This window comes from Aphelocoma coerulescens, chromosome 8, assembly GCF_041296385.1.
Source record: "Aphelocoma coerulescens isolate FSJ_1873_10779 chromosome 8, UR_Acoe_1.0, whole genome shotgun sequence".
Lineage (NCBI taxonomy): Eukaryota > Metazoa > Chordata > Aves > Passeriformes > Corvidae > Aphelocoma > Aphelocoma coerulescens.
This window is the reverse complement of record NC_091022.1, coordinates 9,359,100-9,503,278: the sequence shown is the minus strand read 5'-3', so window position 1 is coordinate 9,503,278 and position 144,179 is coordinate 9,359,100. Positions and strand designations below refer to the sequence as shown.

Below are 144,179 nucleotides of genomic sequence, written 5' to 3'. Positions count from 1 at the left end.
ATGATCACTAAATAACATGCCCTGGAGAAAGGGTTCCCATTAAGGACCCCCTTAGGGGTTTGGTGTTCCAGGCCACCAGAAAAATCACTGGATAACCTGTGTTGCAAAAGCATTGAGTCACTTGCTTCCCACCACACCTCAAGAAAGTGCAAGTGTTCTCCTTACTCCTCTAATCTCTTCCAAGGATGTGAACCATGAGCACCCTATTATGAAAAAAACCTCAAGAAACAAACCATAACAATCAGGACACCCTCCAATGCCCACTTGGTGCCACCACAGAGGTGGCACAAGTTTTTGTCTTCTACAGTCAGCATGCACACGGCTTCCTACACAGGCACCAAGAGCTGGGGGGAAGTCACAAACACAAAATACAGAATCAATGATCTGTTTTGCTATTTATGGAAATATAAAAAGTGGGGAAGTTTTTTGTCCTACTTCACCCTACCAAGTGCAATCACTTCCAGTGTAATGTGCAGTAGTCTACACTTGTAAACCCAGCACTGAACTCTTCTGGATTAAAATAGTAAAAAGAGCCTTTACATTTTGCTATCATTTTATTCCCTTGTATCAATGCTCTGGCTTCACAGAGAAGGCCAAGGACAGCCCAGTGGAAATTTCCAGCACACAAGCTGTGAATTACAGTCCTGGAGGTTTGTCACAGGACCCAGTGAAGTCCACAAATAATGCAGAACTCTTTGAAATACATAATGCTGAAAAAGGAAGAGTTATCCATGACATCTCTGGTAATTAACTGTGAGAAAAATTGCAACAACTATCAGTGAACACAAAAAATATAAATTGTTCTACTGGAAGAGGTGGACAAGAAAGAACACCATTATATGGGGATAATGAAAACGAGACTAAGAAAACTTGTGTCTTCTATTAAAAATGCAGAAAAATGAAGGTGGCAAGTGAGATGAAGGAAAAGCAGAAAGAAAAATATAGTCAGGATGATGAGCAAAGAGCATGCTATTAATAATTAAGGTGGAAATCCCTGCATTAGTGGCCACTATGGAAGATTAACTACTGGTTTATTATTTATCTTAATTACCTGACCAGAAGGCAGACCACATTTTAAAAAACCATTATGTATAGTAACATTAGGTTTTAAGAAGAGTTGCTCTTTTATAACCTGTGTTAACTAGTTTACAACAGCCATAATGTGTTTTTAACTACGTTGGTTCTGTGGCTGCTGAAAAATGGTTCTCTCTTCATCAGCTGACTATTGATTTCCTATCAATCCAAAGGCTGCACTGTTTCACTATTTCTCTTACATGTTTTCTCTTACGTTTTAAGATAACCTGACACACACAGTATCCAAAAATGGCCTTTGTTTTTTCCTGTGCTCTATTCTGGGTTTGTTTTTTTTTTTCAAATGTTGAGATTAATATTTGAAAGGAAGCAGCCCAAATAATTCAGCCCTTGTTCCAAAAAATTTCTTGGGGTCACATCCTCCAACAGCCTCTTGTTTCTCAGGACTCTCATACCACAGTGATCTGTATGTCAAAGCATCACCAAATCAGCAAATGAATCAGACAGTGCCCAGGAAAAGAACCCTGTCTGAGATTGCAGGTTCTGAGCTGAAACACTTTAGATCACACCTGTCTGTATCTGTATCTGTTTTAGTGAATGCAGTGGTCATGCTTTTCATAGAAAAATGGGACTCATAAATATTAAAACATAAAAAACTAGTAAAATACAAACATTTCAGTCTCCAATTCAGCTCAGATGGCAGAGCAGGGATCAGTACAAATTGCTGTTGAGGGGGCAGGGGGTAACAGCTGAAAGAGCCCATTCCTCTACACTCCCTTTGCATTCACTGCTGTCCTGACCTCAGCATCTCATCAAGGCTGCAATGTCTTGATAAACTATCTACAGAAATGGGCTGAGGGGACAGAGCCATTCACACCATCACCATCTAAATAGGTAGACTGAAAGGATCTCCGGCTCGGAGAGTATTTTTATTTCAACAGCTTATTCCTCCTCAAATAATTTAGTTTAACATCCCCTGTTGTTCTAAACCTTCAGTGGTGTGGTTCTACATCTGTGGCCACCCTTGGACAGCATTGAAAAGCATGGTATAAATGAGAGGAAAAATCAATTTTCTTATTCAACATCTAAGAAGAATTAGAAAGAGCAATGTCAGCAAGCAGTCTCATATAAACAAGTGACATTCTAGATGAGACCATAAATGATTCTCAAGGTATTTTGGAACAAAAGGCAAAAATGCAGATGCGAGTATGTATTTGGAAATGATACGTTGAAAGGAAGGAATATAACAGAAAAACATAGTTTTGCATTAACACAGAATGAGACAAAACTTCAGAAAGGTAGAGTGTTGTGAATTTTGAGAGAAGGGGCAAGAGAATTTGATGTATTTTATGTACCACTCTTATAGTATTTCACAGGTATTCAGAATGTATTCATAGGCCAAAATCATTCAAGTAGCTCAGAAAACAGTATTTTCCTGCACTGAACCGGCCCTGCCACTGGGAGGATAATAAGGAAGAATACATCTGAAACACACACAATTGTTTCTTTTATTGGAACAGGACTGAGATAATTTAAAAATATAATAAAAATGAAGTCTATCAATCCACTTCTCTTACCAACCTTTTTCAGAGTAATAATTATTTATTTATATAAAATAGGGTCATGCTAAGAGGAGATACTGCATGAAAGAGATCAGCAGATTTTTTTTTTATATCTTACATTTGGCCCAATGATTTGCTGATCCAAACCCACCTTTCCCAGTCCTTCCATGCTTGAATTGCCTCCTTTTCCTTTCCAACATCTCTGGACTGATCTGGCTTCTCAGTGATCCCTTTCAGCTAATTTTTTTTCATGTCTTTTTCTTCTAGCTTAGGAAGACCAAGCAGGCTCTCCAAGGAATCAGCTAAGCACCAGAGCTCACATAACAGATTAGGTTCACAGAAGCAGGAGAGAAAAGAAGTCCAGCTCTATCCTCAGTCATGGACCATCAACCACCTCTTGAAAGTTCCCCTTAACTCCAGTGCCCTGAGGAAAAGGCACTGCAGAGATTGACATTGAAGTCTCTATTTTAAATGAGTTACAGCCAGATCCTACTACAGATCTCTTCCACAGGGAATTAGTCTGCCTTTGTGTTATCATTCCTTCCTTCCTGAATTTAAGAAATGTCTCCAGTAAAGTCTTTATTGAAATAGTGCATTTATGCAGAAAGATCTTACTATATCAGAAAGTTTCACCTCTCAAACCTAGTACATGTTCAAAAAAGTCATGGCCAATTGTCTATAGGATTTTTTATTTCATACTGTGGAATAATTTATGGGGAACACAGGACAGCAGTTAGCTGGAGAATGTAATGCATTACAACTGAAATAGTATTTCTATAGAAAGACAATAAATTTGACATTATGGTTAAATTTTGACAGCCTACTCGTACCTGGCAACTGCTCTTTACAGGGAGAGTGAATGTCTGACCACAGAGGGTGAAATTTCCCTATCTTCTACACATAAACATCCCATCACCATTACACTCTTTTGCTAACTTGGAAATAATTATGGCACGTAGGAATGTTGTTTCAGTGCACCATCCTTCTTCTGTTTGTAGTACTTCTCACCAGGCTGCCTCTGGTAGCAACAACTGCACCACACACTCCTCTAACTGCACTCCTCAAGCAAATTCTCATCTTGCAATTATAGATGAGCAAAGGAGCTCCAAATATCCCTATTGTAACAACCATGGGAAGATGCCCTTGTAAGTTGGGAGGCAGCCTAAATTCAGGGCAGTGTCATTGTCTGGACTGATCTGCTTGCAAAACAGGAATATGTGGATTTTAATGGAGCTAAAAAAGACAACAACAAAGTGCTTTGTTAAAGGATTCTAGAGAGTGACTATGGTCCCATCTAGGCATTAAAAATACATCTCTTTCTAAGTCTTGTGACAGTATTCACCATGCTAAAAAGGGAACCAGGGCTTAAGCTGGCTGAGGGTTTTTTCTTTCCTTGGGTTTAAAAAGAAAAAAAAGGAACATTTTTTCCTAGTGTTTAAAATTATTTGATTTATAAGCTTCCTATAAAGTTTCCAGAAGAAACTACTCCATTTCAGTGCTGAGACAATTATCAACATTAACATATAATGTATATAAATACACACTAAGTATTAGTTACCCACTAATGTCCTCAAAATACTGCTGTGAGAATCTGACTGTTATTGGATTTGAACTGTTGGATGCAGACCTTAAGCTCAACAAAAGGAAAATGATGCATTTAGATTCCCTAGTTTGTGTGGGTGACCCAAGCATCCATCCAGCAGGAAGGAATGATAGGACAGACTAATTCATCCACAGATTATTCTACCAACCTCATAATCAGACTTAATTATAAACATGAGTCTCCAGTTCAAGTCTGAATTCAAAAACTATTGATAAAGAAGAAAAAGTGGACACATGAATAAAAGGTTTTGAAACAGCAGCTTCTTCACAATGGAAAATAATCCTTAGGGAAACTTTGCATACTGTGTCAGAAATATATGAAAATGTATAGTTAAAAACTGGTGCCCAGGTTAATTGCCCAGTTCTGTGTGACAGAACTATAGAAAATAGTGACCACATCAAAAAATAATCTACACTCAAGCTTTGCAACTGGTTTGATGGATCACATAATTTTATTTTTTTTGGGGGGGTGGGGGGTGGGGACGAAGAGCTACAGCCATACTGTAAATATCTCATGTTGTCTAGAGGCCAAGAAAGTGAGATGAAGATGAATCAGTACTTTGCATACCAGTCCGTGCAATTTAATTGCTTTTACAGTAGCATAGATTTTGTTATTATTGTCATGACACAGCAGCCAGGTGTTGGCAACAGCCAGGAGCTTCATCCCTGCTCTGTGGTGCCACTGGCCTCCAGCCACAGCACCCCTTTGTGCACATTCCACCTCTTTATGCAGTTCCACAGATCACTTTTTAGGGTTTTACATCAATTCACAGCACTTTCAGTAACTATGACAGAGTCTGCTCCCTCTTCTTCAAGAAAGATCAGGCGTACCTGTGATATCCCCAGCCTACTCTGCTCTTAAATACCTTCAAAGACAGAACAAACTTACCTTTCAAAATAAAAAAAAATCCTGTTGTACTACACTTCCCTTTTATTCCCCTTTATGCAATTTGGCTCTATTCCTCCTTGTCACAGACTTTGATACTGGCATTTTACTTCAAATTTCTTTAAATTTATTGAGTAAGATTTCCCACTTTAAACACTTCTAGATTGTCCTCCTAGATTCACTGGCAAAATTCTCTTCAGTAATGCAGTATCTGGATCCATGATAATAAAAAACACATTTTAATCCAATATTTCTTTTCTTCTGTGACAAGTTTTCCAACAGAAAACACAGTAAGTTATTTGAACCATATGATATTCATCCAAGACATCTAAAGGAACTCAAAGATGAAATCTCTGAACAACTGACAATAACCTTTTCATTAAAACTGCCTCTGAGTCACAGCAATGTAATGCCAAATTTTGAGAACGGTCTCAGATGGTTACAGAGAATGGATGAGCTAGAAAGTCTGGCAGGCCTACTGGGAAAAGGGGTAGCAAATAAAAACCATAATATTTGGCCCATGGATATTTGGACACAGGTGATACACTGAAAGGAATAAGTTATTGGCAAAATCATGGCATTGGAGTTACTTGAAAGAGTCTATTGGTCTAAAAAGCAGGTCAAGATGTCAGAGACAGCCTGGATTTCTGGAAGATGTTAAAAGAAAGACAACTTCTGAGAGCTGCTCTTGCCAGGAAAGAGCATACTGTGGAAAAGTTATGTTATGGGCCCTATTCTAACAGGCAGCCCTACATCTGAATTGCTGAAGGCTTCCTAACAGATCCATTGGATTTCATAGAGCATTAAATTAAGTGGGCATCTCCATTTCAGAAGCCAATGAATTTTCGTTCTTTAAACAAACTTAGGACTACCAAAACCCTGAAGAAAATGGATTTTTTACAGATTCAGAGAAGACAGCAGCCCCTTTTTCTTAAGCATGCTTGTTCTTTCAAGCTTGAACCATGAGTGGGAGAATTACCATCAAGCACCCTGCTATGGATTAGTACACACAACCAATACCAGCCACACTAATTGCTAAGAAGCACAAATTCCCAGTTTAAGAGAAATGCTTCAAGGATTAAAGGGACTCTTGCCTTCTGAATTGCTGATACAAACTCCCTGCATTTTAATTTTCCTCTGAGCATAGTCTTGCATTTCACGTTGGGCATCAACAGTCTGAAAGTAACTCCTGTGTTTACTCAGTAGCCAAAATTTGAGTTTCCTTAAATAAAAGACAATAAGGAACTACTAATTTCATAACCTGCCTCAGGTTATGAAATTAGTAAACTAAACACTTTAAGCCACAATTATTTTATGGATCGTGAAAATGAAGACCTCTTGGGACTTTGAAACAATTTAATTGAAGTGCAGTACAGACCCTGGAGCACTCAGGATCCGTGTTAGCTATTCCAAAGGGCACATGCCTGTGTACAGGCAGACAGGAAACCTGCAGTTCACTTGCAAAGGGCAAATTAACACCTTAAAGCACAATACAATTTTTTTAACATAGCATCATTATAATTTTTTTCATCTTATTTTTATCCCATGTTTCTTCCAGCTGAAAGTCCTGTAGCTGCACATCACCTATTATTAGCTATTTATATTAATAAAATTCTATATAATCTGTAACAGCACACTATAAATTCATATAATAATAGGCAAACCTTATGAAAAGATTACTGGGGAGGGAGGTCATGTTTGGTGTTTTTTCAACTTGCCATTGGGCAAATTTACTTGTCTTTGTGAACAGCATTTTATATACATTCTTTTTGAAAAAGAAGATATTTTTAAACAGTCATTTACAGCAGCCAGAATTTTTTTCCCTAGTGTCAGCTCATTTGGATCCTTTTCCAAGTGATCAGCAAACTTGGGAGGTAACAGAACTGACTACACAGGAAAGAATGTCAGCTCTGATTCTTCCCTGATATTTTTAGGAAATAAAATAATTTATTTTTTTAAAAAGTTCATTTCCAAGCTTGGTTGTTATTTTCTTTTTTCCTTTCAGTTGTCAGAGAAATAGATTTTATATAAAACAGTACTGATAATTCTGAAAAGGTTATATGGAAATTGTACTAACATCAAAAGTCATATTTGGTGAACTTTATGACAGCTTTTGCTATGTTGTTGGCTGATTCAAATTTTCTTGCAGAATACAAATTGTATTCCTACATTTGTAGACTAAAACATTAATAAAATATGAATGTTTGACATTAATAAATATTAATTTCCAAGTCTTTCTTGAGTTCTAGAACTCGGGCGAGTTCTAAGTAAAATGTTAGTAGGCTGACTTCACAAAGCTCCCTTGACCTCTACTGATCATGATGAAATTTGCTTTTCATAACGTCCCTTCCTGGGCAGTCCACAGCACTTCCTGAATAAGGTTACATTTATCATGTGAACCATCTCTATGAGAGCTACATAAAATTGTTATATAAATTAACTTAGTAAGAAAAGAAAACATGAGTAGGGCTTAGTAATAAGTTTTTAAAACAATGGTGAATTCACTTAGTGATAATGAAATTATTTCAGTACAACTTCAATGTATTTTGTTTAAAACTAAGTGTGAGCAAGACAAGATAATGAGCATTTTTCCTCTTTTAAGTTATGATTATACTCTGAAAATGGAAACTAATAGGCTGAAAATTATTTATCACATAATAGAGGTACAGGCACTACGTGAGCAGCAAGAATCAAACAGAAAAAGCTACGGATGAGAAATGAATATTGACAGAATGTCTGACACATTGCAAGAAATGCAAAGAAAATATTAGGAAGACAGAATTACTATGTATCTGTGTCTAGTGATTTCCAAAATAATGTGAGCTGATACACACTTCTTTCTACATTACTGTTCCATGCAATACCCAGAAAAGGAGTATCTCAGGTTATAAAAATGTAACATTATGGAAATATTCAAGATCTGCTAACATGTTTTAAATATAAATGTGTTAGAGGAAAACAATTAATCTTTTAATTCTGTTCCCCATAAAAGTCACTCACTTTAAAAAATAAAGTTTTATCTAGAAAAAGGTTTTAACATAACATTTGATGCTATTAAAAATGCAACATTTTTAATTTTAGTTTCTTACTTTTGGTATTTGTGTTACCAAACAAATTACAAAATTTTCAGATTTTGTTCTGAATTAGAAAATGAATTAGGTTTAGAATGTTGCAATGTCCCGTAAATGTGTATGCCCTTTTTTCCTGAAAATATTCCTAAAATCAGATAAAATCTTGGATTCTACTGAATTTTTTCACTTAGTTCCCTAAGTCAGGATCTCAGCCGAGTGCCAGGAATCTCAAGGGAACTGCAGTCCAATAAGCAAATGTTGAGTAACCTGGTTCAGAATTTTTCAAGACAAAAATTAAGATACAAGCAAAAGTTTTTGGGTTTTTTTTAATGTTAAACTCAAGTGCAGTACTAAATCAATATGTCCAATACAGAAACCAGCTCCTAATCTTTCAAAGGAACAAAGACAGCTCTGGAAAAAAGATTGACCTTAAAAATTAATTTTACTAAAATAAGCTAGCATTTGTTAGAGGCTAATTTCTTTTTTCCTCAGCCCTGCATGAAGGTCAGTCTTAGACTGACAAATTTCAAGATCCTGGTCTTAGGAGGTCAGCTCAGGATAACATTAGTATGCTAACAAAATACATTTTACAATAGGAAGGGAACAAAGGTATCAAGGTGTCAGAAAAGGATCTTTAAGATCGTTAACTCTTTTTGACGAGAAACAGAAATTTCCACTGGAAAGTAAATATATATTTATGAAAGGTTTGAGCCATGAGATGAGTTTCTCTGATTATGACAAAATTTCCCAACCACATTATGATGAGGCTGTCATCCTGAATATGAGAAGGGAGGGGAAGAAATATGGATAGAGGTTTACTCTCTCTCCAAGCCAAGGGAATATTTGTAAGCACCTTTCACACCTCTTGGTGTTCCTAAAGCAGCAGTAACTCACTTTCTGCTTGACTATAAATAATGAAACAGAAGCCTCTTCCTTCTCTTTGCTATCAAACTTGTGTTTAACAAAGAACAAAGGATATGTTTATTCCCATTATGTCACCCTAAAAGGAATAAAATTGTGGTGTAGAATTACACAGACTCAGGAAAGTGTTATAAACTCAACAGATTTTTTGCATTTACTTGTACTCCAATAATTTCAAAGTTTAAATACATACAGTTTCTGAAAGAAAATCCAATATGGGCATCCAATCTAAATTTCTCTCAGAGCTCATATTTCCTCCCAGGGGAGAGTCTGAAATTTCCTACCAGAATAGGACATGGAGTTTAGAGTAAACAAAGAGTAAAAATTAGCAGGAAAACAAGGTATGAATGAAGAGAAAGTTCCATTTCACCTCTCTTTCTAATGTTTCTGCACAGAACTTATAACAACTCTCTCTACATTGTGATACATCCTTGTCTCATCTGCATTCAGACACAACGTCAATTAGAAATACATTTAATTACATAAACAGATATCATCTGGGGTTTTTTGCTCCTATATTTTGGACGTACTTCAGTAATAAGGGGACCTCTAAATTTGTCTTTTAGACACAAAAACCTCAGAATTTCCTGGAGAAAAAAGAAAACCATTTTTTCTTCAAATTTCTAGACATATATAGCAAATCATTTTATCCTAAAATGTCCAGCTCCTTTTACAGCGGGTTGTACCAATTCACATCTCATTGACTGAGGTAACACAGTAAAACTGATGTAACCCAGCATGAATGATCACAAAACACACCAGTCAGAAAGCCAAGCAAGGAACACTTACTGTCATGGGTGATAAATATATAAAATGTGTTATGGGACTCGCAGGGATGCAGCCAGTGGTGAGATGATACAGCAAAGAACCACCTTCATCACTTCCTTTTGGAGAAGTTTCACTGCTCATTTCACAGTGAAAGCAATTTTGCTCCAACATCCAGGATTTTCTGGTGACTTTAAACCTATACAATATTTTCTAATTCTTAACATCAATATTATTCATATATCTAAGTCACAGTTAAAAGTAAATTCAGCCATGTCCAACTTAATAGCATCACGCACACGTTCCCTCTAAAAGGACAATCTGTATGTCTGCTTTACAAAGAACTCAGACACACACCATTTTTCACTAATACTTACTTGTCTATCATGATCTCAGGTTGATTTACACTATTAGTATAAACAGATTGCTGGAAATTCTTGAATTTGAGACCCCTGTGCACAACATTGCATCATTATCTAAGAAATTTTTTAAGACCTGATTACACTGTCTGAAAAGCCCACTCTTAGGTGAACTCATGAAATTCCCCCAAAAGAAAAACAACACAGAAAGGAGTGCAGACCAACAAAAATGCTCCCACCAAAAAAGCTTTGACCATGATCCAGGTTCAGATGCTCATTTTTTTTTTTTAGTTACTCATGCATAAAGGCCTCACTTAACTAACTTGAAAACAGCAGGGGAAAGAAAACCCAAAACAAACACAAAAAACCAAAGCAAACTAACAAAACCTAAACAAACAAGCAAACAGAGTCACAACAACAAATCAACCCACACAAACAGAACCAGAAACAGCTTTTGGAGGGCAGTCCTAAAATTTGAAATCTCACTGTGTAGTTCTGTTACCACCAAAACCCTTAGATAATCAATTAAAGAGATAGACTAATGGAAATTAGCCTCCTCCATGTGCTTTAAATCCTAACCTGGATTAATATATGGAACAAGGCAGTATCACAAAATACAACACCTATAAACAAGCTGCAGCTGAGCCATGTAAATGCAGACTGCAGCAGCATTCCTCAGTAGCAACCAGCAATCTGTTTTAATGGGCCATAAAGCAATCTTAAATGAAATAAAATGAAAGAGAAGTTTTGTTTGGTTTTTTTTTTTTTTTTTGCAAAGCCTTAAGACAATGACAATATTTACATCCCACACACAGAAACACAGATGGGCAAAAATTAATCTGCCAAGATAACTTTCTCCAAAATTGTGGTGGACTTGCCTGAGTGAAGGCTTTATTATGATATGATTAATAATGCTATTGAGAAGTACAGGGTCAAACACTTGCACAGTGGTAAAGATGAGAGTAAAATTGCCTCTTCAGTGTAAGGAAGCAGATCACTCATTTTTTACACAAATATGAAATCTATACATCATTGCATGTTGCTTTCCAACATCTGTTCTTTTCACTGAAGCAGTGGACATACAAAGTACATAAAAAATTGTCTTGGATAAAAGATTCTATATGGTACAAATGTCATTGAGTTTACCTGAACTGCAACAGATTCTGTGTTAATTTCCACAGTAGGATGGAGGGAAATTGGTTATATCCTTTTGCTGTATTTAGTAAATAGTTTTTAATGCTTCAAAGGTCAGTTATTTCCAGCAACTAAAATTAATTGTCAAGTATAGTGATTTTTCCCTCCTTATCAACACATTCACATTTGTCATGCCATAATAAATATTTCAAACTTTCAGATGAAAGTACAAATTCCTTTTGTCATTTGTTCCTGTTATGTGACTGAGACTCAATCTTGCATCCATGTACAATTATGTTTATGAAAAGACTGTCCTAACAGGTTCCACTTAAAGAGGAGCTGACAAAAGCTTGCTGCAAGCCATTTATGTGGGCTGCATATGAACAGCTTCCTCTTCTCAGATATCACATTGCCTTCCCTTACTCTCCTCTATAACTGTCCAGCAACCTGTTTTATAAACTCTTTCTCAAATGAGGCTACACTTACGAAAACACAAGGCAAAGTCCTCACCACGTGGACTTCAGGCCATTCAGCTTGCCTCCCCCCACAAATCTATAATGAGCAGAGACAACCTTTTCAGCTGTATGACATTCAAGGTCTGAATTCCTGGGGGAAAAATAAAATGCAACAGCATTTTTATTCCCCATGTCAAGGGATGCAGCAATTAATTTTTTTCCCAGTATATTAATGTTTGTCACGGATGCTGTTATTGTTATGGTGATAAAGGATGGCTTTAATGTGAAAATGAAGACAGCATGACTAGAAACTTCAGAGGAAGATTTCTCTACCAGGGTCAGAGAGAGCAAGTAAAATACAGAATTAAGTAGAAAGTGTTGTTTTAGCCCAGAGATCTTCTTTTCTTTCCCTTTCACTCCTTCTTTCTCTTCTTTCTTCTTACAAAATAATAATGCCTTGAAATAAACTGCCAGAGTTCAAACAAAATTCTAGTGCCAACTTCAACTGTTCAGTGATTTAGGATGCCAAAGCAACCTTGAAAAACTTACTACTACTTTGTTTCCATTCCCCTACTAGAGTTTTTTACTCATGAAAGTGATTTGAGGCAGAAAAAATAGGAAAGGAGAGAAAGGAAGATTTAATGTCAAATTTTGATCAAGAGACTACCTCTGCAGTGCAGATGCAGCAACAAGATAAGAAACAGAGTAAGGAACAAAATCACTATGATCTTAATTCTAAATAATGTGTCCAATGTCTTCACTAAATTTGAATTTCAGAAGGAAAATATTTACACATCTAAAGCATGTACTTCAGTCCTTTGCTGGGTCAGGGAATCTATTTGTAAATTAGACCTTGTCTGTAAGAAGATCAATAGTTTCTAACATTTCTTTTTCAGTCTGAAAATAACAAGCTTTAGGGTGCTCAATCTTGAACTGTGGGCTGTGGGAACACAATGTCATGTGATCTTATATGCAACAAGTTGCTCACATTGGGAAGCACCATCAATAGAATATCACAGACCTATATTCACCTCTAGTCATATCCTCTCCCTAGTATTTAAAAAACTGTGTCTTGCATATTTTTTCTTGTTTAACAGAACTACACTTCTTAGCCCAGTCCACAAAGGCTTATGCTTCCAGGTAACTCAGAATCTGAGGTCAATAATCCAGTCAGACTCAAAGCTGAAACACATCTAACCACTACTTTGATAATAACCTCTACATATCAGTAACTATCAGTGTATGTAGATATATATATCAGTATATCAATGATTATCAATGATTATCAGTACATATATCTATATATGACAGTCAATTATCAGTATTAACAAAACAGATTGTTATCATAAATGCATCTAATTCTCTCTCATGCTCTTTTTCTTACTTTTCCTGTTATATTCACTCAGGAATAGCTGCATTTCCAAATTCAGGTTTTTGATTTATACTTGGCACCAAATGTTTACACTGAGATCAAAATTGGTTTCTTCTTAACCATGCAGATTACCATCCTCCTCCACATCTCTACTTTACAAAAAAAGAAAGCTCAGAAAAATGATCTTTCAGGCTTTTAGTTGTTAGTATCATTGTATAATCATTCTGCCTCACATTTTTGTACAAAGAGAGATCCCAATGGACAATCAAGCATCAAACGGTAATTCCTTGTGTTGATCGTGCTTAAAATACGACTTGCCTTAGGCTCTGTCAGCAAAATTTGCCTCTCTCGATGATTTGCTGACTTTTGGAGCTATGAGGATTCACACCCGTTTTCACTGGGGGAAGCCAGTCTCTTCTTTACCCTCAGAGACTCTGACTCTGGAGTCCCTGGGCAGAGATTCTGCACAAACATAGAGGTCCCTCATGATGAATTTAGGTGAGACTGAGCTGATACCAGTAAACAACAATTTCTAGTTTTTCTCATACCCTCTTTTAGATAATAGACACATGAAAATAAAACATATACGAAGCTACTCAAAAATGTGCCAGGCAACTTTGCAATGCTCTGAGTAGGTGCAGCTACAGAGAGTACTCCCAGCAAAGAGCCTCATAACCCAGAGACGAACAATGAGGCTGCAAACGGAATTCTTTCCCTCAGGACACAAACAGGACATATAAATACAGGTATAAATACATGTCTTGGTTTAAATAGCTGGCAACAAACACAGTTTTCATCGATTCTAAAATTTCCCTGAGCTATCTTTCCCCTCCGTATGTTTAAAACCCATTTTTAGAGCTCTAGCCCGATTTCAGGCACAGTGGTCATGTCATGAAGTCACAGTATTACAGATTACAGTGCAGCTCAGAAGTAGAGTTTATACCACACAGGCACCTCTGAAAATAAAGGCAGTTAATTATTAAAGCCCCACTTTTCATAACACTCAGACAATAACAGCCAGAGCAGTCCAACAACCTGCTCAAACAAGGTGCTGCCAGAGATGAGACCAGAATAATACAAGGAGCCTGTTCACAGATGTTTGTGCCAAAGCCATAAACAGTGGGAATAGGAGCTGATTCTGCCTCCTGCAAAAAGCACAGTGCTTGAACAACCTCAGCTGATGACTTAAAATGACCTGGCTGAAAGGCTCAACTCCGTGGTCACACTGACTTAATCCTTTTTTTTTTAAACAAAGACTTTTTTCAAATGAAGGCTTTTCGGAGGGGTGTTGCTCCTTCAAAACACAAAGAAAAATAATAAACTGAGGCTCTAAAGAAGAATTTAGGAAGAACTAGATTAAAAGGATTGCACTGTGTCAAATTTCCTCCATGATCATGGGTGTTCAGTTCCTAAGGGCTGGTATAAATTGAGTATTGTATCACTTCTCTGCCTCACAGTGGGAGCAGAATATTACAGCACCTATCCCAGAGCCTGAATCCTGACTGGAACCAGAGCAGAAGCAGATGCTTAAGGAACATCTTTCACTGCTGTATGTTGCCAGTTTTCATCAGTCTCCTGCATTTGTTTCATCTTCCTTAGATCTTATATGGTGAGAAATAATAAATAATTGTTCTCTATTCACTCTCTCCAGGGAGCTCATAACATTGCATTATTTGCCCTCTGGTAATTTTTTTTTTCCCCAAGCTAGAAATCCTACAAATGTTTAATCTCTTTTAGCAGTGGAGCAGTTCCACATGTTCTTCTGCTTTATTGTTCTTTCTGCACTTTATAGCTCTATGCTGCATGTCAATTTTTTCAACATTCTGAGCTGGTGAATTAAGCAGACATTCACAGATGTATACAATAACAGGACAACTATTTTCTGTTTTCTTCTTCATTACTTCCAAGTAATTTCTAACACCATATTAGCTTTGTTGACTGTATTAGCAAGTAACTTCAGAAAAAGATTGATTTTTTATTAAATATGTCCTCCAATTTTCTATCAAATGCCACTGCTGGCAGAATGTATTACTCTCCTTGTATTGCATCCTGAACATCCCAGTATGCTGAGAGATTTGAATGATTTACATTCAAAAAAGAAGCCTATTTGTCTCTGCAAATTAGTCACTCTGATATCCTCGGGATAATTATGGTATTAAAAGTCAGAAATTAAATTAAATAAGTGAAGGACTGGTTTGAGAGTTAGCAGCACTCTGCAAAGCCAAGTGCCAGTTCAGGTCAGGAAATTAAAAACACTGCGGTCAGCTAAAACAGAGAAAGTGGCATAAATAAATGAAGTGGGCTCATAAGTGACTCCTCTAAGGTGCAATCAGATGCTATTGACCGATTGCATCTAGTCAAAGTCTCATAATTCGAAAAGATATATGAAAATGGTATCTCTGGGAGCATAGATCCTTCTGACATGAGAGTTGTTATGATTCCTGTTTTGTTTTAATGGTCTCAAAAAGAAAAACCTTGTCTGATTCCTTTCCATCACAGCCTGAACTTTCCTGCTTGTACACTTTTTGTGCTTGCTACCCCTGCCATTTCTGAGATCTGGAGAGATCACAGCCTAAAGTAAGAAGGCAACAGCTAACTCTGGCACTACCAGCAAAGCTTTGCACAGCTCTGGGTTACTGTTGCTCTTGGTGTGTAACTACTTAGCCACCATGGGCTGGTGAACATATTGACATGGCAGAAAATATTCATTAAAAAACCAAAACACAGGACAAACATTGAAGAATTTTTACTCTTGGGCGTATCCCCAATTGGAAACCAAAGAATATCAACCCACTTCTTTACTCATTCAGAAGGCATTCTGCAGAAGACAGCGGGCTGTGGAGGCAGCGTGTTCTGGGTAAAGAACCACACTCTGACCCACCCTTCTTTCCAGCACCGTGTGCTACAATTGCTGTGAGGAATGGGAACCAGCTCCTGTCATGGACTTCACCTACAAATCAGTAAGAAACCAGCATGATTCCTGGGAATGCGGGCCTAAGTGGTATTTTCTGGAGGGAATACTCTGGGCAGGGAGCTGCTTCAATCTCCAGGCACTGCAGTTTCTAAATGGCTCTCTGGGGTAGCCTCTGACAGTGTGAGCAGAGATCCAGGGCAGAGGAGACACAGGGGGAGGGCTAAGCCACAAGCAGCTGAGATCCTGCTGGAGACAGGAAAAGGGGCAGAAGTTACAAGTAAATACATGGACCAAATAGATATTTATTGTGGAGTTATGATACTCTATCACAGAAACTTCTGAGGAAATCAAATAGCTGTAAACAATTTTTGTAAAAAACCTAGTAAATGAAAAATATTTCTACTTTTTAGAAAAAAATTCTTTATCTCTGTATTAGCTGCTCAAAAAGCAGCTTGAAAAACACAACAGCCTCTCTGAACTGAAACAGAAGCTCATAAATGGGGGGGAGTATCTTGAATTCATCAAGATCATAGAAACTACAATCAGAAGGGACCACAGCCAGTGGGACACTCAAGTCCAGACTATCCACTGAACTCCCTTTACAGCAAGATAGCAGCAGCATAAGCATGCAATTCAGCAGTCCAGATTTTACTACTGGGGATATGATTGCTGGAAAATACCTCTGCAACCCTTCTGAACAAGGATGGCAATGAATACTTGATGAAAACTTCTGCAGTACTTTTGAATGTCTATGTATGACTATACATGCAACATATAAATTAGTGCTTTTCTATTTCTTTTTTTGCCCTCCAGTTTACTCAAAGACATAAATTAAGACACTCTTTAGAAGAAAATTAAAATTTAAAGTATTATGGACACATATCTTCTTTTTATAATCAAAAAAAAAAGTATATATGAAAAATATTGATTGCCTGGAATTATCTCCATTCTGAAACTTAGTTACCACCTGCTACTCCATGCAGAGCTTTTTCTCTGAGACAACAGAAGAAAACACACATTTGGTTTGTAAAAGTTATTAAATGGAGGTAATTAAACAAGCTACATAGACATCTTGGAATATTAATGCCTTCCTGCATTAACACAGAAAAAAAAAAAGAGGATTTCAGTAGCCCTTGGAGCAGTCCTCTTTTTAAGAGGTTGGCAATGGTGTAAGACTTTTTTGCCATGCACAAGTTTCATGCACACACGAAGAATCAACTTAGTCTAAAACAAGTATGCTTTTAACCTAAATACAATTTGAAATACTTAACTATATAATGGTTGAGCATGGTCTTGAACAAGAAGAGCAACTCATGCTTACCAGGCTTTAGTTTTGAACAGTCATTTCCAGTATCAAGTACAATATGAGTTTTAGAACTTAATTCAGGACATTATAAGATCTTACTTGTCAATCACAAGCACACAGGTGCATTTAAAAGTGACAATCTACTGGGCAATGTTGAGTTTTTAACAATCATTTTTCATTCACATTGTAATGATTTTCTTTTTAGCTGGAGGATACTTCACAGCTGCCCAGTGCTGCTCTGGCACATTTAAGAGGCCTCATCATCAATTTCTTTGTATCAAATTGAGACAGAATATCATGAAAGATCGATTTCCTTTGCAAGCTACTACTGTACTTTTGAAATAAAAATATATAGCAATAAATATTAGTGTCTATGTCTGGATACAAAGGTAGCAAATCCCCCAGGAGGGCAAGGGAAAGCTTAAAGTGGCAATTACAGGGTGAGAGAGTTACAAAAGTCTGTTCATAATTGTGTCTAAATAGAGAAAAATGTGATTTTTACATAATTTAACCTTTTTTTTTTTACATTTAGGATTGAAAGCAAATCTTTCTAAGTCCTAGCAATATAATTATATTTTAGAGCACGGAGTTGTTAGTTCCCCCCTGAAGTCATCATGCAGCCTATTATCACACACTGCAGAGAGGCCATTTTTGCCATTATGGATACTTCATGTATGTCACAACGTTAATTTTAGTGGGATAAACTTTCTAACTTTAAATTTCAGGATTAAAGTAACAGTAAACCTTAATATGCTCTGTCTCTAGAAGTTAAAGAAGAAAGGAGATTATTAAATATAAACATTTAAAAAATTTCTGTTTTCCCTTTATATTTTACCTCAAAATAGGATTTTACAATGAGGACAAAAAAGAAAAGCTTAAGCAACATCAGCAGCTTTTCAGAGCACTAGAACACCCTTCTTTATTAAAGCATAAGTACCTGTCTAAAGACAATTTTTGAATGGTTTTACAAAGTCAGATGAAAACACTGATTCAAGTGAAATATACCTAATTTATTCTCATTTCTGACTTTACTAAGAGTGAATGAAAAAGAGCAGTAAAGCTTTGTAAGAGCTGATAAAAGCTTTTACAGATTGATAGTAGCAGAACACTGAGTTTTCCTAGTGAAAAGGTTTGTTTAATCTAGCAGACAATATTCAGCATCATTGCAACAATCAGCATACTCAGATATGGAGCATCAGCAAAATTAATGACAAGAAGGTCACACTTTACACCCCTGAGAAAACAACAGCTGCTGAAACACCTCAGCAAGGTGTGCACTGGCAACTCCATTATTCAGACTTTATAAATCAAGTGTGGGCTTCTTTCTGAAAAATCTGTTCCAGTTTATCCCCCAGACTGGTTGAAGGTGAAGTCCATGACTTATGTTGCCTCATGGATTAGCCTAGATAACAATGGCAGTCTTTATATGCCTTTAACACCAAAACCAAAATATCTTATTGTTACTAATGGTAACAATGTGGTCAAAATTCAAGGACAGGGAAGAAAATGTCCTAGTTTTCAGCTGTGTTGCAGCCACACTAATATTTATGAAGTCAGTAAAACATGGGTGGACACACTCTACTGATAGGTTTTTAAATATTTTTATATCAACACCATGTGTACAAATCAATGAGGAAAGAATACAGGTCCACAGGTAGCAGTTTTTCTGCACAGCTGATCTTTAAGGCACAAGATGCAGTAAGACTGGAGTGCTGATCTCCATTAGATTCTGATAGATTTTAAATGATACTTTTAGTTATTCAAAGCATGTTGTGATCCTGACATGTTTGAGAATACTTAGAAACATGGATGAGAATTAGAACTGACAAGCCATGCAAAGAATCTAAGTGGACTGTCATTTTTATTTATAGTGCCAAAAGGGCCCTCTTCTTATGTTACTGACATCATGATTAGGAAGTCTGCATGTCACCACATCTTTTGTGCATTAAACAAGTTGCATTCTATCACTGAATGAGCTAAAGTGATTGTTCCATACCTTTTGGGAAGGATGGAGTAATCCTAGCAAAGATAACAACCCACTCTTTTGAGAAGTACTAGTAACAGAAATTAACATAAAGGCATTATAAAACCCTCAAGTATCTCTGTTAATGACTTACAGAAATGTATTACTCTAGTAGTGAACTACTACTACTACAAAAAAGCACGTCTTATTAGATATATGTTAATAATGCCTTTATGGTCCATATTCACCCAAAACCCCAAACAAAACTAGCACATATTAACCTTGTTTCACATCATCTTCTAGTTCACAGACAAAAGGCTTTAGCCAGTAACACATCCATAGGTTTTAAGTCTCAAAATAAGTCAAGAGTAGGTCTTGGATCTGTTGCACACCCACACTACTCAAGAAGCCAAAGACACTCTCACTCCTCCAGTGAAGATGTTGGGGCACCTTCAGCAACCCCCCAGTTCTTCATGATATTTGAGAAACAAACACATCATGTAACATCTTGTGAATAGAAGGAAATAAGGAAAGGAAATGCAATTAATGCAGTAGTCTTAGATCTGAGGTTTACTGTACTTTGCATGTGCATTTTGAAAAAGTTTCAGACTTTTTAAGAAAAAAGCTTGGAAGAAGATCCTAACCATGCAGAAGATGAGTTTAAATTCTTATTGCTTCAGGCACATAGACTTGTAAGAGAAAAATGTTTGACATTGCCAAGCTTTCACTGCTCTGATTCACCTGCCTTCCAAATCTACATATCCTGTTTCTGCTGGGTTTGCGTGGCATCGTCTCCTAAACTCCTGCATTTTTCCAGCCCCAGTGTCTGTCTCCTGCTGAGGAGAGCTCCTCTCTCTGCCTGTGAATTTCTCACCATAACACACTCACCTGCCTCCCCAACTCACTTGTGGCAGCTGCTAATTCATTCACGAGCTCCTATCACCTGCAGCACACCCAGATGGTTCTGTCAGAGCATATCTGGGGACAGCACAGACTCGTGCCCGTGCCACAGTGCTGGGAGAGGAGGTCCAGAGGCAATCTGGCTCTAGCAGGAGCTCTTTCAAGCTCCTTCTGACTCGTGGTACAGACAGCAACAGCGAGAGATGAGTCTGCCTGTGGCTGTGCGCCCTGAGGAGCTGAGCTGCGGCTAGTTTGTCACAACTGTGCACCCAGCTGCAAGAATTTAAGTTCCTGGAGGGGAGGGAGGGGAGCTATTTCTGTAACATGCCATGGCAATCACTACTGATGCATACAGCACACTGTCCAAGGAGACAGGAAATTTACTCGGGGATGGTTACTCACATTAAATCCTACCCTCTCTGCACACCGTGTGACATTTTCCCTAGCGCAAAGTGAAGGTGAAGCTGGAGGGCGTGCGGATGCAGGGGAGGTGCCCTCCCTGGCTCGGTGCGCTCCCACCCAGGGCTGCTCCCAGCCCAGTCACAGGGGGCTCCTGCAGTCCCCTTTGTGGGTCGGGCCAGTGTCAGGGGCATGAACGCTGAGGGGGCACAGACCCACGCACAGGGTCAGTTGGGTGCCTACATCCACACAAAGACAGCCCATGCCCACAGAAGACAGTCACGAAGAGACATAAAGACCGGGGTAGCCGTGGTGACAACAGGCAGGGCTGACCAGCAGCCTGCTTGCACTTAACTGGCCCTTTTTATCTCCCGGCCTCTCTCTTCTTTCCATGCTCATTCTTCCCCCATTCATTTTCATCCGCCCTTCTTTTTCCCCTGGAGGAAAAATCCACTCCTACATACTTTCCCTGTTGGTTCCAATTTTGCTACACCTAGGCCCACATTTGTTGTTCCTGATCCCATTATCTAGGTCATCTAAGCTTTCTACCACATGTTGACAAGGTTACCCCAAGTTCTGTTGGCATTGTAAGATTTCACTCCCCCAAAGGCTCCCCCTAATTATCTGTGAATTTCACTGTCTCTCACCTAACTCCCCGATAATCACCTGTGAAATCCAGCTAAGCTCAGGGCACTGTCTGTACCCAAAGTTGGTATTTCTGATCCCATTACCGAGGTCATCTCAATATTATATAGCATTATCGTTACTGCTACCTAGGTGCTGTTGGCTTTGAGAGATTCCCTTTCCTCAAAGGTCCCCCTTGCAATTATTGGCATTTCTCATGTAATTCCCCCTTAGCCATCTGTGCAATCTGAACATACCCCACTGCAGCACGCACCTTCGCTCCACTCATTTCTGCTGTCACCTCTTCTCACACCTCTCCACGCCTTTAGTTTTCCCTTCTGCTAAATCTGTCTATCCTTCCAACTGCTTATCCCACTTATCCTTCCGTTCTCTCTTCAAGTCTGAATATGGATACTCAGAGGAAAATGAGATGATTCATGGAATGTAAGCAGATCTGACTTTCTCTTGGACAGGGTTGGAACTACCAGGCTTTTAACATATATTTATCCTCCAAAAAAGGATAAAGAAACCTTATAATTTGTATTGTTAGTTTTCCCCCTGCCAGTCCAAGAAAAACAGTGTCTTAATATAGTCTCCCTCCTTTTATTTCCCCATCAGATTTTTGCCTCTGTTAACAGGAAAAGAGTCATCCATAAGAACTCTCTCCAGCAGATGTCAGTTCCTACTTCTGATAATGAGAATTTTGCAATGAAAACAAGCAGAGAAAAGGGGATGATGAAGCAGGACTCTTCAGCATCAGGAAGATGAAAAGTTTCCCTTCCCATTTACTGGTGGTGCAACAGCTGAGCTCCCATTAGTTTAACTCATGCACTCAGGATTCATGTCTTTACTACCATTAATCACTTCATCTCTCACTGGGAAAGCAGAAAGGCACACAGGAGCTACTTTTTGTGATCATAACAAGATTCCCCTGTGGAATAAATTACATAGAAAAGGGTGAATAAAGCATAATTTTAAACTGAAATTGGCAAAGATTCATTAATATTGATACAAATAACTATGTTTTGATGTTTTGGGGTACTTGCATGTGGCTAATGCAGGTACACAGGGCAGAGCCAATTCCAAGGGGAATCAAATAACATTCCAAGGGGTGTCAAATAACCCCCCTGTGGCCTCTGTCACCTACTGGTCTCATCTCATCACATCACACACCAGATGGGTCAATCCTGTTTCCCAGGTCTCCAATTTCCTGTAACACCCATACACAACTGTGTTCCATTTACACTGCAGAACCACCTGTTAGAGACAGGACCCATTAGGACTTGCTCTCACAGGAAGCAGAAATAAACAGCAGAGCTCCAGCAGGAGAACCAGAGTTCTGCCATAAAATGAGCATTCTAGTAGGAATCTCTCAGCTCGGTGCTGCTGTGCCTGACCTTGTCCTAAGCGGTGGGCATCACTGTCTCCTCCCTTTCAAATGGTTTGCTGTGGTCCAAGGCAGCCTAGAATCCAGAAGGGACCACCCTGGTCACCAATAATTGCTGGCATCCATGCAGTGAGCAACTAAACAGACAAGGTACACAGAGCAAATTCCTTCAACTTGTTTGAAATATATAAGGCTCTGCAAGTAAAGAAACAATAACTCTATACCAGTGGACTAGGTATAGATTAAATCAGTGGAGCAAGAAAGAAACTTTGAATTCCTAAAAAGGGAATTGGAGGAAATGGGTAAATAAATCACACCCTACTGTGATTGTTATATTTAAGTTAACAGGAGTTGAAAGTCATTCAATTTTGTAGGCCAGAACTTTGCACAGAGATATAATTTTGATAGCATTCAATTTTGGGCACATTAAGACCCCCAAAAGCTGCTTTCCAAAGAACACCTGACTTCTGATAATCAAGGTTCCTACTTCCAAATTAGGCATCTAAAATCACATTTTCAAAACCACAGCATTCATTATTAAGGCACAGACTATTAGTGATCAATTCACTACGTCAACTCAAATTCTGAAGAATATTCATGTATTCAAATTATTTCTTCAAAGTCAAAACTGACACTTAAGCACTCAGTATTTACATATACCCTTAAGCAATTGCTCTCTAATTATTTTAAAAATAACCAAGTATAATCATAAAACTCACATTTCAGGGCTGGCCTAGAGTGAGGACTCAGTATTGTAAACGCTGTAAGAGATTAGTCCATTACAGGAAAGAGCATGAAGCCTGAGCAGCCAAAACAGATAAAATATGGAGGAAAGAATAGAAACACAGAAAGCAGACTGATCAAGGAGTTACTCTTGTTTCTTTGGAAGAAAGAAATAGGTTAGTAAGCTAGGAATAAGCCAAAGAGAAGTGGGGCAAAAAAGGGGACATTGATGCTAAAAGCAAGTGAGAGAGAAAGTAAGGGAGGCAAGGGGGAGAAAAACAGATATGGAAAGGAATTATAGACTGGGAAAGCAGGAAGAGAGAAGGGATTAGATAATATGATCAATTTCCAGAGCAGAGGGCATCCAGACAGAGCCCAGGAAGCACACTCCAAGTACAAAGGCTCCTGCTTTGCCTGCTTTCACATAATCCACTCCCCTCATATGATGCAAAAGTTTACTTGAGTGAGCAATAATTTAATCTTGCATGGAACACCTTTACCTTAGCTCAGAGTCTGTTTTTCAAGTCAATTTTTAACACTATAAACTCCAAAACTAAATTTATCTCAAGCCAACTCCTCCATAGTGCTCAGTTCAAGTCTTAAAGGGGTATTCAACATTAATATTTTTCATATCTTAAAGGCTAGCAGGCTCTTGCAATTTCTAATTTCATTATATAGAACTTGAAAAAGAAAAAAATGTATCACTTAAGCAATGTCATTTATGGTTGTGTAAAGTATGCCTAGGTCACTAATTTTTTATTTTCAAAGTCACCTCAAGATTGGCCTTTCTGTTCCTTTTCAAATTTCCCTCCTGCTTTCCACAAGCAAGTCTCTGTATGTTGGCTCACATGTTCTACACCTTGCTCCATGTTCACTGCACTACAACTGAATTTAGTACATATTTGTGTTTCACATCTGTGAATGCTTTCTGCACTCTTTACAACCCCTGTAACTGGTTTTATACAGCTGCATTCCTTTGCTGACCAGTATCCGACCACGTAAGTTTGGTTTTAGCTCTGGTGTCCTCGTGTAGCTGTACTTTTGAGGCTTCTGCCAATAAATAGCTCACTCTCCACAGAATAACTGGTTGTAATTATTTTGCATTAGCTAAAAAACGTTCATAATGTTTAGTGTTATGCTACATGACTTCACAAAGCTAAGCAAAAGTCAAAATGAGGTAGGTCATAGTCCTTTTGTCACTACATAATCATCTAGCAGGAACTGGATAACTGCAGTTACATCTAAGCAGGATAATAAAGCATCTCCAGGCTGGCCAAGGCAAGCCCAGACAAAGTCTGGAAGATGTCAGGACAACACTAATAGCTTAAAACAATGCTGTGACCACTTACATCCCACAGCAGCTCCACATTTCCTGGGCTACAGGCTACACCACAGGCAATACAGCCCTCATAGTGAAAAGACCTGCACGGCTCTGTCTCCCTGGGCAGCTGTGGAGGGCTGGGACTGCTGTTATCTCCTACCTCCTGTGGTTTTATCATTAATAACACAACTTTGCTCTCTTCAGGAAACTTCCTATCTGCAATTTCCTATTGCTTCACTGTTTAATATTATGAGTTTAGGTAAGATTTCAGCTGTTATTTCTGCTCCATGTACCAGGCTTATTCTAAAGAGCATCTGTATATCTGGCTTAATTGGATCTTTTTTCCATTAATATCCATCTTTCTTTTCTTTTTACTAATCCAACAGGAGACAAATTAAATTTGTAGAGCTTATGTTCCAAGCCCCCATGACAGGGGGTTGGAACTAGATGATCTTCAAGGTGTCTTCCACACCATTCCATGATTCTATGATTTCCAGAAATCCAGATAAATAAAATCTGAAGCAGTCTCTCAGCATTCAAGGACAAAAATGTTTTATACTTCCATTAATGGAAGATTAAACTCCAAAAGTAGAGTTGCTATAGAAATCCTGAGTAAAGGAGTAAATATTCAAGCACATGCTCTTTAACTTTCAGCAATCACAGTGTTTGTCACCTCCAAAGAGCTTCAGTCCTATCTGCAAGAGTGTCCTCACAGCCACAATGATTAAAAACGCTCACGAATGTGCCCTGGGAATTGGAGAATTATTAAAGCACAAAGAATCTCATATCAAAATCCTTAGAAATAACTTTCTAGGAATCACAAGTCTGTAGGACAATGAACATGGATGGGGAAAAAAAAGCAGGAAGGGATTCCATGAATTTGTTTTTCTCTAGAACTCAGGCCATAACCTTGACCATTGAGTAGCCTGTGTCACACCAGAGCATTTCCTGCTGAAATCCCCTCGAAGATTTTGAGTTTCTCAGGCTCCTTCCAGTGCCCTCAGAGCCCTTTTGTCATTTCCTTAATTAATGTTTTAACTCAGAGATTTCTCTGCAATTCTTTAACAGAACAGGTCAATCATTATAATTTTTTTTCCCAAAAATGCCTTATGGGGAATATATTAGAGTGTTTTCCTTTTAACAAAGGCTTATGAATAATTTTCTGTAGCCACTTTCTAGATCTTGTGGTGAAGAGTCTAGCAAGCAAGAGAAGTTTGGAAGAAATATCTTGCAATTGGATTATAACATAAACAGCAAGCTGTGCTGAAGCTTAGGCAATTTTATATTTTGGGAATTGATAAAGGGCAATTTCATTTTAGAAGATGGAGGCAGAAACAAGAGCTGTTCAACAACAAGATACAAGAGCTGTTCAAAGAGGGATTTTTATTTGCCATCAAGGATGATAAGGATTCATCATAAGAATTTTCCACTTTGTTGGAGTGGGTGGGGGAAAACCAGTGTTAAATGAGCCAAAGCTAAACATAGAAGGAGTGAGAAGAACTGAAGGGAAAAAATCCAAAACAACAAAAACCACACCACCAAAAAATCCCAGCCTAAAAAACAGTTTCTTTTTGTTTCCATTATACTATATTTCTTTCAAATCAAAATTCTTCTGTCTAAGCCTCAGAAAAGCTGGTTTCTCAAAGTTACTGAAATTCCCTGCCTGATTTCTGATGGAAGCTCAGACATAACCAAAGCATTCCTAGGGAATGTTACAATACCAAGGATGCAGTGTTTTCGAAAAGAAAGACAATCTTTCCAGAAACTGTGAGCACTTTAAATATCAATACCAGTGTTGATTCAACTACTTTAGATTAACATTTCAGTCAACACTTTTGAATATTGTATAAATTAATTTTCCTGTTATTCCCATAGCTTTGAGGATTTGAACTTAAAAATTAAATCCTGTTTATATTAAAATTGTTTCAGAATTCCATTTAAAAACCTCGAGGGAGAAGGCAAACAAAGAAACTTCCCTGCTAAGTTTATTGCCTATTTAAAATCTTGTGGGTTGTTGTTTTTTATTCCTTAGTGCTGGAAAATGGAAATGGCAACTCGTTTGAACGTCCAGCAGAGAAGCACTGGCTGTATGTACACTGGCATGTAGATGTAATAGTAAAGGTTTTATACAGAACCCCTAAAAATAACCAGAAATATCTCTCCAGCTCCTGTAAGCTTAGTGCCTATGCCTGATTTTATTAAGATAACAGTTTTGCCTTCCTTCCTCTCAGTTGTTTTTTTTTTTCCTATGTACTGCCTTTTTCTTTATGTTTCCTTAGGTTTTAGAGAATATTTGCCTGTTCACTCTTGTCTGAATACTGGGAGTTTTATTATGCCTTAAAGGAGTATAAATAAAGCTATTAAAAGCACATGTATTTTTCTCTTCCTAAATCTCAAGGTGAAATTTGTTTTCAAACTATGTTGTCCTTCATTTCTACTATTGTTTGAATATGCTAATTTTATGCAGACCAAAAGTTCAGCCCTTTCTAGCACTTTGAGTTCATAATACAAGAAAAAATATATTTATAGGTGACTGAAAAGTGGTGTGCTCAGTTTTCACTCCATAGGAAAAGCCACAGCTCCAATATACCTGGCAAAAGGCAAGTGAAGGGAAGGTAAAATTTTGGTTTATGATTGCAGAATAGAAACTGGATAAGAAAATAAGGCTCCTTTTTTTTTTTTCTCTATGGAGACTACCTGAGAACTTCAGCTTATGAAAACAAACCGTTCAAATAACATATTTTCCACTGTTCTGAAACAGTCATGCCTCACTGACAAGCAAGAAAAAATTGCTTAACTTCCACAGAAGTTTAGTGGCATTAAATACAGGTGTAGCCAATAAAGGTGTGACAAGACACCATATTATGCTGAATATAAATTAACCTCAGTTTGCAAAGATAGAGCAGCAAAAGGCACCTTTGGCTGGCAGAGCTATTGTTAACCCTGCAGGCTGTGATGTCCCAGCTGGACACACCCCACTGCAGAGTCTGCTGAGCCAGGCTGAGGAGGGAGAGACATTCAAACAGTGCTAGACCTTACCTCTCCTTCCTGACTTTTGCCTGTCATTGCAAAGGGATTAAAAGCACTTTCTCTAAACATCAAATGGATTTGTTTCAATCTTAATGCCACCTGACATGTGGATCAGTAGTGTGTTGGGTGTGCACAGCCGTGTGCTGCTGCTCGGCCACAACAGTCAGGATGAAAATGGTGTCCTGGGCTGCCCTTTGGAGCTGCTTTGTCAGACTCCTGATGCTGTCCCAGAAGCCCCACATCTCCAAACCAACGTACAGTCAGCACCTCTTAGCTCAGTTTCTGTGATTACAGACCTTGAAATCTTTAGAATTATCTCATTAGATTGGTCAACAAACATGGAAAGTAGCACTGCTTACTCATTATCAGTAATTTATACAAGTTCCAGGCCCCTTGTGAAATTATTTTTGTATTGTCTCTTGCTTCTCCTTTTTTTACTCCATAGATCTCTTCTCTGTCCTTTTTCCTTAATTCCTGATGTTTTGCTTGTGCTTCATCACTTTACACCAAAATTTAATGCCCTTACAAGTCACCTGTCAGGAATATTCCTGCATACTTTTTCGGACATAGAAAAGCAGAGATACAAGAGCTGTTCAAAGAGTGCTTTTAATTTGCTATCATATCTATGTGAAGTAGAAGTATTTGTTCTAATTGAAATAATCAAATTACAAATGCCCTATAGAATGGTTCACTCTTCTGTCTCCTAAACAGAATTTTTCCATGAGCCTGCCTGTGAGCTGAATCTTTCAGAAGTCAGCCATCACCTCAACATGAATTCGTTTATGTAAAAGAGTATCTATTAATGCAAGGCACACAATGTCTACATTGAGGAAAGACAGTGGTCAGATGAAGGTGAAGACTCGATATTTAAAGGCTGTTGAAGCTAGAAATTATGGAAACTGTCCTTACAGTACAGAAACAGCTCACAAGTACAGATAGATACTTCTGGGTATTTGCGAGTTCTGCAAGGGCTTCTAAAGCTAAGATGTAAATTGGCACACAGACTGAGCCTCAAAGTCCTGAGTTCGGTGGTTTTGTGTGTCTAGGTTTTTTGTTTGTTTTTTAATGTAGTCAGACTGCAGGGACAGCAAAGCTTTGCCAGCCTTTAATTCCACAGAGAAATGCACATGAGATAAACAGCTGTCATTTTAAAAGGTGTTGCTGTATGTCCCTTCTTTGCCCTTCCCCTGAGAATACAGTGACAGAGAAAAAGCACTACAGTCCTAGACTGACAACCCAGGGGATCAGCACTGAAGCTTTCCCAAGCAAGGAAAAAACCTGTGCAGACACAGCAGGGCACAGCCCCCTCTCCACGCCCCTTCTTCAATTTGAGACCAGCCTGAGATCTCAGTTGAGCTGTTTCCAGCTATCAGGATAGCAAAATATTTATAAAGTTAACTTTGGGCACTCATGTTAGGATAGCATACAGAGTCTGACACCTCTTGAGAAAACTGAGTCACATCAAATCACTAGTCTCTGGCAGAAATTATATTTGAAACATATGCTGCTACCATAAAGTGCTGGTTTTATTTCAGGAAGAGACGAATCTGAAGCGGTCTGCATTGCACAAAGAACTACCAATATTGCCATATGCACACCCTAAGAACTGGTCTGAAAGCTGCCTTTAACTTGTGAAGGAAAAACTGCTTTCCATCTCCTAAAGGAAGTACAACAGCACCAACTGCTGCTATCTCAACCGGTGACCGATGGATCTTACTGCTCTGGAAACAGCAACAGCTGCCCTGCACAAAAGCTCATTTACCTCATGGATCAGCTGCAGCCCAGCTTTGGCCTTAGCTGCCAAGGAAGCTCTTTCATCTCCATTCAGCTGGAACCTCCCCTGATCTGAGCAATAAGACAGAAACCACACTGAGGAGGGGGAGGCCCAGATAAGAAAACATCTTCCTGGTTACAAAACAATAACCAAAACCTCTCCCCCAGAAAAGTCAGCAGAGAAGTATTTCCTCCTTGCAATTAGGTAGTATGAAAGAACTCCTGTGTCATTCTCAAGCTTTGAAATGGCCTCTCCAGATGTTCTCTATCTCCATCACCCTGTCTGTCCTGCCCCCTTTGCCTTGCTCAGCAATCACATGCAAAGCAGAGGTGCACAGAAGAACCAAAATCCAGCTCCAACAAAAGGACTGTGGGAGCTGAGAGGTTTTAGCAGCTGCATTTAGCAAATGTTTTGAAGAACTTGACTTGAAGTCCCTTTCTAAACTCTCTATTCTAACAGAGTACTTGGGAAAGGAGGAAACTTTTTTAAAGAGAAAAAGGATTACACTTCTATGCTCTATTCTTATCCATAGAAATCTCCCTTCACACGTGGTGTTACAGCATCAGTAAAATACAGCAGATTGCATGGGCATGTCCTTTAATAATTTGAAGGTAAAAATAATGGAGCAATGACAAGGTAACATATACATCTGTAAAGAACTCTGGTGGTCAAATCTTATGGCTAATAATAGCCAACGTTGGTAAGAGTGTAAGTGTTATTCATAATTTCTGAAGTCTAGCAGACATGAGGACTTTATCATTTTACCTCTGTTCAGAGGGGATTGGCCATTTTCTAAGCATGATTGTCCTCTAATCTGTGCTACAATTTAATAATTACTTTGATTATTATTTGATTATTAGCTTGGCTGTTTACCTGCATTCTGATAACTACAGAAATCCAGAGCCCTGAAACTCTCTTGACTGTAGCTTTTGAACAATTAGAAATCTGTAATGAAAGGCTTGCACAGAGCTCGGGGAGAAAATTTTAAAATATTATATAGAAAGGCATCAGACTGTTAATAAATGCAAATATATTGATGACCTCTGTAAACACTGCTTGGAAAGACAACACACCTGCTTTTCACCTCTAACACTTCCACTTCAAGAACTAAGCCAATCATGGTAAGGTAGCTGCTCCAACCCAAAATCTAACGCCCAGAACCAAACCCAGTGTCCCAAGTTAAAGTGTTCTTCAGCAGATAATGTGCTCTGGAAAGCCAGATAATGGCCCTTCCATTTGCAATGTGCTACATTCCCACACAGGAATTTGTTTCATTTTAATCCACTGCATTTCCCTATAAAGACTGTCTTAATCAAGTGAGCAAACTCTGGACCTGGTTCAACATCTTTCAGGGGCAAGACATTTTCAGCTATTGCTATTTTTAACATGTGTGAACCTGCTCTACTAAATTTCCTTTTAGCATTGTCCAAATAAACCTGCCTGATTATGTAAATCGTTCATATGTTCTGCTTTTTCCTTTTTTCAACTACTTTGGATAGCAAATGACATTCTTATGACAGTTACAGCAGATTGTATTTTCTGGTACAGTAAAGCAAACTCTCAATTTTTTTCTGTACAGTAAAGCAAACCATTTTAAATATCATTGCATTTTAAGGCTAGAAGAGACTGAGATGCTCACCCAGCTTCCCACAGCATAAATCAGAGAATTTCATCCTGTGATTCCTATATCTAACTCATCTCTAAAACTCATTATTCCATTTACATCTTGAAGAATCTCAGTATTTAACAAGCAACGTTCTTTTGACTTCAAGAAATAATTTACATATCAACTTACACTGCAGATCATTGCAAGCAAGAATCAACACCCTCATAATTATCAGACAGGGCACATTACTGTAGTTTATTCAAACTAGAGTTCTACCAGCACTGAAACAGTCCTTGGTGCCTTAACAGTAACAAAAAGCCTCATGAAAGTGTTGAGTTGACCCTGAATACTTCCTTTCATGTTAGGAATGGGGATGCTTCCCATTGAGTTCCCTCCCTAGACAGCCCTGGTAGAGGGATCTTTGCTGTTAACCTTCTCAGGAACTGTGAAGCAGCATGCTGAAAAAACAGATGCTTCCTGAAATTGGTAAACTGATAGGTAACAGAGCTCGACTGCATTTTGTTTGGCATACAAGGGAGAAATTGGGGCATGCTAAACTTGATTAATCCAAAACATTCAGTACTCAGTTCCAGTAATGAGAAATGCTGAAAACCTGGTTCACTTGGTGAGGTAAATGCATCTCAGAGGTCTTTTTGCTGTTAGTGAAAGGAACCTTTACTGATGAGGAGCAATAACACTGAGAAGAAGATTGATTCTGTGAGACAAACCACTGTGAGACCAGAACAGTGAAACTTCAAAAACCTCTGAGATCTGGCAGGAAAAAATAAGATCTCTGAAGGTTCCTAAGATGCATAAAACTGTCTGGATAACAGAATTTTGCCTTGTATCTCACTGACCCTAACTATCAAAGCCACTTCTGGTCCTGTCTCAGTCAATATCTTCAGTTGGAGGGGAATAAGGAACATACCTTAAATTAAACTGTGAAGATAACAGGCAGTGGCTTCTGACTACCAGTCTTCATCTTTCATAAAAAAAAAATCAGATTACCCTGTTAACCTGCCAGAGACAAAGGGAAGTCTCTCAGAATAACTTCAAACAACAAAAAAAAACTTCTTAAAATGACTTAATTAAATCACCAGAGGTCAGAGGATCAAGGAAGAAAACTGAGAGGCAGATAGGCTATCTTGATAATAGCAGGGAAAAAACCATAGCTAACACTTGAAGAAAGGCAGTGACATTTTTCCACAAAAAAAACAAAACCAAAAGCAACCCAAAAACTCAAACAAAAAATCCACCAAACAAAACAAACCACTGTTATAGGTACAGGCTTGTGTTTAAGGTACATTACAAAAAGTAACTTTCTCCATCTGGATCTGGAAAAAATAGCAAGCCACTCTTGTTCTTTTCTACAGAAGCTGAGAAAGGTGTGAATAAAGCAACACTGCTAATTGGCAGGGGAAACAATCAGCAAATAAACTTGATTGTTAATATTTACATAGCAAAATCATCCTGGCCATTATTAGAAGATTACTCAGAACAACATTTAAATACCACCACCTTCTGCTGATTACAAACTGACTGATTAAACTGAGGAGACAACTGGAACTCACTGCTTTCCTCTGCCTCCCAGCGCCTCCTGCTCCACAGGCAGGCACCTCACCCTCGTGGCCGCGCAGGGAAAAAATTACCTGGTTCTTGTTCAAAGAGCCGGGGAGGCTGCAGGGCCAGCGGGGTGTGAGGGGAATGACCTGCAGCTCCTGGGGACCGGCGTCTGAGGCACCTGAGGTGGGGAGAGGGAGACCCTGAGGCACCTGAGGCAGGGGCGGGTCCTGAGGTGGAGCCAGGTTCTGAGGCACCTGAGGCACCTGAGGTGAGGAGAGGGAGGCCCTGAGGCACCCGAGTGTCCTGAGGCACCTGAGGGCCCTGAGGGTCCTGAGGTACCTGAGGGTCCTGAGGCACCTGAGGGCCCTGAGGTACCTGAGGTGGAGCCAGGTTCTGAGGCACCTGAGGGCCCTGAGGCACCTGAGGCAGGGCTGGTTCCTGAGGCACCTGAGGGCCCTGAGGCAGGGAGGTCCCGAGGCACTCGAGGAACTTTCCCTGGAAGGACCAGTCTGTTGGCCTGGAAGCCCTTGACACAAAGGAATACCAGGACGTGACTAACTTTGCACACTTCTGTTTAAAGACAGGTGTAAGATTAACCGGGTCCTGAACGGCACATTGTACATCTCTACCATATAAAGGAATCATCAATGGCCTTGAAACAATGTGAGATAGTAAAGAGACAACACAGGGGATTTGTGGGCTCAAGGAAAAGTCCAGGTCTTCGGAGATCCCTGGGTCCAACCTCCTGTTAAAAGCAGGGCGACAGACCAGGTGAACCAGAGCCCATTAAGCCAAGTCTGGAGTACTCCAGTGAGGAAAGAAGTTTCCACTCTTTTGTGGGCAACCAGTTCCTATGGTGAATTGCTCTAATGAAGATTTTTTTTGTTTTCTTCAGTCCAGACAGAGCTGGTCCTGAAGAAGCTTGTCCCTGTTTCCTCTTTTTCTGCTACTGTGCAGCCTTGTGAAGAAAGAACCCCTGTCTTCTCCTCAGCTACCTTTTGAGTACTGGAAAACACAGCAGATCTCCCCTGACCCTTCAAAAACCCCACGTTAATTTCTCTCCCAGTGATGAAATGAGCATCAACACAGGAGAAACACACTACATAAACAAACCAACCCAAACAAATGGCATTTCTCTTAGATAACAAAAAATACACCTCTACCCCTGAAAGTGAAAGCTGAGTAATCTGTTTACATTGAACCATCTAAACATACAAGCTCCATTTTAAAAATAGTTTTATACAACAGAGAAGTCCCCAAAAGGATTAGTTAGCAGGGCTCACATTAGTGACACAAAGTGACCCTCCAAAACTTGAGATGAAGCCTATTGGGTAAATATTTTTGCTAAGACTGCAAGATATTCATTTACTCTGAAGGCTTAGATCCTTCCACAGCAACTGAACTAGCAAGAGCCTAAGTTTCATGGATTTTTTTTTTTTTTTTTTTCAGAAATGTATGTTACTCGTTCTTAACCATTTTATGCAGAATGTAGAGTGAGCCTCAAAGGATGCACCTACGTTGGTGCTGCAGTTTGGGTGAAGAACATGTTCCTACAGAAAACCTGAATGTTCTCTGCTTAATTTGCTTGCACTTTCTGTTGTTACATGCTTTGTAGACATTCCACATCTAATTTAAGAGAAACTTACTCTAATACTGGAAATACTTGCTCTAGAATAATTAATTTTCTTTTTCCATGCTCTTTCACAAGCATAATAGTTAAAAGCATATCTGTGGAAATTTATAGGAAAATCATATTAGCTCTGCATGACACAGATAATTATATTAGACTTTGCACTTTACCCTGCAAGTTTGGTAAATCAGGTTTATCATTCTGTTGAAAGATGCACATATCACTACAAATAACTAGAATTAAAAGGGTGCACAGGAAGGTAGAAGTTAATAGAACAGAATGCCTTTGCAAAGGGCACAAGGCATGCCATTTACAAGTGTAAGTCAACAGCAATCATTCACACTCTCCAGCAGTCAGCAGGCAGAAATTCTGCCTTCCAGGCACATATGATACAATGCTTGGGCTTGCTACCTTCAGAGGGAAGTAAAGTTATCAAACACCAGTGTCATTGGGCAAAAGCACTGAATTTCTAGAAAATGTAGAGATGCCGAGTCATCCATCTCAAAAAGAGTGCTTTACAATGTCATTTACTCAGTCATGCCATGGCAATGCTGATGCAAAATGAGTCTGGTCCCATGCAGACAGCTGCTTTGACACTGCTGAGGATCTGCAGCTTTCTCCTAACATCAAAATACTTAATGAAATTTTTTACATTGTGATCAATTTCCAATAACAGAAAAACTGCTGTCTTTAGCAGTTATTAGCTCCATACTCAGCTAATGTAAAAGCTGTGTCAATTTACCTCATGACCTAAATTAGGTTTTGCAGGGTCAGCTAGCTTACCCAGGGAGAAGGATGCATGAGCTAGCTGAGTCAGACGACCACTTCATTGGGATTGTTTCAGTTGCACATTCTAATAAACGCAATGGCATGATGAAAAAAACTGTATCATTTTTTTAGCATGTAAATCTTAACCTAGAAGTTCACATATAGACTTTTTCTGACATACTACAGAGAATCTACTGATGACTTCATCTAACCTCCAGAGCATAAAACCACAGCAAAATAAAGTTAAGCTATGATAAATCATGACTGCCTGTGGGCACTGTAGAAATACGACTCCTTTGATGGTCCTGAACCTCCTCACCTTATCATCATTTTATGACACAGAAGAACCCCCGTTTCTCTGTCTGGATGCTAAAAGCATCAAGGTTATTGCTGGTTTTTAAGGAGTCTTTTAGTCTGCAGACAATGCCATCCACTGCATTGCTAAGTGTGGCATGGAACATTAAGAGCTGCATTAAAGAAAACCAGACATTCATCTCTGTATTTCAGATATAAACTGTATATCATCTTTTACTACTATAGAAAAACATTTGACATGGCTATGAGATGGCCCATGACTGTTTACAAGGTTGGCAATATAGCTCTGGCCAGCTGAGTTATTTTTACAGAAAGTGGGCAGGTACTGCAATACAGTACAAAGATGGGACAGACTGAGAGAACAATGGGAAGTAAATGCTGTGAAACAGCAGCAGACAGGAGGTAAGAAAACCTGGCTATGGGGTGAGACAGTGTGGGAATGATGACTTCCTAAACATTTGGGTTGCTGTACCCCCGAAATCAAGCAATGACCACAATCCCTTTATTTTCCTGTTTTTCAATTAAGCACCTCTTCCCAGACACACTTCTACTTGCACCGGACATAATTCCTGTTTCAAGAGATACTGGTTACTTAAGGAGCTAAAAATTAGAAAATATTTACACCTGCTCCCTCCCCAGCTGTGACTGGTAACACACCTGAAGGTATTAATCCCAGAAATATCAGTACAAATCACAATTTCAGGGTATAAGATGAGAAACATTAAAAAATATGTTGCACAAAGAATTATTGGGCCAGTGATGGTGCATTTATTACCATTTTGCAGACTTGACGTGTGACGGATGAGAATGTTTTGAAGACATCTGCGTGACATTTCACATCTCATATCAAATGGGCAAATCCCTGACATATTCCATGCATTTCAAAGACTTCTGGCAGATTTTATTCTCCTGAAGTTCTCAAAGGCTATTTATTGCTCTTGGAAATGGCCTTCAGTCTGTATCAGAGGAAAAACAAGCCCCTGAGAGGCAAATTACTAAATGCAGAGCTCTCCTTACCTATGATTTCTTATGTAGCTTAGTTAAGGTATTGACTGTTGTCTCACATTGTATGGCCAAGTGCCAACAGTGTTTTGAAAAGAATTAACATATGGAGAACACCACACTTTAATTTTGATACATTACAAAAGCCATGATATAAAAATGACAATGTACATCATGATGGATGCACATTTCTCAGTGGAACAGTAATGTACATGCACATAAACACAAAACTAACTGTTATTTTGTATTTACTTAATTCTGTACAAGATCATCCAGCTGCCTTGATATTTGGGTGAAAGAAAAGGCAAGATGAACAGACCAATAGGTGCTGACCAAAGCCAGAAAAATCCAGATTAGAAGTTAAAATAAAATTCAAGAGGGATTTTACACCAGTGATTGAATTTGTGGATCAGTCAATTTGATAAAGGTAAAACAAGATTATTTGGAACACAATTTAGGGCATTACTCCACACAGAATAAATTTGTTGTATACAGACTTCACAGTGCATTGTTCAAAATGTGTTTCAGTTCAGTAATCTCACTCTAGGCAGCTTTCTATGTTGTTTGGGTTTGCTGGTGTTTTTGTTAATTTGATTGCATTGTTGGGTGGTTTTTGCAGGGTGTGGGGTTGTTTTTTTCTTTTTGGGGTTGCTTTGGTTTTAATCTTTAATCTCATTGTTACCTTTTTACCAACTTTTCAGCAACCAGACTAATTGCTTCCACTGTGCATAAAACAAAGGCTCTTTCTTACAAGTTTTATTACAGAATAAAAAGATGTCCTGTCTCCAGTGGAACTTGCAATCCAAGTATGGACACTTCAGCTGAGGAGGGGTTCAGCCCAGATGTCCCACTACAGACACAGCTGGTGAGGTGCTGTTCAGCTACATCCTCTTTTTCTGTGACCATCTGAACTTTTTAAGGGCATGCTGCAAAATTTACTGATAACCCCTAGCCCTGGAAAACCATCAAATTCATGCTTTCTGCTCTCGGGATTAGGATTAGTTACTGTGGTCATCTCACAATTCTTACTCAGTCATGAATAGCTCTATTACAAGAGTTGAGCAGCATCTGGGAAACAAATATCAAATTTTTATTTTTTCACTGCTCATAACTTTTTTAAAATTTGATCTGTCTCACAAAATCAGTAACAAAGAAAACGTGTGGTGCTCCTCAAACCCTTTGCCAGCTGTGAACAAAGGCTTTCAGGTAATTAAGCGTTTAGATTTCACTCAGTCTCAGGTTAAGAATGACTCAGTAGAGCTAGCTCAGGATAATCATTCTGCCCCTAAAACTAATCTGCAGTAACAGGGAGAACTCTGCAGTTGATGATCCTTGGAGAAAAACTAGAGACATACCAGCAATTAATGAAATACTAACAACTAGTATATTTTTATGTTCAGAACTTCAAAGCTTCATTGCTACAGGTCAAAACTAAACTAGAAAGAAGCAGGATGAAATATTCAGTAGGTCATACATGCATTTTTACTGGTTTTGAGGTTTTTGTTGGTTTGGGGTTTTTTAGTTTGTAATCAGCTTTAAGGCACAACAGGGAGAAGCTCGTGCTTCTTGTGCTTCCACTGCCCTGTCTGTGCCCTGATGGGGCAGAGGAATAATTCCTAGAGGTGTGCTTCCATGAAAAGACTGTGGATTAGGGAACAGTCCCAGTTTGGCAGAAACAAGCAGGAAGAACAAGTCAGGGAAGCAGATGGGTGGCTGGATACATCTCCGGAAAGGATTTCAAGAGGGCAGGAAGAAGTGAAACATTACAAGCCATTTCTTTAAGGCATTTTTTACATCCTATTTCACCAATAAAAATACCTTCAGTGTTATGAAACTACAGCTTTGGTCTTAACTGATAGGAACATGAGAAACATGCCTTTTTTGTTTCTTCTTTCAGGGCTGAGTTGCCTGTTGCATTTAGAAAGACCTTTGAAAGTCCGCAAGATATTTTTTCTAAGAATTTTCAAAAGCTGGACTTGAGCTAATGCTAAACTATAACTCTCTCTAAAAAACATCATTAATATAGTCCAGATCTTAAATAATAGGTCATGTGACAGGATATTTTAAAAAATTTAAATTTAACAGTCTATTAAACACAATCTTATGACAGTTATGTCATAGTTTAAAGGTTTAGTCTCATGAAAAGTTTGTCTCCATTCAATAGTGGCTTTTCCCATAAGTTCTTTTGAGATTTCATTTGAATTTCAACCTTCAAAACCACTATCGAAATTTGGGCCCACTGACACAGGCCGTAACTTACAACCCACACACTCATATAATCTACAAACTTTCAAGCAACTACAGCTGAAGATTTACCTCTGACAGTTTCCAGTGATACATGCAGGAACCTTGTGAAGCAAGTAAACAGTTTTTCTGCATTTGAAATACATCAAAAGAATGCACAGATGGAAATAAATACCACACACCAAGTTCTTTTTCTTACAGATTTTATATACCACCTCATATCTTTCACTTTTACATGTGAACTAGTATCTGCAATAAAGTTTGAAATATTTGATTGTTCTTTGCATTTGTACTCTTATTAAAAAAATTATAAAATTCTTGTTTAAAGACAAATCAGCACAGCAAAAGTCTGGATGTGTGGTCTGCCAACAGGTGCTATCTACCAACAGGTTGTGCTGGATGAAATCTCATTATTCTCAAACCTGCCCTCTGTGATAGCATCACCACTGAGAATGATGTGAGAGAAGTCAATGACAGCTGAACAATCACAGAATGTGCTGAGTTGGAAGGAACCACAACGATCATCAGATGTTACCCACTGGATCACAGTCCCATTCAGACACCACCTTTACCTTTGCCAAGGGCCTGAGCTCCACTCCAATAGCTTCATCCTCAGGGATCTGATCTTGCCTCAGAACCCTTGAATCATGCAAACAGTCTCTGGGTAAACCCAAACCTAAGGAGGGAAACTACACAACTCTGATTGAAGTATGCAACTGTTCAGCAAAGGAAGCAGAACTGCCACCTCTCCAAAAAAATCTGTTCGGTTACAAATGAGCAACTCAGGATATGACATTTGGAGATTCCAGTTTGTGGCACATTTTTCCACAGATCAGCTGAACTGTAACCTACTTGGCCAGCAGTTTCTTCAGGCAGAGATTTTAATTTTTCATGAACACATTGCTCTAATAAAGTACTTGGCATTAGTTATGGCTTTTGAATTAAAATGCATTCATGACATTAAATTTTAAAATCACTAAGCCATTAATTTTGATCAGCGCTTTTTTTTCTGGTATAGCGATTGCAAGAATTAGCAACTAAGTGCATATTTCACCTGCAAAAGAATAAAGGCTGTACTAATAAAACTTACTTTTGCATGTCTCTGCAGAGAATGGTAATATTTTATACACCAACTGCACAGCAAATGAAAGCCAAAAACAAATTTGCTGTTCCAATAAAGGCTGGTATGTCAAATATAACATAATAGTTTAACTTATGACCAAAGGCAACTTAGCACACAATTTGCTATCTACATTTTCTTCTGAATTCAGAAATAAAAAGGTTTACAGCATTGCAGAACAGTTCCATAAATTGTCTAGCTCAAGCACTGCCTTTAGTACCTATTTGTGAAACCATCTTCCTACAAAAATTTCCAGGTAATAGCTCAATAGCTGAGCCTACTCAGCTGAGGATGCTGATCTGCAATTTCTTCAGGTATGCAAGTACCTGCAGTTGCCCTACTTTACCTTACAAAAATATTCCCCTTTTTGTCTGCTTTGTTCAGGCTAACATTCAAAAGCTGAAACAATACAAATCACAGGTTTAGTTTTTAATATAAAATCATTACTTCAGGTACATCTCCTGGCCCCACTAACCCTGTTACTAAAAGCAATAATCACCTGCTGACAGTATGGGAGCCCAATAACAGACTTCAAACCAGTCCTCAACTTATCTTGTTCCATCTCACTCATCTTGTACTTATGAAACAGTGCAGAGTTATGACACTGAAGGTGTTTAATAGGAACAGCCAATTTGATATCTGATTCTTATGCTCGTGTCATTCTACTGTTCAATAAACTGCAGCCAGGGAAGGAGCTCAGCTACAGTAGTACATTTTAATTGAGTACAATTTACACACTTTATACACCTCTAAGTAGTGCGTTGAATTTGCTCAGCAATAAGAAAGCAGCTCAGTAAAACAGATGTCTGCTCCTCCAGCTTCCCCACTTCTTAGTACCAGTTTTCTTTATTACTCTACATTAACTTGTAGATAAATTAAGCATAACATAAGTGTCTAAAATTCCAGCTGTGTTGCAAAATGCTGCTGTAAGGCTAAATTTTTAAGTCCAAGTAGTTTCATAATCTATGTGCAGTTATTTATGAAGGCAGCAGGAATGCTATTCTGACAACCTAATTAAACTTCCAATAATGTCAGCAGGAATCTGATTGCAAAATGGCTCATTTTATAAACATCACTACTTTTATGACTGACAAAAATATGCACGATCAGGTGCCAGCTCCTTCACAAATACATATTTTATAACTTGGGTTGCAAACTACTTGCCAATACAAAACTCTAAGATGCTAAAGGTCTGTTCTCAACCCATAAAAACCAACACAGGTCACACAAAGATTTCATGGATGTTGCTCTTCTGCCCATTCCACATCTGTGTAACTTCAGTAGTTTCAGAGGAGTTAACTCCCAATAAATACATAAATCTACATCTAAATCACACCATCTCCTGTACACAATACTGGATCTGGGATTACACCTGCACTGAAAACACAAGTGAAGTATAGGACACAGAAAAGATAACTGGCCCTTGCCTGTTGCAAACCCACTCCATGGCCTGCATATCACACTGCATGTGAAGCACACACTTCTCCAAAATTTGCTTTTCAAATTGACTGCCCAGAAGTCTCTTTACAACAGCATAGGCCATATTGTACTGATTAAGTCTGAAAAATAATACATTTCTGATTGGAAATGTTTTAAGTTAAAAAATGCATACATGATATCCCACTATTTAAAGCAGAAACGAACTGTAAATGGAACCACTTGCTCATGATAGCAGCTGCTGTGTTGGAAGAAGCCATTACAGCTTTGCTCTGTACAGCACAGGTTAAAACCAAGCACTCAATGTTTCAGACAACTCTAGTAAGACATGGACACATTTATAATAAGCTTAAGTACAGGGAAAACACGGTAACGTGGTACTGCCCAACTGCCCACACAAACAGGAGACATCCCAGTAGTCCTGTAGTGCCCGCTCTTCCCAGTCACCACGCTGAATCCACTCCAAAATCCAGGGTCAGCTGCTTCTAATCTTGGGATTCACAGGGATTGTTTAGGTGGTTTGAGTTTTTACATTTCCATTAAGACCATTTGAAAATACAGTCTCAGTATAGCAGGGATGGAAACATACAATCAAAAGTCAGACCTCACAGTCCTCATAAATTTAAGACATAGTTTTAAAAACCTCTCACAGAGATGTGACTTTGGGTTTTATTGAAAATGAAGCTAAGATCAAATAAAAACTGAAACAGAATAGGTAGAACATTTTATTTTTGTCAAACCTTAAATGTAAAGTATATTAAAAAAACATGGTTTGGAATTTCAAGAACAGGAATATAAACATGTATCCATGTATCTTCTATCCCAGAAAAAAAATCATGCAGGTGTTACAGAATTTGATCATTCTCTACATTCACTGGTATGCAACATCAACTTAATGTTATTCCATAGATACAGAGATGCTGTAAATTGGTACAAATACCAGGGTCCTCTGGCCTCACACTGGAGATGAAGCAAAACTGTTCTTTGGTAATTGGAGAAGGCTGATTTTCCATTCCAATGCAGGACTCTTAGGAGGCCACATTAGCCACTCAGCTCAGAAAATTATAACTCCTGTAGACAGTCTGGGCTACTTTTGTCACAAGAAAATAGTATTAGAGGTATAAATGCAAAGCAGTTAAAATTTTTCATTCCTTGTGGTGGCTCTTCCAGGACAAAAAAAAAAAAAATCCCAACTCTCTCCTCCTCTATTCATCATTTAATCTAAGTAACATTTAGACTCATATGCAAAGGTATTTGCTAGATGGGAATGTACACATGCATACTTTCAGTTTAAATAAAGAGACGTGTGTGGAGAATGGCAATTTAAAGTTAACATGACTTGAAGGTACGCCTATAATAAAGCTTCAAGATTTAGTAAACTGGGACATTACAAATCCAAAAAAAGTGTTTCTAGATTTTTCATCTTCCCTTTTTCAACAAAGACTGACAGAATATACATATACAGGTTGACATTTTGATTTATCCAAAACAACTTTCACTTTGCTCAGTTTGCAAGTCCTATTGACTAAAATGTAATATCATTCACAACAAAATATTTTCAGTAAGTGAAACGGTAAGCAAAGAAACCCCAAACTAAGCTCAGAAGCTAAGTGGTTTAGAAAGCCTGGAAACATCTACGTGTGCATCAGTGTGTCTATAACTTTTTTGTACACTATATCTATAGACACACCCACACATTATTTACACACAGCCGTGCGCACACGCGCACACACACGTGGGGAACCTGCCGTGGAGATCCAGCTATTGTCTACTCAGGAACAAAACACATCATTTAAAAATGTGGCTAATTTAACAAAACAGAGAAGAAACTGCTGCTATCAAAATATACAATTTGGATTGCAGACTAGAAGGCTAACAACATTAAAAAAATAGTTTTAAGCAAAACCCCTTTGCTTCTGAATAACAACAGGTATCAACCTGCCATAGCATGAATCATCCAAACAAGATTTTATAAAAAGTTTAAACTGTGACCCTTCCTCATTTGTAAAGTTCTTGACATATCATATAGTGCGAGCTCTGGTCTCCAAACTGGAGCCCCTTCTATTTTTTTCCATCCATACTTCAGGAAATAAATGGCAGCTGAAGGATTCAGAATCTCAAGTGAGATTTGTGCTTTACCATATACCTGAAAAAAAATTAACAGAAGACAGCATTACTACCCTTGTGGCATTTATAGGAATTTTACTCACAGGAATAAAATGCACAGGCACTGGTAAAACAGAATGCTTAGGGAACTAGAAAGTTGCTGAAGAGATGCCATGTGTCAGGCACCATATAGAGCTCTGTGTTATGCACAGGATTTGTCCCACTAAGTAACAGCCAGCTACAGCCTTGCCTCAAAGAAAACTCATGTTTGCCAAGGCATTGCATGACTTCTAACATTGAAAGACTGCTGTTAAAAATAACTAGTTCATTCTGGGAGTTCAGATATATTGTTCATCTGAGACTTTTAAATAGAAAGCAATGGAAAGTTTGACGATTGGAATTATTTTGACAATTCCCACTGGATTTTTCTTTTTCACTCAATCATTCAAGCAGTTTGCTATGCAATCAACATGAAAAGATTAAACATTCATGAAACGCATGGGCTTCTCCACTCCCTCAATATTTCTTCAACTGCTTCATGATAATAAAGTTTCTTCTCTACAACATGAAAAAGGTATTGCAGTGAGCTTCCCCTTCAGGACGGTTCTGACCAGAAGCAGAGTCAGAAGGTGGGGAATCATGGGACTAATCAATGATTAATGGTAACTACCCTTCCTTTAAATCCACACTTATTACACTTTGGAGATTATTACTTACAGTCTGTAAACATATACCACTACATTTTATTAACTGTATCATCAGGGAAAATCAAAACAAACAGTATTTCCAGGCTAAAACACTGTTCAGATGTCTAAGTTGTGAACAACTCCCTGATTGCCAGAACTTTTCATTCCCACCAAAACCACAAAAGCATGACCACCAAGGACTTTCAGCAGGACACATACCTGTCCAAGGTTTCCCAGAAGCGTAGAAACACCGGCCTGTCCAAGTGCCTTTTGTGGTAGCTGAGCTCTAACACTGTTACATCCCACTTCTGTACGTTGGGATCCAGGCGCACTTCATCGTATTTGAGATGAAAAGCTTTAACTACAGCAAACAGGAAAGCATTTGGTACAAAGACTTTAGTGCTTCTTTATTGGTCAAAGAAAATTCCCACCTCACCCTTCTTTTTTCAGAATGAAGCCTGAGAGCAAAATTAATGAACCCATAACCCAAGGAAGTCAACTACTCACTAAAGGGCACAGCTAAACATAGAGGTCAATGGCTCTCAGGCTATGCCAGGGTGAAGGGAAAGGGCAGCCCCTACTTTTAGATGCACAGATTCCAGGGGAACAGCACAAACACTGCCAATTCAAGCACATTTTCTTTGAGAAACAAAGAAGTTATTTCTGAAAACCTCTGAACCATCAGAGAATTTAAAAAAAAAATAAAAAAGGTATTTCTGAGACCATTGAGTAGGACACCTGGCTATCCCCTGAAAGAATCCATAGAAGATTGATGGTAGAATGCCAGTGTAACCCCCAAATCATACATAAAGCATTCTGAGAAATCTAGTAACTGCCAATTTCCCCTGATCTAGTACTCAGTTAAAAATGGTAAAATATTAACTCTTATTTTTCTCTTGGGAAGTATTGTCACATGTGAATTAGGTAAAGCCTAAGCATTTACACAGTGAGCATTAAAACCAAAGTATTTAAGCCTTGTACAATTCCTATCAGGTAACCCAGTCTGAAGATTTTAGTAGTATTGGCAAAGTAAAACAGAAGCCACCAGTCTTGTGGAAACTAGTTATTTTTAATGCCATGGTTGTATCTTCTTCTGATACCACGCTCTTAATTTTGTCTTCCACAAAATCAGTTCTCTTTTCCAGATCTATCTAGGAACTTCCTAGAAGGCTGGTATGTGAAATAAGCTTTTTTTTCAGCTGACAAACTAAAGAAATTATCATCTGGCTTGTATCTCTGCCAGATAAATTTCCAAGCTTTATGAATGGAAATTAAGAATACATATACATTATCTCCATGATACAATGTTGCATGTATTCATGTAACTTCAGAGAATACAAATAAAGATAAACCAGGGCCACACATTTACAGAAAGCGTCAACACCTGACAGAGTCTCTGCATTAAAGTTAAACGTTATGGAGCACAAGAGCATCCACTTCTGAACCTGAAACAAATCACTCCTAAAGCTCACTGATGTGCTCTGGGAGGAACACCTGAAAATGGTAGTCAAAATTAAGTATTTGTTCATGAAGGTGACAGCATTCAGAACCTCCTCTCAAACGTTCACTTGTAAATGTGAAATTAGGCTGGTTTGCTACGTGAGTATGAAACAGTCAGGCCATGCATAAGGAAAACTAAAGAGCAAAGTTTTAGAGAACTCAGCTAATGAAATGTTCTGTGACAAAGCAACTGAACAAATAAAACCACTTTGGCAGACTCTGGCCCAGTACACATTTTATTTATCTTTCTGGTAAGCTACCTGCTTGCTTTCCAACAGGATAGGGACAAGCCTTGAATACTTGGTAACCATGAGGGACCCAGAGACATGGAAGAAGAAATGCAAACTGCAGATGAAACAATGAATGGCTGCAAATCCCAGAAACCACATTTGTGAAGACTATTGAACACTATAAATATGGCAAAGCAACAACTTCAGATAGAAATAGATACATAAAACTGGACTGATGCTGTCTGTGCTCCCTTCATTTACCTGTTTTCATTTGAGGGGTGAGTAAAGTCATTAGGAAAAGTTCAAGAAATATATTTTTATCAGGAAAATATTTTTAAAATACCACGCTTTGAAGCAATGGAATGTATTTCTAAAATTAAAGATCCATTTCAATGTATGAATTAAGACCAGATATTCCTCTTTCACTTGAAAAACATAAGAATTGGCACATCTTCAGCCTGAACTGTGCAGGCTGTGCTTGTGATCTTTTGGTATGTGGAGACCCAGAATGTCAAAGCAAGTCAGAACAACTGCTACGACCCTCCATACATCTATATATAAAAATATTAAAATTAATAGGAAGCAGCACGTAACTGCTAGCTAGACCTTCAATATTTCACTGCATTTTTCTTGGCTTTGCTGTTCACAGTTGCCATTTTCTCAGTATCTTTATTTTGAATTGCTATTTCATTCTTTCATTAGTCTCTTTTGTTAAACTCTCTCCTGTGGCGTATTTTTACTTTTACAATTACTTTCAGGCTCTTTCTCTCTTTCCCTGCTCATTCTCAATCCCTCCTTTAAGTGACTCATTCTATTTTCTTGTTCACAGACCCATCCTTAGCTTTCTGTCCCACCCTTGAGTCTTCTTCTTGCTGCTCACCAAAGTAGCATTCTCTTTCCAGATTCTACCCCACATACCAAAGAGGGGCACAGACAAGACCTGATCAAACCTGCTTCCTCATCACACTGACTGCAAGATGACAGAACTGAACTACAGTGGGTTTGGGTTTGTTGCTATTTTTTTTTTCTTTTGTGTATATCTGTTGGTTTGGGGTTTTTTAAGCACTCTGAAACCACAGGACACTATCAAGAAGTCTGTTTTCTAAGGCAACTCCAAACTGAAGCAACAGAGAAGAGAAGCTGACAGATTCCTTAGATATTATGGCCCACCTCTCTGTCAGAGGGGTGAACTATGCCAGAGGAGTGCCTCAAAGCACCACAGTTGTGGGGACTCAAGAAACCTGTTCAGATCTATACAATGATAACATCTAGCTCACTTGAAACTCAAACTTTTTAAAACTCTGAAGTTTTTGTCAAACACCAGATCATATCTTCAATGCTTTCTTAGAGGCATACTACGTGATTAATTCTCTCTTCAAAATAGCACTGGAATGTGAAGACAGACTGTGAACCTGTTATCTGTGAATTGCTGGAATATGCATTGTCTGTTCACCCTTTTTTTAGAAGACTGGAAAGTAGATTTGTACACCAGCTATTTGTGACTCTTGTAGCTGACAGCTCTGAGAAGATTTCTATGAGCTTCCGCAGATCAGAGCAGAACAAGCGCAGAGGGCATGGGAATATTCACCTCCATGAGGAAACCAAAGCCCAAAGTCTGCTCAGCCACCTGCACCCAACAGCACTTTGGCAGCACTCTGTCATGAGCATAAACATCCTACAAGAACCCCCAAACACAACAACAAACCCCAAACCAAGGAACAAAATAAATCCCTTACTTTTTGCAAAGATATCGACGGGAGATCCGTCCGGCAGGAGCCAAGGCCAGCCCTTGAACTGCCAGGCGGGCCCCTGGACAAACACGGCCACCACACGGTCCCTGGAACACACAGAGGGGTGGACATGAGCATGGGCATGGCCTGGAACATTTCAGTCACCTCCTGTCCTAAACAGGCAGCATGCCTTAGCATAGCTGCTGCTTTTATAGAGCAGGATAGCACATTTAACAACCACACCTCCAGCACAGCTGCTTTTCCTCTTGTAAAGACAAAAACCCATTCAGGTGATTCCTCTGGGCTTTCAGCCCTGTCCCTTTGCAGAAGGCAGCTCAGTTTCTCACGTTACAATTTTTAGAAGCCAGTGTTTATTTGTTGTCGTCCTTACTTTGCTTTTGAAAAGTGCTCCAACATTTTCAGAGATAATCTTCTGCGAATGGCACTGTAAACTGAGATGTGCAGATTTAAAAGCCTTTATTCTCAGCACTGCTGACTTCCAGGCTGAAAATTCATGAGCAGCAACAGCTGCTAAATTTCTGCAAAGTGCATCGGCTATTTTAAAAGTACACAACCATTCCCTGTGGTCTAAGAAAATAAATTTGTGATTAAGATTAAGCTTTTGCATTAGTAAAATTTAAAAAAACCCACCTTTGAGAATTAACGACCTCCCACATATGGTCTACTTTTCTCTTGATCATTTACATCATCCAACTGCGGTTCCTACCTACCACAACAAAGAATTACCTCTCTAATCTAATCCCCAAATTTAATTTATCATTAAATCCACTAAATCCCAAATGGAAAAGAATAATCAAGGTGAAGTTTGTGGTCTAGAGGGATTTTTTTGCAGGTTTTATAATGGCTTCCTTGGATAAAACCAAGATAAAAAAACCCACACCACTTCATGTCTTTGGTCAGAAGTACTTCAGAAAGTAGTTTAGATGGTTCTTAAAGGTTTGATCATTAAACATTTTAAGTGCTATTTAATATTCAGAATTTTAAATACATGGGTTTCTGATTAGTTCAAGGTCTAAATACAGAGAATAATTGATTTAGGAACAGAACCTTTTCAAAGTATTCCTCTCCATTAAAATCTAATTTGGAAATTGCAAAACCTCCAAATATGTCATCATCCATGTCCCAGATCTTCTCACTTGTGAGGAAGAAGTAAAAATGCTGCATAATGCACTTCATCAAATAACAAGAAGATGTCAAACAACAATAAAAATGCTTTTTCAGAGTTTTCCTGTTCAAAGAGATCTATTTTTTAGTCTTGAAGAATGGACTACAGACCAAATAATCCGTTCCAGCTTTTTCATAAAAGCTATGATTCCCTTTCTGTAACTAGGGCTCTTCCTTTGAAAGTAAAACTCCAGTAGCTCCAATACTGGAATCACAGTTCAGTCTTACTGTCTGACGTATTTTCTTTCTTTAGCTATTAAAAAAGTTGGAATGTCAGATGCTGATGGCCTGCAAACATATATTCCCAACAGAGTCTCCCTCAGAACACAGACAGGAAAGGAGTGGTTTTCTTGCAGATCATGTTTCAGTGACTTGCACATTACGCTATCACAAACCAGAAAAATAATATGAACATTTCTATTGAAATTTCTGTAACATTTCTGGCAAAATTAGTAATAGTAGCTGTGCTGCTCACAGTGTTAAAATGTAAACTGCTGCAAGTTTTTAGATTAATTTAGTTTCATCTTATTTTCACCTGAAAAAAAGACTCCTATACAGTTAATAAAATCCATCCTTATATCTGTATCTTCACTTTTCAGTAGATTTCAGGGCATTTTATTGGTCCTCTTCAAATTCTGCATTGTCCTGGTAAGAAATTGTGTAAAGGAGAAATGTTCTTACCAGTCTTGTGGCATAAGTTTCAGAGGTTGATCTACGACTCGGTAAGGGACAGTGACGCTGACTGTGGTTCCCCCAGGCTGCATCTGGTCCTTCCTCCTCTGTATTAGAGTCTCATTCTCTCGTTGACAGCCCTGCTTCTTCTTCTCATCTGATGGTACAAACCTTAGGGAATAACAAACCCCTCAGTAGACAAGGGCAATTTACTTGATGGGATCAGCAGGAAAAGGAACAGCTTTATCAGAACTCGGTACTATTGACAGCAGTCACTGAAGCCACCTCGTTTTCACGGTGCCAGCTCTCCATAACTACCCATTCAGAACATCAAAAAAATGTAAGAATAATATTTCAGAAGCATTCATGATAAAATCATACTAAAGGGTCCTCTGTGCCTCAAAAATACAGCCTGACCCATTCTTAGACATTTGGGACACTCCTTTTTGACTTTATATAGTACAGTTGCTGATGAAGAGCCAGACTACAACCTGGAAAGTGACCACAACTCTTCTTTTTAGTGACCAAGTATAACCTGGGCATTAAAACAGTTGCTTCCTGGAGGAAATTTTAAGAGCTCTTGGAGCCATCAGAATTATTACCAATTAGAATTTTCTCAAGAAAGCTGGGATTTTTGGACAAAAATGGTTTTGAGTGAGGTTTTGGTTTTTTTGGAGGATGGTGAATTTACATTATCAGTGATTCATTTGGTTACTATGATGCATGACACTACAGTTTTTTTGGGTTCTTTTTCTAAATAGATTCTGTGATGGAGTACATGCTTGTAAAATCCGGATAATGTGGCCCTCATGTCATATGTAATCTCCATATGACAAAAATAGATGCTAAGATGTGACACAGCTTTCCTCCCTCCAATTAATTACAGATCCTTAATCTTTCAGCCCCCCCCCGCCCCCCAAAAAAACCAAATGCAATCACATTTCAAGGCCCTCTTCTTTGTGTTGATAATAAAATACCCAGAACAGGTCTCAAAATTGGCTTCACAAATGTGAGAGTAGTGTGAGCTTTTTTACTGATACATCTCAGTGGATTCTGAGACAGATAGAATAAAGGTAACAGAGCCATGTATTTCACAGATCTAGAAGTGTGTCATGGAAAGGGAAGTTGGTGGGACCAGCAGCACCTTCCAGGCCAGCACAACAGCAGAGTTCAGCCCTGTATTCTCAGAACCACCCAGCTGCAATACAACCCTATCTGCTGCTGACATTTCATTGCCAAAGCTTCTGATAAAAATAAAACTGTTTCCCGTAACTGAAGAAGTTAGCAGAAGGATTTGTGGTACATTTTAAAAGCACAGTACATAGTTGGTAACATTTCTCTTCATTACAGTGCACATGGTGCTTTTGAGCAGCTTACTAGATTTTTTGGGTAAGTTGTTTGCAGCATTCCTATTTGTTCTCTTCAATCTATTTCTATTTGAATACTAAAAACCAATTTGAATGTGCTTTAACAGGCAGGCTGCACTTCCTATTGCTGGATAAACAGGAAAAAAGAATGCAAGATTGAATATGAAGAAAAGTTCATTATTCAGTCAACTTGAAAATACTAGTTTTCCCTACATATCCAATGAGAAAATGACATTTTGGGGAAAAAAAATCCCCCACAGCAAACAAACAAACTTTAAGGCAGCGGGTGAAAATTGCCAATAAACCTCCAAGCAAAACTGTTTTACTTTCCCAATGTAAATTAACAGATGATGTCCCCTCATACTCCTCATGATTTAACAGTGTTTCAGAAACAGAAAGTCACAAGCAATTTGTGAAACGTATGTCCAAATGCATTCAAATGATACAACTGCACTGGGAAATTAAAAAAAGCCCAACACCTGCAAATGACTATGAATGGTGCACTAAAGCTGGCTAGCACTGCAAATACAGAAAAAGCATCACAGGTGTGAAATGAGGAGCTATAAACCAAATTATGCTTATCTGTCTAGTACATGTGAAACACCATCATTCTAAAGGAAATGCAGACCAAAAAGCTGTACAGGACACTGAGAGAAAAGTACACATCGGCCACCTAGAATATCTTTTTTAAAGTTAAGATAATAATTTCCCTAATAATTGAAGTAATTAGGAAATAGTTAGTGTTTGCATACATTTTATCCATCACGACAGACTGACACATACAATTGTGTGCTACAGAGGCATTCGACTGAGTTCTGCACTGGAAAAAGCCACCCAGTGTGACACCAGAATTGAAGTATTTCTCATCAATTTGCTAATTTAAAAACTCCAAAGTGATGAGCACACTCATGAGAACTCCTTAACGGCCTGTCCTGCCAATGTATCACAGGCTTTGCTTTGCCAATAATAACTGATAGGAAACTCTGTAACTTAAAATGAGGACTTGCTTGGTGGTCCTTCAGCTTTTAAGAAAACTACTACTGAGTCTCTCATCACTCATTAGAACTAAAGGAATCTGGGCTGAAAAGAATGAAAATAAATTTTAAAAAATAATAAAAAAGAATTAGAGAAACAAGCCCTCAAACACCTTTTATCCAGGAGGCAGGCTTTATAGGAAAAGCCAGGATCACCTGAAATGGTGGGCAGCTTGAGAAGAATTTTGTTATTCTCTGTCCCCTGCACTAAACAAGAACAAACTCTTACAGAATATGTAAATAAAAACGAAACAGCCCTACATACATTACAGTGATAATCAAGTATTCATCTGAACAGAGATCTAAAAGGTCACATTTTAAATTTAATTTGTAAATGTGAGGAAGCAAACACATTTTAAATGGAAACAGGAAAGCAAAGCTGCCCTCCCAAATGAGAGCAAAGGCAATATTGCTGTGCTACAGAGGAACAACTTCACCACTCTGAGGCCTCTCAAATTTGGCTGAAACAGGCACTCTCAGCTTTAAATGTTTCTGTGTTTAAGAATTCATTTCAACACTAGTTTTTGGCAGTTTCTCTCCATTTCAGCTAGAAACTGTGTTACAGCCACTGAGGCACCATTCACTTGTGCATCAGTTATGTCCCTTCTAGACAATGGCTTCAGTTTTATTCCCTGGAAAAAGTCTGAGTGTTTTTGAGTGCAATTCCCTAGGACACAACACAAAGATATCTTGTTAAGGAAAAACTATCAATGAGCAGATTCAAATGGAACAGCAGAGAAGACAACTGTCACAAAGCAAGCATTGAAGCAAGCACTTACATACAGATAAACACACAGAGTACAGGAATAAAGAACAGCTTACAGAAAGTTTATGGAATATAGGCCTGCATTTCCGGGAACCATTGGCTCAGTAAGCACAGTAAAAATTATGTGCTCAAGAACTGAGAATCAACAGAAATTACTGTATGATCATAGATACATATGGCCTATGTCATCACTACCTGGATATAAAACACAAGCATAAGAAATGTGGGTATTAAATACCAAAAATCCCATCTTCTCTTGGAGATTATTTATAATATTACTATATGATACTACAGCCCGTGGCTTAACTACACACTTGTACTTGACACCTCTTACACACCAGAAATGGGTTCTGAAACCTGAGTGTGCAGGAGCTTACAGTTTCTTGGTGCTTCTTCCAGATTACTCTCCCTATTAAAAAAATGAAAAAAAATCCATACCTATTTAGAATGCACTTTTCTACCCCTAGTAGGGGTAGAAAATTAATAGCCCTCACTGTTAATTGCCAAAATCATTATCCACATGAAAAATGGTGCACTCTCACTTTCCTAAGGCAGCAGGTCCCTTCCCTAAGGTGACAGGCAAGTGATTGAACACCATCAGATTGTGGGAGGCAACTGGTAAGACACCATCTACTGAACTTCCTGAGCTGCTCCTGCCTCAGCTCTAAACTCACATCCACTGCCAGCAGTGCCTTTAAAACACTTTCACTGGGGTCAGAGCAGCACTTTCTGGCCCCCAGCTCAGGCACACTGAAAAATGCATGAACAGAGAAGAAGGCAACTCACCAGCAGCTGAGATCACAGTAATACACATTTGATTGTGTTCAGAACTGGAGACTTATTTTTACAACCCTCTCAGTATTTCTGTTAAATTACAGTATCAAAAGCTTTAGACACCACCTATTTTTGCAAGAGAACAAAGCTTTTTTACACTACATCATGCCTGAATGTATCCCAGATACCTCACTATCAAAGCTGGATAAATCTCCAGTGAGTTGCCTGGCCACATATGGTGAAATGCATCACAAGCAAGAGCATCATCATAATAAAAATACATAATCACCATCTAATCATTCTCATCTGCCTGATGGAATTCCTGCTTCGCTTTTGCTCCACGTAAAGCAGAAGCCTTGCCTCTGAAAAGCCTGCTTCAGGTATTCTCAAATACTTAGTCACAATTTCACACAGCAATTGTGATATCCAGCCTTGCATTCAGATAGTGAGTAAGAATAAAATGTATCATATAAAATATTTTAAAGAAGCGTCACAACATACCAGAATGGATTGCAGTTCTGATTTTAAATTAAATTAAATTAAATTACATCCTTTTACTATTTTAGAAACTCCTCACTTTATGTTGTACTTGGCTCCTTAGAAAAATAACCTTTCAAAAAAGTTAGCAAGAATATTTGCATACTATCCAGCAGGTGAATTGCATATATTACCCTCACATACAAAAACGTCTCCCTTCAAAATCTAAGTTGCAACAAATAGAAAAGTTGGATATCTCAAAAATAAAATCTTAAACCAGTGCCATGCTTTGGGTTTGTCATATGTACTTCCTTCTTCACATGATAGCTTTCCTGCTTTCTATATTCTTTACTTTAAAAGAGAGCCTAACATTAGTGATAAATTAAAGATGCTAAGCATCATACAAATGTCAGCCAAATTTGGCATGGAAAACTAATATACTACAGAGCTATGAAAAGGCTTAGTAAAAATGCTGGTATAATTAATAGGTTTCTCTCAGGTCTTGACAATTCAATTTAAGTCCTACCATAGAACTGGATGAAGAATCTCCTGTTTATTTTACAGCCACCAACCTAAAATATCTGGCAATGATACCACAATTAATTTTTCTCATATCCAAAGTGACCATGCACTGCAGTCCAGTTCCTTACAAAAAAAAATCCAGGATTGTAGACAAAAGGTATCCTAAAAGACAGAGATTCTCAGCTATGATTGAAAGTTTTGATCTCTAATTATAATTTCAGCTGATTTCTTTCCTTATTTTGTTTTAAGAAGCATTTAAATGGACAGCATCACAAAAGTTGATTTATGAAACCCAAATTCTCATTCTTCATGATCACACACTTCACAGACTATGCTGCCTGGGGGATCAGCCACGGAAGAAAAACCCGTCCTATAAACAGCTTCCATATCCCAGCCATCCCAGGGGCATCATCCTCCCAGGCTTCTCCTACATTTCATCAGTCTGCCCTGCAATGGCTCTTACCCTTCCAGCTCCAAAAATCCCTCCTCCAATCTCCTCTGATGGCAAATACAAGCAGGCTGACTAGCTCTAGAAATACTAGAAATGTAAATCTACCTGCATCTTCCTCAGCAGGGGTAAGGGCAGTAATATTAATTTAGGTGTGTCTTTTCTATCTGGACAATATTTCTTTATCCCAAAACTTGTGGCAGTGACAGGAGTCTTCGAAATCTCTGCTCTTCTGTCAGACTTAGCAGAAGGGGGGAATGAGTTAAAGAAGGTGCTGACTTAGAGGCAGGAATTAGCTAAGTCTTCTTTCCTCGGAAAACCATCACATATCTATCAATCACACTCTACATCAAGGCTAGTTCTACACTCTGCATACCTGAACAGTAAAAGCAAACCCTGAAGCTATTCCTGAACAAAGTACTTCCATAAATCTGAATGCAAAAAAATACAGGCCAGGTGGCATATTTTCCAGAAGAATGCTAGACCTGTCATGGCTAAATTAATATTTTGCTCTTCTGAATTCTGCTATTGCACTTCTGATTCATTAACATACCTTGCTTCTCCCCTTTCTCTTTCATATAGGCTAACTATACAGTGTCCTCCTTTGAACCCTTCAACTTCCTTTCAGTTTTTCTGGATCATGTTCCTTGCACTCTAAATATGAGCATCCTCTCGGGACAGGCCTTGGGAAGTTGACTGCGGCTCTGCCCCAGTGGAGCTGAGAACAGCTGAAAACAGCTGAAAACTCTGACTCCTGGCACAGAGGCACTTAGACATGACAGACAGGTGCTTCATTCCTTTCTGGGTACACCTGAGCCAGGAAGTCACAAATTACACAGATGCAAAATCCAGGGCTTGTTGTGTGGTTTTTTCCTAACTATAAAAACCCACATAAAAAACAACACCCTCCGTCAACCCAATTAGATCAGTGCAGTGAGTGCTTGCACATTAAAGTGTAATGTTAACAGCCAGCCTCCTCTCAGAGCTGGTATTGCAGAAGAGACACCAAGAGGCCAGTGCACTCATGGGGTCTTTGATGGCCTGTGGCAGTAAGCTAGGAACTGGAATTAGCTGCAGATCAGAAGGCACCTGGTATCTCAGAGCACAGTTTTAAACAAGTCTAGGGCAACTCCAGCAGAAGCTGTACCACCACAACAGCCTGGTTTGGACCAAAAGCAGTGTGACAGTATCACAAAAGATGAGTGCTGGAGATGATAAAAAGATGACCCCTCCATTTTTTGGACATACCATTGCAGACAACCTACAACAGTGTATTTCTCTCTGAAAATTACCATTTCAAAAAAAATTACCTGATATTTACTGATAGGCAAAAACCCATGATCTGTTGGACAAGCAGAAAGATTCATTCACTCATAATGAATTAAATCTTAGAATCAGATGTGAGATGGGATAAACAAGTTTTAGCAACTCACTGATACTTCCCTGGATGCATCTGCATCAATACTCAATGACAATATGTGAACTTTAGAAAAAATTCTTTACTTGCACAACCAGCTGGGATGCTTGGCTGATACAGCCCCTCTGGTCACCTTCTCCTTTACAATAATGGTGGTCCTTTCCCAAAATCTTTTCTGAGCTCCATGAGCTCCCTTGCTCAGCTTCTCTCAGCCTTCTTCCATGGGAAGGGTTGTTCACTGATCACTTGAACGTGGCTGCACAGATGTTACATCAAAGAAAAGCACTGCACACATTCCAACTGCTACTGCAAGAGTCTCCTCAATCTGCCCCACAAGTCACAACTGAGCCAAAACTCTGAATTAGGTTTTTGCTTTTTTCCTACTAGTCAGGAGGAATTAATATCTTTTATACTCTGGTCTGTAAAACTAGCTTGTCACAGGAGAGTGGATGAACCCTCTTGCTTAATTACTAATTAGGTGCAGTATAACTTTGTATCTGAAAACAATTTGTTATACAGTATGTTCTAATCAGCTACTTACTTCAGATCTTGCAGAAGGTCCTTTGCATTAAGCATGGTTATTAAAGAGGTCGTGGCTGCTGGAATAATGATTATGGGAGTTCGAGATCCTGTAGAGATAATAAAGTTAGGCTTGCTTGGAGGGGTTTTTTTGTTTTATTCTGGTTGTTGTTTCCTCCCCTCCCCCCCTTTTTTCATTAAAGGAACTATACATAAAAATAAAACTCTTGCTGAAGAGGTCCCAGTCATGAAAAACCAGTCAAGGAAAATCAACAGTCAAGGTTTTCATTCACCAAAGAAAGCAGACCCTCGTATCATGAGTCTCTCAACATGTGTGGGACCCATATTTAGCAAAACAGAATGCTCTCATGCTATATAGAATGCATGCTATATATTCTACTGCTTGCTTATATTGTTGCTTGTAGTGTCAGGAAAAAAAAAACGACAACTGGGCACAATTCACACAAAAATGAAAAGGATCATGTAACTAAAATTGACTCACCTTTTTTCTGGTTTGGAGGTGGTCTTGCTTGGGAAACTGAGAAAAAAACCAACAAAAATTACAGCAGAATGAGTAGGACATAAATCCAAATGTCATTGCAAGGCATCTGTTTAATTGCAGGAGTGAATAGGGACGAGTCACACTACAGTCATTAGATCAGTTTTACAGATGCAAGACACTAAGATGAAGAAGGGGTTTATAATTTGGGTTTGAGTATTCAGAAAACAAACAGCTTTTGACCATCTGATGCAGGTGTTAGGAGAGTTGAGTCAATCTCTCCCAGTTTTACTGAAGCTGCTCATTCCCCCTCCATCCTCCGCAAAACACACCATGGACACAACATCATGGACAAAAATTTCCAGCAATCTTGAAAAAAGCTGCTTGTAGATCTTCAGTTCAATAGTGCTGAACCAACAGGAAAACTTCACAACAAACTGATCCCTGCAGAGCCTCACCTTTTTCATTAGTAGTTATTTTTGTACATGACATCCATGGGATTTAGCTATCCTGGACACATACAGAACTTTCAACAATCAAAACCTGAATTTCAGGCTTACTCAGGTTAATTTTGGATTGCAGTTTGAGTTACATGAGGTCTCCAGGTGTCAGAAACAGTCAAGCTTGACACTCAAGGGGAAAACCACCCAAGCAATCAAAAAAAGGAGAAAAAATTAAAAAAAAAAGCCAAACAAAATTACCCTCAACCACCAAGGACACACACAAAACCACTACTGGACTGGTAGAAACCAAAGAATTGCCTCTACCTCCCCAGTAAAATGTTTCCACTTCAGTCTTTGAAGTTGTGACCACCTCAGTAAAGGAGCTACTGCATTCCAAAGGTGGAAAAGCATCTTTGTTTCTTCACTTTGGTGCTATTACTGAATTACCTGCCTTCCCCAAATAAACATTTTATAGTTCAGTTTTCAGGAGAGAACTGTAGCACTTGATAATCATCATCATCATCCATGTTTATCCTAATTCAGAAAATGGTGAGTACTGGAGAGATTGATGCAGACTAGCTCAAGTCTCAACTGCTACTATGCATGACAAATTTCATTAATTGACTTCCAATTGCATAGCACCAACTTGCTCATGTTTATTTATGACCAACTGTTTCAGAAACTTCCTAGAACAGTATAAATATTCACAACACATACTTGCCATTGTTGAAATATTGAGACCATATCCTTAATTATCTTTTCCTGACACTGTCAAATGCACAGATATAATTGGCAACATTATATTGAACTACATGAACTTTACCTACCCAATGATTTTCAATTATTTTTTTTTAAATCTAGGTATCTCCTTAATGTAAAAATGTTCTTTAAATATATGGGCAGAGCCAGCTGTCCTAAGGAGAAAAAAACCAAAACAAAAAGGCGGGGGAGGGAGAATAGGCATCTGTAAGAAATTTAACAGCTGTACAAAGACATGTTAGGAGAAAAGCTGGTAATGCAAAATGGTGCCAAAAAGTGTAATTTAAGAGCACATCTCAGGTATTTTTTCCAAATCACCACTATACAACAGTTTAGCCTCATTTAACTAATGCTTCCTATGTGCAAAGCAGCATCCTCCTGCAAACAGCAGGTTTTAGTTGCTTTGACTGCTAAGAATAGAACAGCTGAATTTTTAAAATATCCAAGTATCAAAAGTCAAAAATATCCTAGAACAGGCAGAAAGAGAAACCTCTTCTGACTACACTTTTCTTTATTCTCTCTTCAATTTCCAATCTAGAGGCAAGATAATGGATGGGGCTGGCCTTAGAGCAGAGCAGTATCAGTATCATCTATATAATATACAAACACCATGCTGCTGGCAGGAAATGCCCAGGAAGTCACAGCCAGCAGCAGGGACTGTGACAACTCAGCCACATTTCTGTTCTTGCCACTTCTACCCTTTTCATGCTGCTGTCTGTCAACTCCATCTGCATTAGGATGCTTAACAGGGCTAGTGAGAGAAGTATGACAGGCAGCGTGACCTTTCCAGTTCCAAAATAACCAAACAGAAGAATCTGTGCACAACAGCATTTGGCATGCTGAGAACATTCAGTATCACAATGGATTTTGGGGGAAGAAGCAGCTGTACAATATTAAGTCTTAGCATTAAATCCTGCAAACAAATCTCAAAGAGTTAGCAAGGCACATATTGAAAGCATTTAGTCTCAACAAGGATATACAGTATTCCAGCAGCACTTCTAGAAAAAGTATATTCATTTTAACTGGTAGCTTTGTTTCCAACCCCCCCAGAATGTCCCCAGGACCTTCCTAACATCATCTTGTTCTGAAATAGCACTTTTCACATCCACCAAACCAAAAATTCTCACAGTATGCAAACCAGGGGCAAATCTGCACACCACTGTTTGCAACCACCATCCCTCTCATGTACTGCTCTTACATGCTTCTAAAAACTCATCATAAGGGTTTCTTATTTAAACAAAGCACATCTTTCAACCCATCACTGAATCAAAACTCGAGATTCAATCTGACAGACAAATGGATTTGGTAGCCAAAATCTACTAAAAGGGAATTAAAAACCCAGTTGAGGACTTTGGCCCCATTACAAATACCTTATGTGCTAAGAAGTGTGAAGAAGTAATGATAACACATTCAGAGAATTACTTATTTCTGATACATTAATCCTAGAAGTAATAATATCTCTTTTTGAGATTAGCTATTCCGTTTAAGTTGTTTACCCTTGGAGTTTTAATCAGCTCTTGTTAGATATCTGAGTGGGAATTTTGTCAAATTTTAATTGGTGACATACCAAGCCCACAACCAAGAAGTTTGTAACTTCTTAATTTCAGCAGTGCATCCTTTCAACGGGCTAATTGGGGAACACACTGAAGGGAATGACCGCAGGTCCCATGGTATAACATTAAACAAAAGGCTATGGCTTTTTCCAATATATGCACAGTTAAAGGCCACAAACAAATGACCCCTACTTCATTCTTGAGCTAACTAAAGTTTTAAATAGCACTTCTTTGAAACTCATGTATCTGGGACAGAAGCACAAGTGCCAGTGGGCCCCCTTACCTGGTCGTGGCACAGGCTGTGCTGCCGGAGTTTGTGTTTTTCGAGCAGATGCACCTTCCTTTGAAAAGACAGAAGAGGTGACATTATCAGCTGACCTTCGTGTCAGGTACACCAGTTTCTCAAATGAACACAGAGCTACAGAAGGTATCATGATAATGAGAGCAGAATGTTTCCACTAAAGAGATGGAAGAAATAGAGAAAATATTCCAAACTCTTTATAGATCCTGTTTTAGATTTGAGGAGGACAGACAACCTCAAACTTTTATTACAGTCTTATGTTTTAACCAATCTTAAACTTGTTTTAATATACCTTCAAAGAAACCTTCCCTACTTACAGTATTGTTGCATTTCACCTATCACTTTCACCAAGACTTAGTCATGTAAATATAAGCAATTGGCTGCAGAAATTTCCAAACGAGATCTGCTTATGCTCTGGATGGAAAACCAGGACCAAGAAACTGCAATGCCTTGAGGAATTTCAGGGCTCAGAAATAGCACTCTCATGATAATTAGTTCTGCTCATGCCTTATCCAATTACCTTAATGTAACACACAAAAGACCTGCACTACTGTTTATTCTTGCTAACTCCCAGAGTCAACACAGCACCAAAGAAAACAGTGAGGTCACACATCTGCTTCCAAAGCAACACTGAATTCCTGCAAGAACAAATTCTGCTCTCAGTTACTGCTGTGAAACCTCACTGAACATAACACATAGCACCAACATGCTAAGAAGCTGCAGTATATTCCAGCCACTTCTATCTGCAGAGCTGACAGGAGAAGAACTTTTTACATGAAACCATGGATTTTATCTGAAAATTACTTAAACGCTATGTGAAGTATCCTACAAGCATGAGACACTCAGAAAGGTCAGAGATCCCACTCGGAGAAAAACTTGTTGGAAAGGACTCTGATATGGTACTATCAGACTTCTATGTCCATGCATAAATAACAGCGTGTTTTGTAATTCAAAATAAAAGAAAGCTTATGAGAGGGCTCACATTCCATGATTTAAATAACACTTAGAGGAACTGCTTTTAAGTTTCCATCATGAAAGTTAAAACTTTATCTCAGGATCGGTGAAGAACAAATAGAAGGTCCCACACAAGCCCATAGAAAACACAAATTTACTCAAAGCCTCTCTTTCCTGAGCTTTAGTGAAGCCACCCATGATTAGTTACACTAAGCTAGAATTGACATTTGGTGCAGTGTGCACCTTTTGTAACTTTTACAGCCACCAACCTCCCATTAATCTTTAGTATAAGGATTTAACCCTGCACTGCAAGTAATGGGTCTATCCCAAATTTTACTGTACTCTTTTCTGAATACCAACATTTATGTAGGGCAGTTGAGTCAGTACCTGTTATTTTACGACTTACTTTTGCAGCAGCAGAGGAAAGGTATTTTTGCCAATGTCCTTTCACAATAATTACTCAGAAAACTATAAAAATGAAAGTAACACCACACTCTGGAGGAAGAGCAAGAAAGGCTGACTACCTTTGAGACAAGCCTTGCAACTGAGAAACAGCATCTTTCTTTTTACTTCCACTTTCCAAGAAAGCAAAAATAAAACATTTTGCACCTCTTCCTGTAGAAAGATACCATGTTCTGTGTCAAAAGAATGATTCTGTGCTGCACTAGTTACTCATTTTGAAGAAACCAAGAATTCCCCCATAACACTTCCTTAAATTCACGGTGCTTGATGAAATGTAAAGAACATCAAGCTAAAGAAACATCAACTTCTGCAATGCTAAGTTTCAAGTTTCTAAATCCAGTTCAGACGCATAACCATTACTGTGTGCTATCCCCCACCTCCATTCCTCCTGCCACCCCTACGGAATCAGCAGTGCAGCTTTGCTGCCTCCTCTGCCACTCATCCAGTGCCTCCCATGTCTCAAACACACCCTGCAGCGAAGGGAAGCAACCAGGAGCTGCTGCAGAGAAACTCTTGTCAAGAATTATAACCAAACCACTGACTTGAGCCTAATGAAGTTACTGGCAAATTATCTGTTTGGGAGTTCTTGACACTCTCCTCTGAATTGCCTGCTCAACAGCCATTCATGGGAGACTTAGTGCAGGAGTCTAAAACAAGAAGGGAAGGCCTTGAGAACATGGCAACTGAAAGAAACAAAATATACCACCCCCAAACCAACAATGATATACAGAAAAAAATCACTTTAAAATATCTGATTAATAGTAGGATAAAAATTCATTTAAATGAGTAAACAGCACTTCCATGCCTACGATCATTCTATCTGTAAGACCAAATTCTGCAAATCAATAAATTATGGAGGTCACAGCTTTCAGTTGTATAAATTGGTACCTTAGACTATGATAATTTCAGGAATGAACCCCCCTCAGCCCACAACTCCTGACATTGAGGTATCCCCAAAGCTCAGCTGTCACCTGCTGAAGGTGTACCATCAATCCTTTGGAGGAGATTTACACCCTTCTCTTTTTACAATTTTCAGTGATCTAACCACCAGCTCCTAGTCTGTAAAAGCTGCAGCCAATGTAGCAAAGGAAGCTGATCAATATTTCACCCCCACATTTCTCAGAAGATTTGTAAGGAGAGATGTATACTATTAAGGTGAGGAAAAGAACAGATGTACAGAGCTGAGATGGTTGATAAGACCTGCAAGTGGAGAGGAAAACCTCATGTCAGTAAGGAAGTCCTTATCAAGATAATTTTGCTAATATTTTCCTTTGTCCCGCTAAGTTTGGATTTAAAATTAATGCTTTTCAAAAGCATTCAGATAGAGATATAAGCTCTTCCTATAACGACACACTGATTTAAGACAAGCTCTGTTCACAAGGCAGGTATAACCACAGAGAACTCCATGCCAGGATTTCTCCCAAAGAGTATTAATCAGACAGAGTAACCTCTGTAGCTGCCTCATCCAACCACACAAAGGAGGTGCTGCTGGTGATTTGTGGCCTCTCAGCTACTCAGAGGCAACTCCTTGTTTGCATGCTCTCACTTCCTGTAAAGGCAGGAGTTACTTCTTACTGAGCACACAGGAAGATATTTCAAATCTTCTCATGTAAAGTTTTTAATCTAAAAGTTACTCTTAAGTAACCAGCATGCTGCAAATTCAAACTCCAGTTAGGGGAGCTTTTGTTCATGCAGCTGTACCCTAAGCATCACAAGCAGCAGAAATCACTGTTTAGCTATTTAAAGAACATTCATTTCCTCAAAATTTCTGAATACTTAAACAGTTTTGCTCGAAAATGACATACCTAATTCTCATGCATAAGCTGTTTGACACTCTTAAGGAGTGTATTATGAATATTCATAAGTTGAAACTAATTTAGTAACAAAACCATGTAATTTGAAAAATACAAATCTTCTTTAAGACGACCACTTAACGTTGTATTTTAACCAAAAACATATTACTTGGTTTACTTGTGCTAATTTACCATAGAAAGTTATATATATATATTTACATAGTTTACTTATGATTTACATTTAATATAGGAGATTTAACCATTCAGGCAACAACCTGATACAGGATGTAATCAGCTCCATACTTTCCTGAGCCTCACTGCCTCATTTCCTTATAGTGTTGGATCTGCTTCTCCGTGGGACTCATTTTAGTGCTCCTGTTTCCCGTCATTTTAGACATTTAAAATATCTCTTCTCAACAATGTTTTTGTGTTTAGTGTATTCTTTATGCTATTTAGCACTGTCCTACCTAAACACCTAAAAATACTGGGTTCACAAACCAATGCATGAGTGGGAAGCAGCTCAGTACATGTGGTTAGCACGTCTGGTTAGTACAGCTATGGTTGCATTTAACTTACTTAAGAGCAGGTGTTGGGGGTTTCTCTGTTTCCCTCCTCTTAGACACCTTTGAAAAACCTTTTGGAATGTTCTCTCACCTTTCTAAAAATAACATTTTTTAAAAACAGCAATTATTTGTATTAATCAACAAAAATTACCCATTACCAATATTCACCTGATGGATTCATCAGGACCCAACTATTATTTTCCTGTATTTTAGAAAACCGTCTGTATTTTAGATACTTAGTACTTTTCTTAGGTCTAAATGAGCATTAACATCCACAGTTAGGTTACTTTCACTTCTCAGCTGGAATAGCAACTTGCCTGAACAATAAGTCCTGCTACACTTTAGAAAATAAACCCTAAATTATTAAAGGTATCTTATGGCAGCTTCACAGGTTCAAATGGTGGAAGGAAAAATTATTTCATTGCATATTCCCTTTTCCAACTGGTTTCTATGGAGAGATCCATAGAGTCTGTAGTATTTTGACCTTTTAAAAAGCCATTAGGAGCAAAGGACAGAGTTGACAATTTGATGCCATCTTGTGGCTTTAATTTGGTAAATTTAATTACTATCTTGTTCCTTAATAATATCTAAATTAGTCCCAGAACTTCACCCAAAAATTTGAAAATTATTGGGTAGCTTGCATGCTCCTGGCCCAGAAGCAGTAGAAGCAAAAAGTAACATTTGATTCTGCAAAGTGTTAGCAACTGCATGTAAAATACAGAGCAGCTTCCAGCTTCTCCAGCCATGACAGAATTCACCCAAAGCCAGCTCTGTTTGTGAAGAGGAATGTAGTAAAACTTGGACTCAAAAGAGGAAGAAAATAACTACATGTGGATGGCAAGCTTGCAAAATTATCTTTAAGAACAGACTTCAATGTATCTATTCAATTTAGGGTACAAGAGACTGTAAAAACTCATTTTAATTACCAGCAACTCTATTATCACTTCCTGAGTGACTTAAAGTATTGAACCTTTGAAAATTCTAGTAAAGCCAGCCTAAAGAACTATGAAAAAATTCAAAACAACTGCATAGTTCAAAAGAATACGACTTTTCTATAAATTAAATATTGTATATATCAATGTACAACAAACAGCCAAAACAAAGGGTTGACTTCAAAGCAGGTATCTAAAAAACCTGGTCCAGATGCCCTACTTGAAGCCTGATAGATAAACATCTATTTCATATAAACTGGATTCTGAAAACATGGAGATTTGTTCTAAAAATTTAAAGCCCCTAAAAGCCTTGGGAAAAAACCCAAGCCCCCCAAAGAGTCATGCAAAATAATCCAACCGAGTGGCTCTGCCTCTGCAGCCTTCCCAATAATTCTCTGACTTCTGCTTGCATGAAGAAAATGTTAATAATATTTTAACTGGTGTTTCACATCATCATTTTATTTATACATCAAACTGGTATAGTTTATTTTCCGACTTCTATGCACACACAAATCTGCATGCAGCCCCCCAAGACATACTTAAATAATAAATTGCAAGCTTTTAACTGCCTTCCTAATAACTATGCTGTAAAAAAATAGAATTTGATAACAGGATCTAACTATTGTGCAAATACTTCTAATGTTATAGTCACTTTCACTTCCATTGCCTGCAATATTAATAAAAAGGTCATTTCTACTGTTTATATTGTTTCACCTTCCTTATTTTCTGGAAGGGAAAGTGGGAGTTTAAGCAGAATTAAAGATATTTTTACAGAACAAATTTTAACAGAAGAAAAGTTTACCAGTATTTATCAAAGGATTCCTATACCAACTGCCTAAAGAAAATAACACCACAGATTCGCTTTTTCCTACTTGGACAAGTAAAAAAACTGATGTGACAAGACAAAAAGGGCTGATAAAAAATATATAGAACATGTTTATTTCAAAATTCAAAACTCATCATAGAATCATTAAATTTGGAAAAGACCTTCAAGCTCATCGAGTCCAACCTTTAGTGTATTATATTAGAAGACATCATACTGAAGGTCATGTCTTATCCAGCATAGAAGGCTTCCAATCCTGAAATTCAGTTTCATGCTAGAAAATTCGATGCCAATCTTACAAAGGTAAGAAAAGCCTTGTTACAGTTTTCCAAATACTGCAGTCCATATAACAAATTTCACAAGAGTGAGGCAAGAAGAATGAGTGCAGCACTGCAGGGAGGGAGGAGAGGGGGAAAGGAGAGCCAGGGGAGGGTGGCACAAATGAAACTGCTGGTGCCACCAGGGGACTACCCAAACTTAAACACTAACACCTGTTGTACCACAGCATGCAAATTAAACTTTCACTTACAAATCTGGTCCTTTATTAAGCCATTACAGAATTAAAATTGACAAGATTATTCAAATTCAGAAACCCTGACACTGTTAAACATAATAAACAACAGAACTGATGGGTGTTTTCCATAGCAGGTTGGACCTGGCAATGAGTGCATTGAATGAAAAATATTCACTGCCATTACTTGTTCATTACCAGATTAAAAGAAGTTCGGTTTAAACATGGAAAATCTGACTGACTTTAATGAACTGCTTATTGATATTTTAGGAAATATTCTGGTCCTGCAAAGAAAACAAACCAAATCATAACTGAATCTAGAAGAAAACTGTAGTGACTAGTGAGCAACTAGGGACAAAAGCATATAAATATGCTGAAATAATAACAATAATGGAAATTACTAGAGAAGTTTTTGAAAATAATTAATCAAAGCCACAACTACTGAGATGACTTAAAACCATTACCCTCAAAGTTAAGCTATCAAACCCCTCTGAACAGCCTCACAGAAGTGTGCTAGAGCTCCTCCCACCTTTATCCTTGCACAGAATATCTGTTAAATTAAGATCTTTGTCTTGAATTTGTATCAGTCCCATAAATTCAAACTGTTGCTACTGAAAATTTTTGAGCTGAAGAGGGATGTTGGTGACGAAGATTAAATATGCAAAGCACTTCCATTTTCCTGGGGATAAGCTGTGTTCATCAAAAACAACAACTCTTAATCCTGAGAATTCCAGAGGGCTAGTTTGTTTGTTTGTTTGTTTGAAAAATAAAGGCTTGTCTATACCTACCTATGTTCATTTAAACGACTCATTTCTTTGAACTGAGTGAAAAGACAAAGGCAGTTATCACTAAAACATTATTTTTGCTTAGAGTTCTTTCCCTTTGGGTTAATTATCTGAGCCAGCCTCACTCATATTACTTGGCAGCCAGGGAGGGTTTTCAGAAGCACAGTTTGAGTATTAAGGGATTGTTTCATCTTTCTCAAAAGTCAGGTGTAAAGGTTTCTACAACTACTGGTTCTCTGCTTGCCACAGTCAGCCCAGGACACATCACTTCAAGAGAACTGGAATTTGCATCTAATTGTGAATTTACTGCAATTTGCTCATGTCTGAGTCTCTAACTGACAGCTTCACATATTCTTAACTATCTAGTTCCAGTGCTGCCTCCAGGGACAAAGGTTAGTCACTCACAGGAAGTGGTTTTATCAGAAATATCACAGCATATGGGGCTCAAGCAATCCATTTCCACAACAGCACAACTGACATGCAAATTCCAAACATATAGAGAAGCACCATTGGTTCAGATTTGGCTTTGGAAGTGGGATTCAAGGGAACAGTCACATTTACATTTCACAAAACGCTGCTCAGTACAGAGCAGCAGGAAGACCCCACTTACACCTGCATTCACTGAGCAATACATGAGCAGAGATCTAAGTGACCTCAGAAAGGTTCCTTTGCCACTTCTGGAAAGATTTGTGAAATGCTTTGTGTGAGAAGAATATTTTTAAAAGCTCTGCAGGTGCCTAAATGGATAGACATGGACCCTTAACTTCTGTATGAACATCTCTCAAAAAGAAAACCCCGAACTGAACCAAGACCCAACCAACTGAGTAACTTTGTGTAATGCTGTCCAACATTTCAATGCAACAGAAATTGCTGAGGCTCTTTCCAGCCTTCCCCTGCTCATTCTGACTCCCACTGCCACAACAGGGGATGCTGGATTAGAATTCTAATACACAGGCACCTATTAAAGACCTTGGATTATTTCACGATTGCTTGTTCAATAAATTATCCAGCACCACTTGTTCCCAGTTGTACTTCATCCTGATGTGATCTTCTCCTTTCTATCCACTGAAAAGTAGTTTTAATATTACTCTTCTGTACCTCGCCAGCTTTAGCAATCCCAGCACTATGGCTATATATTACATTATGTTACAAGAAAACACAATTATCATGGGTGGTCATGGGCAGAGAGATGAAAGCAATTTTCCAAGTAATCACCTTGGAAGACTTAAAACATCTGGAGAAAATCCTGACACTGAATTCCTTGAGGAGCCAATGCGCAAAGCTGAACAGTAGAGCAATGAACTCTCAGCTGTTTGTGTTGCCTAGAAAAAGAACTGCCGAGTTCAAAAATATGTTTTTCAGGATCAAAAGCTTTAGCTGCAGCTATAACAAATTGTAACAAATAAGCCAAGAGATGAGGGCTTGAGTGATGACAGAGATGGTTGTGAGCAGACAAGGGACTGTAACCACTTGGATATGGAAAGGGCTATTTTGAACTGCCACAGACAAGGGAAAGGGCTAAAAAATGTTCAAATTGCAGAGTGCCTTGTACTCCAGGCTTCCTTCCTTGATGATCAACAGCTCATCAGCTATGCAAATCCAGCTCCAAAAGCAAAGATACTTTCTACTAAGCACCAAAAGGTGATGATCCTGAGATATGCCATAACTGTAACAAGCTGCTGGTAACTAAACCACACAGGTGTGCAGTCAGCTGAGTAGTATCAGTCATGAAACTTGTGCTATCTCAAATTTTCTTCTCAACTCCTCTTGTATTTTTTTTACTTTGTGACTTTTACACAAGCACACCCCACAAGATTCTTGTGGGATGCCCACTGCTTCAATGGCTACAGCAAAGTTACGTGATAGAACTGTAGGTATAGCGCAAAAAGGAAAAAAGTAAGTGTCTTTATACAAATTACGTATACCGTTTGCAAACAGAGTAGTTAACCTCCAGCATGACATTGGTTAAAGCCCTCGGATCAACAAACTGTCTGCTTAGACAGAGCAGATTCACTGTCCTGCGTGCTGGTGATAGAAGTATTGACAAGATATTGAGACACAAGAGAGATCTTGTACAACATGAAACAAGCAAGTTAGAAACAGAGCAGTAATTCTCTGCAAAAATTTCTGAGTTCTAGTCCAGCACAAGAGTGTTAAGATTTCTGGACTTGCACATGCTGCAGTTACCACACCCTATAATTCCCCCAGATGGGGAAAACTAGATGTTTTAATCTGCTTACAAGATAACCAGAATTCTGTCTCTGAACATTTGTCCTGCCCCAGCTGCGTCAGTTCACAAGTCCAGTTTTAGTTGTTATATGGGGGGAAAAAAAAGTTAAAATTAACCAAAGGAATACCACAATTCACAGATGACACAGATCCTGTCCTGCTCTTACACTACAGATTTTATTGCTTTAAATCATTAAAAAAAAAAACAGACTGAAAGGAAGAAAATACGTTGTCTACTATGAAAACAGAAAGTGAAGCAAATCTGGATGCAAATAGAGTTTTTTTTTGAGGACAGGGGTGAGAGGACAATGGGTGAACACACTTTTTTTGTTTTATAACACTGTAGCTAAGTACCCCTGACCATAGTGGCAGCAAAAAGTATCACTGCTCCGTGGCAAGAACACAATTTGGTCATTTCCCCTTTTCTCAGATGCTGAACTTGAGCTTTGCATTTACAGCTGGTACAAGGGGAACAGCCCCTGTGAGACGTTTGCCAAGCACTGCACATACACACAGCATATGCAAGGTTAAAATACAGGGGAACAGCGACAAAAGCTTCAAACAAAGCTTTCTGCACCAGGCCCACCCCCACCTGGGGGTGGCACTTCTCCCATCACTGCCAGCCCAGATCTCCTGTCCCCACATGCAGCCCCAGAACAGTCCTTGTTAACAGGCTGATAATGTGTTCAGCTCCGATCTTATCACAAGTTGGAAAATCTGCCCCCAAACACGAAGTTACTAGTTATGTTGTGAATGAACTTTTATTTCACTAAGAATACAAAATCAGAGAAACCAGGTGTTGTGAACATAATACTTTACATTTCCAGTGTCCAGGCTTGCTATATGGTGCCCTATGAACAAGCCTTATTTTCGAAACTATTATGACCAGAGCTGACATTTGATTGCAACGTTTCTTTCTGCCCCATGACTTCATATATTTGCATCAAGTAAAACAAAAGATGTCAACACAAAGAAAACACATCTGTTGTTGGATTGAAATGTTTATATATTCAGATATAAATATATATATCAGATACATATATTCAGATATATATATTCGGATTTCAACTATATAAACACACCCCTGGAAACATTTTCCCACATTTTAAGACAGGGCAAGGAGGCAATGTGGGATTCAAAAGAATATACACACAAACTTCAAACCTACAGAGTTCCTAAGCAGTGTATGAATAGTACCTCAATCATAATATTACACTGTAGGAGTTACTTACCTGCAGCTTCCCATGCTTAGATATTTAACACAATAAAACATCACTGAAAAAACACTTGTGCTCTTCAGTATCCTCAAATGGCCGCTCCCACCTAGAGTCAACATCATTAACCTATTTTTCTCAGCATGATATTCTCAAGTCAGCATTTCCAAATTTTGCAGTAATAGCACTCTTCTCACACCAGTCTCAGCAGCTCTGACAAAAGCTGCCTTCTAGACTACCTAGGTCTTTTCCTTGGCTGCAGGATGTAGAAGTTTCATTTGCAGCATCATAACCAAACATCCCGAATAAAAATGCAAAGGGTTTGGTGCTGTTATGTGCCATTTATGACCCTGTCCTCCAGTTCTCTCTTGCCTCCAGCCTTCCCTGTGAGATTCATTCCAACACATACTTTTCATTGCAGAACTCTCATTCCAGAAGTCTGTTTTAATTAAAATATTCTTTTATTTACAATTACGAAGGAGCATTCAAATTAGACCAAAACATTTATTATTCCCCCTTCTTCAAGAAATTTTCTCTGAGTGCAACTGGGTAACTACAAAAGGCCTGAAGTTTCCCTCCCTGCACAGAGATATAAACAGATGAAAACATTTAAGTATTTTGCAGTTATCACTACCATGGAGCACAAAATCATACTACTGTACATGTCAGCAGAAAGAGCCAGGCAGCCACCTGAACCCAAAATTCTGTTTTTCCTAAATTAAGCCTTTATACTTATCCTATAGATTCCAGAATGAAAGAAAAAAAATCCAACCTAATAGTCCCCCGAACACAACAACAAGTTTAAAACTTCTGGTTTGTACCAAGAGAACAAACAGACAACATACATTAAAGTTTCAGTTGTCTCCATTTCAGCATGGTCTAAAAGCCTGGCTCTTTGCCAAAAGTAATACAGCCTTTGGACAGGGCTGATTTCCTTCAAAAAAAAAAAAAATCACATGGGGGCAAGAGAATCCCAATATTAATCATCACCTAACAGAGTCACCTGGGACACAAAAGCATTCCAGTCACACATCAGATTCATAGATTGAGGACAGACAATAGAGGAATATATAATGTATTAGCATCACACCAACAAAGCTTTCTACTTGTGTGCTTCTTGAGAAACAGCGATGTTTAAGGAAGTGCCTTCAAGGTTTTTAGTGCTCACATGGCTTCGATAGAATCTCTGCATTACTGCTACAATACCATCCACCAAAGAGACTGTGCAAACTGCTCTTGGTATTGGTATCCTGAAGAAACTTATCATTCATACCACCCTGCTGGAGCATATAAAAGCTGATGATGTTACATGTCCATATCAAAACCTAACTGTAGTGGTAATAAATCATGCATTAAGTTAAAATACAGGAAGGCTTCTGGCTGTATCGCACAAGAGGAATTTTTCCATTTGGCCTTCTGCCTCTACTTTCAGCTTCCTTTGGCATTATATCTAAATGCTCCATTATTCTTCTTTCTTTAGTAGAGAAGATTAAATTAAGCTCTTCTCAAAGCACTAAGATGACAGCATGCAACTTTTATTTTTCCATTTTCCACACAATCCAGACAGACTATCTCCAAGCTTCTAGCGTTGCATTAGGATTCCTGGTTTATCACACAGCTGTTCTCATCTGTATTTTTGGTACTGCAGAAATGCATCCTCTTAAAGAAAGGTCAACTGACAAGGTCTCACATAGTCTGGGGCCATCTTATTCAAAGATGAGGACAGGATAAGGGCTCTATAAAACCAACAAATTTTAGGATCTTCATGTTATGCTGTGACTTTTATACAGGCTTCATCCAAGGCTACAAAAAATACCCCCTGACTAAATGAGCAGGCTCAAAAGTGCATCGAAAAACAGGTTCTGAAAGTTATCAAAAGGCTGTCCCCTCCCACTCTTTACACACACACACTAAAATTTACCTTTAAGAACCTCCCACTGTGAATAACCACTGGAGATGACAGATTCTGCCAGTCAGCACATTCACAGGTGAAGTTCACTACAACCATTATTTCTGCTCCTCATGTGTTAGCAACTATCAGTCATCCATAATGATCCTGGGGCTTCCACAGTTTATCTGAAGGAAATGTGCAATAAGTAGCAAGACCTCCTCAGCTCCCCTTCAGCCCTCACATCTGTCCTCGTACTTCAAATAGCTGTTTCACCTTTGAAAAGTCTAATGTCAGTGATAAAAAATAAATAAGATCTCTTTTTTTCTACAGCAATATGTTGCAAAGTAAAATCCCCTCACTGAAAAACTCAACATTTAAGTGGCAGGAAATAAAAATGAGTAAACCACTAAGAGCAGACAATGTTTTGGAATAGAGTTAGGCTTTCAATGCCAAGATTTCAAGGAGAGAAAAAAATCCCAACACAGAGTGTAACAAGATTCCTCTGTTATGATACCCTGGAACTTTCTGTACGTGCTTAGGATGGCTTTACCAGTCACAAACAGATTCAATTTCATAGATACTCATCCAATAAACTTCCTTGTCTTAGTCGGGTCGTGCTCTACTTTTACAAGAAAAACACCAAAACAAAATAGCAGCATCACCTTTTGAGCAAGGGCAGCAGATTAATTTTACGTGTAGCTCAACAGGCTGATAATAAATACACAGACCAGAGACCTCACACTTTTCTATCTATTCCTGTGCTTCCAAAAAGACATATTAAAAATGTATGAAAAAACAACTATTCAAGAGTTAATGCCAAACTACGTATTTCTTCCTTATTTTGCAGCTTCTGCATTGGCATATTCCTGGGGGGATGAATATGTGCCTATTCCGAAGGAAGAGCAAAAATCCTTATCTCCTCCAACAGACACTTCTGTCACTGACTAGTGCCTAGTTTGAACAGACACATCTGAAGGCACTACCACTATGAAAGCTGTTCTAAAAAAACCCCAGCTCATTATTGCCCTCAGATCTCAATCAGCTGGGATCAGATCTTTCCAGGTAGCACATTTTCCATTCGGGATGATGGAGGTGCCTCAGATTTCTCAATTTCCTTAGCTCAGGGCAGCTTCTTAGAAGCACCGCTCGCCTCCTGCCCAGGCCAGCGGGCCTTCAGCCACAGCACTGCACCCAGCATGGAGCTGCTATTTATAACTCCTGCAGGCATCTCAGGGATGCCTCAGCATTGTTCCAAGAACCAGCAGGCAATTCTGCACAGAGTCATCGGAGCACGTGAGCTCCAGCCACGCGGGACCCGAGCGCTGCACCGGCCCATTCTGAGCCGGCTGGTGCCTCTATTCCCACACGGCCGACGTTCCACAAGGCTCAGGGGATTGTGTGCATTGTCCTGTGCATACACACATCCAATTTTACTCTGGCACAATCCCACCCGACCTGCCAGGGAGAGGAGAACAGAGATTCCAGAGACCTGCTCTAACCTTTCCTGCTGCACCCAGCGTTTCCCACTTTACTGACAGACCTCCTTGCTCGCTCCCTTCCCCCCTCCCCCACTGTGCACCTCAGGTAAGTGACATTTAATTACACAGAATAAAAAATCTCTTCCCCTCTTGTCATTAGGCAAACAGCATAAGAGTACAGATACTGGCACATCGTGAGAAAAAATAGAAAAAAAAAACAAAAGAAAAACAAAGAAAATGGCAAATGTACATTTTTCACAGTAGGGAAACCTTTTCCTTATGAGGTGACCTAGATTCTCAAACAAAGGGATTCCCTTTCTGTACTGAACCCAGGCCTGATTAAATGAAGAAGGAATTTTTATTCTATTTATTACTTTGCTTGTTTACCTACAAATGCAATAGAAGGGCTTTTTATATTTGGCAAAATAAGGAACACCAAGGCAAAGACTAACATGAAGATCCAAAGGTGTGAAGGAAAGAAACAAAAACAGAAAAAAAGTGGGTCAGATTTAGTCTCACCAACAACTCAATCTTTTCAACTGCAATGTAAACCCTAATACTTGCACATGGATAAAACACAAGCATGCATTAACCAAAACTTACAGAAAAAGCATTTGTAGAAGTCTGAATGTTTCATTACACAAATCCTCAAGAGGAAAAGACTTCAAAGAACCCACAACATGCAACCCATCATCCAAGGTCACGAGATTTTGTGGGGTTTTAAGAGGATGACAGGTTTTTGTACGTTTTTAAGAAGTGGGGTGGTTTTTTTGAGATGACAGATGCTCCCTATAAATTTACTTTAGTGAGACAGATCAGCGACAGAACTCTTTGCAGATGCTGATTATGAACGGCAAGATTATATACTTAACAGGAAAATATTATCTTGAATTTTAGGCTGAATTTTACGGACTCAGCATTATTACACTAAATATAACCAGTATTTCTTCTGTTACAGACACACCTCCCTACAGAATGAATTAGTGATTCTTAATATTATGTCTTGAGGTGGACAAGATGCAAGAGAGCTGTCTCTGATTTCTTCTTCTCTTAGAAGCCACTAAATTACAGGAAATAAACCACGTGGAATTCCGGTTTGAAATATAGTTTAAGATAGCAGAAAACAATAAAAATTCTCTAGTTCTCAATCAATATTATCTCTCATTTTACATAATACAAACCAGACTATGAGGATTTCCTCTAAATCATGTATTTGAGGACTAGGAGTCCTGGTTACTGACTCTACATGAGTAATTTATGTGAGAAAAATCCTCAGGCTCATGAAATTAATCTAGAGTCTTACACAGATTACAGAAGGAATTATGAACACAGTTATTCAGTCAAAATCCATTATTTCCACAGCAGAGCTTCCTTTTCCTTGAAAGCCACTCAAGGAATGGTATCATTTAAGTTTAATGGGAAATTTACAAGTGGAAAGTCTGCAGCACTGACTGGGAACTACAGCAAGTTGAGGGAAACACAGAGGTGGAACAACATTGGGTAAAATCAGGGATGTGTCCCCAGCTGGCCAGGCTGAGGCAGTTCAGTCAGACTGGGTGGTGTGCACAGTGTTTGGAGGAATTTCAGCTCCTCCAACATGTCAAAAAAAGGGCAGTAGGGAACTGCCTTTAAAAGGGGATTTATTCTCCATTTTATGATCCAGGTTTTCTGTTGGCTATGAACAAATATTGCTGAAATTTATTACAGGAATAGGACCTCTTGAGTCACTGGGGGAACCATTTTTTTCCACAGATTTTGTTGGTTTTCCTAGCTTAAGCATCTGTGCTTGAAGAAAAGGATTCAGGCATTTAAGGCACTTGCTAAATCTTTGTTATTTCTGCTGTAAACCCTTCATGTCCCCCAGAATCAGCTGTAAATGAGGATACCTACAGGATGGAGCTGTAGGAATTAATGAACTAAAGCTGCTGAGGAAATGTGACAGATGGAAAGCATCAGTACAGGTCTCAACCCCAAGTCACAGGAAATTCTGACAGCTCTGAAAGTCCAGTTCTTCAATTTCACATTATTTAACATTCACTAAACAAGAGCATCACCTATTTCAGTACTAAGAATTTCTGAGGCTGACAAAATGTCTCCATATTCCTGTACAAACCATATACATGGGGAAAAAAACTTAGGGAGCCGATGAACAGCTGAAGTTGCTAATCTCTTAATTGGTCTCACACAAAAGAAAAAAAAAATAATCTATGTAGCTCCTCCAGCATGGAGGAGTGCTGGCCAGGATGTCTGCATCCTTTGGTGAACCTGAAGGGCATGGAATGCCAAGTGTGAAAAAGAAAAAAAAAAGGTGAAATGAGAAAAAAACCCATGAAATTTCTTACCTGGGACTGCCAGGTAAGATTGACCTGGACACACCATTTGACAGCACAGCCCCCAACAACCAAACTCCACAGCTCCACCTCAGCTCAACAAAGCTCTCAGAGCACAGAGTTACCATGTTATCATTCTCAACATCTACAGTAAACCCATTCCATAAATCTTAAGGATTCATCAGGATGGGCCTCTTTAAGTTATTGGGAGAGAAGTGTAGGACGCCTCAAGAGCCTGAGGACAGCCTGAGGGAAAAGGGGCAGAAAAAGAAGGTATCAGGCACAGAAAAGGCCTGCACAGGTCGCAGCAGCTGGAACAAGACATTTTCCTTCCCTGGCATAAGAGCTGGTGCCTGTTATCCCCAACAGGATGCCATCTTTCTGCTTTGAGATTGGATATTTACTACCACTTCTTCCCCGAGAGTCTCACTGTCTGTAAGAATTGGAGTTTCTATTTCTAATTCTCATGCTGGGGATGTGAGGGTGGGTGTTAGGGGTACCTTGATCACAAAGTGCAGAGGCAGGTGGATGAAACAAGAATGAGGTAAGGGGGAAAACACCAGCCCATTTCCCACTGTCGTCCTTTAAACTGCCTGTGAATATTTGGTACTTCAGCTGCTTGGCCTCCTCTCCCCTGCTGTGCTGAATCAAAGCTTCATAAAGTCCCTGCTCTTCTCAGAATGCAAAAGCAACACTTGTGACAGGCAGAAAATATTACTGCTGGCACTGGCTTGCCAGTTCATCAGGGGAGAACCACACAACCAAGAATCCTGCACAATACAAATGAAATTATGTTGTCCATCCCCTGGAAGAATAAAATCTGCATTTAGCACTTGAGATCAGCAATAATTGCATGCAAAGCCTGAGGGAAGACATGAAAATCAGAATACAGAAGAAAGAGAAGATATGATAAAACAAACAACACAGTATTGAAGAAAGAAACATGTCTGGACAGTATACATTTGCGTAACACACAAAACCAGAACTGAACCAAAGCAGACCAAAACCAGTTTGTCTTTTGGCCTTTTGAGTGAATTTTGAAACACTCCAAACCTGTGTTCCTCTAAGGAAGCTGTGATAGGATTGTGCACTGAATTTTAGCTGGATACCTAGAAGATCAGTTCACTTAATAAAAAAATACAAGCTTTAAAATTATAGAACATCTCCTTGAAATGTTTCCCCAGAAGCACCCTCCTGACTTGAAAACATCACTCAGACTTTTCCCTTTCTCACAGCTTTGTGACGTTGGGGATACGCTCATATTCCTTATGGGATGATACATAACAGTAATCAACTACATAAAACCCCATGCATGTTTCACAACATCTGGGAACTTTTTCTAGTTACGTACATCGATCTGTATTACTGAATTCAAGTTCTAAAGTTATGACACTCAATAATTAATGAAATCACCAAGTTTATGGCTTGGGTGTTATTAGAACAGAGAACAAAATCTTGACCATTTATAAAACAATGCACCAAGTGCAAAAGCTGGGTTTCACTACCAGCTAAGCAATGGTGAAAATCTACTAAGCAAAATAAGGCAGGCAATACTGACACTTGTGGTCATTTCTAGATTGCTATTTTTCATTCACTTAAACATATCTGGGATAGCTAAGAAACATGTTAGGATCTCAAAGTAGCCAAGCAAATTCCAAGTATTTGCCAACCCTGTCTCTACTCTAGCTGAACTTACTGGAGAAGTATTCTTTTTGAAGGAAAGAGGAGAATGGCCACTGGCCATATACATAATAATTCTTAACATGGAAAATTAAAACTAAGCATTTATGACACTCTGTATTAACACATTTCCAGAAGGTAAAAATAGAGCTTAAAAGCAAGAATAACCAACCTTGAAAATGTTGCCATTAATCATTCTGAACTGTCACTTGAAAGGCTCTCAACACATTACAGTTGATGTAATACTGCATTTTACTATGATAAAGTGGAATGAAGTTTGCAAAGTATTCATGGAGTTTCCAGAAAGCACGGTCCATATGGGAATAGTGATATACCAGCTATGACTTAAGTATTTAAACTCTCATGGGGCTTGTGCCACCAGGGAGAAGTTACCAAGCAGTATATGCCTGACTGCTGCAATTACTCCAAATTAGTTTGAGGAATTTCTGCTAATGTTGTCAAGGCAGAACTTTACTGAATGGCTCAACCTAAGAGTTTATTACAAAACCAGTTAGACAAGACTCTGCTGACACCCTCTAAAAATGCCACACAGAGAGTTTCGTAAGTTTCTTGAAGAAAATATTCCAAACCTCCCCAGGTTTGTTTTGCATTGGTACATTTTGCTCAGTTGCCAGCTGTCATGTGCACAGGGTGTTGTGAGCAGCCCTCTCCTCTCCCTGCCTGTCTCTTTGCAGGACTCGCTGAGCACTCCTGTTCCTGGTCACAGTAACCCCGCCTGTTCCTCACAGGCTGTACATTTTCACTTACTCCTTGGAGCCTTAATAGGTGGCAGCCTCTCAAACACTAACACTGCAGCTTCTAATTTCGGATGTAACCATAGTAACATTACAGAACACATTAGTCCCTGCATCGAGAACAAGCAGTCAGTCCACTGACCCTTTGCACTGAGACTGGGCTGAAGTAAAGCTCATTCCAACCTCCAACCCAGCAAGACTACCAAAATCTGCACCTCCTATTTCTTTCCAGTCCAAAGCAAGACCTGCCCCCCTGAAACTCCCACAAACACACAGTATCATAGGAGAGCAGCAAAGAACAAAGTGCTATACAAGAAAAGGAAATTCTTCCTGAAACTTTGTCTCTAAAGCTACATCAGTCACTCCCAGATGGAAAGCAGTATAAAAATCAAAGTTTTTTCTTACTTTTGTGTAAGATGAGCAAAGAATGATCATACTTATTTGAAAAAAAAAAAAAAAAAAGAGAGAGAATGAACAAAAGATATTGGTCATTAATATTTAAGAATTCAATACTCAATTTGTTCACAAGGCAGGATGACACTTTTTACACATATCAACAGACAAGAGCTCCGCCTGAACTTTACAGGCTACACACAAGGGATATGACCATTTAATTAAAAGCCGAAGCTGATGTCTGTTCCCTTCCAAATTTACTTTAAAAGGGATTCTATTTAGAAAAACAGCCCTTGGGATTTTCGTACCTTTAATATTTACTAATGAGCATTTACAGAAAAATAAAGACAGCTCTGCCCCTTCCAATATAATACATAAACACCCTACCTATAGCTCCCAAGCTTTAGCAGCTACACCAGGTACAGTGAAGCAGCAGCAAATAAATTAAGTTGAAACAGTGGAGATTTTAATAACCATTCTGTTGAGATTTGAACTCGTTTCCCAAATACAAGGTTACATGTCTTGTCTGAAAATTCAAAACTCAGAGGCAGATTTACATGTTTGTGTTTGACAAAAGCATTACTTCCTTCTGCCTAAGTCCCCATGGGTGCACCGACCACACGAATAACCCACTTGGTTTCCTACTCACACCCCAGAGTGCAGCAAACTGGGAGCACTCCTGGCCACACTCTCACATATTTGTGTGCGTCAGCAACAGACTACCCAAAATTCTGAGTATTATACAGGGCAGCCAGAAGAAACCTTTGTGTGTTTAAGTGGGAAATTGAGTAGTCTGGGCACATATTGAACCTCTCAGTGCACTGATTTTCAATTATTCATAGAAGTCCCAGATCAGTAAGCGGTGCTGGACACAGGCCCTCTTCTCATGCTCCACCTCCACACTGACCCCTCCCCTCCATTTTTTAAACACTGATTTCTTTAGACTGGAGGAGATACAAACTCTTTACTGATATGCACTTTATATTTATAATTACTATTTAGGAAATATGCTCATGACCCTAAAATGTCCTCAGATAGGATCAAAGGATTTGTGGAAATCATTATTAGGTTAGGAATTGCATGCATTACAAACAAGACTAAATTAATAGAGAAAGTTAGTGTACATAGATGATTTAGTTAGGAGGATCTAAATCTGATTACGTTTCTAGTAAATGAGCATCATATGCATCTAAAATAATAAAACACACTGACTGCCTGGGAAAGCCTTATTTCCCAGTAAGGGACATGCCTACCCCCAATCCTACAGATCAGACACACCAGATAAATTACAGTTTCTTTACCTTTTGGCTGGAAAGAAAGCCTGAAGAGCTAGTCATTAGCTTCTCAAAACAGAGTGGGCAAACACAGTGACTAATAAATACCTGGGTAAGTAAGCTGCTAGCTCTCTATTTTCCCAGCTATCTATTGTGGTATTTTATTTATATAGCAAATAGAATAAGATGCTTCAGCATAGAAGGGTCAGTCATTGAAAGGAGAGAAAGGAAAGGAACAGAAGTTTCCTTAGGACCAAAAAGACAAATTCTGTGATATAGGTATGTCTGTAACAGACAAAAGACATTTTAGGTTCATCAATAATTGAAATGAAGTGCCCCTGACTCTGCAACGCCAGACTTCAGGCTGTACCATAGCAGAAAGCCATTAACAGCAGAGAGACAGCTTAACAGCATGTGCTTATACATCAGTGTTGTTCAGCCTAATTAAAAAACCTCAGATAACAAAAAGCAGCTTTTAAAGAGTAAGCATGTGTAAAAGAAATATGAGCAAAGAAAGACATTTTTATCTTTTCTTTGGCATGAAGGCACAAACCATTTGTACTCCAAAAGAGCCAAATGGGTTAAATCAAGCTTCGGCATTTAAATGCTTTTAATTCCCTTGCACAGCAGAACAGCTTTTGGAATATGGGAATAGAATATCTAGCATTAAAAATCTCCTAGAGAAGCCTAAGTTACAGTGTCAAGGAAAAGTGAAAACAATCTGTAAAAACCCTCAATTTTTCACTTAATGATCATACAATTTTTATACTATCACCTACCACTGTGCATGAACTGAGTATGTATCATTTATCAAATAAGAGCAAGAGCCTGTACAGCTTCCTGTCTGCCTTTGGATTTAGTCAAAATGAATGCTAACAATCACGTGGGATTCAGCCAAGCAGTGACGTTAAATTCTGCTCTGTCAGAAGACAGCATCTGTCAAAGCCCACATTTAAACTGCTGCCTGCCTGTGCAGCAGCTGAAGAACTACGGGATGGATTTTATACACCACAATTCCGGGTTAAAACAGCTCCAAACCATTTCTACTACTGCCTAGCAACAATGAAGGAAGGAACAGAGGGAGATCCTATTATTGAAGACAACTGAGGCACTACGCGCTAGCACTCCCTGCTAACATTTCCACCAGAAATATGGATCCTGAGGAGAGCAGAACACAGCCCTGCATTGTCCGAGCCGGGAGACACCAGATGTGAGAGCCCCAATGCAGCGGCTGTGAGCGCCAGCCAGCCCCGCGCCAGCAGCAGCCACAACTCCTGTCCCTTTGTCTGCAGCATGAACACAAAGCCCCGAGACAAGGACGCCACTTCCACGCAAGGAAGGTAACACGGCGACGGGCAGGCAGATGGACAGAGCGCAGCCCGAGCAGAGCGGTCGCACGAAGCAGGGCTGGTGGGGGATGTGCGCATGGTCGAGAGCATCTTTTTTGCTGAAGTGATGGCGTGCCCAAACTATTTTCTGTGGGTATAATCCTGCACCATAAATGGCCTGACCAAGGAAGGTATGTCAAACCCTTGTGTGTGATATTCATTCGCTTGTCTGTTACCTTTTCAGCCATTACAGATAATGATCGTTCCTAATTTGCGGCGCCCTGAGATAACACTGTCTCTGAGCAGGGAGAAAGAATTCTAGCAGGTTTTGCTCTCCCCAGCACAATGTCACTCCCTTACACCAAATAAATGCACTGCTCACAGTCTGCCAAGGCTGGGGTGGCTGGAGAGGAAGGATTAAAGGGATAATGGAGCTCCTGCAATGATTGCTTTTAACTGAGAAATTAAAAACTCAAAGCCCTCCAATACAGAAAAAACAGTCAGAAATCCTCTCAAACTAGGTCAGAATTAATCCTTATCTGAAGTAATCTTAAAGCATGGTAATATGGCCATAATGTGACATACCGAGAGCACTGAACCAATAAAACAGACCACGCAGCCAAAAGACATTATCCTAAAAGTCCCCTCAGCCCTTTTTACACTTGCTTTTCTGCCCCCCAAACACAAGCAAAATGTCACCAGGGCACTACCGGCCAAGCATAAACTGGGAGCAGGCAAAAGACTGGGCATGATTTAAACCATCAGCAGTGCAATCAGGCACCACGATTTACAAGTAACATCAGGCTCCCTGACATCCCAAAAGGAAACCTTCAAACACTATACACTCAAAATGGTAAGCACGTAACTTATCTCCTGCCATCACTGCAATTTCTGTTTAAAATGAAAACACTGACTGTTTTAACTTGGATTGTAAAATAACATTCCATCTAATTGCCATTCATTCCTATTTATTGTTGAAACTTAAATACTTCATCACTAATGGCAAAAAAAAGATGAATAATTGCAATACAAATTTAAGACCTAAATCTATAGCAATTCAATACACCACAGAAAGAAAGTGCTTATCTGCAGAATCTACCAATTAGCTATAATAAATCATTAAATGTCAATATAAATGTGCTTTCTTTGCTCAAGGCAATGCCAACATGAAATAAAACAACTGCAGCTGGCAAGAGTTCACAAACCAAGGGACACAGCATACAACAGACACTGGTTTCAAATCAGTTTTGAGACATTTAGAATATAAAGTCACTTTACAGAACTTTTAAAACAACAACAACAAAATGTACCTTCAGGCAACACTCCAGGAGAAGCACACCTGGCTAATGTAAGACACTAGTATCAGACATTTAAAAACCTGCACATCAAACCTTATCCCAAATACTGTTTTGTGCAAAAGATTAATGGAGTTTGTGAGGGAAGTCAGACACATTAAATGAGGCCCAATATGCAACTGCTGTTCATCAGAATACAGACTCAGGCTGCCTTTTGAACTCTTCCCTCTAATTTAAGAGTTTGCCCACACAGCTAATCAAAATATGAAAATCCAAGACGTGTGAATAGGAAGTCGAATGCTTCAATTTGCAAAGCTGTAATTACAGAGCAGAACTACAAGTACCAGGAACCAAAACACCAGCAGAGCACAGACCACAAATAAAAATTCAAGAGGCATTCACAGTTTATGTATTTGGCATTTGATAATGCATCAGTGACTGCACTATCAAGTGCCAAAAATGAAGGAGCATTATCAGAAATAATGTCTCCAAAATGCAGTTACATGCAACAACACATTCTCAGAGGACAAGGCGAGTGTTCTAGAGACCCTCTGCTGTACTTGGGTTTTCTTATCTACTGTCAATAGTTGGTGCCTGTTCATAACCTTTCTGTGAAATGGAATTTTAAGTATTTGGGCAAAAAAAAGTAATGCTCTAACCCTAATTAAGTGAGACAAAATAATACTTTTATTATACTATTCGATGGTGGGCTTAATATCTATTGACAGTTTTTTACATTCTTTTTAAACAAAGCCCCCTAGCATGTACTATTTTTTTTTAAGGTGCAATTGTTGTTGCTGTATTTTCAATGCTTAATACCCCACTGTGTATTTTGAAATGTTTTACACACAAACTGCAAAGAAAATGAGCCCAAGTTATTTGGGGCTTTTCAGTCAATAGCTTTATGAAGCTGAAAAATAGGTGTGGGTGCTTCCCCTATTCATAAAATGCCTTTTTAAAGGGCAAACAGAGACAGATTTCCTAAGACACTCCTACGTTGAAAAATCAAGGAAATATGACTCTCTTAAAATGTCTCCTGATTCTAGTTCTGCCCCTCACTGTAAAACTTATTTCATGTGCACTATGTGAGCATACAGCCTAATAAAAAAAGGCTTCGGCCATTGTCACTGCCTTTGCTGGGACACTTCCTCAGTGCATCAGGGAAACACAGCACCTGCAAACAGCTTTCAGTTTTCAGAAATATTTATGTAACTTAAGATTCTTATTTTTGCCTATTGCCTTACTGAAGTAGCTGCTCAACAAAACACTACCTCACTTAAAAATTATACAGAGATTAGTAGTGCAGGGCACTTTTGCTGAAGTATTTCCATCTAATGACTGTAGTTTTATAAGTGGAACCATTCAGTGTGACAATATTATTCTGAGTTCTACCTGCTACTCCACATTCATGAAATTCTGGCTTTGATTTTCTTCCTAAATTGTGGGCGCATGCAATGGAACGATAATTAATCAAACATTTCCACTGCTGCCCTCCAAGTTACCATCAAACAATTAACTTCCCCGACATCTGGGCTATCCTTTGAAGTGACGTTTATGTTTGCTTATGCAGAGATATTCCCGAATAGCTGAGTGCTCACTTACAGCTCACTGCACACTGCAGACAAACTAAGAATTACGAGTTTTGAGGGAGGCTTCTGTTTTTCCAGCAGGCAAAAGCAGGTGCGAGTGGCCAGATAAACACGAGCCTTGCACATCTGGGGTGTATCTTCTTTTACATGTGGACAACACTCGAGTTAAAGCAGCTCAAGTGTGGAGTGTCAGGTTAATTCCTGAACTACAGTTCAGACACAGGCGTTTATGATTTTTAGAGAGGCAGCTGAGTCTCCGGGAAGTGGCATCAGCCCCGAACAGTTAAATAACAAAATCAGAGATACTTTCAGCAAGCTTTAAAACCAAACACATGAAAACACCTGAAGTGCAGTGGTCCGGACAAGAGGCGCCGTTCGGGTGTTCCCGGGCCGGGCTCGGGTGTTCCCGGGCCGGGCTCGGGTGTTCCCGGGCCGGGCTCGGGTGTTCCCGGGCCGGGCTCGGGTGTTCCCGGGCCGGGCTCGGGTGTTCCCGAAGGATCGCGGCGCGCGCGCCCTTCTCGCGTCACAATCGCCGCGCAGCGTCGCCCCCTGGCGGGGGTCGCTGAGGCGGCGGCCCGGGCGCGAGGCATCTCCCGCTCGCTCGGAGGGTGTTGTAAAGGTAAGTAAGTAAAATAAACATCAGTTATACCCCTCTCCCCACCCTTCCGAAATACAAATATTCCCTTTCGTGAATAGGGCAGACTGGATGTTGTATCACACACATACAACTTAATATTCTATTATTCGATTGACATCTCAAATTACTTCCTTACAATGTTAAACCCTGTAATTTCCCATGAAACGTATCACTTAGTTTTTAAATGCACAAATTAATGCAAATATTGGTTTAAGAAGATAGCAAAGCAATTAATAAATTACATATTTCTATTAGAAACAGCATTTTCTATGGACTCTTGTTCATCTGTCATCCTTTTTCCTATACAAAACCCTAGGGCCCAGGAATAAATTAGAGCAAATTGAAAATTGCAAACGAATTGCTACTGTGCAGTGAAAGGTTCATTTACGAGATGATGTGATCAGCTTTTAATATGCAGCATCATGAAGCTGCCATATTGACTCTGCTCCTGAATATGAACAAAAATTTAAGAAAAAATGAAGCACAGACTAGTTTGGCACTTTTTCCTACAGCTACAGCTGCTGGTCAGAATACTTGAAATTTCTGACTGCTATGAGAAGGACAGTAGTTACACATACTTTTATAGAGGAAAATAAAACCCAAACCAGAATCACGATCATCAGAGAGCTGGCCAGAAACTTAGTCCTGAACAATTTTATTTCCATGTAACATGATCACTACCCAAGATCTCTGCATACTAAAAAAATCAAGAGCTTAATTTTAATCCAGCTGCCTCTGAGCCTGGCACCACAGCCCAGTGTTCCAGTCAATGTTTTCCTCCAATGCAGAGTACAAGGTGAAAGGTGCCTGAAAGGTGACTGGGAACGTTATCCTGCACTAGCATCTAAGGGCTGTGCAGTGAGCTTACTGGACCCTGAAAATTAATTTTGACAGGTGCATCTTCTCACTGACTTTCCCTGCACAGTGGGGGCCGGTGGAGACGCACCAGGCAGTGTCCTGTGACTAACACAGCTCTGCCATCACCAACCCTCTGCCGTCTGTCCCACCACCAGGCATGGCCATTTGCAAAAAGGGCTTTAAACTGTGAGCCATCCCAGCCTCTGCATGTCAAATCAATTTTAATTAATGCCAATAACCCTTCCATCTGCCAGCAAGGCTTTTTCATTCAGTCATTCTCAAACCCTCTACAAGGATTTCAGAGCCATGGATATGAAGCTATTTACATCTGCTTCACACTTTTTCCTGCTGATCCATTTTTTTTTCTCCTTTTTCTTTGGTACCCAGGATGTTTGTCGAAACTTTTACCATGAAGAAAAGCATTTTTAAAATCTAACAAATCAAGTTAAATCATAAAACAAGGTTGGCTTTTAGCATAAATCAAATCTTATTTCCATTGACATGGGCTGTTTTATGAAAAAAGTAAATTTAACTGAATTTTATGTTTATATCTAGTTTCTATTTGTAACCTTTTATGTTATGAGTGTGTAAAATGAACGATTTCTGATTTTTTTTTTACTCTTTGCAGAGTGCACCATTTACAGACAAGTGCTCAACATAAACAAAGGAAAATGAATACCAAAGAATAGCAGTGGATTCTAAACCAATTGGAAAAGCCTTGTGCTTGAGCACTGTCTCATATCCCATCACTGGATCCTTACAAACATGCTTCAGTGGAGAAGACGACACTGCTGCTTGGCAAAGATGACCTGGAATACCAAAAGGTCTCTGTTTCGCACCCATCTCATTGGCCTGGTCTCTCTGGTGTTTCTTTTTGCCATGTTTCTGTTCTTTAACCATCATGACTGGCTGCCAGGCAAGGCTGGGTTCAGAGAAAACCCCATGGCTTACACCATACGAGGATTTAGATCTACAAAAAGTGAGACCAACCACAGCTCTCTAAGGAACATGTGGAGAGATGCTGTGCCTCAGACACTCAGGCCTCAGACAGTCACCAACCCCAACAACACAGATCTGTCCCCACAGGGAGTAACCGGTTTGGAAAACACCCTCAGTGCCAATGGAAGTATTTACAATGAGAAAGGCACTGGGCATCCAACTTCCTATCATTTCAAATACATCATCAACGAACCTGACAAGTGCCAGGAGAAGACCCCTTTCCTAATACTGCTTATAGCTGCAGAGCCAGGCCAGGTGGAGGCCAGACAAGCAATCCGACAGACCTGGGGCAACGAGAGCATGACACCTGGCATCCAAATTGTGCGGATTTTTTTGTTGGGCTTAAGCACCAAGGTAAATGGACACCTCCAGCGAACCATCCTTGAGGAAAGCAGACAGTACCACGACATCATTCAACAAGAATACTTAGACACCTACTACAATTTAACTATTAAAACTCTGATGGGAATGAACTGGGTTGCAACCTACTGTCCACATGTTCCGTATGTTATGAAAACTGATAGTGATATGTTTGTCAATACTGAATATTTAATACACAAGCTTCTGAAACCAGAACTTCCTCCGAGGCACAAGTATTTTACAGGTTATTTAATGAGAGGTTATGCACCTAATAGGAACAAGGATAGCAAGTGGTATATGCCACCTGATTTGTATCCAAGTGAACGTTATCCTGTATTCTGCTCTGGAACGGGTTATGTTTTTTCTGGAGACTTAGCAGAAAAAATCTTTAAGGTCTCTTTAAGCATCAGACGTTTACATTTAGAGGATGTGTACGTGGGGATCTGTCTCGCCAAGCTGCGGATTGACCCCATGCCCCCACCCAACGAGTTTGTCTTCAATCACTGGCGAGTTTCTTACTCCAGCTGTAAATACAGCCACCTAATTACCTCCCATCAGTTCCAACCTAGCGAACTGATCAAATACTGGAACCACTTGCAGCAGAACAAGCACAGCGCCTGCGCCAACGCGGCCAAGGACAAGGCCGGCAGGTACCGCCACCGCAGGCTGCACTGAGGGCCGGCCCCGGCGCCCGGCCCCGCTGCCACCTGTAAATAAACAGCGCTGAACGCACGGACAGGGACCGCGGAGCAGCCCCAGGCACAGCCCGCACACGGCCCAGCAGGCGGGAAATTATTTTTTTAAGTTGAATAAAAAGCATAGCTCTTGAATATTATGGAATTATAACCAAAAGGTTTTCCCAGCGAATTTGAGATTAAAAAAAAAAAAAAAAAAAAAAAAACCAACAAAAAAGATGGTATATAAGGATTTCTGTGTTAATGTGCAATAATAAGCATGCACACTTTGGTGGTACAATTGCTGATTTATGTGCCAATAAAATATAATTGAGCATATTTTCCACACTAAAATTTTATTTTAAAAAATGCATTCATAGCTCTAGTTCTCTTCCATGTAATGACTTCTTGTTATCTAGAAATGCTATAAAATGAAAAATTAAAAACTAAGGAAATGCACAAAGGGCAGATCAGTTTTACCTTCAATTGCCACATGACAATTATTATACACTTCTTTAATGTACAACACATTTAGCAATGTCACAATTTAGTAAGACACTACCAATAAATTCTAAAGTACTAAGAAAGTACTCCCTTGAAGTAGGTCCAGTTTTGGGAAGTTTGCTTATTTAGTTTGGAAGGAGAGATAAATGAAATCAAAGTTGCAAAGACTTGCTTTGTACATCACCTTCAGAAATGCAAGTGGTGTTCTGGATGCAACTAGATGTCCACAAGGAGCTGACCAAAAGCTACTTCATTCTCTAGAAGTCACAGGGCAAGCTCCTAAGATCTGGTGCCAAGTCACATTCATTCCCCTTGGCACCTTCATGCAAATTCATTGGATCTGCTGTTAATTTCCCTACATAACTTCAAGGTAACTCAAAGGCTGATGAGAAATGTAAAACCTAAGTTCCAGTCTTGCACTGTTCTTGACAAAGTTTCATTTTGTGCAAAGTGAGAGAAAACTATTCAAATGTGTTGATTTTGCTCTTTCCTGTCTGACAAAACCAAGGATCAGTCAAGTGAAAACACGTGCTGGAGAAAATGGAGCCCCATACCTGAGTTTATAGGTGGGGAAGACTAGGTCACAATAAGATTGAGAGTTCTGGCCAGCAATATGGGCAGGAACAAAATCTAAGCAATTTAAAGTTGTAACACGTACCACTGAAAATAAATTGGAGAAGTGGGTTCAATCTATTTACAGATTTCCAGTTTTCTAACAAACAGAACTTTTAAAGCTTATTTTCCAGCTGTTACAGCAGAGTTTTATCAAATTCAGGTTTTACTGCTTGTCACAGTGCCAGGGTAAGCAATACCCACCTCTGATTTAGCAGCAAATGATCGAACTACAATTAGTTTTCTGTTTGACTGGGACTTTTTAATTGGATAAAATCAAATCTTTGATGTACTTTTATTATTTAATAAAATTGATTATATTTATGGTCTTAAGATTTCACTTTTTCTGGGAAAGCTGCTCAGGAAGAAAGAAATTTCTAGCTTTAGCATTACTTGGTTTTTGTAGTGTTCCCTAGTCCTTAAAGCCTGGTTTTCATGCACAGTACAGAGATCACAGCAGGGTTTTCTCCTCTATAATAAGAAGACAAATCATATTACTGAGCACTCTCAGCAGCTCTCAGGCTGTCTGTCTGCAGGAACTCTCACACGTGAACAGAGTGCAAGGCACTGGGTGCACCTCTGAAGCAATTCCAGCAGCTCTTATGGAAGGTGGGCATGGAAATTTGCTCAACACCATTTTTTGGTGATCCTCCACTATATTTTTTCCTCTGCGTGTTTCAGGTGTGCTAATTGTACATTTCTACATTTCCAACACCCCTCAAATCGTATAATGTCTGGTTTTGGGGAAAGCAAATACCTGTAAAAGTAGTAACTCTTCTGCAGAGATTTCTCCAACTAAATTGAAAGTTCATACACTTGGTTTACGTGATGCCTGTTGCCATTCATGTGAGAGAGCTGCTCTGGACAGATGTTTGGGAGTGTGCTTTGAGCACCTGCTGCAGTTTTCCCTACTCAATGTGCTGCTTGCTCCCAGCTGCTGCAGGCCGCAGCTGACAGGCACCTGGCTGAAGGTCACTGCAGGCAGGCTCTCCACCACAGTGCCAGCTCTAGACCCCCAGAGCAAGTGTGGGAAGCCAGCTACTACTGCAGGGGACTGAATTTTGGAAGATGTCCAGTGCCATAAGTGGCCTCTCCCCAGGCAGTGCTGGCCAAGGACGCAGTCCAGCCTCCTGGAGAGGACTTCAGTGCTGGTCCTGGCCCTTGGCGCTTTCCAGCTCCACTGCGATGTACTCGATTTTACCAACTCTGGCTAGTCCTGAATGCTGTTCCTGGCTCCTGGGTGTAGTCCAAGAGGTTAATACTAAACCTTAAATAGTTTGGCACTGGAATCATCAAGTTTGGCAGCCAAACCACCTCTCGGGTGCTGGGCTTTGGAGCTCCTGCACGATGCCGATCTGCCCGAGCTTGGCAGAACCACGGCGTGATGCCCACGAGTTCAGCATACCAAACCTCCTGCTGCTTACAGAACTAGTGAGGAGCACCAGATGCTAAATAAAAAGCCATTCTGAATGCCCTTTGAAGGGCCCAACATGATTTTTAATTTGTATTAGTGTTTGGGTATAAGTTGAAACTACCCTATGAACATATTTGAATTCTTATCAAGATGGTCAAAGGCGACTAAAAACATTTGCATCCAAGTACTGTTTTCTTGCACAGTTTGTTGCAAAGCTTTCAGTAACAAAAGGGAATCATTTTGTGTGATGAAATATGCAATTATAGAATGAAAGCTCTACATTCCTTTCTCTGAATGTTTTACTGTTTTCTAGCTTGTGTTTAAGCTATTTGCTCACTCCACTAGAATATAAAAACAGCTCATGTTAACAATAGTGCAATAATTATTTATATCATTAAAGGCTTGGACAAGTTCTCTCACTTCCTTTCCCCATACATCAAGAAAAAAATGCATTTTTGATTAGCAATAAGATACAAACTTACAGCTAAAACTCTAACTTGTCTGCAATGCAGTAAAAAAAAGGGATAAAAGATATAACTATTCGTTGAATATAGAAGTACAATAGTTTGTATAATATTTGCTTTAAATGTTTTTACTTCTCTGTATGTCTGCTTCAGGTTGAAAACAAATATAAAAAATCATAATGGCTCAAAACTTATGATGGGAGAAAAAAATTGTGACATCATCAGTACCCTCATTATGGCAAAGAAAAATCTCAGAAAAGCTGGCCTGGTAACAAAAATCAGAAATTGGAATTCCATCATTTCCCTATATTTATTTAATTTTCAACTATATAAAGATTTACACATTGATACTATAGGACCAAAATTAAGTCCCACCAAAAAAAAGTTGTTATTCAACAACAGAACTGTTCCTTTCACATCTCCAGTTACATCAGTGGTATGAGTTATTTGCACATCCCACACCAATAGAATTAAGAATGGAAAATGCACTTTTGCTGTAGTAGAACTGATCCCATCCCCTGTCACTGAGAGATCTTTCATGGGTAAAGTTCACAGTCTGTTCTAAATTTAAAAAATTACATGTCAAGGTACTTCCAAGCCTCAGTGGTTGTTCTGAGAGAAAATTCAGTGCCCACTAAGATCTTCACTTAAATTTATAAACTCAAATTATGGGATGGCAGTGATCTAGAAGAGATGAGACAGACTGCCTTTCAGGTTAACCTTACTAGAACAGCAATTTAGAATCTGCTTTTCTTTGCAGTGCAGTAATATAAAACGTGTCAGTCCTCATTTACAAAGTATTTTCAGAATATATCAACATGTTAAGACATGCATCAACTGTCTCCAAGCCCCGGCTGAATCAGGCACTGGAGGGGAGGGAAGCACCTAGAGGCCATTACTTTAGACTGCCTCCCCCTTCCCGCTAATTTTCCTGATATGTTAACACAGTCCCCAATCACACTTCAATCTAAAATACCTACACAATCCCAGAGGGCAAGAAAATCTTTTCTCTTGAATGAATGCTCATTGCAATGCATGGAAACATCCTAGGAGGAGATGAAAGGGAGAGGGAAGATGCTAATATAGAAGCTACTACTTCCATTTGTGCTTTTGGGAAGAACAGGCTTGTAACTGATTTGCAGAAACATCACTTGTTGTTTCCATATTTTCCCAATTTTAAATGCCATTTCTCAATCCCTCTTATGCTGTCAAATAGCACAAAAAAATAAATATTGGACAATCACTCAGTCACGCTGTGAGAACCGCACGTCTCAATGAAGAGCAGTATTGTCCTTTCCATGTCAGATTGTCCTTCCAATGCAGGATGTGATTCGGGGCACAGTCTCACCCCCCCCTTGCTGAACACACCACTGGACATGGCACTGGCTGTTATTCCCACAGATCCCATCTCCAGCACTGCTTCCCAAGCCCAGGCACTCCGTGGGCACCCAGGGGAAGGAGGGAGGCAGGGAAGCTGCATGGCCAGCTCTGAAATGCTGCACTGTGCAAATGTAGGTCAGCAAGGACAGAACGTGGGCTCTGCTTTGTACCAAGAGTGAATCAAAGGCTTTCCAGGGCAGGAGGCTGGGGGAGGGCTCTGGAAAACAACTTCTTGCAGCAAGTCAGTGAAAAAGGAGCTTGAATGTCAGAAAACAGAAGAGCAAAACCAAGAATGCAGCAGCTGATCAACACCACACAGGTTGGAAATACAGGGCAGGCTCAGTGGCAAGGAAAAGCATTAGAAAAGTGAGGCCAAATTAGAAAGCAGGATCTGGAATTCCAGTCGTAAGTGTTCACACTTCTGCACTTAAAGAACATAGGAACCTATGAGGTAAATCCATTCTTCTAACAAAATTTTAGTGCATGTGTTTTATTAAGGCCTGAACCAAATTCCAAGTCATGACACGATGGCATAAACAGCAGATCAGTAAGTCCACAGAATACTTTACACATAGTACCCAGGCAAACCAAGAGCAAAGCAACTTAGATCACTTTTGCCTAGGATTGGTATTTAATCTTCACACAAAGAGTTAATTTCAGCCTTCATTTGTTCCAGGTTAGCTCAAAAGAAACAGAGCCTGGTACAATATGGTACCTTCCTTTCACAGCTAAAAGACTGCAAAGGAGTTTAGCTGAACACGGGATATGGATGAAAACTACCACATTGCTGTTCTGATATTGCCATGGCAACAGTTACAAGAGCTCTCTTAAGCATTTAAATCTGACAGTTTTCCTGATAACACTAACTGAATGATAGTAATGATGCATTTTGGTTCATGAGCTAACTGCTCTATAACCACAGGGTACGAACCGTTCCCTACGCTTTTCTCAAGACTGTGCTTTTGGTCAAAACGTTCTGACCGAGACAGTAACCTTGAATTACCACTCAAAAAAGAAAAAAAAAGGGAAAAAAAAAGTCTCTCCAGCTCAGGGAGTACTCATGGCTTAAAGCTTTATGTACTCTCAAAGGTTTCCATTGGAATGCTGAAGTTGCGCACAGTCGGTGTGCAGAGTGGAGAAGTCAAGACTGCTGAAGTCTTTGATGGGATTTTTCTCAAAGGGTTTTCATTCGCCTGGGAAGGCTGGAGGAAAAATCCCACCTTCTGAAGGGTGGATTGAATTGTTGCTGACCTTCAGGATGTCATTTGCTCAAGAAAAGAGAATGAGGAAGAAATGGGCGTTTTTATACAATCTTTTTCAGTTTGTAACCAATATACACTTTTTTCAATAACAAAACACTGCAAGCTGCTCTACCTCAGTAGAGGCCAAAGTGCACTGAGGAATACACTGTGTGCTCTGAGGACAAGGGCATCACAGCAATGCCTCCACCTCCTATTAGCCCATTTAGCTTTAGCTAATATTAAGTGGCATTTTTCAACTGTTTAATATGAATATTCTGGGAACCACTCGCTCTGATCTCCCAGATGCTCAGTGTGGGCATAATGGAGAAGTCTCTTTTTCTTTACCTCATTAAAAAGTGAAGTGTGTGAAACACGTTTGTCATCTTAACATTTCAAGGATACCAGCTTTGATAATGTCTTGCAACATATTCAACTAAAAAAGATTAAGATACTGAAAACAGTGTGAAATCTTTAAAAATTTCCCAAGATGACAAAAATTCAGATTTCGGAGGAAACAGTCATGCTTGCAAGGATCTAAGTGAGGAATCTTTTCAACACAAAAAAGTCTTCAGAAGGTAAAGTATTCCCAGTTCTTTTGCTGTTAACACTTTTTAAAGTTTTATATTAAATTAAAAATTAAAAACATCCATGCCATCCTAAAACCACCAAATCCCTCCACACTCTTGAAAAACCACAACCCCACCACATCTTTTCCTGTGGAAAGGCCAAGTGTTCCCACATCTCAGCAAGGCTCAAAGTTTAAATTGAGAAAAACCAACTGCCACAAGAAATCCTTTGTTAATAAAATACCAGACAAGACACCAAAGGAAACTAAAACCTTACTCACTGCCTTTCCTAAATATTTAACATACTCTGCATTTAAACAAGCTGAGGCCTAAGAACTATTTTGAGAATAAGAATAACCTACAATCTTGCAGGTTTCATTCAGGATTTGTGTGTCACTGTCATCACTGTCAAAAGAAGCATCAATTTACGTCACATTTTAAACCTGTTTTGCCCTAACATAGGTTGATACAAGATGATAAAACAAAAAATGAAACACTGGAAAGCACCATCTGTGACTCAGTCAAAAATTTAATGCTGCTACTTAATGCAAATGCCAGTCTTTTTATAGGCATTCTTCCAAAGTCCACCTAGACATCGATTTTTACAGCCATAAAAATTCAGCTCAATTATCCAGCCTTCTGAATGAAGAGAACCAATTTCCCATTGTATCATCTTTAAATAGTTTAAAATATTGTATTTTATTGACTGGTTTTTAGTGCAGAAAAGGGTAACAATTTTATGTCCCAAAAATGTAAAGAAATGACACAACAATTCAGAGGTAGTCTTAAGGTTACCTGAGACTCTAAAATAAAGGTAGATATCTCATCTATACCTGAGGGAACAACTAGCACCTCTATTGCCCAAAAAGCAAATTACAAAGCTTATGCTGTACCCGTAGTGAGGCATACCAAAGGGAAAAAAACCCAAAACCAGCCAAAATGCAACAAACCCACAGAAATCACATTGTTCATACATAGATGTATCTTCAACAGAAAAGTATTTTCAGTAAGACCTCTATTTATGTCATGACAAAATTCTTTCTTCCAAATCTGAAATGATTTTTAAGACCTGATGCAGCAGTTTACATCTATTATTTGATCAAATTTGACATGGTTTAACAATTTTGGAAGTTATCCACATTAATTAAACAACCTAATCTTTTCCCTGAATTCTCAAAATGGAAAGAAAAAAAAAAATTAGGGCAACAATGATAATCACAAGTCTTTTACTTTACATAAATTGAAATTTATTCAGAGTTAAAAGCTGTAGTCACTACTTCCTACTATCCAGCTGTGAACTATCCCCTTTTTAAAAAGCAGGCAAATTTGTTTGCTACACCCATCAAAGGTATGATTTTCTTTCTAACCAAAATTCAGTTGAGAAATGGATGCTGCAAACAACTTCAGATATCCAGCTTTCATTAATGTTAATAAAGGAATGACAGCTTTGTGACAATAATCTGGAGGCTCTAAGCCTGAATGAAATATAATGCTGTCCTAGTCATTAAGAAGTGCACTGCCTGGATCCCTCAACCATTTTCATTTTGTTTTCCCTTCCACCATTTCCATATTTTCTACTAGTAGAAGTTAAGCAGTTTGAATGATTTATCATCCAAATTTCATGCTAGCAGAGCAGAATGGAAAAACTAGAATAAAGTACACAATTACATTTCTTCTCATTCATTATTATCCCATCCTCTTATTCATTAAAAAACTTTACACCCTTGAACACACTTTTAAGTAGAATCTTCTACACATTCCATAAATTCAGAGTTTTAAGAAGCACTACTTTGGTTTTGCCTGTAAGACTCCTTATGACCAGTCAAGTATTAATGTTTTACCTCTTCCAATTCTGTAAGAAAAACACTTATCAATCTTGTATTAATTTTTTTCCATTATAAAATCTTTTACACGGAATAAAGAGTGTTCTTTTCCCCCATTTCTTATGACAATATTCTCTTGGACTTATGAGTATTAGCACCTGAAGCACGAACACAGTACTTGAATTCATCAGACCCTGATTTACTCATTGAACAGATAAATCCTAGGATGTTCCTGACAAAACAGATGAGTGTTAAGTGTTGTTTCTTTTTTCTCACAACAGTGGAATTGCAACAAGCAGTCCATGCTGACATATCCTGGCTAGGACATAGCAAAGTTCTTCTGCACCAGTTCCAAGTGCAGCCATTTCAGCACATACAACTATGATCCAGTTTAAATTTTAGATAAATTGCAGTTGGACAATGCTCTCACTCTGAAAGGATGGACACTTCTTCCACAGGTTCTCTGAGCAACCTGTTCCAATGCCCCACCACCCTCACAGGAAAGAATTTCTTCCTGACATTTAATTTCAATCTAAATCTCCCCTCTTAGTTTGAACTGTTCTCCCTTGTCCTATCACTGTGTGTCCTTGTCCAAAGCCATTCTCCCTCTTTTCTATAGGCCCTCTTTGAGCACTGCAAGGCTGCAATGGGGTCTCCCCAGAGCCCTCTCTTCTGCAGGATGAGCAGCCCCAGCTCTCTCAGGCTGTCCCTGGAGCAGAGGAGCTCCAGCCCTCTGAGCACCTTCGTGGCCTCCTCTGGACCTGCTCTAACAGGCCCAAGTCTGTCTTGTGCTGAGGGTTCCAGAGCTGGATGCAGCACTGCAGCTGGGGTCTCACGAGGGAACAATCCCCTCCCATGACCTCTGGCCACCCCTCTTTTGATACAGCCCAGGATTCAGGTGGCCTTCTGGGCTGTGAGTGCACACTGTGGGCTCATGTCCAGCTTTTTATCCACCAGAACCCCCAAGTCCTTCCTTGCAGTCCTTCTCCCAGTCTGTGCTCATCCCAGTCTGGGATTGCCCCAACCCAAGTGCAGCACCTTTTGCACTGGCCTTGTTGAAGCTCATTAGGGCCTTCACACTCCTCATCATATTCAGTTGTGTAACCCAAGGTGCTGGACAACTTCCATTTTTTGTGATGACACTTTAAGACTTGGGCAAAAATAGCTTTACATATTTGCTGAACATATTTCACACTGGCTTTGTCAGTTACTTGAAGTGAAAAATGATGACAATGAGATGTGTTGCCATAGAAAAAAAAAGGCTGCCTCCCACCATAGCCAGCTAAAACATTTGGCATTTCATTTGTTTCAGTGGCCAAGACAGACAAGAATGTGTTTGTCCCCGGATTTTGGGAAGTAAAAAAAAAAAAAGGAATTATTTTTCCAACTGTCAACAAAGCTTTCTTTTCCTGTTGTCCTACTTCCCTTTTACAACTACCTCTTCACAGCTAGAGGTTTTCTCAAGTTATCAGAGATATGCTGTAACCCCCTAAAAGCGAGTCTTTGCAAGATGCAGTATGAAAAACTAAGCATTTCTCTAAACAAACCCCACAACAATCTCCATCCTCATCCAAACACCTCAAAAACACATTAAACATTCACTCTCAGAGAAATTTCTAACTAGTCTTTTTAAACAAGTGAACACTAACTCCCTAAAACCCACTTTTTCTAAGACTCCCAGAGATGGCACAAACCTGTCTGCTTCTAATAAATACCAAACTACAGTTTCTGAATTTTCTACGCAACATTTTCAAAGCTTCCTAACAAGTTTTAGTCCTTTAGAGAATTGGTCATATATTACAGACCAACTCTCTGCTTAACAGCGGCATCAGATGGTATTAGACCAAATCAAAATTACTTGTTTCAAAAAAACCAGTAAGTACAGATAAATGTTGACCAGGACCTGTTATTACCCATACTCCCTCCCTAAACAGTTGGTAGAATTTAGCCAACAAGTCACAGGCATATTACCCAAGTTTCCCTATTTAACTGAAAAATACAAGGGCAGAAGACAGAAATTCACCTACACAGATTCAGCTATAGGGATGTTGTAATCTAGGACTCCACACATGCACAATGGGAGGAGAAATTATCAGCACATTTACTCTGCTGCTGCTAACTGCATTAAATGAAAAATATTTTAAAAGCCCAGCAGAAATCCTTTAGAATAATGGACAGTAATTACAAAGTTTGTAAGCTGTGACACTTCAGTAAGTGTTACACAGTACATCTCTTTCTATTAAACAGGGAGATAAAAGATGCAAAACCCACAAAAGTCATACTTCAGGGGAAATACACAGGCAGGACAAGCACTTAAAAGAGGAAATATTCTGCCCTAAGGAGCTTATGTAAGTAAATAAGTGGGCAAATTTTAAGTGGTAGGCTTCAATTCATCAGTTTAAGTACTGGAAATGAGTGTTTTTTCTTGTGTAATGACAATTGAAGTAAAGTGTGAAAGCACTGACTATGCCCTAAAATAAACAGACTATTAAACATCCACAGCAATTTAATTTCCTATTCCTTTTTCAACTTAAACACCCCAAACATAAAACTGAAAGCAAAACAAATTCTCTTTGTGCTTGCCAACCAAAATAAAACCAAAAGTTAAAAATACCTTTACCATTTTTAACTTTTTTTTTTTTTTTTTTAAATATATACACAGAACAAGTGCATTATGAAAAATTTAAAAGGAACTGAATTTACTGCTGGATGTCCATGAGATCCAGAGTATCCAGAACTGTGCACTGTGGAAAACATGCAGGCTGTGCAGGTTAGTTAATAAATACTATCGTGGTTCTGTATAATCCAGCCATTACTGCCTGCAGTGAAGAGCAGCAGCTGAATTTTATTTGTGGCTCTGGTGCAGATTAGATCTGCAATCCCATGGGAGCTCCCCACAGCACTAAGGAATGGGATCTCAGAAACCAGAGGAGCAGGAATCACATGTGGCAGTCTGGGGAAGGTGCTCCCAAATACAACGGGCAAACAATGATCTGAAGGTTTATCAAGATTCAAGGAAAGGTGGGAAGTCAAAACACATTAATTTAAATGCACTGCATTCCCACGTGAGTTTTCCAATGCAGGAGTAAATTGGCCTTCACTCACTGTAAACCAAGGAAATTAAACTACATACAGCTCACTAAATTAATTTTATTCCTAAAGACATCACCAGCCAATGGCAATTTAATGCATTATAACTTATGAATGTTGATGTTGTACACTTTGGTAATTTGCATTAATTTGCTTGAGTGCCTTAATCTAGATATAGCCTTAAGGAATCTTGTATATTGCCATTTTAGATTGCATCATCCATTGTATTAAGGAGAAAAGGTTACTTGTGAATGGCAGAACTATGAAGCACTTGCTTTAACTGGAAAACACAGACAATTATTGAAGGCTCTTAACTTCCTAATGACTCCCAGGCATGCTCAGGTGGCAAGAGCTGCACCCTGGAAACACCTGATGTGTTTAATTACAATTGAAATATAAATCAAGATTTTAACCCACTAAAACAAATCCTGGTTTGGGGAGCTCAGCAGCTACAAGAGAAATCTGGGAGGAAGTTCCACAAGATCTTCAAGTCCCTGAAGGGCACTGACTGACAGAGACGCCAAGGCTACCAGGAAGAACCACAGTCATGTTTCAGACACAGGGAGGGCATTTTTCACCCCAAAGCTTTACACAGCTATTGTTGTTTGATTGTTTTTTGTGTGAGCACAAAGGTACCTCCAGAAACCTATTTATTTGTCACAAAATCCCTTAACAAGCCTGGAACCGAGGAGGATCCAATGCTGAAAAAAGCAGGTAACTTGTAAATTTAAATTATTAAATAGCTCCCAGGTCAGCACCAGGCTGGAGGCTACCACAGAGATATGAGGCTTCAGGGGTCAAGAATCAGTTCATTCCAGGAAGGGAATGCCTGTGAATTCTGCTAGAAAGCACACAGGATCCACCATGACTGTCTCCTACAGCAGCTGGGTGATAAGGATTAAGCCAGACTGCAGCCAGGGCTTTATCAACAGAAAAGAAAAATACTAGAATATTAAGCAAAAGAACTGAAAGCTAACTAAACTAAAATGATGTAAATAAAAGATGTAAATAAAGTAGGAAAATTCTGAATTTTAAACACTTTACAGTGAAAAACAAAGAAGTAAAATGCAAATAAAATTCACAGTAACGCCTAAATTTACCCTGAAGCATAACAGATTCACTACAAATCAGTGCTGGAGTAAATGAACTACTAATACATAAACCCAGAATACATCTTTATTTTCCATCAAGAGAATGTCAAAGAGCACATGAAACGTATAACAGAAAGGTATAAATGCCTTTCTGCAATTTAACTAGAAGCAAAACATTCCCTCCCACCACCATTATCTTCAGACTTGCCAGAGAAGCTCATGCTACTTCCTTCATCCCTGAGAAAATAAAACATCTGCCCATCCCATCAGCTTTTAATCTTCTTATGGACAGAATTAATTTAGCTTCCTTCTGGGGAATGTGGTGGGAGAGGAAACTGGCCAAGCCTATTTGAGCCAAAGTCAGTCTTTTGTTTAAACGAGAAAAAGAGCAGAGAGGAGGAGGAAAAAATCATAAGCTGTGAACACTCTTTAGTTATGCCACATTTATGAAGTATCAATACATTTCTCTGCATTTTACCATAGTTTAAATATGACTTCACTAAAGAAACACCACTTTACTGAACATAAGGCAGAAACTCCCTGAAGCATGCCAAAGATTAAATGTCAGGTTTATCAATCACTTCCATTCCACTTAAGAGAGGCATCAGAAGAAGTTACATTATTTCCTTAAAGGTATGATTCTTATTCATAACTAAGAACTTTCACAAATATTAGTATACTAGTAACACTATCCTAGTGTTTAATCCATTCTGGATCCTAACCTGGAGGATGTTGAGTACTTATTACCTTTTATATTCTATTCCTCTCAACTCCTTATAAAGGAGTAATAAAATAATAGTTGAAAATACTTTCTGTGTGCTGCAAATTTCTGTCTATAAAATGTTCCCTGCATATGGATTACTGTTATGGTACTCATTCTTTAAAATTATCTAATACCCACATTCGTATTTGAAAGGATTACAATTCACAGAGTTTGGTATTACAAGCCAAGTGCAGGCAGCTTTCCAGAGAAGAAAATAAAAGGACATTAAGAGTCATGCTGAGCCCTGCCAGGGGAAGGAATATAAGAGGCATATTGAATCTGTGGTTTTGTTGTGCAGTGCAGTAACACACATATGCAAGCTACCCTTATTAAATATTTAGCTCACCTTAGGTGAGCAAATTGCCTGATTAGGCACTTTCATTATTCTGAATGGGAACTGTAACAAACAAGTAAACACAATTTTCAAAAGGTTTCAGCCATGAACAAGGAAGTTGATTTACTTATTAAAACTTCACCTTTGAAATCTGAGCCAGCTATAAACCTACCCTTTAAAATCAGATGTAACATTCAGGCAGTTCAGAGTCCCTTTAGATTTTAATTTCTAAGACAGCATTATGATCCATTTAGGATTTTAATATGTATTTTACTACTTTAATCTGCATTTCACCTGCTGTTCATGTCCAGATATTTTTGGAAGCTTTTTCTTGATATTATTTTCCAGACATAATTATGCATGTGAAAGCTACTATAAAAATCATTGTTTGCTACAGGACACACCACCCTAAAACAGAATGGCTTTTATAGACCAATACGAGGTAGCTGCATATGTTCTGTATATTATAATATATTCTGTGTATTATTAGCTACAAAATATTTGGCTTAAGGCTTTATAAAGCCCTCTCTATCTACAAGTCTTTTGTTTTAGTTAGCAATCGTGATAAAACACAACTAATCGGGCAGGTTATTTGCTTTAATGATGACTGTATTCCATTTTTATTTCAGTTATATGTAAATCTGTTTGCCTGATTTACACCAACTGCTCCAAAGGTAACTGGGATTAGGGCTGATAGAGAGTGCTGCATAATGCACCCTCAAGTCTCCAACGCCAAAGCAAAAGGAGAGTTGGTTTTTCCCCACCTCAGTCTGCTTTAGTAACATTCCCTCCCTCCTCCCACAGTATGATTCTAAACTACTTCCCAATTTCAATAAAACCTGGAGAAAACTTATTGCCTTTGTCAACTTTTATGAAAATTGCTGGCCAGGGAAATTAAACCCTTGAATTACTGCTCCCAGGGAGGGAGAGGCAGGCAGGCTCTGTGTCTCCTCAAAATAGCAGCACCAAGCCACCGAAGTCACACATCTGTAACTCAGCAGCTGCACTTTTCTCCAGGCCAAGGGAGGGCATGAGGAGACACCCACCTCACTTAGAGGAAGAGAGGCTCAGGCAGTCATAGAGACAAAACCCATTATTTACATGAAGAAACCTAGAATTTTTTTAACAATATTCCAAATGAAAAGTACTATGAATTTACAGCCACTAGACTGACAGTTAACCACAAGCAAACTTATCACATCATCACTTTGCTTAGTCACACCAAGTTTTCCTTTGCACTTGAACTGAATTTTAAAAGTCTATCTGTTGCTCATGCACAAAATCTACGCATATATCTTTATGGTGAGCCAGAAAGGAAGAGATTTAAATTCCAAAAATGCATCCTAAATTTCTTAAAGCAGCAAACCAACAGAACAGTTGGACTTCCTAAACCTTAACGTGCCAAATACAATAGTAATGTAAGGTGAAATAAAAAGATGCTTTGTTAATATTCATGTTGTATAAAGTCTAACCAACAGTTTTATAGGCCAACTAATTAAATGATGTATTTGTAAAAACCACAGTTGTTCTCAAAGTTATTTATAAATTTCTTTCAATTTCCCAACTTCCTTAGATAAATTTGACATTTTAAGTACATTGGACAAACCTTCATTATTTAAAATAGTTAACTACTATAGATGCATAGATACAAGATTAGCTTTTTACATTTTAAAAGAAAATCAAAATGTTTGTCTCTCAAAGAAATTTACATTTGGGCTACACATTTATTGATTCTCAAAGGTAAGGAACCAGATTTATATTACTAGATCACCTTCTTCAGTGCTGAGTCTTAAGTCCCATACGCATGAGACCTGTGTTACCTAGAAAAACCCCAAACTAAAAATCTCCAGAAAATCCCATAAACCTTCTGGGAACAAAGAGGGGCAACAGAGAAAGTGGTGAATGAGATTTAAACCAGCCAATGCATCATTCAGTGCCTGCCTGCATGCACTTGCATACACACACATCTCCTCTTAACTCCCTGAGTTCAGCTGAGTGAGTCTGAGATGAATCCAGAGTCACGACCCACCCCTGCAGCAGCAGTGATGCAAGTGGTGTCAGCAATAGCATATTGCTCAGTGCAAACACAAATGCAGCTCCAGATGGCAGCCCAGCAGCTTGCAGTCACAGGTATATTCCAGGAGGGATGAGCAGTACTGCCCAAATGCCAGGTGAGTGAGCCATAACTAATGCAGAGTTCATTGTATGGCCTTTACAGTCACTTACCTAACAAGAAAGCCTGTGTTGAACAGACTGTTATCCAGAACCACCAGGAGCAAACCTGAGTAAATCAGGACTTTGCCTACAGACATCCTAAAAGTGAGGACACACTGACTGAACAGCAACAGTGTGGCTGCATAAAAGACACAGGCAGATTAACATCTGGATTTAGATGGAACACTAAAATCTCACAAATTTCAAGACCTAAACACAGTCGCTCTTAATCAATTACCTTCTTAAATGGTGCAAGAAGGAACTGCCAAAAAAGCTTAAAAATATGTCCTATTTTGCTATTCTAACTGGATCTTCTCATTAGTTATGTTGCAGTACCTGGAAATAGTGCCCAATGACATCACTTATAATCCATCCCCCAAAAGACTTAAGAACCAAGGCCAGCATTTCATCAACATTTGCCTCTAAAGCTCTCAGTTCTGAGCTCTGCAGGTTTTATGTGCTTTGAAAAGACTATCTTTGCCTTACATATTCTGATTGAAGAACTAAAGAACACCTGCCCATGCCACACTGCTGTAATAACTGTGTACCTGTGAACAAAATCTGTCACATTGAGATACCCTCTGCTATCACACACTCCTAGTCACATACTGAAAGAATTCAACAGAAGGGGAAAAAAAACCAACTAAACAACAAAATAAACCCACAACTGCAAGAAAAAGGAAAGGAGGTGGACCTTTAACAGAACAACACCAGAACAAAGTCCCCAGATTGAAACAACAGTCCTTAGGTATGTTCAAAGAGGGCAACAGTAAGGACTAAGCACAGAACTTACAAAAATAATTATAAACAAATCAAAAAAGGAGAGTTAGCTCTGGCTTAACTAAGTAGTAGTAAACAGCATGAATGAGATGTACAAGAGCCTGGGCTCTGAGGCAGTTCCTATGGATATTGCTAGGGTAACAAGCTATCCTACTTCCCAAGCTCAGAAGAAGGAATGACTGTGATACTAAATTAGACATCAGCAAGTACTCCAAGCAGAAAATTTGTTTCCACAAATAATGAATTCTACCTTACTCTATGATGAGCAAACACCTAAGGAGTAAAGTGTCACAGGGCCTAATGACAATGGTATAATCTCAAAATTTTTGACCAGAGAAGGAAATCTTGACTCAGTTCTCACATTAGTTAAATTAATCACTCAGATGATTATTAAATACTTTAATTGTAATTTTGATTTAGTTACTCTATCATAAATTGCAAACTGTGCTAGAAACCTTCAAAAGTTTGTTAAAACTCTAATTGCAAGACAAGAGGATGGCTACCCATAACCTGCAGGGAGAAGAAGGTATGTTAAAGTGAATTATTTTTTGATCCCTCATCTGACCCATGCTCATTTCTACTGGGTCTGCAAGACCTTTACACCGTCAGTAGTTGTGAATAAATTACAACCCTACATAACAGCAGAGTTGTTCTTTTTCCAGAACTGTCAGGTGAAGATGCAGCTGTTAGACATTCATTAGATGTTTGGAGATAATTTGTAGAGGGAAAGGTGTTGACCCAGTTGTTTAACATATGCCTGTGCAGTGCATGATGTCTGACTGTTCAGAACTATTAGGACAAAGTATAAGAATCTGTAGCTCTGGTTCAGCTGGTATCACTGAGCAGCACCCTATAAAACTTTGATTACACACAAACCCAAAGACCTGAGAAAACACAAATGACTCTAAGCAGAATCCTATACAGGATTCAAGCAAAGGTGGGCATCCAATCCGTAGAACACAAATGAAGCTCCCTAGGCAGTTTTATTTGGTGTCAGGTTTCCAAATGAGAGTGACTCCTGAAACATTCATAAAGGATCCCAGTCCTAGTGCACAGTGTGCATGGCAGATGAGTTTCCCAGGGGATACCCCTAGGGCTGGCAAATACACTCCTGTCATTCAGCTTTGGATCAAGACAGGTCTAAGAGGTCATCTCCCAACTCATACCAAGCATGTCTGAGGCTCCCAGGCCTTTGTAAGTAAAGCTTCCTGGACATGTAAAGCTCTAATTGAATGTACACTCAGAAATGCTTTGGGTTCTCACATTTGGCCCTCCTCCATTCAAACCTCTCAAGGACCTGCCAGCTGTGGAACAAGCACCCTTAGCACTGACACAGCCGAGCTTTACCCACAGCAGTGACTCCAGGCACGCTCACTCAGGGGCAAAGCTGCACAGCTCCAGGTCTCGCTCCTCTTGTTCAGCTGCACACTGGTGCCACACAGCAGTGCCTAACTTCCTGAGGCATGACTGGTTATACAACATCCCCTGCTTTACTTGAATTTGCAGTTCTTAGTCTCAACATAAAAGAAAACCTATTATGGGGAACAAAACAGGCAGTTCTATTGTGTAACGCAGTACAACAGCCAGATATCTTGGCACAGATGTACACGATTTACAATCCCAAAGAAAACGAGTGCACCATTGTTCAACCTAACACATTTTCTTGAAAGCAGCATTTGTGTGTGATTTTTCTTGGTCTCTATCAGCTTCACTATTTACACTAGAACTCTTTAAGGGAAAGCAATTTAATATTTGAAACACAACTGAGGCAATGAAATGCCAACCACTGAAACTGTTGTGTGGGCCTTAAATATAAAATACAGTAATAGTTCTGCGGAAACTTGCATTTCATCCACTCTCATTAGAGTAATACAGACACACAAAGCCTTCTTGTCTGCTACGCCAGAGCAGTGTAAGGTTGTTGGCAGACTGTTCTGGAGAAACATCCATTTCTCCAGCTCAAAGATTTTTCTGAGTTCATAGTCTTGTCCTGGCCCTCAAGGACCAAGGACCTCATGAGTATGTCTGAATTAGTTACAGATGGGTATATTTATGGTGAAAAATAATTTACAAACCCAATAAAACAAATATCTACCTCAAGTATCATCTATGGAAAACTTTTCTAAAAATATCTGCCCTCCATACAAATCTATGTAACTTTATGATTCTATATTATTACAGTTGTCCTCACCTCCTCTTGCTGGTTAAAAACTGAATAGGATGCACACAGAGAATTCACAGAATGCTGCTCAGCCTGCAGAGGGGAGTGGAACGTGGGCAGGCTGCTGTTGCACTCACATTGGGAATAATGACCACCTTATGCACAGGCTGCATGAAAATTATGCTGCATTTCAGAGCCTGTTTCAGACATTTCAAAGAATCCGTTGTTTTGCTGACTCCTCCCTCAATCCCACTGTCCTCCAACATTTTAATGAGATTAGGACATGACACAGAAAACTGGTGATGTGGATAAGTAGGTATCTCTCCTCCATCTCTAGTATTAAAGATGTATTAAATTTTTATTTCTTTTTAAAAGTGCTATTTATCTGAACACTCAGAGACAACATCCAACCCCACCATATGCTTCTTAACAGTCATTTTGAGTTTTGGCACTAAATCACAATCTTAATTCTTCATGATCAGTTTTAACGTCCTGTGGATTTACCCACTCACATAGAAGCATTCAATTTTCTAAAGTCTTTTATATAAAGTACATGCACACACCATGTTGATTGTTTCTGCCCCAACTGCTTCCCCTCTAATGGCTCAGCCTGTAAAGTGCCATAACTTAGCCATTCCCTTCCTTTATACTACACACTATTCCTTTGAAAATACACCACAGGTGGTTAAACAACCTCTCAGTTTACAAAAAAAAAAAAAAATTACAGAGATTATACCCAACTCAAAAGATTTTGAGGGCAATAACAGTAACATTCTCTGATGAATTAATGCCCAAATCTGATACTGACCACAAACTGATGATAAACGCTGCTGACCTTATCTCCAGTTCTTCTGAAATTACACCTGCTTGGACTGTGGCTTACACAGGGACTTCTTTTTAATTAGTTGGTTTCTGCTGGGACTATGAAATGTATTTGTTGTAACTGAAATGTAAAGCATTTGCTTTAATTATTGATATTCTCATATGTTTACTCAGGGTGCTTTTACCCAAAGATTCCTGTAAAGCCTGGCAGTGCACAATGGAAAGAGGGATATTGCTTTTGTCAGTTTGGAGGAAAAATATCACTGAACTCAGAAACACTGAAGAGTTACATAGAATTTCTTACTTATGAAGTCTAAATACACCACAGAAATTTGCATTGGAGTTTGTTACAAGTGAAGTGCCTCAGCTGAAGCCCTCACTAACTATACTGATCCATCCAGGTATAGCTCCAAACTCTCTGGGAAGGCCACCAGCTCAATCCTGCAAGAGCTCTTGTATCTGCCTGTTTACTGAACAGGAAGAGAAAGAAATGCCAACAGTAGCTCTGGCTGCTTATGAGTGCAGATGATCAATGACAGATTCCATTACTAGCAGCAAAAAACCAAAGACAAAGGAAGCTCCCAAGCTTCAGCAGCCCTGAATGCTAAAAGAAACAACCCCCAAGTTCAAAACAGGAGAGCTTTTCAGCAATTAGGAACAACAACAAAATCATTTCTGCAAGGGCTTACTGCAGTGCTATGCAGTTCTTGTTCACTCGAACACAAGGTTCCAGCACCTGAATCACCCCGACCAGCCAGGGCACTCAGAACTCAGAGGAAATCACCCTACAGAACTCCACAGGCTTTCGTGCCATTTCTTTCTTTCATTCATATTAAAGCCATGAGAACTCAAAGCAAAAAGCACAAAGATGAGTAAACCCAGCATCACCATGACTATTATTGTAATGGACAAACAAATATTATTTGCAAGTGCATGCAGTCAATACAAAGCATGCCCTCAGCTTGGAATAGTTTAGTACCCACAGCCAACTTTATCAAGTGCTCACAGAACAAGCAACTTCTCCCTGCCCTGCCCTAGGTGCAGATAACTGGTCTGTTCTGATCTTTACATCTCGAGCTTAACAGCTAAATGCTTCACATATCCTAGTTACAGAAACAAATAGCCCAAAATTCAATTTCATTATACATAAAAGGTGAGACCCACCTTCTAGGCTTCCACCAGATGACACTGGCCTAGGCTTCAAGTTAACATTTCCCTTTAGAAAAGCAGGAGGCTAAAGCCCCAAAGATGTCAAATTTACACAAGTAACAAAGAATACATTCAGAATATCAGCTTAAGATTCTCTCTCAGCACTACCTCACACCCTGTGTGGTACAGAAATACAAACATACTTCTGTTCCAGAGATTGATCCACCTCAAACAGCAAACTTTCCTAGGTAAAAACTAGAAGTTATTCTGCTATACATGGGATTAAGCTCAGAAGTGAAGCCTGCAGGGAGACCTGCAGGTTTTGAAAAGTCATGCTGGACAGTTTGCTATGTGAACTGCTGGGGAACCAGATAGCAAGAGCTAGCACCACTAGCTTACTTACTACTTTTCCAAAACAAACCAGGCACATAGAAGGTGCCACAGGTATTAAAAAAGAAAAAAAAAAGTTTAAATCTTTCTGAGGAAAATGCCTTGCTATGAACAATTTCAGGTCCAGAATAATGAGATCATGCCTTCACAATAAAAACTCAATAAATAAGTCAGTTCTTCCTAAGAGAAAGTGTGCCAATTAAGCAAAAACCCTGTTACAGGGAAGAACTGCCAGCAGCACAAGTTATTTTAGCTGACATTACTTCAGAAAAAAGCCCACCATTCACCATCTGTTCTGGCACAAACTCTGAATGCTAAGAAAGTTTCCAACATCACTGATGAAAAGAAAGCAGTCAAGATGAAGAAGTTTTTGTTTTGCTGTTAAAAAGAACAAGCATCTAGGACAGCTCACATTTAAGCAAGAACAAACACAATTCAGAAGTTTTGCACATTTCATAAAAATCATTACAGAGAATTACAGTAAGGCAGAGTGCAAGTGTAGGGAATATAACCAAAACAAAAACACCTTTTATGAATTTGTTATGGGAAGCAGGTGGGCAACTCCAAAGAGTGGATCACTTCACACTGCAGGTAAGAAGCATGAGTTTTAAGGGAATCTGACTGCTCTCCAGAAATACATTAATGGAAGCAAACACCACAGAAGAAACAGAGGAGCCACCATGTCGAGGAGAACAATGGCATAAAAACAGAAGCTTTCAAACATCAGCATCCATCTGGAAATCAGAGGTCTGAAGTTTGAAGAGAGCCTCTAACCAAGAGCTACCCAACACTCCAATTCCTTTGAAATGTTTGATGAGTTCATAGAGGGACCATTCCAATACTATGAGGACAGCAGATGAGATCATGCAGGTGGAATGAATTCCAATGCTATCCTCCATATTCCTAGGATTTAGCCAATGAGTATAATGTACTTTCCCATTAAACACCTAGGGGAAGCAATTACTTTCCCATTTCCTCCCTAATTTTCTCTAGCATAAAAAAAATATAAACAAATCAAAAAAAAACTTGAGTAAAAGCAAAATATAAAACTTGCCAAGTGGCAGGAGATTAACCATTCTCCACAAAAATACCGTCTGAAATTATGGGTTAGAACTATGTGGTCCATCACTATGACAAAGTTTAGACAAAAACAGATGAACATAATTAACAGATTTATTTCTCTCCCTCTGAAACACAAAGCCAGGATGTCACTGCAATTTATGAATGAGCTCAATATTGAGGGCACCTTTTTAATAGTCTGGAAAATCAGGCTCCAAGAATCCCTTACCGGTTTGTTCTTAGACAAAAGCTAAGTGACAGATGGAGTTTTAATATTTCTCATGGCACCAGATGATGCTTTATGTGCAGTCATGCAATACCTCTTAAAAAGTTATTTTTTAAAATTCTGGTTTATGTTAAAAAACAGGTTTACTTGTAATTTAATATCTATTATATTTTCTTTCTAAATGGAACAAACCAACAAGGACAGTTTAATAATCTCAAAACCCTAGTCAGTACACCATACATGAGGATTCCTAGAACAAAAAACCTTAATTGTCTTTATGACCTTAAAAAAAACATATAATTTTTAGAGTTACTGTACATCCCTTCACTTTTACAGATTTTACACCGATAAGCTTAAAACATTTCAACATTTCTGCTTTACTCTAATCTTGCTTTTCTCTTTCTTCTTTCTTTTTCCTCCCCACAGAGCACTTTGAACAGAACCTATTTATTAACCCCTTTCAAATTACTACCCCTTGAAGCAGATATAATATCCCATAGAAACCTGGGTTTGGTATAACAACACTTTGATTCCTCATAAAGCAGCCCAAAATTCATGCAAAGTTCAAGAACAGATCTTCAGACATAACAGGTTATCTTTTTAAATTTCTGAATTAATCTAGAAATGACACTATTTACTGCTAAGTAGATTATTTCCTTAAATATTCCCTTCCATTTTCTTTACAGTATACTAATTTGAGATGAGTTGCAAAGGGAAGATTTGGGAAAGGACTTTTACCAAACAAAAAAAACCTTTGAGTGCTTTTCAGAAATTTCTACTCAAGATCCTATTTTAAGTTCAAATGAGAAGTGCAAACTAGAAGTAGTGCATGGGTTTAGGAGACTGTTTAGCACTGTCTATTAATCAGATTTACATAGGTATGCAGATGGCAAAAACCTTAATGAGGGCATTACAGCAGTTTTGTAGCATCTGTCCTACTCACCAGCAGATCAAAACAGCATTTATTTGAGAGCATTCAACCCACTTCCACAAAAGCAGACAAACATTGGCCAAAGAAAGAAAAGGGAATCTGTTTGAGGGTCTCTCTTTCTCATCTGTGAATGCTGCAATTCCCACTGACAGCATTGTACAGCCATACAATAGAAGTCCATCTCACCAGGCTAGAAAGCTTCAACAGTAATGCTGAGGTCTAACTCTTCTACCACCAAAAAAAATTATTTTATTAAATGCAGAGTGGGAAACAGAGCTATACTCCCAAAACCTGTGAGTATAGTTTTATCACAGATGATTATGAAAGATGTCCTTCCAGACACACCTAAGGTAGCAAAAACCTGGGTATGTTAAATATAGCAGAAAAAGGCTGCACCTCAAGAAGCCTTCCCAGCACACCTTTCTACTGCAGACCAACAAATCCCAGGGGCGCAGCCCTCTCAAACATGCAGATCAAACAAAACACTGTTTGTCTTTTCAGAGAGAACACTTTTATCAATTCTGTTACTCAGCTTAAGTGACCTTCCAGAGCCTAGGCCAAGAGGACAAGATCTCTCTGTCTCTAAACATATATTTTATATATAGGTACACGACCATGTCTGTAAAACATATTTAAGCAAAGACTTTCCACTCACCGTCACAGACTTCAGAGTCATCCCGTGGTAGGTGCCCATGGTGTCAATCTTGAAGCCTTCCGTTTCTGCAAAGCAGAAAAGCCTTCTGTAAATCCTTGTGAATACAGCAGTGTCATGTCTAAATGGACAACACTGCAGATCTCTCTGCAGTTATTTTGTCAAAGAACACATCCTGCTGGTGGTGGTTTAGGTTCTGTTCCCAGTACAAAACCTGGGTAGTCACTAGGAAATCTGCTTTCTTTAGACAGGTCAGTTTGATATTTCTGCTTTCTGTAACCAGAGTAAGCTTTTGCTGCTGCATGGAATAATTGAAAGCACTTCAGAGAAAGGCTATAAACTTAAATCTTTGTGAGAATATGTTACAACTTGCATGCAATCTCAGAAATTCTCCTCACTACAAGATTAAGCCCCTCATATTCCCAGAACACATTAAAATGCAACATATTCAACTTGTATTAATGGAAAAATATACTTAAGAAACCAATTTACATGCCAACTCTAAAAGTGTGGCCTTTGTACTTAATAAATTCACTTCTGGAGTGCTGAAGAGCAACAATGTCATTGTCATATGATACAGAGGACAGGATCTGCAAAAATACACAATACCAGACTAAAGGTTATAAAAAGGGGGGTTCTTGGGGTGGGGGTTTTTATTAGTTTTAATTAGATTGAATTTATGCTAAGTGTCAGAAGCCTGCAACTGCCCAATGACTAAACCTGCTGTCAGTAACCTATTTGCTTTTCAATACTCCTTCTCTGTCCCCCTATTCTCAGGGCTTTAAGATCAAAGTAAGCTCCTGATAAATGCCACCAGGACTCACAAGAAAACCTTTTTTTCCTTTTGTAAATTCCCTAGCCTCAGGCATCTACCATCAACTGAGCCCATCACCCAACAATCCAAACAATTCCTACCTAAAATAGCATGATCATCACCAATCAAACCATGATAAACAAGCATTTATCCACATTTAAGCAACTTTTGGACTATTTCAACTAGAGTTGGGTAAAGGGAACTGATACTGTGCAGAAAAAACTACTTGGAACTGGTATGATTTTGTCATTTATTACACCCCGTTCATACAATGCATCAGCACAAAAACATGATAGATGAAGAAATAAGGCAGAACCAAAGCATGGCTCCTACCTGAGCCTAAAAAAAGTACAAGAAAAATATTGAATTTTCAAAACTGTTAGAGCTTTTTGCTCTCATCCTGAGTAAATTAACTTAAATCGAAACCCAGACTACCTTGAAAGCAATGCACATGCTCTGGGAAACTTCTGTGGCTGCTCATCCTTTCTGCTTTAGATGAGGAAGATCATCAGACACTCGAAGGAACCAAGGCAGAAAAGTTTTCCAGAGTTAAGAACTCTCCAGTGCCTATAAAAAGATACTCCAGAGCTGGAAACTGACCATATTCCTCTCACCACAGAGACAGCTATCTACTTTCTGAACAGTTTGGGGTTTCATCTTCTCTCCCTCACTCCCTCAGTTATGCCACCAGACCTGTCACCCACTACCAAGTCATGATGCCCAGTGTCACTGACCATGTTTTGTTTTAGTCACCTGAGTTCCAGCTCTTCTTCAGCTTCACTTCTCAAGGCCACCCCTCCCCTTCTGCCAGATTTAACATTTCTGAACTACAGATATGATTCTGAGAAAGTAAAATACAGGTACAGACACACATGAATCCAGTCTTTCCTACTAGAAAAAAAAAAAAGACAGCAGCCTAGCCTCCCTATATAAATTGATACTGCCTCCCTATATAAATTGATACTGCCTTCCCACCCTTCCCCTCAACCCCAGGCTGCAGCTATGCCTTGAGTCTTAGCTCAGAGGTCACACCGCTGAACTTGAGCTGAAGATGGTCAGATGTGACTGCAAGAACACTTCCATGGAGAACAGTTTGCTCTGTGACTATATAGGTCACTGCTGCTGGGCAGGGAGCATATTAGTATTTCAGGTGCTGCCTGGAGCCTTGTAGAATACTTGGTAGAACTCCCCTAAGTTGAAGAGATGCTTTTGCTGACTTGGACTGACAAATCAGAGGTGTCTAATCTAGGCTGACAGTCGTTTGTGAATTTCAGGACATCACCACCAGAAGAACCTTTATCCTTGCCAGACTGAGCTATTGTGGGTTCCTCGTGCCTGTGACACAGAGCATTTCCAACCACTTTGGTCAGATATTCTTGCCAAAGAGTACAGATACCCCATAGCAAGAGCAGCACAGCACCATCCTCTGTTGTGCCTGGCCTTCTGTGGCTTCTTTCTCTCAGCACAAATCCTGACTCTGTAATTAGTTCTCCATGTTTTTTCCCTGTCTCCACCAGCACTGCAAAGGGAATAAAGGCCCACAGAGCCAGCAGCATACTTAGAAAGTAAATCAAAGGGGAGAGAGGCACCTGGAAGGGAACAGATCTCTGCTCAACTGCCACTGGTTTCATCTTTTGCAAAAGTCGTCCCAAGTCTCTCATAAAATCTGTCCGGACTCATTTAATGAGCCACGAGAGCCACAAACCATAGATCTGATTCTCATCAGCTTCCTGCTCCCAGCCTTGTCCTGACCCTTCTTTCTAGCAGGAGAAGTAAATAACTTGGATGAAGAGCCACTTGTTGCCTCCAGCAAACTCCAGTTTCCTGCCTGATGAATGTTCCCAGCAGCTACGCAGGGTCCCCAGTGCTATTTGGCCGCTTCTCAGGTAGCAAATAAGACAGTTCTGATAATTAGCAAATAATGGCATAGTAGCTTTCTGTACTAATGCAAATATAAGACATGTTAAATGGTCAGTGTAGGTACCCACTTACATTGCTGCAAACAGTTACTGCACATCCACTACGAGAGCTACTGCAGGGCCCATGCTCTGCTGGCTGCAGTAGGGTGGGGTCAGTAGAGGAAACCACCTCCCAAACTGCCACCAGCTCTCCAATTTCCTGCCTCAAACTCTCAAGCAACTGGTGAATTACAAGTTAAGCATCTCCAGCTTCCAGAGGGCCACAGCAAACCTCCCTGAAGCAGTAACAGCACGGACACTTTTCTCAGAACACAGCTTTGTTGATCCGATCTGATCCTCTCACATGCACCATGTGATATTGTACCTATCAGTCAATCACTTCTCCTACAGAAATAAACACTCCTAAAGCAAGAACCCTGCCCCTTGCATGTCTGTACCCTTTTTGTAAGGTCTCAACAGTTTGTACACTTGGGCACATCCAGCAGCACCCTCAACTCCACTTACTGTGCACAGCCTGTGCAAAGCAGGAAACAAATGCTTCCAGGTCAGGGACTCCACAGTTCCAGCTTCATTCCCACTTCAAAAATTGCTGAGGGTGTCAGCCAGGTTAATGCTGTAAAAAATATTCAAGGAGCAGGCTAGAAAGCAGAGGCACTTCTTCCAGATTATTCTCCAAGGCCAGGGGCTGACCCTGATGCAGCTGCTCAAAAGCAGGCGTGGGATACAAGAGGAACCATGGGCCACAGTAAAGAGGAGCAGAACAGAGAGCAGCCCGGAGCCCCCGCCATGCCCTCAGCACACATCAGCACAAATGCTGTGCCATACCCTCCAAGAGCACAAAAGCAATGCCTCTTCTCTCCCTCCCAAAGCAGCTCCAACCTGTGCTGCTGAGTCATGCACCAGCACAGACATGAAATGGTAATGCTTGGCCAAGAATTAGTTTATAACTCCAGCTTCAAACTCCCAGCTTCACTGGTGGTAACAGAAGCAGTTAAAATTATAAACCATCTACTAAGAAAAGGTTATTTAAGAAAAAAAAAAAACCTTATAAACAAAGGTACCACATTGGTAAGACTTTGGACCCTTATTTTTAAACTTGGAATTAGATGCAGAAAGCTATTAAAAAACTTACTTGAGGGTCTTTAATACACTGGGAATTTTCAATATAATTACTACAAAGTTATGACATACATTTCTGTTAGGCAAAGAGCAGTCCATATTAAATGTTTCAATCACAGGTCTAACACTAAGGACTAAAGAACACAAGCAAAGCTCAACAATAGTTCTGTCATAAAAAAACTGTACTGCAACCTTTTGTTTGCCAAATATAATCAATTTTAGAAATATATGCATTGTTAAAAACGCCAACATCAACAGGTGCCTTAAAACTACATCTTGAGAGACTAAACATAATAACTAGAACTGAATAAACAACTCTGATGCTTCAAAACCATAATTTATCCCCAGGGTTTTTTTTTCTTCTCCAGTCATTGCATGTATTATGGTCACAGTTTCACAGTTCTGTGACCCAAAGACTGGTAAAAGAACCATAAACATTTCCAGTGCGGTTCATCACTAGTTACCTTTCTAGCATCACCATGCATCAGTCTTGAGTGCCTTTTCTTATTTAAAATAATTAAGCATGGAAATGAAAATATGCACCCTAATGCATCAGCTTTTTGGACTGATTATATTCTCCATCAGCATTTGGGTGTGTGTTCCATTTCCTCACATACAAGTATTAATGCTCAGAGTGCCTTCCATTTGCTTAAAGCCACTGTTCCACATCCATCTAGGTCACTCAGCACTTTGATTCTGCACCTGCTGCAGCTCAAGTCATCCAATCCAACTACAAACTTGAGCTCTGAGACATTACCAAAAGAATAAAAGCTTGAAAAAGACTCAAATTAACCTGAATTTCTGGAAGGAAGTCAAGGGAAATAAAAACAGAACAAAGCAGCATGTCTCAAACACTGAAGAGTTCAAGTTAAAGACTTGGTTTGAATTGTGGATGAATAAGACTGAATAACCACTTCTTTTTTCAGCTGTACACTCTTCAAGCCCCAGATAGCAACACTCTGCAGACTGCCTGGAAATGATTCACTACCCCACTTCACAGCCCCAGTAATTTAATCCCTGACACCAAATTTCACTCTGAATGAGAGCTTACTGAGCACTCATTTACAGTACTGTACCCTAGCAAGAAAAAGTTTCTCACCTAAATTTCCAAGCGACACTAATTACTTTACGAATTCTCTGTACAGTTCATGTATAACAGCTCTGTAATAATCTTACCAGTAATTAACACCAACATATTAAGTTTCTCACAGTTAAAAGCAATTACAGTATGAATCCATGTGTGTTTTCCAGCACAGAAGTGAATGTACAGTGCTGAAAGTTTTTAAACTACTTGGTCACTCCAAGCCAGAAAATAAAGATAGACCACATTCTTTTTCCAAATGTGCATCTCTTCCACATATTCTCTGCTAGGGAAAAAAAAAAGCAGTATCCTATAAACCTTAAAAGTGAATGCAATAAATAAAAGTCTAACAGGTCAAACTAAGTCTGACCAGTAAAACTTCAGAACCTTCTATCTCCTGCTACCAGCTCTACTCTCCCTGTGTAAAAGGATATCACACAATTTAAAACAAAAGAACTTATAATGAGAAATGCTTTATAAGGAAACTTTTCTAACAATGTATGGGAGAGAGAAACAAAACGTTATGGTCCAGAGTCAACTCAAATATAATAACTTCACAGTCCTCAGTTCCCTGGGTTTAGCACTTAGGACTGACTGAAAGCCAGACAAACTTCTGGAAAATGGCAGCTATGTCTGAAAATCCAATGAAGTTATAAATAAAACATGAAATGTCAATAGCAGAAAGTCAACAGCAAACTTTCCTGAAGGAAATACTTGAACACAGTCAGCAATATTCTTTTCACCATTATGGGCTGAAATCACACAGCAAGACTCCCTGATTTACACTAAATAGGACTGAATATTGGTGGAGGTTTGGGGGGGTTTTGTTCTATTTTGGGGGAAGTAGTAACAATTGGCTTCTACTATGCTGAAACTTTGAGAACAACAGGAATGCTCCTGGAATAAGCCTTAAAGACCTAACCTTGGAGCAGCACAGGGAAACTTGACTTTGCCATCCATACTGAGAGATGCACTCAATGGGTCACAAAAATGTATCTTCGAGACAACCATCCCAGCACTACTGCACACTTTGAAATTACAGAACAAGCAAGCACGGGAAAAGGATCATCTCAGGTAAAGCCACCCAAGAAAATAGGGGAAAAACAAAGTATAGCATCCAAAATATATGTATCAATAACGTGTATTTAAATATCAAACATTAAGGCACGCAGGAGAGGACACAAAGTAAGCTCCTAAGCATCAAATGGCATTTGAGCACACGATTTTTAAATCCTGAAAAAGATTTTAAAATTATGTTGCTCAAGAAGGTAGGACAGACTGCAGTTTGAAAAAATATCCCCAATTGTAAAGATGCACATTAATAAAGTGTAAAAAAACCACTCGAGGGAGTAATACGAAGGAAAGGAATTTACCAAGGTAAAAGCAGAGAAAGTTTAGCACAGGATGGAGCTCTCTGTTGCTGAAGAGAAGATACCATCACTAACTGCCAGCATGAAAGAAACCAAAGCAACAGGAAGGAAACAGCACCCAAGTAAAGTGTTTGCAAGGAGTTCACCTCCTCACCTCAAAAACATTCGAGCAGTTGGGCAGGATGGGTGCACTGCCAAGCACGTGTTCTTCCACTTTCCACGTGGAAACATCCAGGATGTGCAATTCCTACTGCAAACAACATTCTAACGCATCACAGAACTTGAAGAATGTCAAAGGAAAGGTTTCTCTGTCCTGCCTGACCAAAGCTGCAGGACCAAGACCCCTGCTGGACAAAAGGTGACCAAGCACTGCCCCTGGGCTGCTGAGCAGTTCCACTGACTGCACGTGGAACTCATTGTTTGCTCTTCAAGAACAGCACAATTACCACCCCCTCACACTGACTATTAAACCACTCTAGTAGCAAAGCCTGTCCCATCTGGCATGAAAATTTTAAGTCAGTCAACTAGAGAGGCATCCTGATACACTGCATCAGAAATAATGATCCATCACAAGAAGCAGAGAAATTTGGCTGCAACTCAACAGTTTACTTAATGCATGTTAAAATTCCTAAATTTACTCTCTTAGCTCGACAAGCTTTGAATTTCTTATGCTAAGGACAAGACAGCTAATGGAAAAATTGTGTATTAAAGCACACAAATATTCAAAGAAAAACCGTTCACCTCTTTGCTGCCTAAACTTTAAATACTGTAGTATCATACAAAACTGAATATAGGCAATATGCCACAATCCTGCTGCAACTAGAAGAGGACTACTGTGAACCCTTCTTAGGATTTCAGTACCTCTGAGGAAAGAGCAAACAGGTGAGACACTAAGAAAAAAGCCTAGAGACATTGTCTTTTGGCTTTGTTTCAACCTTTAGCCAAAGCCAGCACTGTGCCCATTGTTACAAGCCATCCTGCCTTCCACAATTTGTGGAACCACAGGCAGTCACAGAGGGCAAGGTGTGGAAACCCTTCAGAACAGAAGAAATCTGTAGGATTCAACTTTATCTTAGGTGTTATCCATCATTACTAATAAATGTGGATACAATGGCATAAATACTGCAAGTTATTACCCTTTGAACTCAATTATCTTTCTTTTCCTTCAGACTTCTTTCCCAAAAGTCCCAATACTGCAACCTTTCCATAAACATGTGTAATTCCAAGTTCTTACTAGACTTACTGTAAAAAAACAGAATTTAATGAACAAAAAATGTCTTATTTTATTTTTATTGATGACTATTTCTGCTTGTAATCTCACTTGTACACTGAATATTTCGAAGCCACAGCTTCATTTTGAGGGCAACTAAATAAAAAATCCCATAAGGAATGAGGTCATTTGTGACAGAGCTGCAAGTGATGTGCATCGTTCAGTTTTAAGCAAATTACATTACCAGTGCATTAATGCCTAATTATGACAGGAAAACCACCTGCACTGGGAGTTCCAGTTACACTACAATTTAAAAGTTAATAGTTTTACAATAGAATACCCTAGAAGTAAATGAGATCTTTGCTATTTGCTGAAGTTAATTTGAAGCCAAAGAAGAACTCAAATATCTCTAGGCCCCCTCCTAAGAAATCCAGGTGTTAATTACTAATTCTATGTAACTTCCATAAGTGATGTACCAATACCTTTCATAAGTCAATCTCACATTTAAAATACCTTCTTTGCAACACCTTGTTTTTATTTCCAGTGCTAGCCTACACTTAGCTAACTTGGTATTACACCACTGCTATTCTTAACCTATGTATTTCTTTAAATATACCTAGAAACCTGAAATACAAAATTAACTTTGTGTGACTAAACCAAATATAACCAGAAAGTTAAGGCAGATGAACACACTCTAGAATGGAGTGTGACAGTGAGTTAGGCAGGTAGAATATCACCACATCACAAAGGAGCCTTTCAACTGGAACAAGAGCTGCAGTCCAGTCAATCCCATTTCAGCACCAAGAGAAACCCCAATACCACATTCTCAGAATCACACAACATTGAAATGGATTTTTCACCATTGCTAATTACAGACGATCTTTTTGTCCCTGCCAGTCATCTGATCTCATCTCTGCTTTCTGCTCAGAAGTTTCTACATTAAGCTCGCGCTGATGAGCTGCTCCACAAACTCTTCTGGGTTCTTCATTCCTGCCACGCAAAACCTGTTATTTCCTGTTCCCTCCTGAACCACACACGTGGTATAAGCAAAAAAACCACCCACCTGTTCAGGACAGATTCTGCCTGCAGGGTTCCTGACCAGAACCATGTCATTTGGCAGCTAGGAGGACTCAGACCATCACTGTACCTGAGCTTCTTGTTGTAAAAGAGCCCACAATGAATTACAGGCTTTGGTACATTTGAACTCTTACACTTGCCTATTAATTTCTTGCTCTGCTTTTTATCATTTCACACTGTCCAGTTTAGATATTTACTACTTTTAAATCTTAACAAGAAATGGTATTAAAAGGGAAACTGCTTGGCAAATAAATGAGTTTTGAAGGTTTAAGATATTAACAGAAGGACACTGAGTAAGGACTAGTAAAAATATTCATGGAAGGGTTGGTTTAGCTCTATATTTTGTGTTGCTTTCTTTCCCAAATTCCCTTGGCTTTTCTTGTAACAATTAATTCTTCATGGAAGCTACTTTGGATTATTTTTCATTGCTGAAAAAGCTACCAAACATCCTGCTTTGGCTTTTTTCTCCATCCCACCATGCAACTCACAATGCGCAATAGTAAATAAAACCACTCCACTGAAATATAAGCGTATTGAGGCCAACAGGGAATAGACTTCAAGAGGATATAATACAATATCTGACCCAATTTCCCATAGGAAGTTTCATACACAAACAAACATCCCCATAAAGGATATATTCACATGTAAATGCAGCTTTACAAAACTTTCTTTTTATTTAAATCATTTCAGAGATGAGTTGGCTACAATTTTCCTGAACAAAAAATGGTAATAACTTGGAGGAAGCCAAATACTCTAAAAAAAATGCAAGCTGAATTGTTCACCTAGAGTTTAAAATGGCATTTAGCAGCATGTAAGTCCTTGCAGCCAGAATAGAAAGCCCTTAAAAACATATATGGGAAGTTTTATTAAAGAGGAAAATGACTCTATTTGAGAACCAGAAGAGGCAATTCAGAAGCGTAACAAAATTCACATGACCTTCTGCAAGAAGCACAAAACCATCCAAGCACAACAAACACAAGATTGCAAAATAAAACCACAGCAAGACATGAAAGTGAAGTAACTGAACTTGTGCTAAAAACAAGATAAAAAAAGCAATGGGGACAGGAGAAAAATTGCATTAGGAAGACAAATCATCACTCAAGTTCAATGTTCACCATGTTTTAAAACTGGTGAGAATTCTTCAATATTGTAGATTGTTTCCATCTCCTCTCCAGGAGGGTGCTTGTGTTTTGCACTGCGGTTCCCAGTTTGTTTTTTAATTTAAATAGACACAACTAGATAATATTTACTTGGAATTACTGGAGACAACTTTTAGAGTAAAAGTGACTGTTTGATGATAGGGAATCTATTTCATGTTACGCACCTGACAGTCATCCTTGCACTTGTGCTTTTTTATTAATTGCATTCTATCTTCCCCATACAAATTTTTTTCTCCCCCAGGAAGTTCTGGTTTTAAGCTTTCAGTTTGCTTCCTAAGAGGTAGAAATAACTTCTAAGAAATAATACTTTTGGATTTTATTACTTGGAAAGTTATCTTTAGGCATAGTTACAGCTCTTTTTTGTCTTTTCATAGATTTGTAAAATAATAGCAGAGAAAATGCCCTAATATGACTTGTCAGTTTTGGTTCTCAATTTTTCTTTTCTTTGGAAAAAAGCATAGCAATCAACTTACCCTCTTTGCCTTTAAATCTTTCCTGATCGTATCTGTTGTAGGCAGCTGGGATAGGTTGCTTATTTCGTAAAGTGGGATCCTAAAACAAGTTAAATAACATTTGTAAAACATACTAAAAAGGTATTGGATGGTTTTTGAATTTCATGAAGAGTTACTTAGAACTACTCAAGAGGATAAAACCAGTTCATTTTTGTATGAGTTTGAATGCATTTGAAAACTTCTGATGTTTCCATTCAACATCCACTTACAATCTTACAGACACAGAGTTTAGTACTGAATGCAAAGAGAACAACCTGAGGCAAAACTAAAATAAGAGTAACAAACTACATTACTAAAATCTCTATGTGTAGTGAAATCACTGACTTTTTGTTATACTTAAAGAATTAGCGAGGAAAAGAGTGTTAACTGACAATTCATGATTAAGGCTTCAGCCACACAAAATTTCCCTTGTCAGCCTGATTAAGACAAAATTTTGCTAAATAAAATAAATAAAAACAAATTTTGAGTAAAAAAAGCATTCTGGGAAAAAACTTTTTAAAAAGCACCAATCTAGAGGCACATTCAATATCAATTAAATCATTTTTGTGGATGGCCTAGTTATGTATTCACAACTACTCTGAGTGGGACATTTGAATAATGCCATGCACAATTTAAGAAATTCAACACAAAGCAAATATTTACATGTTGGAATTCATCTTGCTATTTAAATTTAGTTCTTTGTTAAATGCAGTAGCAGCAAAAACAAAACCAAGTCTGATTAAACAGCTTTTAGAGCAGACTACCACCATGTTCAAAGATACATTAGGTTTAATAGAACACAATAGTAAACACCACAACTCTAAACAAATCCTGTCTAATACCTAGATAGCATTGAACAATACAGCTCTACGTCTGTCCTGATTTATTACAGGCAAAAGAAAGCTGGTTCGAGCTGTTCTCACTCGTGAGTCATGCTCCAGATTCTTAAACATTTGCTACCATATCTGTCAGAAAAGCAGCAAAACATTTCATCTGAAATGGCAGCACTCTCATCGAATCCATTTTTTGCAAATAGATGCAGCACATGGCTAGTGCTTGATAGATGCAGAAGCTGGCACTAGCAGATTAATCTCTCAGTAACAAGAGCATATTGAACAAATTAAACTAATATATTCAACTCTTTAAATACCAATAAATGCAACTCAAGTCAAAGAATAGCTGTGAAGTTATGCTTGAAAAACATGCATTTTTTGGAAGCAAACCAAAACCAACTGTGTATGTAATACTGAGAAGACACTGTGCTCTCACTTTTGGTGTCCCAGCCCTCACGTTCAGTCAAGCACTGCTCTTACCGTTGGTGCTGTGTTTGGTGCAGGTCTTTGCTCAGGTGCTCGGCCTTCTTCTCTGGCTTTAACTGATTGAAGAATTGCAAAAATATTCTTGGCAAAGTTCTGAAAAAGACATCAGATATCTGTGAACCTTGCTGACCATGTGCATCTCACATAACAACCACCCAGGTGGAAGACACCATTTGGTGAACTTACGTTTCACCGAAAACCAACGCTGGTGCACCAATGTTCTAAATAGATGATTTCTGACCCCTTTTCAGTGACAGGATCCAAACATTAACAGGGTTTTAAGGCATCATTGCTACCCCCTATTCTTTAAGGCCCACACCTGCTAAATCTAACTGGCTTCATTACACCACATGGTAAACCAAATTCTTCTCAAAGCACTTGTAATCTATAAACTGCAAAGTGTACACAATGTCTGTCACTGATGTCAATTTTCAGTAATGGTTCATCAGTAAAAGAAACCTTTATCAATTAAGGAAAACAGCTTTTTTTTTAAACTGGTTCAGAATAATATAAAGTATTAACAAAATGCTTACACTGTCCAGAGTATTGTATATTAACACTGAAGTGGCGTTAACACCACTGGCATCATGAAACAAACACATGAATTACAAAACAAAGACTTCTGGGGTCAATTTTGTAGAAATCACTTAGAGAAAGTTGTACTGCAAAGCTTCCCTAATTCTGCTCACTTGACCTCAGTGAGCATCTTGTCAATCTACTGCAAGCTGGCAAGGCAAGAACTGGAAGACCACCAGAAACCACTTACAAAGGCAAAGCTATCCCCTGAGCAAACAGGTTCTTTTGACACAGTCTAAAAGAACTCACACAAAACTGTATTTTAAGTTCTTTTCAGTCAGAAAAATCTCGGGGAAAAAACCTTTCAAGAGCTGCAAGTCATACACATATCAATTATATGAGGATACCCAAAGTCTAAACTACAGGCTTTCACTGCAAATTCAGATTTCTCCCAAACTGTGGCCTGGGCAATGTATCTATCAGTCACAGTTCTTGTCATTGCTGTGCTTTATCACACACTGTCTCTAGGAAACAAGGCTACTCCATCTTCTGAAACTCACAAGAAGGAACTAATTAACAACAGGAGTAATGTTATAAGAGTGATTGTCCACTCAGAAGCCACAGCTCCCAGGCACAAGGATATTACAACCAACTCTCACATCTGTATTGTACTCATAAAACCTACAGTTAACACAGTCTTCAAGTGAGTTTGAACTTCAAATTATGAATTTTTCAAAGGCCTTTAAACATATGGGATTTTAATAGCCTTAAATTGCACATCCTGGACCAAACTCAGGTAAAAAAACCCACAGGATTCTTTCTCCCATCTGCTGAAAACAAGCCACTAATAAGCATGGAATTAGAAGTGTTCTTGCTGATGTCTTTTTTCCACAGCATGAAAATGCAAGTCCCCCAAGGCCACAACCAATGTCTGTTTGGAACAGGAGAAAACCAGCAGTGTTTTAACAAGCCCTCAAACTAACATCATCTTCTTGCTGCTCACTGGCTTGGTCAGGGATGTGGGATTATATTACTGTGACAGAAAAATGATTGAGCAGGAAGTCCACTGCAGGTACCAGCTGATTTGTAAAGCCCTGCAGAATTGCAGATGGCTAAGTTTTCATTGTTCATCCCTTCAGAGATCAGAATATGAATATCCCTTAGCTTCTGCCCTAGATTTAGTTAAACTTAATAATCAAGTGCAACATTTTTACTACCAAAAACTTCTGATCTGGGGGACAGAGCAGAAGAGAAGAGGGGAAAAAACCCCAAACATCAAAATATTTGTTTCTCTGCACAGATGCTCTATCCCTTGCCAACACAGTGACTAACATACACTAAGTCAAGTTACTATCGCTAGTGGTAATTTAATACCGGGATGTTTGTGGAGGAATCTCAGGGCCAGTCAGATCAGACTGCTCTGATGAGGAAGGCTTAATGAAGTCACATCACTAACTAAATTTCTTTTGTAATAAAAATGCTTCCATCTCAATATGTCACAGTTTATGCTAAAAAATCACAGTCTTTAATTTCTGTAGCTCACCATAACCCTAATGTTCACTAACAAAGACTTCTAGTCACTACAGCAGCTTTATCATGCTAGCAAAAGTAAATAAATACTTTTTCTAATAGTGATCATCAAGGATAAACATTGGTTTCAGCTTCATAGAAAACAATTGTAGAGGAAAAAAAGTGGAAGAAAAGTACACTTCATCTCAATCATCGGACAAAAATAAAACCTTAAATCTAACATGTAAAACTAGAAGCATATGCACTGTTACACAATATGGCTTACAGTGCTTCAAAACTTTCCTATAGCTAAGTTGTAACCAAGTTTTAATATATATTCTGGTGTTTCACTACTGAGAGAGAGGAGCCTAAGAAAAACCATATAAACTCAAATAAAATCTTACTGGAACCAACAATAAGGATTTGTTGTACATACATGTTTCCCAGGAAAATCAAGAGCTGCAGAATGCTGTAAACATTGTCCAAACTTAGAGCAGGGCTAGAGAAGGAAGAATTGAGCCCCAACTACATTTCTTTACACATTTGCTTGATGTGCTCAGACATACTGCTAAATCCTTTACAGCCACTGACAGACTGAAAGGCATGATGCTTTCCAAAAAGGCAATATTCCCATCACACATTTTCAGTGATTCCTATATATGGCATGACATGAAAAATGCAAACAGTATTCAGATGGCCTCATGAAAGTACAGCAGAAATTAAAACATTGCTCATAAGGAACATGAAGTGATAAACTGTATATTTAAAAGAAAATATTTTGCACATCTAAATTTAAAGCACATATTTAAATCTGGAATTCAAATCAAAAAGTAAAAAATCATTTAAGGCATCACTCTCCTATGCCTCAGAATATCTATCTTCAATTTGCAAACTGTTCACCAACTTTGAAGCTGATTTTCTGTCCTCCCTGCTCTTGTAATTCACAACTGCAGAGACTCATGGTGCCCCTCAAACTGTTCTCTGCACACTTTTGAGCTGGACAAGCCATGCTGGGGCACACAACAAGGACACTGCCACACAGGAGACTGTTTAAACAAGCACACGAATAAAAAGGTGTTTGTGACCCTGCTTTCAGGACAATGGTAGTTTAAGAAATTCACGTTACAGTATGAGAATTTGTATTGCTAAACAACTGAAAGCAGAGCACATGATGATTTTGTCAAGCTTCAGATTAGGGAGCCTATAAAAAACTGTTGATAAAATTGAACTTGTTACTAACTGTTGGGGGGGAAAAAAAATAAAAATCAGACACTCCTTTCACTAAAATTACTCTGGGAATTTCTTTATGTTCCACTCAAAAAGTTAACTGTGTATTACTAAAGCTGAACTGAAAACATAGCTATGAGTATATTTGCTCCCTGTATAGCTGTGGCCTATGCTCCCTGTACAGCTCCCTGTATATTTGTGGACTTTGTTTTCAGTAAAAAAGTCCAATTCTCCCTTGTTCCATGTTACCTTCACTAAATTTTTATAGCAAGAATTTTCTATGAAAGACAACTGAAACTTTTAATCAGAAATGTTAATTCAGGAGTGTGAAAGAACAGCCACACCATAACAGCCTGAAGATAACAGCACAGAATAAAATATCAAAAATCCCCTTGATACATAATCCTAGTTTATTTCTCCTATGAATGCAGCATGTGGAAATACATAATTTTTTTAATAGTTATGTTAGAGTAATGTTTAAGGAATTACTTTATAGCTGACCTAAATATTCTTTCAGGAAACATAATGCTTTATTCTACATATTTTTTGGTCAAATTCAAGGTACATCTAGAAAAAACAAGATTTATTATTGCTCAATATAAATACAATTTTTAAAATCTGGCCCATCTTTCTTTTAAATGCTACATTCAAAATGTTTGCAGTAGTAATAATGCAGCAATAAAAGAGCCTGCCCAGTTTTGCTAAGGAAGTCAGTCCTGGGTGAAGAGGAGTTTGAGCACTCAAGCTGTACCATGACATTTGTGCACAGCCACTCCAAAGCCACCCTCCTGCTCCATCCGAAGGACTAATGAGGACACCAGTTGCTATTAGCCTGGCACACCTTTCCTTTTTCAATTTCTTCTTGAAGTCCCCACAGCTGTGAATTTCATGAACGTGGGACAATTCTGCCACCTAGAGCCCACACATAAAGTTGCTTTTACAATCAATTTCTTTTAAAATATCTGCAATTTTACTCTCAAAACTCTTAGTTGTCTAAAGTGATTAAAGTACTGTTAGTCTTGCTTCAAAATTGTTTTACCAGCTAAATTAAATTACTGAAACTGTAATTATAACTGTATTATTAACCCCCTCATAGGTGACTTCACTAGTAACAATGGTCAAGAGGAATCAAAACAAAAATATGAGAACTGAAAGTAATTGAAAACATGATTTCTCACAACATTTACTTCAAATACAGTAGTTACTGTGAAAAGGATCAAACCTATAAAGAAAATACATTAATTTTAAAAATAAAATATGCAAGTACTAACTGCAGTAGTATTATTTTGCAGGTGGTAACACAAAACTAAAAATCATGACCACCACAAAGATCAAGTTCATATGGGGGAAAAAAGAAGTTCTGCTCTTTAATACTTATGTACAAGAATACAGAAGACCACAAAATAACATTCTGGAATAGTTCAGCTGCTCTATTAGATTAATTTGCAGTTGTGGGCTACATCCAAGGTAAATGCCACACAGCAGGAAAATACCAATCCCTCCAGCTAGGTCAGCTATAAACTCCAATCATCCTACTCAGTTCTGGTCTTCTCTCACCACACACACAAAAATACCCAGAACCTGGGGGTGGCACAGTGGGGAAATACAAATCAAGATTATGAAATTTAATACATAAAACTCACAGTCAAGATCTATGAAATTAAATTTGAGCTTGAGGTCTATTTTCTTCTGTATTAACATCTTGTGTCATGGGTAACAATACATTGGGCATCAAGTAACTTTTTCCCAAAGAAAAGTACGGATAGCTAGTACATGCAACAGGGCTGCAATAACTAAGGATGTAAAAGCTAAAAACCTATGAAGGCTTAAAAAATAAAGTTGTTTATTTAATCAAATCACTTGTTATACAATATAAGATTTCTATGCTTTCAAAACAAAACTTAAGCAGATGTGCTGGACAGCCTAGTCTCTTTCAGATAAGAACAGACATATAAATATAAGGATTAAGGCAGGAAAATATTTTATTTGATTCAGGCTTACTTCCTACCTTATTAGGAAGAAAAAAGAACAATTTTTATATTAAAAAAGCGCTGCAATTTAGAATATTTTCTTAAAAAATCTGTATATATTAAGCAGGGAAAGCAGGAAAAGCAGGAAAAAAACCCCAGATTGCAAGAGAATCAAATTCACCAGTCTGCAGCAAGGAAGCAACAGCAAGAAAAAAACCAGACCATTGCTTCAACATTTCAACCTTGACCTTGTTAAGTAATATACACTGAAAGGAACAAGGTTACACTGACAAAAGATACAATTTCAGGATGCAAAGGTTATGAAACTGCAGAGACCCAACTTCACCTAGCAGATCCCATACCAAGTCTTAATAGTGTTTCCATTATGAACAGATACCTGCAGAAAGAACCCACATCCCATCATTCCCATAGATTTGATACACACCTAACTCCATTAGAAATATGTTTACCTCAAATGCCACTTTCTCCTGTCCAACTTACATGGTTCTGCTTCAGTGCTTTTCCCTGGACTGTCTCCAGGCAGCAGTAACATTGATGCCACACAGGTCACTCTCGACTCCCAGTGCCTGGCATTGTCTTCAAAAGATTTACACAAGGCTCAAGGAGGACAAAAGTATTTACAGATATGCTAAAAGCTAAGAAATGCACCAGCACCACATGAGTGAATGTGTCTGCCTGGACAATGCACCTACATCAGGAGTGTGTAGCTGCTGTTCAGCTTCTCAGCTGAAGAGATTTAGAAAGGTTATGTGGTATAACCTTTAAGACTTCCCATATGTTTGACAGGCTGGATTATGTTATTTCCTTGTACATAGGGTTAGAGTTCACTTGAGAAAAGGTAATTCTAATATACTTGCAACTGTGAGAAAATAGAACTGAAAGAGTGCTGGCTGAAATTTAAAGTTTTAGCAATAATCTGTAGCACTTTCCCATGAACTGGGCCTGGCTGAGCTGGAGTTAATTCTCTCCCAGCTGTCCTGGTTGTGCTGCACTGAGCCTTGGTAGCCAGAAAGGTGTTGATAACAGCCCAGTGTTTTGGCTGCTGCTGAGCAGTGCTGGCCCAGCAGCAAGGCTGTCTCCACGTTCCCTCCTCACCAGTGGGCTGGGGCTGAGCAGGATCCTGAGAGGACAGACAGCCAGGACAGCTGACTCCAGGGATACTCCCCATCACATGACATGGGCTCAGCAGTAGAAGCTAAGAGAAATACGGAGGAGGGGCATTTCTTGTTACAATATTTATCTTTTGGAGCAACTGCTAAGTGTCCCCAAGCCCTGCTCCCCAGGAAGTGGCTAGAGATCTCCTGCTGATGGGAAGTGGAGAATACATGTTTTGTCTTCCTGTGCTTCCCCACACATCCTTTGCTTTTATTCAACTGCCTTTATCTTGACCCACACATTTTTTCCCATTTTACTTTCTCCCAGCCATCCTGCTGAGGAGGGAAGCAGCTTGGTGGGCACCTATCATCCATCCAGCCAAGGTCAACCCACCACACCCTACAAAGAAAAGGATGAAAGATTTTTCTAAAAGAACATCTGAAATGCTCAGAGCTCACTGTTCATATCAGAATACTGGCTCATTTCAAAAAGTTCCCAAGTCACAAGGCCAGTATTAGTGCATTTCCAAGATTCCACCTTTAAGGTTTCTCTACACACAAGTAGAGCATGTTCAACACAGGCCACCCAGTTACCTTGCTGCTTATCGAAGAAATAGTTCTGAGCAATCTGGGAGGTTAAAAATAAATAACTAAATATAAGTCAAGTACACCAGCAGTCACAGACAAAAATACACTCTCCAAATACACCTGTGAATGATGGAACTCCTGCTTAATCTACTTTAATTTGTTCCCACCAGAAAAATTCGAGTGCCTAATCCATTTACAGTAGAGATGAAATGAGGAGGTTTTTCCTTCAGCAGAGATTGCTGTAGCCTGCTACAGAAGTTTATAAAAACCAAAGGATTTTTAGGAAGGAAAGCTAGAGGAAGGATGTGAAAGGAAGGAATCAATTTCAGTATAAACACAGCATTTTTTCTAGGTGTTTAATGGTTTGTTTTACAAAACAGCCTCATATTTATCTAAAAACATGTACACAACTGAAACCTGTGCAGAGCACTGATGCAAAACTTAACACTTCAAACACTTATGATAGTAAATAGACTATGTATGGATTCAAAACTCTTCCTGAAATTAAATTCCTTTTAACAATATATACTGTCAAAGAGTTCTAAAATTAAGTTACTATGAGAAGGAAAAAAAACCTTTATACTAAACAGATGCAATTTGGCTCTGAAAAGTGATCACATAAAAATGCCACATTATTCATAAAAATCTAGAAGACTACACTACAGACTTGGGGAAAGCCAACAAATATTTAAAACAGAAGGAGCAGGATGACTCATCTACTAGCAATTAAATCAAACACTGCATTTCCAAAAGAGGTAGAACTGCACAATAATCATACAGAAAACTATGGAAAAATAACAAAAAGTTTTAAGCAAAGCATAAAAATAAGCAAGCAGATTAATGCAAATTGTAGAAATCTTAAAACCAAAAGAGGACAGGTGAACTGAAATGTCTGATTTTAGAAACAATAGGAACCTCATGGAAATCAGTAAAAAGACATCCAGGGATCAATGCAGCATCTGATCAAAAGAGGGTAACAGAGAGGTCATGCAGACAAGGGACCTGTGTGATGCATTACAGAAATCTTAAGGGTCAAATAAACTGGGAATGACACAACTGCAGAAGTATCTTCTACAACAGGACTATCAATGCACTCAAATTACACATTCTCATGAACAAAAAAAAAAACCTCACAGCCAGGAAAAAAAAATATATCTTCATTGTGACAATGAAGATGCTAGCAATAAAAGCAGCAGAATGCAAATATCATGAGAACTTCTTAAAATGTTAAAAAAGAACATTACATCACTGGAGATCTAAAAAAATCCTGGAATAATTCTTATATAAAGCAAACTTCAGAATTGGGAAGTGTGTCCAAAAGGAGAAACAGTAAATGCTTCAGAAATACAGTTAATATTATTGGCATCTATGAAGAATTTGGAGGAACATATTGCTGGAGGAACCAATATTTTCTTCAAACATATCAAAACCAAAGGAAGCCTTTTAGTAAGCTGAAAAAGTCAAGAGATTATTTTTGTACTGTGGCCTGATCTTCCTCGTGTTTCCCTTTTGCATCTTAAGCTATCTCTGCATCTTAGTTTACTACAGAGAACACTGGGAAAACTCACACACACAGGAGTGTTTGTCTGTGGAATAAAGCTTGAGAAGCATGCTCGGACTGAAGCAATTTTTGCAAAGAAACAACAAAATTTACATTTAGGAGTGCTCACTGTTTGTTACCATTCACCCAGGAGTTCCAAAGGAATTCAGATATTTAAAAGGCATGCACTGCTGAAGTCAATTTTGGTTTTAAATACTCTAGGAGGACTCAAGAGATTGCAGATAAACCCGTACCAAGCAGATAGTAAAAATTTACAATAAAAAAAATTATCAGGCACATCAGCAATTCAAGTATCATACAGAAGAGTCAAAACAGCATTTGCAGAGCAGTATCATGCTTCCCTGATAAAAATTCTTTAAAGGAATAGGGAAGTAGGGAAGAAATGATTTGCCTGAGACAACATATCTGGGTTTCTTCACAACTTTTGAGAAGGTCTTCACAAAGGTTTTTTCTTCACAAAGAAAAAAAAGGAAAAAAAGAAAAAAAAAAACCTAAACACAAACACCCCCCCCCCAAACACACACCAAAAAACCCTCCCAACCAATGTTCAAATGAAAAACCTGAGCTGTTCTGGGATAAATCACAGCCCTCAGTATCACGTGATGTTTCCCCATCTACTTACTCTCACTGCTACTTGTTGGAAAATATAAACATTAACACTCGGTGATTTCTGTCCAAGCTATCAAGAATGTTCCTGCAACCCTGCACAAACCGAAATAGAAGATTTGCTGTTACGCCCATGACACTCATCAGGCTGCTCACAGTAACTGCATGCTAGAGCCCAAGAACAAACTTCATCTCTTGTTTCTTGTCTTTCTCCCTGTGTCATGTTTTGCTTCAAATCACTACCTCATCTCACTGTTACTACAATAAAACATCATCTCTCTCCCTACTGTCTTTGCAATTTCACTTGGAAGGAAAGTAGAGATAGGAATGCCATGAATGATTCACAGAAGGAAGGAAAGCTATGCAGATTCCTTCAGTACAAACCTTTCCAATGACTAAAACATCAAAGCTTTTACCAATTTATCAGCTGCTCAGCAGCAAGGCTGCTTCGAATCTCCCAGATTCAAAAAAGCAACACTCACCCTGTAGGTGGCAAACAGGGATGTGCCACATACCCAGTAATTACCCCATAATTCATGAATTAAATTATTCTGCCACTAATGCCCTGGGACAATACTGGGAAATTGAGGGCTATGTAAAATACTGTTAAAAATAAGACAAATGAAGACTGAGAGCTCATTTACTTCTAAACATTATTTTCCTGTGACAATACTTAAAAGAAGTAGTGAAGGCAAAGGATGCAGTTTAACAATAACCTCAGGGAAACAGACCCTTGCAATCTTTTAGAAATTGACTTAGTGCTTCCTTGAAAAATTTAGTGCCAAGTAGCTCTGCAATCAAGAAACCTTCACCATCCAAAGAGAGCAAGCTGTCAGCTGTGCTTGCAACCATGTTCAGAATGGCACGTAACCAAGTGCAGCCAAAAGTAGCATAAAGGAACAAAAACAGACAAAAGCCTCTTCATGGTAACACTTTCTGGGTTTGTCCATTCCAGAATTTTCCCTCCTTATTTCTTTGTTGCTTTCCACAGCTTAGAGGCCTTTGGACTTTCAATGCGCCTGTGCTGCTCTTTCTATCAGTTACTCCCCACTTTGGTCTGTTTCCAACCCCACAGGTACTTTCATGGAGCCCTCCCGGCTGCAGGGCTCAAGCCAGCTTCGGTTAAGAGGAATTAAGTGATTACTTAGTATCTTTTAAACGGCTGAAGCAAGTAGTTGGAGATACAATTTAGATTTACTGTAACGTGATAAGGACAAACTCAGAATTTTGTCACTGTGCCAACAGCCCTGCGAGCCCACCTTTCCATGGAACACTGAGCATAATCCCCCTGTCATCTCTGATTAACAAATTACATACGGAAAATAAAAATGTCCTTTGCCACAGGGATCATAAAACACAGCTTGGTATCCAGAGCATTACCTTGCCTGTGCTTTGTAAGATTGTAGTTCTTGTCCTCCACACTCTCTCCCTGCTGACAATATCTCTAGTTACATCCACTTCAGCATCAACAAAACTTCTCTGTTTAAGAGCAGTTATGTCATCATCCAGATCAGTTTTGATAGTGGATCTTTTCTTTGCCATGATTTTGGCTTTGATAGCAGCAATTTTTTCCACTGACATAGCTTCAGACAAGGACCTAAATGAGCAAAAATAACAGTAGAGACTGAATAATTGCACAAAAAATTCTTCTGAGAGAATTTGTGAATTAATAACTTCATCCTGCTTAAAGTTTAAGGTTATGCTATAAATCACAAAATAGTTACCTTATATACAAACTGAAATATTATATGGGCTTGGCACTGCTGTTTCGGGCACGAGAATCCAATTTGTGACAAAAGACTCACAGTACTAACACAGAGACCTTCCAAAAATCCCAAGTATACCAAACAAAAGTAAAGAATCCAAATGTAAAGCATCAGGGCCAACACTTTCATTTATAACAACATCTGAATTTCAGTTGTTATTTTTAGTGGATTACAATTTTGTGTCCAGTCAACCAACCCCTGGCTGCTCTGAGGCTTTCAAAGCATTAATCTAAATCTTGTCTGAGGTGCAGTTATGAGGACGTGGTCCCTTGGAAGATGTGGTACCTTCTCAGACCATGCAGGCCAGCAAACAGCTGATGGTGGTAACCTTGTCCACATCAATGTGGGTTTGAGAGAGCTCCCTCGAGTCCAAGAGTGCAACACCTACGTGTGTTTGCTCTTAATTGTAAACACAGAATTGGGCTGTCAGTGAGCCCTACTGTTTTGCAGGTGAGCTGAATGAAAAAAGATAAAGACTGAATTGCACAATCCTAGCTGTCCACACCAAATTCACTATTACAGGGTTGGTTTGGGGTTTTTTTTGAGAATATGTGAAAAAATTAATGCAAGTACTGGTTGTGAAGTATTCTCCTTTAAGATTAAGTTATTGGAAAGGGAACTTTGTCTTGCTACTTGGTTCACAGCAGAGTCAAGCATGGAGTTGAAATTCACTGCCTGTAAATATCTGTATTTTTTTTAAAGGGGCAGTCTTTTACATTCAGCATTAAAAAAACTGGTAACTAGACAATACAAAGTAATTCGAACAATACTTAGTAATCCCCACTGCAGCATTGCAAAGTTGTGATACACACAAGGTAGCATCCAAATTATTAGTTTATACAAAATCACATGTACTTTTTGATTTTTTTCTTATTCTTATGCTTCCTAATCATGCCACAATCAGATTTTTCCCCTCTAGTTCCCTTTTAAGTACACCTATATAAGGGATAGGAGGAAGTCATTCAAAATATGTATTTTTCATGTGATTAGCTGTAATTATGGATTTCATAAATGCCTCAAATCTGCACTGTCATAAGTGTTTCAAGGTCTGACTCCTCAAACATTACTGAGAGTATCCAAGGAAAGAGAACTTCCATTGAGAGCTGTTGAGCAGAATAAAACAAGCTGCTTTGAAAAGCACAAGAATTGTTATCCATGCTGTAATGAAGCATTATGCATAAGGAAAAGTAATCCCACCTGATCTGCTCTGTTTGCACGATGCCCTCTTTATGTCCTTCCAGCCGAGCTGCCAAGCGCTCCTTGTCGAGGCGCACACACTCCTCATCCTGGAAGGAACAGGCATGTTTAAGTTCTTGTGCATTCTCTTTTCAAAAATAAATACAGCTAGAATTAAAGCTACTCAGGAGTATTTTCTTCACATTGCAAGGACAATCTTTATTTCCAATGATTTTTGATCTGGGCACCAGCATTAAGTGCAGAGCTATTGGAAATTCCCTCTCCAGAACCACAATTCTTCAGTTCTGACTTCTAACCCCTTCCAGTTCCCATTCCCACAAACAGAAGCACTGTGTACACCCAAGGACAGGCAACTCATTGAAATCCCTACAAAAACAAACACTGTCATTTACCTCCACCCCCAATTTGTATTGATGACAGTCACTGTCATTACCTCTATTCTTGGTTTCTTTGCTTCTGCTAATATTTCATCTGCTGCTCTTTTAACTGTAAGAAAAAGAGGATGTTAAAAATGCCAGATTGTACTAGATTTTTATAAAATAAACCTCCAAGTTATTTCTTAGTTAAATTGTACCTTGAGTGGATCGTTGAAGACCAATTTCAAGTGGAGCACTTCTGTCTATGCTTGATGAGGTTGCTGCAATCAAACAGAACATTCAGTTTAAATAGAAAATCTTTGCAATAATATTTGGGTGTAAAAGAAAGAAGGACAACAGATGAACTGCAACAATGGAAACTATACATATTAGGTAGCAAAGGTGGTAAAACACTGGGACTAGTGGAGTGGAGATATTCAGAACCTGACTGAATGTAAAGTTAAATCAGGTTGCTCAGAGCCATTTGACCCTTCTTTGAAAAGGGGATTGAACCAGGTGGCCTCTTCTGGTCCATTCCAACATGAATTAATCAATGGTTCTATGATCTCTTCATACCACTCATAAAAGAAAACAGAGTCACAGTGAGAATTAGAACCTGGAATCGAGATCTACCAGTTTGTCTAGGTTTTTTTAAAAAAGACAACCTGCTGATCCCCTTAAAATATATATAAAAAGTGATTTTACTCATATTAGAGAAATAATCTCCTATTCCCAGATACTTAAAATTTTAAGACCACCTACGAAACAGAGCATCTTACAAAGGTGGTATTTCTATTTTTCTCAGAGAAACCTCTTTTCTCTGACTATTGTTAACAAAAAATTTAAGATGATGAAATGCTAGGCAGATCTGCCAGACTGACAAAGCAGTGACTTGATATACTTTATTAAACTGAACATTTCATCCCACACATTTCTTGCACTCAAGATCAATAGTCTAGAAAAGGAAAAAACATGCATGCTAACCATTCTAACACATAATTATTAACCAAAGTAGGTTAAAAGTGATAGTAATAACAATGTTCACTTCTAAACATGCATGTAGGAATGCAGCCCCTGTCCAAGCAAAAGTTAATTTCAGAACACAATTAAAAAATGCAAGAAATAATAACTTTGAGAAGTTTCAGCTCATTCAGTTAAGATGCAAACTGCCTGCTGTTACCCAATCTCCCCTCCTACCCCTCACTTGTGCCATGAATATGAAGCAGTAAAGAGCACTGTGTGTCCAAGTCAGAAGAGCGTATCACTCACATGTCTCCCCATTTAGGTATGCAAGCAAGTCTTTCCTATCAGGTCTTCTTACCACAGGAATGTTTTCAGTCTGAAAAGACAGCAGATGTGACATTAAACTGTTCTTCCCTCACAGAGACTCTTGCTGAAGATTTTTCACTTTTACTGAAAACTACTCATTCACACAAAGACATGACCACGTGTTCTGCCACCCAAGAAAGCTTCACAGATCAGGCTTAAAGTGCAACCACATCCTAGAGGATGTTCAGCTACACAAAATTAAACACACAGCCTGCTATGAAACTGAAAGAGAGGGCAGCCTTTTTCCTCCTTCTCTTCAAACTTGCAAATAAGAACTGACTTTTACCTCACACACACACAGACTTCTCTGCCAGGAGTCTGTGTTGATGCATAGAAATCAAGTATATCAATTGTGTTGTTCTAACACAGCCCTGCTGTGTCAGGTACCCATGTAGCACAAGGAAACATGAAGAGTGGTCTCATAGAAAGCAGTCAAATGGCAATCAAAAGGAATTTAAAAAATTCCTAACCCTAACTTTAAATTATTTTTTTTCTTTATTTGTAGGGCTTAACCACTAATTGTTTGAATTGGATTGCTTACTTCCAAGTCCACTCCAAAGCTATTCTGCTTTTCTCCATTCTGTAGATCCCTGCCATCTCAGACACTAAAGGATTGTCTAGATTGGGATCACTCCACACAACAGCTGGACAAAAGTACTCCTGAAATAGTGTCGTGCTGGAAACAACTATGTCCATAGAATATCAAGATAAATGCTGCCATTACTGTTAATAATTGGTTGACAAACTCTTTCTGTAAACATAATTGGGTGGTTTGAAGGGATAATCTGTCAGGAAGTAAATTGTCAAGAAAAATACTCCACCCTGACAGGGACTGTCATGTGATCCTTCTGTAAAGGTGATTGTTTTTAAACACACACAAACTCACACACTTTGCTGCATATCATCCTCCCTTTCCCCAGCCAAAGCCATACACACAAGTGCTATCACCATTCCCTGAATATAACTACACACATATTCATTATCACAAGACAAAAATCACATTTTGTGTAGTCTACTTACCGCAGCACGACGGACATACACAGGATGGGAAAGGTGCACATTATTGAGCAGGAACAAGATAGAATCCAAAGTGTAGTATTCCCTGGGCTGGCCCTCTTTCCCTGTCCTGTAACACAGGAAAAGATTGGAACATTTTAAATCTTTTAGAAAAGGTCTCTTTTCTTTCTAGATGACAGTTTAAAAAGCAAGCAGTTAATATTATTATCAGGCTACTGCCAAACTAGTGAGCTCTCAATTGTGCTAAAAAATACAGGTGAGGGAAATGAGTTCTTGCAGCCTCTTCATTGAATGAATTGTAAGAAAAAACCTGTCCAAAATATTCCAAAGTAAGAGCTGGATGTGTTGTAAAGTAAACACTCAGGACTTGGGAAACCGTAAGTACACATTCCCCAGCACTGACACTATTTATTCTGATTATCAAAGGAACTGTCTATCTTATGTGAGACTGCCAGAGAAACAGAACTGAGCTGCAAATGAGATAAAATATTATGTCACCTTCAAGTACAAGAGGCCAGAATTTTCAGCACTAGAGAAAGCACAGTGAGACTTGGGATATATAAATTCCACAAAGTCTAGGGAGCAAAGGGTTCAGAATGGTGCCAAAAGATCAAAATAAAGAGTTACTAGAAACTGATTGCACACAAAACCAGCAAAACCCTGAAGGATACAAAATCACAGTGAGCTCCCATACTGAAGTCATACCACATCAGAGCAACACAACAATATCAAGTTCAATCTCAGCTTTCAAACAGCTTGTTTCAAAGATACAGCTTTTAAGTCTAAAAAGGAACTTGTTCTTGTGCAACTATTCACAATAAAAAAAAACACCACCACACCAAACAAGGCCAAATAAACCCCTGGTTCCATGTACATCGAGCATAACTCCCCCCTCTCACATGTTCACCCATTTTGCTGTTACTACAGGAAGCAATGCCTGTCCAAAACAAAACCTACTCCCTGAGCACTCCAACTGCTCTGAGAAACAGGCCTGGCAGTCAGGAAAGCAGCAAGAGCAGCAATTCCACTGCCCACCCACACTTGGGACCTGTCAAATCCCAACTCCAGGCAGGACAGGGCTCCTCCACATTGCCCAGTCCCTCTCCCCGACCAGCTGGCTCACCTTAAAGCCTGAGGAAGAGAAGCCACCACAAAACCAGCCCAAAGCTATAAATTTAAGACTGGTAGAGAAGTTTCAGCAAACAAGAGATTTCAGGAAGAAACCCTTTCATTAAAAGAGTTTTCCTTCTAAGTATAGTGGCTTTACTCATGGCTCATCACCAGCACCAAAACACACACCACAGAAGTGCCAACGTCACTGGGGGAAGGGAGAGGAAATAAAAAGTCACAATTTTATGGAGCCTGAAAGAGCCACACAAAAAAAATCTACTAAACCAACAGAAGTGTAAGTCTGTTTTCTCCATACTGTGGATTGAATGCCACCTACTGCATTGCTTGTTATTACTTTTCTGAAATTAGCTAAGAGTGCCCAATAACCTATTCAGAACTCATTATTAGTAGTAAAGTTCAAATCCTTATCTTCACAATGATGCCTGAGAAAACCAATATATGAATGACATGCAGAGAAAACGGATTCAGGATACCAGAATTGTGGAATGAAGGCTCTCTCTACTACTGCCCCTTCCTTCTGAAAACTTGGTCTGCATGGGGTGGAGGGTGCCTATATTTTTGTTGCTGCAGAGGAAAGGGAGTAGATACAGGATCTTTCTTTCAACTGCTAAGAAGCCAAAACTTGGCTTCACAACGACAGGCAGCCACCAGAACTGGATTCCTCAGCAAGGAACTGTCTGAGTTAGCAGCAAAACAGTAAGGATCTTTGATAAGGTGGTATCTAAACATACAGGGAGCACTGGCAGAAACAAAAGCTTCCTCCACACAGGCTTGGTTCTGAAGTAAAGCCATGATGTCACATGATACAGCTGTCACTTCATTTTAAAACAAACACTTTAGACTGTCTTAGTTCAGAATAACTCATTATTTCTTTGAAGTGTGCCATATGCACCGAGCATAACAGAAAAGTCCAGCTGGTCATCTATTCAAGTTTTAACAATATTTAGCAATAAATGACAAAATATAAAAACAAACAATACTGAACCACTATCTATTAATTGAAAAAATACAGTATTACAAAGCCACAGGCATTGCCAAAGCTCAGCAGGGCACAACTGGTACTTCACCACTTCAACCACATACACAAGAATTCCCTGTGCTCATTATGGCTCTAAGAGGATGTTTTATTAGGGGGACAAGATATTGCACATTAATGGGAAATCATCAGATGGACAAGCAGTTGCACACAAGGAGAAAATCTAAGCCTAAAGTGACCTTTCAACATCAGTGTGTGCTCATGCTAAATAAACAGAGAACCAAAACCAGGCAGATCTGAGGGTAGCTTGCCTCATTCAATTCACAAACATCCCAAGTAGAAAGAGAAGTTAATTCTCTTATTTCCCATATTCAGTTATGGCATCAATTACTTAAGAAAAAAAGTAAATCTTAGGAGGCAGACCTTAACAAACCCAGTAACAAACATTAAAGCAAAAATATAAGAAGAGTTGCATTGCTTAGAAAATAAATTTGAGCTTAAAAATGGAGAAAATGTTTATATAAAAGGAGAGAGCAAGTTTCACCTGCTTGTTTTTAACACCAAACTTACTTCCTTCTCATTCAGTCACCTTCCACCTGTGGGCACCAGGAATTTATTCATTTTTAACGGCTTTATTTCCTCTTTCCTGTTCCAAAGCCTGAAGTTTTACAGACATACTAAGGGTCTGTGTCTCATCCACACAACCAAGCAGAAATCTTTAAAAACACAAGACAAAGCACGCTGAGTATCACACAAGTGACAATACCCAGGGCCAGCTGCTCACTGTTTAAAAACTCAGCTGCACATCCAAACCCCTCAGCTGGGCAAATAAAGGAGTAAGTTTGTCTGGTAGGTTGATTCCTTCCTTCAGTTTTGAAACAGATTCAATAATCACTCTTCAGGGCCCACAGGTCAAAACACACAACCCACTTCATCTCAGACCACCTAGCCTTCTTCATGTGCCACCAGCAGTATTTCTATAATTACTATCTGGAAACTAAACCAGATTAAAAGTTGCTTTCCCCCTCGCTTTTTTTTTTCCTCCAGGTTACCTTTAACCTGGCTTGGTTCCTCAGACCAATTCCCTGTTTGGCTGACACTTGTGCTAGCAGAGAGAGGAGGCAATGCAGGGCAGCACTGCTGACTTCTGCCAGCTGAGCTGCTCGAGGAGCCAGAGCTAAATGTCTCGTGGGACTACTTCTAATTCGAGCAGGGACAAATGCCACTGTGGCATTACTCTCTCCAAGCTGCAGATGCAATTACAGCAACTGAGCTGTGGACACCTAAAACAGAACTCCAGGTTTGCTCTGTGAAAGACTAAGCCACCAACACCTGCTCAGTGCAAGCATAATTTGTATCCTGTCGAGTGACCTGAATATAAAAGGCTTTGAATCTTGAAAGTTTTTGAAAATGTCCCTCCTGAGTGTGGCAATTACCTAAATTAGCATCTCCTCAAGTGTGGTGTTCAAGCTACTGAGCACGGCTTGCAGAACTGGTCTCATTTTTACAGTGTCTTCAATTTAAAGCTGAGACATGCAAAATGCCACGGTGGTTGACAAGAAATGCTGTGAACTGAGAGCAGTCTGATCCCATCAAAAGTTCAGAAGCCACTGGTCTAAACCAAGATTTACTAATTCACCTCAAACAAGCCAAAGAACAACACCCCTCAAATTCTACCACACATCTACCCCAGGAGGTGAGCACTCACAGCTCTGACAAGGTGCTGCTGTGCTCAGAGAATCCTCTGGTCACCCACACATCCTTCTTGACCAGGAAGATAAAGCTGTACATAGCAAAGTTTGCTCTCCAGCTGCTTTTAGGCTTTTGGTAACAATTTCTGGGTCTAATTCAAGCTCTTCTGAGCAATAGAGCAGGGCTGCATATCAGTTTCTCATTCCCTGCAGAAGGGCAATGAAACTTGTTTGTCTACTTAACCACTACTTGTTACCACTTGGGAAAAGCAACCTGTAGCAAGGACACCACCACAACTGTCTACACATTGCCCAGCAGAAATACAGCCAAGGCTTTTAACTGCTTATCCAAATATTTTTCTTCCTCTTCAGTCTACCTACCAGTATCCCCCACTCAGCCAGGAAGCACAAATAACTACTAAATTAGTTTCTGAAAGCTTGAAAGAGGTAATGAAAAAGCATGTTGCTAGTTATAAATAGAGTGCAAAGTAAAATCAGCTCCAAAAAGTCCACCTACAAGTTAAGATAAACAAATAGGTTTATTTCCTTTCTCTCTTCCAGACTAAGGATAGTAATAGTCATATCATAATTATGAGAACAAAACAAAAAAACAATTCCTTGTCAGACTTAACTACAAGTTCGAGGTTTTTTGAGAAATCTACAGGTTCTTCTGCTTTTCCACGAAGCTTCACAGGATAATATGCCCTCTTTGATCAGTACCTGAGCTTTAACAAAAAGCATTTTATTTCTCTTGGGTTTGAAAGAGATTCATTGGAACTCTTCTAGTTAGGACATAAAAAAGCAAGCAGCTGCTAAATTCTGAGGAAAGGCAAACGAAAAACTCCCTTGCAATGCAAGCAATCCATACTATATTAGGAAATTCAACAGGTACAAACCCTCATTTTCTAGAAGTTTTCTAAAAGCAAGCATTTTATCTAATACAATCATTTAAGCCACATAAACACTCTCTCTACTTGTTCATTACGGTAAAACCAACCGGGAAGCAGCCTGCATTAGGTCCTGCCCAGAAAGAGGCCTCAGGTGAGGGCAGAGCACCTGCACAGCTCACCAGAGGGAGTGTCGGTCTGGACCTCGCTGGCTTTATCCTGGTGCATCAAAGCTCCAGGAGAAGAGAAGCAGCCCCGACAACCCAAGGCAGTAGAATCAGACTATGCCGAGTGGGAACGGACCCGTCAGGATACCCAAGTGCCACTCTTGGCCCCGCGCAGGATACCCCAAGATACACCATGTGCCTGAGAAAGCTGTCCAAACAACAAGATAAAGCCTCTTTTTCACCAAGCACCCAGAAAAACTTGGGAGAAGCTGCCTCCTGCCATCTCATCGCATGAGTCTGCAGGACGCGGCTCCGCCGGGCGGCACGGACAGCAGCGCCGAGAGCCGCGGAACGGCCCGGCCCCGGCCCCGCGGCTCTCCTGGCCCAGGGCAGGAGCTGGGAACGTTCCCGAAGGGAGCGGCGAGCGCTCCCTGCCCGGCCGGGCTGCCGGGGGACAAGGATCGCCCACGGGACACGCGGGCAGGGCACCGCGGCCCCGGGGCCCTGCGGGAGGCGGCAGCAGCCCGCCCGTCCCCGTCCGCCTCGCTCCCTGCAGGGCGCGGGGGGGCCAAGGACGGCGGGATCCCCGACCCAGCTGCCCGGGCGCAACTTCGGGGCAACTTCTCCCCCCGCCCGCCCCTTTTTCCGGCCGCGTCGCTCACCCCCAGATGACATAGTTGGTCTTGACGTTCTTGGGCCAGGAGAACTCTCCGAAGATCACCTCGTCGCCCTTGACCACGATCTCCTTCTTCTGCGTGTTATACTGCCGCAGCACGCTCAGCACGTCCGCCATCTTCGCCCGGCCGCCGCCGCTCCGGCCGCCGCCGCCCGCCGCAGGACCCCGCCGGCGCGCCCCGGGCTGCCCGCCGCGAATGCCTGAGCCAACGCCGCCGCACCGCCTACAGGGGGCGACGCCGGACGCGTTGCCATGGGAGCGACGTGGCCCCGCCCCCGGGAGGGGGCGGTACTGGCGGGGCGAGGAGGCCACGCCCCCTCCGCCCTCACGGCGTTCGCGGCCCTTTCGCCGTCACGGCGGGGCCGGGTGTACGGGCACAACCTTCACCGTCGTGGGCACACAGAGCTTCCCTGGGTTTTGTGTAAAAATAGAGCCTTTACACACAATTACTGCCCAAGTTTACCGGCGCTGCTTCTCTTCTCTGGAGCTTTGATGCTTCCGGGTGTCCGCCGGGTCACGGCGCGGGGCTGCGCCGCGCTCCCCGGGCGCGCTGGGATGGTTTGGGTGGTGGTAACGAGGAGTTTTGCTGGTGCTGAAGAGGTTTTAGAGAGTGCTTGAAGGGGGTTAGTGGTGCTAACAGGGTTTTACGGGTGCTGGGATGGATTTGGGGGTGGTAGAGCACAACTAA

The 144,179-nt window shown here is 39.2% G+C and overlaps 2 protein-coding genes across 2 annotated transcripts; one reads left to right on the top strand and one right to left on the bottom strand.

Annotated features, from left to right (window-relative positions):
• Nucleotides 1–41,840: 41,840 nt before the first annotated feature.
• CDC73 (cell division cycle 73) lies at nt 41,841–143,639 on the bottom strand. Its single transcript, XM_069022715.1, has 17 exons — nt 143,478–143,639; nt 137,967–138,072; nt 136,887–136,956; nt 135,836–135,898; nt 135,695–135,747; nt 135,262–135,350; nt 133,679–133,895; nt 123,201–123,299; nt 121,870–121,948; nt 111,650–111,714; nt 60,156–60,213; nt 57,121–57,156; nt 56,641–56,728; nt 49,304–49,465; nt 47,444–47,544; nt 44,197–44,338; nt 41,841–43,331 (listed from the first exon to the last, which is right to left on the bottom strand). The coding sequence occupies exons 1-17, from the start codon at nt 143,606–143,608 to the stop codon at nt 43,295–43,297; spliced, it is 1,596 nt and encodes a 531-aa protein (XP_068878816.1). The 5' UTR covers nt 143,609–143,639; the 3' UTR covers nt 41,841–43,294.
• On the top strand, nt 81,187–88,207 carry B3GALT2 (beta-1,3-galactosyltransferase 2). Its single transcript, XM_069023428.1, has 3 exons — nt 81,187–81,450; nt 81,533–81,759; nt 86,576–88,207. The coding sequence occupies exon 3, from the start codon at nt 86,713–86,715 to the stop codon at nt 87,979–87,981; it is 1,269 nt and encodes a 422-aa protein (XP_068879529.1). The 5' UTR covers nt 81,187–81,450; nt 81,533–81,759; nt 86,576–86,712; the 3' UTR covers nt 87,982–88,207.
• Nucleotides 143,640–144,179: the final 540 nt, after the last annotated feature.

Bases quoted from the DNA above. Each gene is read 5' to 3' on its own strand.
- B3GALT2 (XM_069023428.1), top strand. From the start codon at position 86,713: ATGCTTCAGTGGAGAAGACGACACTGCTGCTTGGCAAAGATGACCTGG.
- CDC73 (XM_069022715.1), bottom strand. From the start codon at position 143,608: ATGGCGGACGTGCTGAGCGTGCTGCGGCAGTATAACACGCAGAAGAAG. The intron at 111,715-121,869 runs GTAAGTTGATTG...TCTGCTTTGCAG, and splicing joins AAGATTTAAAGGCAAAGAGG to AAACGGAAGGCTTCAAGATT. The intron at 44,339-47,443 runs GTAAGGGATTTA...TGTTTGCTGTAG, and splicing joins CGTCGATATCTTTGCAAAAA to TTAAAGCTTTTCATCTCAAA.